Consider the following 144,179-nt stretch of genomic DNA (forward strand, 5'->3'; position numbering starts at 1 on the left):
ATTTTGATGGTTTCCTCAACAATTATTATAGTTTGCATGATTATGGGCATAAAGCCAAAGACCAGAATTATTTATTTTTTCTTTAAACACATTTTTACAAAATAGGACAGTCCCTCGAAAAACAAATCACATTTTAAAAGTAAAAGCAATAATAGGACTGACATTTTGATGAGCCTAAGAAAGCAACACGGTTTGCATATTCCTAGATGTTGGATTATTCAATGGGAGAGAAAGAGTAGATGTCGTTTTAATATTTTTTAATGAAATTATTTGACTTTTATTGTGGATTTTTTTTAAACACAGTGCTTTAAAAAATAAATAAAAATAAATAATAATAGATAATATTTATATTAAAGCAAGTCTGAGTGTTATTTAAACACTAAATAAATAAATATTTATAAATAAAATGTATTTTTTTGTTTTTTATCGGCCTGAACTAATTTTGTCCAACCAAAGCTTCCGTAGTTCGAGTCACATGAATGATATTGTTGTGGTCGTGACAGCAACAACGTGAAACTAGCTTGCGCACGCCTCCATTAACGGCCCGGTTCCGTGTGTAATCCTCCGGTCCACCGAACGAAGTGGCTTCACGGGACACACATACATACAGGCGGAAGCGTCTCCGGTTCCTCTGTTTCCGCGTGAGACAAACGTGCGCGCGCATGGAACCGTGCAGCTCGCTCGTTCCTTAAATTCAGAATAATTCAGATTTAATTTTCCGGATTAAACTGTTTTCTTCAGATAACGTGACCCGATACAAACACGATGCTCCGGTGGATGCTCGGTGGTCGAGAGGCGCAGGGTTCAGTGGAGGTACGATGCCCCTCAGTACAATAATAACATGTATGCCGTATGATTACAGGATGTATTTGTGTGTGCTATGCTGGTGGGTTATAAAGAAAACGCTTAGTGTGCTACTGCAAAAAAAGGTTTGCAAGATTGGCGAAATGTAACGAATTACATATGTACTCAAGTAAGGTTACTTGTACTTGAGTATTTCAATGTGACAAGTAACGCCTATATATATATATACACATATATATAGATATATATATACACATTTATATATATACATATTTATATATGTGTATATATATATATGTGTATATATATGTGTATGTATATATATATGTGTATATATATATATATGTGTATATATACACATATATATATGTACATATATATGTGTATATATATGTGTATATATATGTATATATATGTGTATGTAGATATATATGTGTATATATATGTACATATATATGTAGATATATATGTGTATATATATGTATATATGTGTATATATACACATATATATGTATACATATATATGTATATGTGTATGTATATGTGTATGAATATATATATGTGTATGTAGATATATATATGTGTATGTAGATATATATGTGTATATATACACATATATATGTGTACATATATATGTATATATATATATATGTGAATATATATATGTGTATATATATATGTGTGTGTATATATAGTCGTGAGATGTTTCATGTCGTAGGACAAGAAAGTTCTGCTCCACAAATATTTGCTATTAATTCTGCAGACATTTTCTTTAAACCTTTTTTTAATTGTTTACGCTTTTATATAAGTGAAGTGCATTAAAAAGTACACTATCTCCCTCAGAAATGTCGTGGAGTATAAAACAGCAGCAACGGGGCCTCCTTAAAGTAGCAGTCCAATCCTTGCGTTAATGTACTTTCCGCCACTGTGTGCTCTCTCCTCTGCCGCCTCCTCGCTCTCAGCCCACTGTCAGCCTCTGCACCTCGGCTTGTTTGTCTCACTACTTTCCCTCCTGTGTCTGCAGAAAAGCTCTGTGTTGTGCATCGGAGAGGAACAGCCCAAAAACTGGTTCACTGAGCTGCAGGTGCTGAAAGGACATTTTGACATCGTTCGATTTCTGGTGCAGATTGATGACTTCAGGTAAGCAGACCTCAACCCCCCTCCTCCTCTCCTCTCCTCTCCTCTCTACCCTTGGCTGGCCTCCATCCCCCTGTGATTGACAGGAGATCCTCACCTACAGAAAACTTCCAGAGCATGACAAGAGCCCAATCATCACCACTATGTGATTGTGTGTGTGCACAGTACAGTGCAAGCGGAGAGCCCTTTCATGCCGTCCGTACACACACGCAACACCTATAAAGGTTTAGCACCTGCTCTGCTTTGTGGAAGCACGCTGCACACCGGCATGGTAGAGTGGGTCTGCATAAGTGGTCAGATTGGGTTTTATAACAGAACTAAGTATGTGTGTGTGTGTGTCAGGAGGGAGGGGGTGTTGCTTCACGCCTGGGCTCCTCCAGTAATAACCCCGTCCTCTGGGTCTCGTCCTCCCCGCACACAGGTCCACAGTCGGGGGGCAAAGGGCAGAACATTCTCTCCAGATTGCTTTTGAAGTCCGAAAAATGTATCCTCGACAGTTCCCCTCTTCTCATTTTATCTCCCTCTTTCTCTCTTTTTATTTATTTATTTGTAAAAAATTTTTTTTATACGGTCATCCCGTCTGTTGATTTTGGAAACGGGGCTGGTTGAGGGTCAGAGGGCAAGTGAGGGGTGGAAAAGCCCCGGGACAGATGTTTGGTTAAGACGTCCTCTGGAGGAGATGGACACTCGGGAGTCTGTGTTGGGGGGGGGGGGGGGAAATGATTCCTCACACAGACGGAGAACGACTTTTGGTGTGTGTCTGACTGCCAAAGCGCACCGAAGCGTGTTTGTCACGTACGGGTCTCACTCGCGAGAAACAAAGCTCTCCCCTCATGTGTTCTCCAGATGTGCCTCAGCCGGCGACGACGGCCTCGTTCTGGTGTGGAACGTCGAGGTAATGCGCCGCGAGTCGCTCATTCCCAACGCATTGTGAAATTACACACGGCACAGTGGTGCTTATTGTCCCCCCCCCTCCTTCTCTTTCCGTCCGTTAGACCGGGGAGAGGCTGCAGGAGCTGAGGGGTCATTCCCAGCAGATAACGGCCATGACCACCTTCACCTGTGAGGACGGACCCACGTCGCTCATCACGGCCTCGTCAGACCGAAGTCTCAGTGTATCCTTAGAGACGGCGCGCACACACATGCACACACACACACACACACACACTGAAGTCACTCTCATGTTGTTGTCGTGTTTGAACTTCAGTCTGGATTCTCCTCAACCTGACCTGTCAGCTGTGGGACCCGGACTCAGGCCACCGGGTTCAGACCATTTCAGATCTTCAGTCCTCCGTCAAGGTGACTGTCGTGATCTGAAGAAACTATTTGACTTTTTTTTTTTTTATTACTTTTTTGGACACCCAATTCAGTGTTTCTGCATTGACTAATATTTCCTGACAAGAACAAGTTTGAAAATGCGTCATGCAAACATATATTTTTCTCTCTTTAAAAATGGAACAAGATAAAATATTTAAAGTAGTTTCTAAGATTATATTTGTCCAGATGCACCGTACATATATGGAGCGATGGATTTTCATGGATATTCCAATCATCCAAGTCTTATTAAAATGTTTGACACAGAGGTTGTTCTGCCAGTTATGATTGAAGATAAAAATGCTAACCGCCTCCTCTTCATCACACGTTAAGGTTAATTACAACTTCCTAAGTTTAATTGTGTTTGTGTGTGTGTGTGTGTGTGTGTGTGTGTGTATCTGTATCTCATGACCTCAGTGCTTGCTGGTGCTGGAGCGTCTGTGTGTGTGGGTCTCCGGCGGGGAAGAGCTGTGTGTGTGGAACAAAGACTTTCAGCTTCAGTGTCAACGACAGAACCAGAGCGACACCGGTGAGGAGGAGCGGCTGTCACAATAAACCTCCCGCGTGCCGATTGTTGCACCAACGGCTCTGAGCTCCAGTTTGCACACAAACGGATTCATGTTTTGCCAAATTTATATATGCAGGAATAACTGCGTTGATCGAGCTGCCCAAGAACTGCATCGCAGCTGCTGTGGATAAAGAGATAGGTGAGAGACAGCGTTGATGTTCAATATGTGCAAATGGTTGAAAACAACACAGTTATAAAGGTATTATTATGTAATAATTTAAGCATTAATCGCAAATAATGTTGATATCGGGTTCTGGTACAGCTGCACAAGTATATTCAATAAGCTCATTGCATGAAGAAAAAAAGTGTCTTCATGCAAGATGTTCCTTCATCTTTTATTTATTATAATTTTTTTTAAATACCTATAAAATATCAATCTCGCCCTTTGTCTGTTTGTGACATAAGTAAACACCCAGCTTTGTGTTGCCAATGGAATTGTGACGCATAAAAAAAAAACGCGACCTTTAACGGCTTGTGGACTGATTCCTATGTAAAGGAAGTGGGGCGGACCAAAGGAAGTAACGCTCATGCGTTTCCTAAGTGTCTTAATGTTTTTAAAACATGAAATATGAATGTATTGTTATGTCATGTGAGTGTTTTGGCCGGTGCCCTGGATGCTCGATAGCGCCCACAACAGGCTGCAGTTCACTTAACGGCCACCGGGGTCAATGATAACAAAGACTTTCTGTAAATTCCACACGGTGTTGTTTTCTTCTCTTCAGTCATCTTCAGGCTGACGGTCTCGACGGACTCCTCCATGTCATTGGCTGAGATCCGCCGCCTGACCGACCACCAGGACAGGATTCGAGCGCTCATCAACGTCGGCGGTCAGTATTTCAGGAAACTCTGAGCCATCGATGGGAAAAACTAAATAAAAAGTGTCCGCATTCAGTTTTTGAGATATTGAGTGAAAGTGCACTTCGGCTCACGTGACTTGTGTTCCACGTCTTCCTCAGACCGGCTCTTCGCCAGCGGCTCCCATATGGGCGAGTTGATCCTGTGGGATGCGATTGATTGGAACATCGTGGGCTACGAGCACATCCTGTGGGAGGAGTCGCAAGCCTGCTCTCAGGCCGAAATACGATTGGCTGCGCCCAAACCCAGCGAGATGTCGATTCAGCATCTGAGCACCAACGGCAGGGTGATGAAGACGGCATGAGGGGATGCAAAGCTGTTCGTTTCCTGTCACCGTGATCCATAACAAAACATAATGTGTGTGTGTGTGTGTGTGTGTGTGTGTGTAGCACATCCTTGCGGCTGTGGGCAGCGGCCTGTACGTGTACAGCGTTCAGACCAAGACGGTGGTGGCCTACAGGAAGGTTGCCCACGACTCCAACGTCCTACACACCATGCTGTTATCCGACAGGTCAGATGTCAGATTAGATGAAAGTTGTGATATCTATAAAAAAAAAAAAATCAACAGATGCAGCCCAGCAACATATCAGGTATCCAACTTCTGAAAAGACTGATTAACAATATAAATACACAGAAAGTGGGGATTAAAAAAATATACAAGGAGATAAACTAAGGCATAGATATCTGAACAATATAACACTGAGGTAAAAATACATGTATGGATATGAAATCATCTTTACAATCATCTTCATGCTATTATTATTTACAAAAGGAAACAACTTCCATGAGCAGTTAGTAATTGATGAAAATGTATCGGTAAAATCTTTACAAAATACTGGTGTTCAAAAAAACAACAACAAAAAGGCAAAATACACAGCTACAGAGCTGTAGCTCCACCTAGTGGAGAAGTAATGCAACTGAAGAAATCAAAACAATACCGACTGGGTTCTGTATCTCGTTTGGGCTTTTTAGAAATGTTCAGATGTCACGGACATAGTCAGCTAAGTTTTATTATTATAATATTATATTATTTATGATCTCCGTTGAGTGTGCGGTCCAGGACACGCATACGGGTCAGACCGCCTCCGAACAGGGCCTGAAGGATCAGATCCTGGGTGCACGCCCACCTGACCGCGGGCCGCCGTCTCTGTTCCAGCGAGCTGATGTCGTGCTCCGAGGACGGCAGCGTGAGGATGTGGGAGATCCAGGACCTGCCTCTACCCGGCGAGCCGGCCTCCCCAGGTGACGCGTACACGTCAGCACACACGGCGACACATGCGACGCGCTCGAGTTTCTCAAGTTTGGCACCTTCGAGGCAACCTGACTCCGTTCCCGGTGACGGATCACACGCTCGAGTGCGAGTCAGAAAGTTCTGAGGGGAAAATTGCGTTCACTCCACTCCAGAGCTGCGGTAATGCAGTCCAGATGTGGCGTTGTGTCGATCAAAGGGGAGCGTACACTGTAGCAGCACTCAGAGAGTACAGTGGAGTGTGTGTGTGTGTGTTTGTGTGAGTGAGATCACACTGTCTTTGATGGTCTCGCTCTCGGGAGCTCTTGTGATTTTGAATAGATCTTGAGTGGAGAGGCGACATCCCTTGATAATCTTTTATCTATCGTCGGTTTGTTGCGTCTCCAGGAAAACGGCAATCGATGACTCGCGTCTCCCGTGGTCTGGAAATTTGCTGTATTTCCCATAATTGTGTCATTTTAAAGCAGATCTCTCCTGACGGGGTGTCGGCTCATTGTGTCTGCAGCAGACGGACGGTCAGACTCTCTCTGGAGAACAGAGTGGAGCATTCAGCAGCTACAGAGAGAGAGATATTCCCCTCAGGAGTTGCTGGAGATCAACAACTGAGCTAAAAGAGAGAGAATATATACAGGACTGTCTCAGAAAATTAGAATATTGTGATAAAGTTCTTTATTTTCTGTAATGCAATTAAAAAAACAAAAATGTCATGCATTCTGGATTCATTACAAATCAACTGAAATATTGCAAGCCTTTTATTCTTTTAATATAGCTGATTATGGCTTACAGCTTAAGAAAACTCTAAAATCCTATCTCATAAAATTTGAATATTTCCTCAGACCAAGTACAAAAAAAGATTTATAACAGCAAAACAAAATCAAACATTTGAAAATGTGTTTCCAGGTGTTTCGAGTTAATTAGACGATTCAAGTGATTTGTTTAATACCCTACTAGTATACTTTTTCATGATATTCTAATATTTAGAGATAGGATATTTGAGTTTTCTTAAGCTGTAAGCCATAATCAGCAATATTAAAAGAATAAAAGGCTTGCAATATTTCAGTTGATTTGTAATGAATCCAGAATGCATGACATTTTTGTTTTTTAAATTGCATTACAGAAAATAAAGAACTTTATCACAATATTCTAATTTTCTGAGACAGTCCTGTAATATGGAGACCAACACGGCTCCCAATGAATCGCCACGCTCTTCTGTACCTGCTGGATGTGTGAACAAGCAACTGTTTGCTAAAAGGTTCCCCAGAACAACTTCAGATAAACGGGATAAAAACCCATTTGCTTCTTGGTCAGATTGAACGTGAACATTCAAATCTCGTGTCCCCCTTTGACTCGTTGTTACTATAAAATGTTGATTGGAGTGGTTTTTTTTAGGCCAACCCTCCCGGGCCTCCGTCTCCTCCCGAGTGTACAGACACATTTAGTTCATGCAGTATATAATCCATTAAGTCCAATCGGCAGCAGATCAATGTCACAACTCTTTCTAACTTTCCTCTGTTGTTTCTCCTCCCGCCGATCTTGAAGTGGGTTGAAGACGTTTCATGAAAAAAGAGGTTCGATGGACACAGCACTTAGCAAGAATATTGGGTTTATTCTTAACAAGCACAGGTCAGGAAACAAACGCCTGCAGGCCGTTTGGAGTACTTTCAGGCACCGAATTGAGAAAGACTATCGAACATACATTACCGTTCAAAAGTTTGGGGTCACTTAGAAATGTCTTTATTTTTCAAAGAAAAGCACTGTTTTTTCAATAAAGATAACATTAATCAAAAATACACTCTATACATTGTTAATGTGGTAAATGACTATTCTAGGTGGAAACGTCTGGTTTCTAATGAAATATCTCCAGAGGTGTATAGAGGCCCATTTCCATCAACGATCACTCCAGTGTTCTAATGGTACATTGTGTTTGCTAATCGCCTTAGAAGACTAATATCTGATTAGAAAACCCTTGTGCAATTATGTTAGCACAGCTGAAAACAGTTATGCTGGTGATATAAGCTATACAACTGGCCTTCCTTTGAGCTTGAAGTTTGAAGAACACAATTAATACTTCAAATATTAATCATTATTTCTAACCTTGGCAATGTCTTGACTATATTTTCTATTCAATTTTCAATTCATTTGATAAATAAAAGTGAGTTTTCATGGAAGACACGAAATTGTCTGGATGACCCCAAACTTTTGAACGGTAGTGTACATTTTAACATATGTTTTAGACACAACAAAAAAGGTGGAGTTTATTGTTACCGGCCTTTGTGGACCAATCATATGCAGGCATAATTACCTAATCCTAAAACTGATCAACTAAGTTTGACCCCAAACCCTCAGGTTCATGCTGGCCCCAGACCCGTCGAACCCCCTGGTTCATGCCTGTTATCTAGCCCCCGCCCCATGTTCTTAACCTGCAACCTAGTGGCGTTATCTCTTAAGGCCAAGGTACAGTCACATAGGTTATTTGAACGTTGAGCCCCGACTTGCATATTTTTGGATAATCTGACATTAAACAGTAGATGAACATATACGACACCTCCTCAGGGTTCTTTGGCATGTGGAACTTCGGCCGGTCCAACAAGCAGAGCGGACTTCCTTCCAAGAAGATCACGGACGTCCCGCCGCACATCCGGACGCTGGAGCTGACGGGCGATCTGATTGGACACTCGGGGGCAGTGCAGGTAGGATTCCCGACGTCTCGAGCTTCAGAACGCCGTTGCGTCGCTTCGACCGACGACACTTTTTTTTTCTTCTTCCCGTGGCGTCAGATGTTCTCGAGCTTCGGGGAGAACGGTTTGGTGACCTGCTCGACGGACCACCTGCTGATCCTGTGGAAGAACGGCGAGCGGCAGTCCCACCTGCGCAGCCTGGCGCTCTTCCAGAAGCTGGAGGAGAATGGAGGACTGTGACCTTTTGACCCTTTCAAAACGAGCAAAAGATGCGACGCTGGCGGGAGTCAAATCATTTGGATTTACTGTGATGATGTCATGGTTGTTGTTTGCCTTATGAGTGGAAGTATTTAAGTTAAATAAAATAAGTATATATAATATTTTTTTTGTTTCCAGCCTGAAGTGTTTTTGCCGGACGTCTTGTACAGGACGTTCCCCGTTATGGGTCGAATGCTCACCAGGCCTATTGATATTACCTTCGCATTGAAAATGCGGAAGGTTATGTTTTGATCGCTGTGTATATATTTATTTATTTATTTGTATGCGTGTTCCTCGCATAACTCAAAAAGTATTAAACCGAATCGCATAACATTTGGTGGGATGATTGGTTATTATCCGGGGACCATTTGATTAGATTTTGGGATCAATCGGGTCAAAGGTCAAGGTCATGAAAAGGTCAAAATCTTCTTGAATCACATACAATTTGGTGGGATGATTGGTTATTGGCGAGCGTTAGATGAGAAGATCGAAACCGAGAATAATGAAGTTGCAGCCGCTTAGCTTAGCGACTGGAAACATATAAAACTCACTAATTAATATCTCATGACCTGAACATAGCTCCAGTAAAACCTTCCTTAACCAAATGTTTCAAATCTTCATTCATAACTGAAATTCAAATGTTGCGCAGATTTTTGTTGTGCATTTCTAATAATTTGTTCGAACCCGGTATTTCTGCTGTGCTGCAGATAAAAATCAAGCTACAGGAATATTATGAGAATTATACTTATTGTAGGATCAGATCCCAGTGGCGGGGTCTTTACACCTCGTGGGATTCAAATATTACTAATAACTCCAGTGTGTAAAGTCAAAATGTATAAAAAAATAAATAAAAAAGATCGACGTAATCCTTTGCAAAAATTCACAACGTGTTTTTAATCTCACGGAATATTTTGTTTTAATCCACATCATAAACAGTTCCTGTTTTCTACACAGATGTCGAGTTATATTCATTAAAGAAAGTTGATCTGATAAAAAGTGACAAAATAATTGAATCCAATGAATCACTTTATTCAAATTTATGATTTTGTTCAAGGACTGGAGGACTTAAAAAAAAAAAAAAACATTTGCTTAAACAAAGAATATATAAAGTTTTAATTGGTGGGCTGAAATACTGTCGCTGCCGTTCAGGCAACAACTTTGAATTTAAAGAATGCTTTAAAATGTCTCACAAAACATGTATAAATAATAAACATATTAGACAAAGAACATCAGAGTAAGACATCGCGGTCCAGAGAGAAAACGCTCCTGATGGAACGCTTTCTACACGACTTGTGGCAGTGAAATCCTCCAAAGATCACACGTTGCCGTTCCCTTGGCCGATGATTTTACGCGCTTTGAAAGTTCATTTGTACCGTATAATCTCACCGCTTCATGAACGATAGAAACACAGGATTGGCCCTTCAGCCATCAGAGGAAATACAGATTACTGGAAGTGGTGAAAGCCTCAGGAGACTCGGAGCCACTGGCGTTTGTCTCGTCGCGATGACGTCATCGCGCTGGAAAAAGGCGCGCCGATCTGAAATCGTGAAATCGTATCCGTGAACAAAAATCTATCAAAATGATATCTTCTCGTGAGCGGCCATGGAAACATTCAGGGGTGGAGCCACATTTAAATAAAAAACAGTAAAAAAAAAAAGAGAACAATTGTAATCTTGTTTTGAGAGGTTTTGGAAATCACCCCTGCAACACAACCACAGCCCAAAGAAGCAAGCACATTATGTAAAATGCAAAAACAAAAATGATGCATTTGGAGAGTACGTACAAGAACAGCAGGTACGTTATAGTTCTTAAAGTGTGTTGCAACAACATGAATGAAGCACCGAGACGTTTAAGGCGTTAAGACCTCGTTGCCCGCTAAATGACCTCACACCGTGAACACGTTGAACGTGGATGTGACCAGCTGCGTCTCTTTTAAGTGAAACTAAAACAATAACAAAGCAGAGTGGAATTCACATCTGATCAAACTTCCCCTGATTTAGTTTCTGTGTTTAAAAACAACATCTCAGAATTAAAAACCGGGAGAATTTCAAAACAAAACTCGTAGTTTTGTTTCGTAGGATGAAAGTGACAACTATTATTACCACTGATTCTCCAAGTCGACTCAAACTTTAAAGTCGAGGTCATATATATATATATATTTTAAATATCGAAAAACATGTATGGCTTTTCTTTAGAAGATAGGAGGAACTATTTCGAGCGGAAACACTTTTTTTGTGTAGAGATGACCGTAGAATAAGGCACCAGGAAAGAGCTCTCTGTGCCTTTGGTAGGAATATTCTGTAATATCTAATACATAACTTTACCAAAGCAGCTCAGATTTATTTATGTAGATTTAATCTTTATGTTTGAGTTCTGAACCAATTTTCTTCAAGGTTTAAATGTGCGGCCAGCAGAAGTGCTCTCCAATACCTCCACGTGTTAAAATGGAATAAAAGTGCTCTGAAGGAGGTAATACTGGTTCAATTCTCAAATATGAAAGCCGAATCATTATAATCTCAATTCCCAGGGTAATAAATGATCCACCATTGGATCTACCACTGCTGCAGCGCCCCCGCGCCGCCACCAGGGGGCAGGCACCTCGCGCTGATCTCATGACCCGGGACTAGAACAGAGCCAAGTGAATGACATTTTGAGATACAGTAAATCGGTCGAACAAAAAAACAACACGTTGAGTAACCCGGAGCCGATAAGTGTTAAAAGATGTTGTTTAAAAAATAAAAAATAAAATACTTTTTTACAAGCCGAGTCTCTTGGAGGTCCGACACAATGACTCGGACATGAGCGATGGACGGCCTCTCCAGGATCTGTGCACCCAACACACACACACACACACACACACACACACACACACACACACACACACACACACACACACACACACACACACACACACACACACACACACACACACACACACACACACACACACACACACACACACACACACACACACACACACACACACACACACACACACACACACAGCTCCTACTCTTTCTTTTTCTCACTTTGGGTGCAATCATCTACAGTCGGTGTGTGTGTGTGTCCAAAGATTCCTCCCGTCACAGCTCTTTACTCCATCTGAGCAACGAGCATGAGCGCCTCTCGCTTTGACACCGTCTCATTCATTGTTGTTGTTGTTTTTTCACAGACAGACGTGGAGTGAAAACATTTGTTTTTTCTTGTCGAAGAGTAAAAACTGTGAAAAGCAACAACAACAAAAAAGCAGCAAGAGGATGCTGGAAATGAAAATGTCTCGATCAGCTAAAGTGCAGGTTTCTGTATGGTTCAGATTGTCAGGTGATCCAAGAGGTCCTCATCGATTCATAGAGGATCAGGAATACTTATAAAGTTGACAGGGGGCTCAAATAACAACCTGCCCCCCTCACACCCACCCTCCCCCCTACGCCGCCAAGAGGCTGTGATCTGAGATTGTAAACAGCATCTCATTGTCAGTCGGTGATGTCTGCTCCCCCCCGATTCCAGCGATCACCGATTGTTCCGCCGCACAGTGCGGCTGCAGTCGCCGTCCCGCCCGGCGCAGAGTGACGGAGGCGGTCAGGACGGAGTGGGCGGACGCAGGCTCTTGCACTTCATCTCGTCCAAGCCCTTCCAGTACTGGTAGTTCTCCGACAGGTGCTCCATGAGACCAGGCAGGCTGGCGAAGGCTGGAGGGAGGGAGGGCGAAAACACAAACGTGAGCACAGATTTAAACGAACATGTGCTTTAAAACCGTTGTGTTCGTCGTCACGCAGGCCTGAAGTGAATTAGATCGACTTCATTAATATCTTCATACTTTGTGTTCCTGCTATCGGGGGGGGGGGGGGGGTCTTTCTTTCATTTCACTTTAAAGTGCCTCTTTAAATCCATACAGTAAATGTTTCTGAAATAATAAACAACAACAATTACAGCAACCAAAGAACACGTGAAGTGTCCTTTATGAAGACATTTCACACCTGCTATCAGAGACTGTGTGTGTGTGTGTGTGGTTAGTTGGTTCATGTGATGTTATGCACAGTCGGCACTGTTTCTCCCACATTAACGGACTCGAGGGGTGAAACGGTCTCTTTGTGCTTCTCCCCGTGTTTGTTTACGTTCGGCGCTGCCGCTCTGGAACCGGCGGTGACCCGGCGGTGACCCTGCGGTGACCCCGCGGTGACCCTGGTGAATTGAATGAGGCTGCTGCGTGTGTGTGTGTGTACGTGTGAGTGTACTGGTGTGTTCATGTGCAAATGAAATTCAGCTTGACTGCTCTCCCTCTCCCGAGTGCTTGGAAGACCCCCCCCCCCCCCATCCATCCCCTCTGCTATTTATTTCCCAAACCCCCCCGACACCCCCTCCCCACCCCTCTCTCCGTCCCTCCGGCATTTGGAATCTTTCCGTGACATCAGAGCCGCGTTGGCAGTAAACAAGTTCCCTCTGGGAGAGACTAAACTAAAAGGGACACTCAGTGGGAACGGGGCGCGGCGAGGGGGGGGGGGGGCCGTGGTCCTGTTCCCGCGATCCGCCGAGAGAATCTAGGAAATCGTGTTTCATTGATATTTTTAACAAAATCAGACCAGACCAAGTCACAACTACAGGAGGCCACTCGGGAGCACGAGGTCCGTTTACTCATCCCGAAAGCACCCAAACAACTTCAGATCTAGTTTGTTTGAGCCAAAGTTATAAAGGTTAACAATGAACTCATGATCTCTCAACTTAATGCTGGAGGAGCTCCGTACAATCACAAACAAGAGAAAAGAACAGTCATCAAAAAGAGGAACAAAGAATGATATATATTAATCAGGGTTCACATACATTTTGACCAGAGGGTCCCCAGGTTTTTTTTACAGGACTTTAAACCAAATTTCCAGGACTATACATTTTGTGAAATCTCGGTGTATACATGAAAAAGTGAGAACATTTTGAATTTAAACTAACAATGAGAATTTCAAAAGCATACAGTCCACGTAAATTAAGATATGAATACAAAACATTTCCATGACTTTTACAAAACTTTTGGAATTCCAGGACTTTTCCAAGCCTGGAAATTACCATCTTTTTAAATTCCAGGACTTTCCCAGGTTTTCCATGACCCTACGGACCCTGATTAATTATAAGTGGCATTAAAACCCATAAAAAGCAGCTGAGGAAGCTTCTCAAAGCCATTTATTTAGCTTGAAGTGATGACTCGTGGCCACACAATCAGACTCCACAGTAAACATACACAGGGCTCCTCTTTAGGGACCATCTGACCTATATGATAACAAATGAATACAGAAAGAGAAGTTCTCACCATCCCAGGCGTCAAACATGTCGGTGATGAAATAGTCGATGAAGGAGATCTGAGATTTGGGCACGCTGCAGGTGTTCCTGTCGAACACCGGCATCACCACCGGCAGCCCTTGACTCTTCTCCTCGTCCGTCTGCAGGCGAACGGAGAACACAAGGAGAAGCTAAAATAAAACAACCCGAATGCTTTTCCTTTGTATATAATATGACGCATTCTCATCTTTTAAATGCACTATCTATTAGAGTGAGATGCATTAGTGCCGTTCACACACACACACAGACACACACCTGTGCAAAGTACTCCTCGGAGATCCGCCCGGCCCACTCGATGCAGAGCTCCAGTGGTCTGCAGGGGTTTGCAACATCTGCACACTTGATCAACATCCTCTTGATCAGCAGCCGGTTCTCTGGAGAGTTCCTGATGTTGGCCTCAGAGTCGCTGTTCACGCTCTGCAGGAGAGACACAAGTCCATCATGCATCTGCACTGCACAGTCAAATTTAGCTTATAAACACATTTACGGACTAAATATTTATGCATGTATATTTCTCTGTGATATAAATATATATTTTAAAAAAAAATATATATATAAAAGATATAATATATATAGAAATAGATATATTAATATATATACAAAGATCTATATATCTATAGCTAAATAAAAAAATACTCAAATATATTAAAATATATATATCTAAAAAAATATATGCATATACAAAAATATACACGTATATATATATACACACACAAATATATATGAAATATAAATAAACAAATATATATACATTATTATTACATATATAAAATTATATATATGCATATTTAACAATGACTTTTTCTATGCTTTGACTTTTTCTTCATACTACATGCTATACTGTGTCTTTGCTGTCTTTTAATGACGAGTCATACTATATTATAGGTTTCCTTAATTAACGACTGTGAACAATGTAAAGTCTCATACCTTTGTTTACACTCAATAACAAAGAACAGGAGCTTTTAAAGAGGCGATGAGCACGTGACAGACCCGACATGTTTAACCTCAAAGCCGCAAAACACCGAGGACTCACACTGGTGCTGGTCTCCTCGACGGCGACCATCGGCTTGTTGATGCTGTTCACAAACTTGCTGACGTGCTCAAAGTGTCTCGTCATCTCCGTCGCCAGCACCATGTCTATGATGGCCTGTCGCAGGATTCGGAACTGATTCCTGTCAGCGGAGAGGACAGAGTAAAGACACGGACCTGTCTCTCACACACACACACACACACGCCTCGCGACACCTGTCCGTGTTCTTGAAGATGTTGCTCTTGCTGTCCCGGACGGTGAGCTGGAAGGCGAGGGCGGCGTGGTGGCTCTCCAGCACGGCGGTGTCGTTGTAGAGGATCGCCAGCTCGCTGCCGGCGTTGCACAGGAAGGAGTTGGTGCGGCCCGGGTGGTCCACGTCGTGCACCGTGGCCGCGATCAGCGCCGCCACCTCGTCCAGCCGGTCCAGACTGTTCTGCAGAACACGGCGGATACACGGCGGTGTCAGGACAGAGGGTTCAAATAGAGAAGCGGCACATGACACGCGTCTGGAATATCATTTACTTATTTTCATGCTAGAACGTCAACAACCAGACTGATTAAAATATTTAGGACCCCTCTTCTGTACTTTATTCCATACGCATCGATTTCAGTTTAGTTTAAAATGTCTAACAAAGTGAAGAATATCATAACATCCACAAGTTTATATTGCAGAGTTATTTTTGTTCATTTATTTTGCCTTATTAGTGGGACTCTTGTGTTGTATAAGCAATTATTTTTATTGTCTAAAAGCATGGCATATGACCCCGATCAGTCCTTAACCCTCCTGTTACCTTCACATATACTAACATATTTTACCCTCGGGGTCAATTTGACCCCAGCAATTAAAACCTCCAGAAAATTATAATTAATATTGTTTCCCAAATTTAAGTGTGAGGTACTTTATGTTTGTTTGTTGACTACCTAAATAGCCCTTTAAATATATAAAAAAGTTGACATTTCTTATATGTTTGACACAGTGAAAAACAGCCTGGGGTCAAATTGACCCCAAAGAACACCGACGTTAAACATTGAATGGGGGGGTACCTTCACACTGTCTTTGCGGAGGAAGTGGGCCGTGGCGTGCAGCACGTCGGCGGCGTGCGTGGAGTTGTGGTAGGAGTTGGAGGAGTGGTAGCTCGCCTCGATGAGCTGCAGCCAGGAGCGCAGCGTGGCGTCCGAGCAGTTCAGGAAGGCGCACACGCCAAAACTCGCAAAGACCTTCAGCCCGAGGTAAGTCAGCGGCCTGCGGGGGGGGGGGGGGGGGGGGCACAGGAGACATTACACACGACGTCTGGCATCCGTGATATATCTTCTTCTTGCATTTCATTATAAAATAAAAAATGACAATAACGTGCCATCAAAACACCCGGTTTCCTTCATCATTCACAGCAGACGATAAACACATCACCTGCCTTTCCGAGGATGTGAAGGACGCGTGACGTCACAATAATTTAAAAAAAGGAGCCGCCGGAGTGATTACCTCAATTGAATGATGACTATCCAACAACAACAACAACAACAACCACCTGCAGAATCCCTTCGGCTCCCGTCTCCTCACCTCTTGTGCGTCGCCGCCTCCAGCTCCAGGATGTTGAACTCCCAGCACTCCTCATCGTTCAGCATCTCGGCGATGGGCGGAGGGACGTCAATCAGAGTGACTGGGACGGCCAGCTGGCTCATATCTAACACACACACACACACACAGAAATATACACACACACACACACACAGTTTAAAGTGATTTGACCATAAAAGGGGCAAACCGAGAGGGAGCCGAGTGGGATTTAAGGAATGAATAATAATACATGGCCGTGCCAATCCTGTCTCTGATATCTGTGTACATGTGCTGGCCGAGGGTCCGACTCCGTTTAAAAGATGGCGTGCGATAAGATTGTTGAGAGGATCGTATGAGAGCGCACGTCGCTGCAGCTCGACATTTCTTGAAAAACAGACTTTAGATTGAAGTCGTCTCTCAGTGAAGTGCTCTTGTGCCTTTAATCCTGATAATGGGGTTATGACCTCGGATGGAAGGATTCACACTCTTCAAGACAATAATCACTAAAGCAATAATATGTATTCATTTGATTCACTCAAGGCAGCAGATTATGTGACATAATCTCTGTGATAACGACGGCCACGCACGCCAAGATTAAAACTCCTAAATTATCTTTTAGAGAGTGAGCCGGCGAAGAAAGGAATGTCAAGATCAGAGCTCGGCCAACGTATCCAGACTTTTAGCCTAGAGTCAGACGAGAAGATCGATGCCGCTCTCCTACATGTGCGTTAAATATGACTCAGGGGGGGTTTGGAAGTTGATTAGCTTAGCTTAGCATAAAGACTGGAAGCGGGGGGAAACAGCTAGCCTGTGTATTGCGAGAGTACATCAGCTACACAGTGAGTGGAAAGTACTATGGGTGTGTATTACTACTATTATTAGATCAATATCACGGATAATTCATTGCTTCTATAAAACTTACTTTTGCAGAAGACATATTCATTCCCAGAGAGTCTCCGCAGCCCGTCCTGGAGAAGCAATATAAGAAATGGGTTAAATGATTTTAGAAAAACATTAATTGTTCTGTGGTTCATCTAAAGCAAATAATAGCACATATTTTATGAACAGCTTTAACTCCATTTACTCTATAAATCTTTGTCATGGAAAAAAAACTGGGAAAAAATACCCCTAGATTAAGTATAGTTTGGTGTTTGTTTCTGCAGTCGACTGATGGATATGAAAACTTAATAAACCCCGTTTGCAGAACGGCCAACATCTGCGTGCAGTTACCCACCTCATAGTTGGTCTTAAACAAAAATTCAGAGCAAAAAAATGTATAAACAAAGACTCCGTTGGCACTCGGAAAACACACATTTGATCTCGGACGCCAAAAAGATTCTTGGTTCAACAAGAATGTTCAGTTTCAGACGCATGAGGTCAGAATAAAAAGACTCCGAACGTCTCCTTATAAAGACTTTCGGGGTTTTATACTTGTGAATGAACTCAAACGCCGACGCTCGGCCTCTCACGTTCATGAGCCCCCCGACCAGGTCGTTGGCGTGGGGGTCGTCGTCCTTGGAGGCGAGCTGAGGGGAGTAGAGCTCGGCGGTCCTCAGGATCTCCAGCACGCGGTCCAGGGCCTCGGCCACCGGAACCGGGCTGCTCTCCTGCGCCGCGTTGATGATGTTTATGACCTGGGGACGCGAGAACAACAACAAAAAAAACATCTGGATTTCTGAACAAAACATGCACAGAGAGCCGTCTGCGAGACGTGAAACAGAGCGCTCCTTTCTCCGAGCGCGTGGCAGGGAGGCGTTCGTGTGAAGGCCGTCTGTGGAAATAGTGGCTAAAAAAAGACACAAGAGCATCACGGGACCTCAGCAAGACGGGGGGGGGGGGTTCTCATGTTGTGTGCTGCAAACTCTGACAGTTGGAGAGAGCTGCCCAACGGGACAGACGTTCACAAATAATTATAAAAATGTACTGAAACTGCCCATCGGATGAAATTAGACATCTACCGGGTGTTATTATTGGCGCTAACATTTCCATAAAGTCTCGCTACTCTGCAAGAAAATGAGTTTAATACCAGATGGAAGCAGCAATCGCTCCGTTACAACGAACCTGCAGCTGTAATGGCCCCCAATTGGCTGTTGGAACAACGTGCCGAAATGCTAGAATTTGAACACGCACGTACTGACGTGAAAGTCCAACATGACGACGGCACGACCTGCTGCCCCCCCCCCCCCCCCCCCCACGCTAATGCTTCTTTAACTTAACATCTTCTGTCTGGTGGGAACATTTTGCAATATATTAGTTCAAAACAGTTTCCCAAAACTGAAATTTTCCAAAGAATAAAGCACTTGCAGATTTGTAACCTGTTGGCAATATGATGAAACTGATTTTATTCCATTGTATATATTATTAAATGATCAGATCAATATGCTTTTTCCAGACATTTTCAAAATGTTTTCATTGAAAGATACAGTGATGAATTCAGTAAATCTAGGCTTAACTGGCTAATAATGATCAACAAAACCAGATGTCAGCACAATAACGGTTGTTGACATTGAGAAACGTCATCAGCAAAAAAAAAATTCCGTCAGAAAAAAAGGATTTAATTTGACTTCAATAGAGAAAAAAAACATGCAGAATGTTAGGTTATTGCTATAATTATTGCCAAATGATAAATAAATAAAAACAATTAGTACCTTTGTGATGGGAGCCTCGATAGTCATGGAGTGAATCCTGGCCACGGAGGAAAATCTTCGATTCTGTAAACTGGAAGCTGCAATAAAAATAACAAACAAAAAGAATCACAATCAAGGTCTCTCTCTCTCTCTCATTTGTGTGTGTGTGTGTGTGTGTGTATACACACTTGTGATGCACGGGTCTCACCGTCACTACCACGGGAGCTGATGGACCTGGCGTCGACGGAGTCTTTCCTCCGGTCCCGGTGACGTAGAGAATGGCACTCTGCAGAGGGGCGTGATGCTCGTTTAATGTCCAGCATGTTCAGACTGGACGGGTATAAATTGAATAATATATACATATAATATATCCGTTTCACTTCTTCTTGCCCCGGTTGGTGCCTCAGGGCAACTGGCATGGAAAAACCAGAACAATCTTAAAAAAGATATTATCTTATTATCTGGATACAAAACTCGATGATAGAATTTTAAATCAAGTTTCCCCAAAGCTTCATGAATACGCCCAACTCGTTGTAGCGTTATTATATTAGGTCGATTTAAAATGTGGAATGTGCAAATGAATAGCACAATGTCTCCTTTTTAAACCAACATATAGGATTTAATTTTCTTTATATTTAAACTAAAATAGATAATCTAGAAGGCCTGACCCGACCAATGAGGAGGCTCCGTCAGCGTTGCGTAATGTCTGGCGGCCAGTTACCTGACTGGGAGTGTTCCCCGCTGCATCGCTCCTCCTTGTTGAACTTGTGAACCTGACAGACGGAGAGAGCAGCAGGTTAAAGGTGAGGACTTCCTGCTCCTCGAGAGCAACTGGATTAAAGCCTTGATATGAGCTAGATATCTCATCGTCTCACCTCGATAAACCCGTTTGTATTTCCAAAACAACAATTCTGTCGTAAAAGAAGGCTCACGGGCATCGAGTCACATGACTGCAACTGACTTTACGTCGGCAACACGCGCTCCAAGCACGTTAAATTGGATTCTACATATTTACCCAATGATGTATTTCATTTGTTAGCTTCACATTCACATCTGTGAGTCATCGTGTAATTGACTGTTCTGTAATGTTTTTTCTAACCATTTTCTCTCATTTATTGGACATCATTTTTTGTAAATCTCAAGGTAATTTTGAGAAACAGATATATATGTATATATATAAGAAAAAATATGTTTATATATATCTATAAAATATGTATAACAAATATAAATACAATATATATATAAATAAATATATAATATATTTTTTTTCCTTAAATATATATATATAAGAAAAATATATATATATACAAGAAATATATATTTTTTCTTTTTCATATATATATTTATACATAAGAAATAAATATATATACAAGAAATATATATTTTTTCTTTTTCATACATATATATATATATATTCTTCTTTTTCTTAAAGTTACCTATAATTCACAAAAATTATGCCTAATAAATATTGTGTAAAATAACCCTTTCAAAACATTTACTATAACTAAATGTTTCAGCAAATTTCTCCATGTTTATAATATATACACTACCGTTCAAAAGTTTGGGGTCACTTAGAAATGTCTTTATTTTTCAAAGAAAAGCACTGTTTTTTCAATAAAGATAACATTAATCAAAAATACACACTATACATTGTTAATGTGGTAAATCACTATTCTAGGTGGAAACGTCTGGTTTCTAATGAAATATCTCCATAGGTGTATAGAGGTCCATTTCCATCAACTATCACTCCAGTGTTCTAATGGTACATTGTGTTTGCTAATCGCCTTAGAAGACTAATGTCTGATTAGAAAACCCTTGTGCACTTATGCTAGCACAGCTGAAAACAGTTATGCTGGTGATATAAGCTATACAACTGGCCTTCCTTTGAGCTTGAAGTTTGTAGAACAAAATTAATACTTCAAATATTAATCATTATTTCTAACCTTGTCAATGTCTTGACTATATGTTCTATGAAATGTTCAATTCATTTGATAAATAAAGGTGTGAGTTTTCATGGAAGACACAAAATTGTCTGGGTGACCCCAAACTTTTGAACGGTAGTGTATATATATTTTCATGCCTGTGACGATTCGTAGAGGACATCCTGTTATTCGCGCTGAGGTCATGTAGGTATGGATAAGTAGAGCCGGTTTAATCCGGTTAGAGGAGATTTCCCTCGCCCGGTGACTCACCTGCACCGTTACATCCTGCTGACCGTGCACATTTATGTAAGGCCGAATGCGCACACACAATTTGTTTTAGTTATTTTCTATACAAAAATCGACCAAATTATAATGTTGATACAGAGAAGGGGGTCCCTGATACATTTGTCAATTGAATTTAATGTTCTCACTCCACGTCACTCCAACAGAGTTGCTTATGTTCTTTTAAATGCAAATCTCTCAGGTCTCCAGTGCTGAATAAATAGGATTAAGACAGTTTAAACATTTTTAATGACACATACAAGGTTGCCAGATTGTTTTTGCTGGCTACATCTTAATGGTCCTCTTGGGCTGCGAAGCACAAACACTTCTTTAAAAAAAACAAAAAACTTCTATTTTGAATGAACTTGACTGAAGCTGGGAGAGACGATGATGGCCCTTTAATCGAGAGAGAAAGACAAAGGCAAGTGACTGTAATCCCGCTGCAAGTCTGGAGTGCTTAGACAAACACCGCTAACCAAACAACATTATGAAATGGAAACCGTGGTCCACGGCCAAGCGCCTGGGTGGGAACAGACGAGGAATAATGTGTCGTTTTAAGTGCTCGGAGGGGAAATGTCCTCGGCGAGGTTACAGTATCAGATCAGTGGCTCTCCGGAAAGGCCCTCAGATGGATAATGGCGTCTTAGTGAAGACACGGGACACGATGATTCAGTTTAAAATGTCATCAAATACGAAACTTTTTGTTCCCACTTTGCAGCGTATAATGTGGGATGAAAATGCATTTTTTTATTTTATAAAAGGGGGACACTTATGAAATCGTTTAGTTTGACGCTGCATGATTCATGTCGTGGGAGGAGGAGGAGGAGGAGGAGGAGGAGATCATCCGCTGCCATGTCGAAGGATTCCCTGATCCCAAAGCGGGAACGAACGCCATCTTGGCTCTTTGGCAGGCAGACGCCAAACGGCTAACTCACCTCGTGACCACACGGGGAAAGAGAGCCGCGGGCCAAAAGCCGGTCTCTGTGCAGCTTAAAGCCCGCGGGGGTATAAATAGCCCCCGGCGTCGCCTGGCTGCGGGCCCTCGCGGGCCTTAGCGTGTGTGTGTGTGTGTGTGTGTGTGTGTGTGGGGGGGGGATCCCGGTGCTTAGCCGTAGCTTAGCGTAGCATGACGGCGGCGGGCAACACCTGCTTCAGAGGCGTGTCGGCGCTCAGACCGCGAGGCTGAAGTATTTCAATCTGACACTCGCAGTTCATTTCAAGTATTCGTGGCACTTGCCAGCGGAGTTTCTCAACCCCGGATGGGACTCAAACATTAGTCTCTCTAGCGGACGCCACGCGGGGCGAGGGCGAGCGCACGCAAAGATTACAATCTCTGCCTCAGATAATAATAATAAAGGGTTCTTGAGAATCTAAACGGCATAAAAAGTCATTTCTTAAAAGGCCTCTTATCTGTGCCTCGCATGATGTCATCACACGCCTCACCTGATTATTGTTGTCGACGTGAGGTCTCTTGATGGCCACGAAATGTCGGATCTTCCTGTTTTTGGAAGCGAGAGGAGATTCCCGTCAGTAATTCGGACTTCTGGGAAATCCCCCCGCGAGCACTTTGGGCCGATCAATCCAAACGTACCCTCCTTGGCCGAGGACGGGCGTTATCCTCACGTGCTGTTGGAGGCTGTCGCCCGACTTCTTCCTGGCGTAGTAGATGCCCTGCCATTCCTTCAGAGAGAGCAGAGCGGTCAGGCGGCGACACAGTTTCACAGACGGAGGGGACGAAGAGAGACTCACCTTTCCCTTGTTGATGCAGGTGTTGATGGCGTCCAGCAGGTCGGCTCGGTTCTTGTCGCTCTTGGGGAGTTCGGTGAGCTCCTTGCCGATCAACTCCCCCTTGTGGTAGCCCATCATCCGCTCAAACGCCGGGTTCACGTACTGGGACAGAAAAAACAGGAAAGCGTAACGTCAACGTCCAGCGATATTCTAGTAAATAGATATTCTTCTTATTCATGACACATTCTCTTAAAAAGACCAAACTAACACTGAATCGACCAATCGTAGAGCTCCATTGTTTGCACTGGGTGACATGTTCTTTCATTATGATAAACAGCACTCCACATACACCATCCTGCAGCTTTACAAGGCGGGTCCCTTGCGATATATATATATAAATATAGATATAAATATATATTCACACATATATATAAATATATATATACACATATATATCAATCTATTTATATATAAATATATATATAAATATATAAGTATATATACATATAAATATATATACACATATATATATATAAATATAGATATATTTATACACATATATAAATATATAAACATATATATAAATTAGTGCTCAGTTAATTCAATTTCAGGTTTAACTAGTTATTTTTTTTAAACGCATTTAACGCATTTAACGCATGCGCAGAATGAGCTTCCAATCCGTCTGTTGTTGGTCGTCGGGACGAAAAAAAAGTCACTTGCAGAATGAGCTTCCAATACACCACTTCAATCTGAACTCTGTCCGCTCTCATGCAGACGGTCTGTTCATCGGTAATGATCCTTCCGCAGGTTCACCTCCGGAAACCTTGTTACGACTTTTACTTCCTGTAGATCAGGGGTCTCAACACGTCGATCGCGACCTGCCAGTCGATCGCGGTGTAGTGTTGGTAGATCGCATGACATTAAAGAGATTGGCCCGCCCCCTGACATGTTCTCTATAGCACGTCTTTGTTCTTTTATTAAACTAAACGTCTGTTGTTGATCGTATCTCCACAGCAGCATGTCATTTCTGTCTCTTCGCGTTGCGTTAACACTTATCGATCTCCGTCTCGCGCCACAGAGCTCCGTGCGCGCGCATCGGGACCGAGCAAAATAAAAGTCACTTGTCAATCTGTCCCTGTGTCCGGGCCGGTGAGGTTTCAGCTTTGCAGCGGTGTCCCCGCCGTCCCTTTCATCACGGCCCAGTTCATGAAGAAAACCCACACAGTCAGTTTGCCTCAGCAGCTGCTAGAGGAAGACTAGAGGCCTTTAGATTGTGTCATGGTGGAGTTAAAGGTTGACAAACAAGAGAAAAATGTTCTGTTTAACCCTCCTGTTACCTTTACATTTACTAACATATTTTACCCTCGGGGTCAATTTGACCCCAGCAATTAAAACCCCCAGAAAATTATTAGAATTAATATTGCTTCCCAAGTTTAAGTGTGAGGTACTTTATGTTTGTTTGTTGACTACCTAAATAGCCCTTTAAATAAATAAAAAAGTTGATATTTCTTATATGTTTGACACAGTGAAAAACAGCCTGGGGTCAAATTGACCCCAAAGAACACCGACATTAAACATTGAATGGGGTCAAATTGACCCGAAAGGTAACAGGAGGGTTAAACATTCTGTTTAGGATGAAGATGTATTAATGTTCCATATGGAAGAAAACTGCTAAATAACTGCTGAGTTGCAGCACCATTGTATAGAAGAATGTATAAATGTATATATCCGTCTTTTGTCATAAATCTCTATGTTCTCACAAAATATACCGAGAATATCGGTAATATGTGATTAATCGTGATTAATCCACAAAAACCTGTGATTAACGCGATTAAAATTTGTAATCGTTTCACAGCCCTAATATAAATATATATTTACACATATATATGTAAACATATATATATATTTTCTTCTTCTTTTATGTACATCCTCCAACAGGCTGGGGGTGTGGTACCTGAAAGATCTGGCTGCTTCTGGCCCTGCATGCATGTGCGTTACCTGTATGATGTGGTCCTCACTGGTGATCTCCACAGCCTCTTGGCAGTGCTCCAAGGCCATGAAGACAGAGTTATAAGCCCTGCAGATCGGGGAAGCCGCAGCATCTCAGGATTAGCACCAGCAACACCTCGTACGACCGCTAATGTGAATGCAGGACTATGATTAAGGTTTTATTTTTTTTATTTTTACCTGAGTTTGAACTGGCAGCGCACCTCCCCGTGCTCCATCTGTATGAGCTCATTGCAGCAGGCCGACACACTGCTGCTCTCCACAAACCTCTGGGAGGAGAACGAGAGACGGGAGTGAGTCGGGTTTTACTCAGCAGCCACCGTCACGCCGTGGACAATCAGGGCCTCCTTCAAAAGACCGGTGTCTCAACGGAAATCATCCACCAGGAGCCAGGGTATCACGCTCGGCCGGAAACACACATTCAGGAGGGGGAAAGGCGAGCGGCGGGACGTACTCGGTTAAATCCTGCACACAGGAGAGGAAGAACTGATGGCTCGTCCTGGTCGGCCGGTCTGCAACAACGACAGAAAAAAAAAAATCGTTAGCGGCTGCAACCGGAGTCCTTTAAAACAGACAAAACACTTCCATCCACCAGCGTGTGTTTGGCTATTAAACAACAAATCAATTCAACGAGTCATTTGATCGAGCAAACAAGACACGAGATCTCTCTTTTTGCCCCAGGTGATGGAAACAAGCAAACCAACAACCCGCTACAGGGAGAAAAGAAAAATGTTGTTGATTTTTTCATATTTATTGGTGGGACCTTACAGACAGAAAGAAATAGAAAATAGTTAGGAAATGGAATTTTTTTAATAACTTTTGAAGGCAGGGAGTGTAAATAAATAAATCAAACTTACTTTTGCGGCACAACAGCGAGAATAACTGTGTTTTCGGAGGGCTTCGTTGCTCGGATCAACCTGGAATTAAAACAGAAGCGGAGTGAAAGGCAAATTGGGGGTTCGTCTCACTTTGAGCTCACGAGACAAACATGTGGACAGATGTGTGGCGATGATGTCATTGCCACAAAAGAGGAAACGGAACATCAGAGATTTTAGGCCACAAAAGATACATAGCTGGCGGGAAGAGGAAGAGGAGGAGGAGGAGGAACAGGGGGAGCAGGTGAGGAAAAGGAGTAAAGGAGCGATGGACAAACTGAGCAGCTGCCAAACTGGTGAACAGGATAGAAGAATTCATCCTTTTTTTATTTTGAAAATAATAAATCACTCGATAGAAATAATTGGTCGTGACTTTTAGTGTCTAAGATGGACTTTGGATGGGTTTTTACTGTTCCTAAAAATAATACAAAATATAATGATAAGGTCTGCAGAAATAACCAGAAGTAGTTGTTAGCTAAATGCTAATAATTATAATAATATATTTATGTTGTACTGTACTTTAAAATGTCCTCAAAGGCACTTTACATGGTAAAAGCTGAAACAATGAAAGCCATTGTAAGGCAGAGATATGACATAACAGTATAAAGAAAATAGAAAAGTAGAAATAGAGGGTGTTTGTGAGAGGGACATCAACCATGGGACACGCATTCAAATGCTCTAAACACACGCCCTTTGTTCACAGAGGTCAAAAAGCGGACGCTCTTTCATTAGTTTTGCAATAATCAGATTGGTTACAATTCTATGCCAAATAATATATGCTGGAGAATATCGTTATGTTTTAAAAATGTGTGAAGAATATCTGGTTAAACACACTTCCTCCTGCTTAAACCTTTAAAAAGCGAATGCCCATAACAGGGGACAAACGAAGCAGTGCCAGTCCGAACTCAACGAACACCTGGCGAGAACGAGGAAGGAATGAGCTTATCCTGCAGTCAGGAAGAAGTTTATGAAAACAAGCCGTGAACTTTCGCTGTGGAAAAAATAAATGGACAAGAAAGAAAGAAAGAAAGAAAGAAAGAGAGAGAGATTCGTGCATGTGCGCTACTCTCGGCACCCCTGGGCCACCGTCCAGCTTTCCTGTCAACAGGCTACAACGACTTAAGGAGTTTCAGCGCGAGAGAAGGCTGCAGTGCCTCCGGTGAACACCAGGTGGTGCCACCGAGCCCTCCACTGCATTAGAGCGACTGCTTTTCTGGTTTATGACACGTTTTAAGGAGAAACCTGATAATCTAAGCATCGATTGTTTCCGATTGAAGTGAAGGAGTACATGCTCATGCATAGGAAGTAATCTGAACAGTTTGTCCTTTAAAAAAAAAACCTTTGTGTTGAAAAACGGCAACAGAAAAGAAGCCAGTGCAAGTTAGGGAGTCGCACTGCAGTGATTTAAATCCTCCTTACTGAGGGAATAAATGAAGAGAGAAGTAGAGTCATTTTCTTTAGACTTCTATACAACCAGAGGAGTCACCCCCTGGTGGACATTAGAGAGAATGCAGCTTTAAGGCATTTCAGAACTGGAGGTTGACGCCTGTGGGGGGGAACTGCTCGTCTGGCTTCGTCTAATCCTCAAAACAAAATCTGCAGACCAGCATCTCCAACTAATAGACGACAAGCTTTTCGGGTGCTTATGAGACTATTTATTGGTGTACGAGTTGGAATTTGTTACCAGTCTTTATGCTAAGCTAAGCTAACTGGCTCTAGCGTCATATTTACGACAGACAGACACGAGCGTACCCCAAAAAAAGAAAGCCGATTTCCCAAAATGTCTAACTGTTCCCGTGAGAAACGACCACACGAGGCTCACCGGCACGCAGCTTCGGCCTCAAAGTAGCACGAGTGGCGTCCGTCGATGACGACGATCTCGTGGTGCTTGTCCAGGAAGCACTCGACGGCCGACTCGGGCGTCCGCGCGATGTTACACCTGAAGCCGGCGCGGTCGCAGGCCCACCAGAAGGCGTCGCTTTGGCTGTCCTCCTTGGCGAACACCAGCAGGACCTGAGGAGGCAGAGGGAGGAATGGACGCCCGGGTGAGACGGCGCCGCCGGTGATAATTACAGGAGATCCGTGTTAGCGAGTCCGCACGACATTTACGACTCAGGCAGGACATTCTCCACAGAAGCACACATCCAGACTCCGGCCGTATGACACACTTCTGACACCGAGGTTACAGTCACACACCTCTTCAAGAACTAGACAACCTAAACTGTGGTCTGGTTCTGATTATTAAGGATAAGACACTTTTTTAAGGTTTAAATTGTGCACTCTGGGCCATAAAATATATTCATGAGATGGTGTATACTTTGAAATTAACCACAAGAAATGGAAAATACCAGCACTGATGTAATAATAATAATAACTTTATTTATATAGCACCTTTAAAAAATTTTTTTACAGAGAGTCAAAGCAAAACAAGTGGAATAGCAAGAAACCAATATTACATTTAAAAGTATATATTAAAATCTAAAATCAAATGGAAAAATAAAAAAATAATTAATTAAAAACCAAATAAATTACAAATAAATTAAAAACAGACAAACTAAATTAGGGGAACCAAAGTTCTGCATAAAAAGACTAGATCACTTAAAAGCTGTTCTCTAAAAATGGGTTTTAAGAAGTGATTTAAAAGAAGTGACTGATTCTGCAAGCCTTATCCCCTCCGGTGGGTCGTTCCAAAGTCGAGGGGCTCTAACAGCAAAAGCACGGTCACCCTTTAATGTAGTCGATTTGATGGAATGTTGAAGCATTTTGTGTAACTTGATGATGATTATAATAGGAGTCTTTGTTTTTTTAATGATCTCAATCAAAACAATTAATACTTTGACATTGTGCATTTTTGTCAGTGGCATTAAATTGTCTTCAAATGTAAAGATAAGAATTTATCACAATAATTATGGGAATATACATACATGTCCAACAAAATAAGTTATTGTGATTAAGTGGTTAATTTTGATGTCTCACAGCAAGAAATATGAGCAACAATATTTACAGTACAAAAATTCTCACCGCCATATTCATAAACACAGCAACTCACAAGATGGATAAAACCATTTTTTTGGACCAAGAAATAAATAACTAGAATGGGCACTCGGTAGAGCGCATACCTTTGCATATAACAAGATTGGGCATTGAATTATGAACATGTTGGCATTAGTTGCATGCCAATTGGATAGAAATTGACCGTGCTATGGTAAAAAGAAGATTTTGACCTTTTCATGACCTTGACCTTTGACCCGATCGATCCCAAAATCTAATGAAATGGTCCCCGGATAATAACCAATCATCCCACCGAATTTCATGCGATTCGGTTTAATACTTTTTGTGTTATGCGAATAACACTCATACAAATAAAGAAATAAATAAATGGCGATCAAAACATAACCTTCCGCATTTTCAATGCTAAGGAAATAATCGCTTTACAGTTTGCATCTTCTCTCTGAGAATGAAAGTATTTTCCTCCCACAGTCACATGACATGCACGGGGGATTTGAAGACAGGGAACTGTCCATAACTGTAAGTGTGTTTCTCCATCTGCTGGTTTCCCCCTCTGGAAGGATGCAGCTTGTTTTGCTCATTGCATGCTGGGACAGACTCAAAACACACACACACACACACACACACATATATATATCTATATCTATATATAGATATAGATAGAGAGCTAGACTCCTCACTCTTCCTTTATAGTGGGGTTCCTCATGTGCAAAAATCAACATATTCTCCTCAATATCGACTTCTAAAACAAAACAATAATTTAGAAAGAACATTTTGAAGCAATTCGAAAGCAGCACAAAGAGATCCATGAACACTGTTGTGCTCTGGCCCTTTAAAACTGCATGTAAACACATAATCACCAGGAGAAAGCATCGTTCAAGTCGATCCTGATGCTTCATTAGACAATAATGATCTTTCAGCCGCTGTCAATCTGTTTTTAACCTGTGATACTTATTCAGTGTGTATTGGTTTAGTTTCTTACGTCATCTCTCTTGATTATATCGTTGCTTCTATTGTTTGTTTTAACCATGTAAAGCCTTGAGTACAATGTAAAGCGCTATACAGATATAATGTATTATTATTATTATTTAAAAGGCCTTCCGTAATCTCGCAAATACAAATTAATTGAGGCCTTTCCTAACCGAACATCTGGAGGTAAGACAGACTGGAAGACGGAAAAGAACAGGTGAGAACGGCAGGAGGAGGAGAAGAAAATGAGCGAGTATTGGAGAGTGCTTGTGAAAGTCCACGGTCTTTGATCCCGCGCTGGCTTGCGTAACCGTGCCAACGTGTGAAATTCCACACGCACAGCAACGCGGCCGACACAGATCCTCTGACCCGCCGCCCAAACATGCCAGCGGGCGACGAGCCTCAAACGGTGATGTGGATTCTGTAGACGGCATTGCCCTGGCATCCAACACCACTGTAAAGAATCTTGGCGTTATCTTTGATCGGGACTTGTCCTTTAACTCCACGTAAAGCAAATCTCAAGGACTGCATTCTTTCATCTACGTAATATTTCAAAAATCAGGCACATCTTGTCTCAAAAAGATGCAGAAAAATTGGTTCACTCGTTACTTCGAGACTGGATTACTGCAACTCCTTATTATCAGGCTGCTCTAATAAATCTCTTAGGTCCCTCCAGTTGATCCAGAATGCTGCAGCTCGTGTTCTCACTAAAACTAAGAAAAGAGATCACATCACTCCTGCACTAGCTGCTCTGCACTGGCTCCCAGTAAAATCAAGAATCACTTTTAAAATTCTTCTCTTAACCTACAAAGCCTTGATTGGTGATGCTCCATCATATCTTAAGGAGCTTGTCGTACCATATTGCCCCACTAGAGAGCTACGCTCACTAAATGCGGACTACTTGTAGTTCCTAGAGTCTTAAAAAGTAGAATGGGAGCCAGAGCCTTTAGTTATCAAGCTCCTCTTTTATGGAACCAGCTTCCAATTTCAGTCCGGGAGGCAGACACAGTCACCTCGTTTAAGAGTAGACTTAAGACCTTCCTCTTTGACAGAGCTTATAGTTAGGGCTGAATCAGGTTTGCCCTGGTCCAGCCCCTTGATATGCTGCTATAGGCTTATAGCTGCCGGGGACGTTTTAGGATGCACTGAGTACCTATCTCCTCTTTTTCTCTCCTTAAGGATGAATTTTCATCTCTCAATCACACGTTACTAACTCTGCTTTCTCCCGGAAGTCCTTTTGACTTTCGTCTCATGGGGTCATCGGACCCTATGAGACGGCATAGATCCTATCTGCCTGATGGATCGTCTGGGTCGTGGAATTCCTGCTCATGACTACGCCACTGTCCTGTTGAGACTCCGCCCACCTCCTCCCCACCGCCATCTGCCTGATGGATCGTGGAGGTCTCCATCGTGGAATATGCCTACTATGAACTATTCATACACTCTGTCATATTCATTGAATGTATTTTAACTCTAAATCTGTCCTTCTGTACACATTACATCTATTGCATCTGTCCATCCTAGGAGAGGGATCCTCCTCTGTTGCTCTCCTCCAGGTTTCTTCCCTTTTTTTCCCCCTGAAGGGTTATTTGGGAGTTTTTCCTGGTCCGATGTGAGGTTTTGGGGCAGGGATGTCTATGTGTACAGATTGTAAAGCACTCCGAGACAAATTTGTAATTTGTGAAATTGGGCTATACAAATAAACTGAATTGAATTGAATTGATTTAAATCCTCCTTACTGAGGGAATAAATGAAGAGAGAAGTAGAGTCATTTTCTTTAGACTTCTATACAACCAGAGGAGTCACCCCCTGGTGGACATTAGAGAGAATGCAGCTTTAAGGCATTTCAGAACTGGAGGTTGACGCCTGTGGGGGGGAACTGCTCGTCTGGCTTCGTCTAATCCTCAAAACAAAATCTGCAGACCAGCATCTCCAACTAATAGACGACAAGCTTTTCGGGTGCTTATGAGACTATTTATTGGTGTACGAGTTGGAATTTGTTACCAGTCTTTATGCTAAGCTAAGCTAACTGGCTCTAGCGTCATATTTACGACAGACAGACACGAGCGTACCCCAAAAAAAGAAAGCCGATTTCCCAAAATGTCTAACTGTTCCCGTGAGAAACGACCACACGAGGCTCACCGGCACGCAGCTTCGGCCTCAAAGTAGCACGAGTGGCGTCCGTCGATGACGACGATCTCGTGGTGCTTGTCCAGGAAGCACTCGACGGCCGACTCGGGCGTCCGCGCGATGTTACACCTGAAGCCGGCGCGGTCGCAGGCCCACCAGAAGGCGTCGCTTTGGCTGTCCTCCTTGGCGAACACCAGCAGGACCTGAGGAGGCAGAGGGAGGAATGGACGCCCGGGTGAGACGGCGCCGCCGGTGATAATTACAGGAGATCCGTGTTAGCGAGTCCGCACGACATTTACGACTCAGGCAGGACATTCTCCACAGAAGCACACATCCAGACTCCGCCGTATGACACACTTCTGACACCGAGGTTACAGTCACACACCTCTTCAAGAACTAGACAACCTAAACTGTGGTCTGGTTCTGATTATTAAGGATAAGACACTTTTTTAAGGTTTAAATTGTGCACTCTGGGCCATAAAATATATTCATGAGATGGTGTATACTTTGAAATTAACCACAAGAAATGGAAAATACCAGCACTGATGTAATAATAATAATAACTTTATTTATATAGCACCTTTAAAAAATTTTTTTACAGAGAGTCAAAGCAAAACAAGTGGAATAGCAAGAAACCAATATTACATTTAAAAGTATACAGGACTGTCTCAGAAAATTAGAATATTGTGATGAAGTTCTTTATTTTCTGTAATGCAATTAAAAAAACAAAAATGTCATGCATTCTGGATTCATTACAAATCAACTGAAATATTGCAAGCCTTTTATTCTGATTTATTGCTGATTATGGCTTACAGCTTAAGAAAACTCAAATATCCTATCTCTAAATATTAGAATATCATGAAAAAGTATACTAGTAGGGTATTAAACAAATCACTTGAAATGTCTAATTAACTCGAAACACCTGCAAGGGTTTCCTGAGCCTTGACAAACACTCAGCTGTTATAAATCTTTTTTTTTACTTGGTCTGAGGAAATATTAAAATTTTATGAGATAGGATTTTAGAGTTTTCTTAAGCTGTAAGCCATAATCAGCAATATTAAAAGAATAAAAGGCTTGCAATATTTCAGTTGATTTGTAATGAATCCAGAATGCATGACATTTTTGTTTTTTTAATTGCATTACAGAAAATAAAGAACTTTATCACAATATTCTAATTTTCTGAGACAGTCCTGTATATTAAAATCTAAAATCAAATGGAAAAATAAAAAATTAATTAATTAAAAACCAAATAAATTACAAATAAATCAAAAACAGACAAACTAAATTAGGGGAACCAAAGTTCTGCATAAAAAGACTAGATCACTTAAAAGCTGTTCTATAAAAATGGGTTTTAAGAAGTGATTTAAAAGAAGTTACTGATTCTGCAAGCCTTATCCCCTCCGGTAGGTCGTTCCAAAGTCGAGGGGCTCTAACAGCAAAAGCACGGTCACCCTTTAATGTAGTCGATTTGATGGAATGTTGAAGCATTTTGTGTAACTTGATGATCATTAAAGGAGTCTTTTTGTTTTTTTAATTATCTCAATCAAAACAATTAATACTTTGACATTGTGCATTTTTGTCAGTGGCATTAAATTGTCTTCAAATGTAAAGATTAGAATTTATCACAATAATTATGGGAATATACATACAGGACTGTCTCAGAAAATTAGAATATTGATAAAGTTCTTTATTTTCTGTAATGCAATTAAAAAAACAAAAATGTCATGCATTCTGGATTCATTACAAATCAACTGAAATATTGCAAGCCTTTTATTCTTTTAATATTGCTGATTATGGCTTACAGCTTAAGAAAACTCTAAAATCCTATCTCATAAAATTTTAATATTTCCTCAGACCAAGTAAAAAAAAAGATTTATAACAGCTGAGTGTTTGTCAAGGCTCAGGAAACCCTTGCAGGTGTTTCGAGTTAATTAGACAATTCAAGTGATTTGTTTAATACCCTACTAGTATACTTTTTCATGATATTCTAATATTTAGAGATAGGATATTTGAGTTTTCTTAAGCTGTAAGCCATAATCAGCAATAAATCAGAATAAAAGGCTTGCAATATTTCAGTTGATTTGTAATGAATCCAGAATGCATGACATTTTTGTTTTTTTAATTGCATTACAGAAAATAAAGAACTTCATCACAATATTCTAATTTTCTGAGACAGTCCTGTACATGTCCAACAAAATAAGTTATTGTGAGTAAGTGGTTAATTTTGATGTCTCACAGCAAGAAATATGAGCAACAATATTTACAGTACACAAATTCTCACCGCCATATTCATAAACACAGCAACTCACAAGATGGATAAAACCATTTTTTTGGACCAACAAATAAATAACTAGAATGGGCACTCGCTAGAGCGCATACCTTCGCATATCACAAGATTGGGCATTGAATTATGAACATTTTGGCATTAGTTGCATGCCAATTGGATAGAAATTGACCGTGCTATGATAAAAAGAAGATTTTGACCTTTTCATGACCTTGACCTTTGACCCGATCGATCCCAAAATCTAATGAAATGGTCCCCGGATAATAACCAATCATCCCACCGAATTTTATGCGATTCGGTTTAATACTTTTTGTGTTATGCGAATAACACTCATACAAATAAATAAATAAATGGCGATCAAAACATAACCTTCTGCATTTTCAATGCTACGGTAATAATCGCTTTACAGTTTGCATCATCTCTCTGAGAATGAAAGTATTTTCCTCCCACAGTCACATGACATGCACGGGGGATTTGAAGACAGGGAACTGTCCATAACTGTAAGTGTGTTTCTCCATCTGCTGGTTTCCCCCTCTGGAAGGATGCAGCTTGTTTTGCTCATTGCATGCTGGGACAGACTCAAAACACACACACACGCACGCACGCACAAACACATATATCTATAGCTATATCTATATATAGATATAGATAGAGAGCTAGACTCCTCACTCTTCCTTTTTTTTTGTGGGGTAAGAGGGCCGTCCTACAACCGCAGGGTTGTGGGTTCGATCCCGCCTCCCCCCCATTAGTTGCAGTGTCCTGTCATCGAGCAAGGCTGAACCCCCCCCAGTTGCTCACGCTTCGCTTGCACTCCTTAATAATAAAGGATAATGGGTTAAATGAGAACTAATTTTCCCCTTTTTAATTAAAAATTAATAAATCTTCTTCTTCTTCTTATAGTGGGGTTCCTCAATTATGTGCAAAAATCAACATTCTCCTCAATATCGACTTCTAAAACAAAACAATAATTTAGAAAGAACATTTTGAAGCAATTCGAAAGCAGCACAAAGAGATCCATGAGCACCGTTGTGCTCTGGCCCTTTAAAACTGTAAACACATAATCACCAGGAGAAAGCAACGTTCAAGTCGATCCTGATGCTTCATTAGACAATAATGATCTTTCAGCCGCTGTCAATCTGTTTTTAACCTGTGATACTTATTCAGTGTGTATTGGTTTAGTTTCTTACGTCATCTCTCTTGATTATATCGTTGCTTCTATTGTTTGTTTTAACCATGTAAAGCCTTGAGTACAATGTAAAGCGCTATACAGATATAATGTATTATTATTATTATTTAAAAGGCCTTCCGTAATCTACATAAATACAAATTAATTGAGGCCTTTCCTAACCGAACATCTGGAGGTAAGACAGACTGGAAGACGGAAAAGAACAGGTGAGAACGGCAGGAGGAGGAGAAGAAAATGAGCGAGTATTGGAGAGTGCTTGTGAAAGTCCACGGTCTTTGATCCCGCGCTGGCTTGCGTAACCGTGCCAACGTGTGAAATTCCACACGCACAGCAGCGCGGCCGACACACAGATCCTCTGACCCGCCGCCCAAACATGCCACCGGGCGACGAGCCCTCAAACCCCCCCCCCCCCCCCACACCCACGGGTGACGTACACGCAGTGGCGCTGAAACGCCATCACGCCGGTCCGAGACTCACACGGGTGCGACTCACTGGTCGTTGACTTAAAGACGGAACTATGATTTCAACATTCACCTCCATCTGTCGGCTCGTAGAATCTCCTCCTGAGAAATGGACGATATTTAGTTTACAAAGATCCCTCGGAGAACAGTTTAATAAGAGAAGAAGAAATCAAAGAAATGGGACGTCTAACATAAAAACAGCTTCTGGCTTCAGTCGACACTATTCTAACCGTCGATGAAACACGTGGCGACTGAAACGTACGGTTTTATTTTAAATCTCTCATGAAGTTATTTGTATGAAACCGCCGTACAGGCTCCAGTCCGACTCACATTTTCAGAGTTCAGAGGTCAACCCGCCGTGTTTGCACACGCGGGCCAGATGCCATCTGACGGCGGGAGCTTCCCGAACACAGAGAGGTGTCACTGGGCTTTGAGGATTTCTATCTGTGTGGGAGCATCAGAGAGAATATGAAGGAGGGCCTTTATGTGTTCTGCTCTCTCCCAGGAGAAACTCACAGCCACAGGATGCTTTGCATGTGGGACAAGTCTGAGTTCATTATGTTTCTGCTGATCTAGTCATTGAATAATTGACTCACATGTGTGGCTCTAATAACACGCTCGTATTCATGTAAAAAAAGAAAAAAAACGGTGGGTGCGAAAATGTCTAAAGGGGCAGAATGTCAAAACTGTTGTTGAGCTGAATCTGAGGGCCTAGTTGTGTGAGACTACATTTCCCAGAGTGCAGTAGCAGCAGCAATCAGTGTTGCTTATTAGGAGCACCTGTGGGGATGCTCTGACGCATTTTGTAAAGACAAGCAGCAGAGAGAGGACGCTTCAGGTCACTCCACGGTTCAACCCAAAGACGGCAATGGTGAAATGATTTGTTTAATGTCATGGTGTTTAAAAATGCTGATTTTGTGTTAAAAGAATTTCATTTTGAGTTTGGTAAAAATGAAAAGTATAAAATGTTTAATTAAAATGTTTAATTTAAAATGTAATTCATGTTCCGTCTTAAAGGTTACAACCTAATTCACTGGCAGAGCAATCAACGAACAAAAGAAAAATAAAAGAAAGATTAAGTCAGTAATTTGAGTCGTCTTCACGTCCTTTGGAAACGGTGAACAGGAGCTGGACTTGACACTTTGACTGAAACCCCTAAACACACAACGTGTGTGTGTTACTTGTAATGAGTGCAACACATGAATCATTAGATAAGATGAAAAGAGAGGGGGAGGGGGGGGGGTATCTGGGGAGCTTGAGACTCTCCAGGGCTGTGAGGCAGTAACAGTAAATGACACACACACACACACACTGAGGGCGCAGTTTAAGGGTCTTAGGAGGCTTTCTTATAAAGACCCCTGGGCCCTCCACCTGTCTCACAGATTCCTGGTGCAGTGGTATTTGGCGGGGAGGAGGAGGAGGAAGAAGAAGAGGAGGAGGATGGGAGCACGAGAGGCGTGCCGGGCCTCTCGCATCACGGCGCTGGAGCTCAAACCCAGAAGAAAAAGCCTGGAGACGGGTCACACCCCCAAGCAAATGAAAAGAAAGGCCCTCGTAGGAGCAGCGGCTCCCGGCAGGTGGAGGAGCCGCTCACCTCTCAGGGTTTCTTTGTTGCGTAAGAGTAAAACTGACACGCACATGGCCGAATAATCCCTCACAGGAGGACGAGCACAGACAATGCTCCACTCGGCCCGACCTCACCGAGCTCCATTACAGAACAAATAAATAATGTATTTAGTTTGACACCTCGGGTTCTGAATCTTATTTGTTTATATATGTTTTTTTATATTTTGAAGCACTTTGTAACTTTGTTTTGAAAGGCGCTTTATAAATAAAGTTATAATTATCATTATTATAAAATGTGCTCAGCTCAGTGTATTCTATTTATTCCAGTTTTGGGAAAGAAGCGAAGGCTCCAAATTCATCAATGATGTTATTTTCGACATTAAATTTCAAAACAAACTAGGATATATATTTATATTGTATCATTAATATATATTATTCATAGGTAGGTAGGTTTTGGACTACAAAGACAACTTATTCCTCTTGAAGCCTCATTTGTCTTCAGATAAACTCTTGAATATATTATTTTTGGCACAAAACAAGAACTTTTGGTTTTACTTCCACATGAGACCTGTCTGCTCATACCTGACTTTTAGTTTGGAGACAGACTTGACCAACTGTGAACTGGCCCTTTAAGACTGTTATTGGTTTATGTAAACATCCTCCTGCAGTGTCAGAAGGGAGGAGGGCCATGTCGAGGTTAGCAAAACCATTTCCAGCAGACTTTAAGCACAGTTACCACCGAGATGTGAATGTTTCCCCAGCTCATATTTCCCAATGCGACCTGAACATCACACAAGAGTACAAACGGTCGTATGGGTGATCGCTCCCTCGAGTACATAACAACGTTTATGTAATTAAATAATGTTGAGCAAAAGGAGATTAAAGAGTAGGATAGTTGCTTTTTTCCTCTATGCAGCTGTGTGGTATATATACATAATATATATATACACATAATATATATATACATATACACACATATATACATAATATATATGTATATACATACATATACGTAATATATATGTATATACATACATATATATATACACACACACACATATATATATATATATGCACTGCGGTGAATATTGTTATTGAGCTGATGAAGACAAAGTTTGCAGTAATATACAATATTTTATAATTTCACAGAAACTAGGGGATATATTTAAAATCACCCAAAATTAAAGTTCATGTAGAGCTGAAACAACAGATGAACAAATGATAAATTAATAATTTATCAATAACAAATTCTGAAAGGAAAGTCAAATATTCTCTGATTCTTGCATTTCCACTCAGAGTATTTGCTTCTTCTTTTTTCAACGTATCGCAAAGTTAATATTACGTTTTTTGGGGTTGAGGGGAATTTGATCGAACAAAACAAGACGTCTGATGACATCACATTTGGCTCAACAAAGTGGAGATTGGCGTTTTGACATTATCTGGGCGTTTTTCGTACACCGATAGATTAACTGGTTAATCAGACAAATGATCGGCAGCTTAATCGCTGATGAAATCAATTTGTTGTCGAGGAAACCCCGACTTGGTCAAATCCCGTTATGGGATCGTACCAACAACAAAGAAAAGAGTCTTCCGTCGAACCGCAGCGTCTCACCTGAATGGGCTCTTGGGTCAGTCTCATAGGTCCGACACATTGTTCTGTAGCTGAAACCTGAAACAGACGAGACGACGCGTGAACCACCGTCACAAACAAACCGAGCACGTTAAAACAATAACAACTAGAACGGGCACTCGGTAGAGCGCATACCTTCGCATATCACAATGGGCATTGAATTATGAACATTTTGGCATTAGTTGCATGCCAATTGGATAAAAATTGACCATGCTTTGGTAAAAAGAAGATTTGGACCTTTCCATGACCTTGACCTTTGACCCGATTGATCCCAAAATCTAATCAAATGGTCCCTGGATAATAACCAATCATCCCACCAAATTTCATGCGATTCGGTTTAATTTTTTTTTTGTAATGCGAATAACACGCATACAAATAAATAAATAAATAAATACACGGCGATCAAAACATTACCTTCCGCATTTTCAATGCGAAGGTAACTAGAATGGGCACTCGGAAGGTAACTAGAATGGGCACTCGGTAGAGCGCATACCTTCGCATATCACAATGGGCATTGAATTATGAACATGTTGGCATTAGTTGCATGCCAATTGGATACAAATTTACCGTGCTATGGTAAAAAGAAGATTTTGACCTATCCATGACCTTGACCTTTGACCCGATTAATCCCAAAATCTAATCAAATGGTCCCCGGATAATAACCAATCATCCCACCAAATTTCATGCGATCCAAGAAGATGTTGACCTTTTCATGACCTTGACCTTTGACCCAATCGATCCCAAAATCTAATCAAATGGTCCCCGGATAATAACCAATCATCCCACCAAATTTCATGCGATTCGGTTCAATACTTTTTGAGTTTTGCGAATAACACGCATACAAATAAATAAATAAATAAATAAATACACGGCGATCAAAACATAACCTTCCGCATTTTCAATGCGAAGGTAATAAATACACGGCGATCAAAACATAACCTTCCACATTTTCAATGCGAAGGTAATAACAACAACGACGACACACAAACACATGACAAGAACAGCTGCAAACACTTCAACCATTTTACCCTTCATGTCCAGAAGCATGGCGGCATACTGGATGCTTTTATTCTCCTCTCTTGCACTTCTGCTCCTTTAATCTTTCCCTTACCTCCCTCTCTCACGTCTGAGATTCCATGCAGCAATAACAAGTAAAGCCTCTTCATAAAAAAATTATTTATCTCTCTCTCTATATATATATATATATATATATATATAGAGAGAGAGAAATTTTTTTAAATAAATATATAAAATATATAATAGTAGTTTTTTCCTCCAGTGTCAGTCGGAGTGAATCTGTGCACTGCGAACCTCTTTAGAAGGAATTAGCCGGCAGCCGCAGACTGAACTCACAGGTTTACTTGATAATCCCACTGCAGGAGCATCACACTCTGAGCTGTGTATATATATATATATGTGTGTGTGTGTGTGTGTGTGTGTGTGTGTGTGTGTGTGTGTGTGTGTGTGTGTGTGTTTTCGCAGCCGGCCTCCTGCGTCACTCGTCACACACATGCTTACTCCACACTTTGGACACACAATGAATCAGCGGTTGTGTTTATGGCGACTCTTCAGCGGTCGACCGCCGCCGACTCATTTCTCATCGTGTGTTGGCGAGACGGTCAAACACGTTGGTAAACACTCGCTCACAATCCACGAGGGAATGATCCAGATTAAAAAAGGTACGCAAAAAGAGTAGAGAGATAGAGAAAGAGGGGGAAGTGGATTCTGCCGGTAGCCGAGTAACGCGGCGGGGACCAGGTGAGGACTCGACCACACGCGGCTCGTCACTCGACCGGCCACGCCTCGCGCAGAGCTTCTGGGCGCTCCACTTTAAGATGGTTGAGTAAAAGCATCTACGTTGCCTCGATAGAATATTATGATACGAGAAGAAGAAGAGACAAAAACAAGGCAGCATCAGTGTTGGCATGCGGCCCCAATGTGTGTGATGTGTCAGCGACGCCGATTTAGTTCCTTCAAATGTGAGGCCTTTTCTGTGAGGAGGCGTTAAAAGGCATAAAAACACAAGAAAAGAAAAGGGAATTAATATCTATTTAACTCTGTGCTTCCTTTGTCCCTTTAACACACACACACACACACTTTAGAGAGCAGAAGCAAAATGAGCGTTTGTTGGACCTGAACGTTTAAAAAAACAGAAGACAAATACATCCAGGTAATGTTTGATAGTTTGACCTTTGACCTCCACGATGGCACCGACTCATCGCCGCCGTGACCCATCAAGGTAACTTTGATTAAAGTACTTAATTATGCAAGATGTGTGCTGCTCCATAATGCACTGACATTGTATTTACTTTTGTAATCGTGTTCATTAAGTATAGAGATATAAAGCAAACGGCCCTAAACTCAAAATCAGACGTGAGCCCATTGACACAATGTATTATTTCAGTGTTTTTTTGTTGTTATTCAGAGACACTTTGCTTTTTAAGTGTCATCAGGGACGATGTTATCAGGTGATTCCAGCTCAGGCTTCCAAGAATACATATGATATAATATATATATATTATATCACTTTCTTCAGCTGATCTTTTACTGTGGAGCAGCTTCAGGAAGTGATTTGTTTCTTTATGCCCGGGTGGAGAGAACATCCCTGATTAGGTGAGTCAGATTCTTGGAAGCCTGAGCTGGAATCACTCCCATCAGGTCAGAGGGACGAGGTCAAAGGAACGACTCCAAAGTTGTCAGAGAGGGGGTGGGGGCGAGGGTTTGGCTTCATGAGTAATTGAGTTCTACTTGAGGACGCCGCCGCCGCCAGATGTGAAGCAGAACAGGAAGGAAGTGCAAATGGGGACAGACGATGCAGGAATCACTGAGAGAGAGAGAGAGAGAGAGAGAGAGAAGAGTTTGGAGTGAGATCAGTCAGCGATGGAGGAGGCGTGTCCTGTTGAGGGCACGGCGACAACATCGGCACGGGGGAGACGTGCAGGGGGAAACGGGTGGAGGGAGATTCAGGACGATGAGGAGTGGTGGAGGTGGAGGAGCGCGAGAGGGTCCAGTCATGACGATGCAGACCACCGGGAGGGGAGGTGTGGAAAGACATTCAAAGTCAGAGGAAGTTGGAGGAAAGAGAAGAAAAATAAGACAGGAAGTAGATGTCGACGCAAAGACACGGTTTTGTAAAAAAAAAAGTCGATAAGTTGGTATTTGTGTTTTTAAATCGGTGACTTGAAAGCTGAAGATTTCCATGATAATAATAATCCATTTAATTTATAGAGTGCTTTTTAAGTTACTCAAAGACACTTTACATGTGACATTCATACACCGTGTCTACAGGGAGTGATTCAGGGTTAAGTGTCTTGCTCAAGGACACATTGACTAGGGCGGGGGTTTGAAGACGGACCTGCTAACCTTTGACCCACAGTCGCCCACATTTTTTTTATAAGTATCAGAATATGGAGCCGTTTACGTGAATATTAAATCACAACATACTGCAAAGACACTCAAAGAGTTCCTTGTAGATTAGCTATGAAACGAAGAGAAGCGATGTCATCGGTAGTGCACGTCTGACATATGATGTGCACTGATTTCTCATGTCGTTTAAGCAAAACATCAAAACCGCATGAGGCCGCATCCAATGTGTTGGAACTGATCGTTTCGAGGATCTATCCAGGAAGGTTCAAGTTGCCATGAAGACAGAGACAAATATCTGTTCATATATCCGTTTACATTTTGGCAAATTGGCTTCAATAAACGTATGCAGAACTAGCCGTCTGCTATTCCTCTTTACGCTGCGATCACAAAAGTCATCAACTATCACTGGATTCATTTGACATGTGGAGAAGAAAAGAAAAAACTTGAAGATTCTCAGGCACAAGTTATAAGGATTTTAAACTCCCTTCTAACTTCAGAGCGCGTTCCCCTTGCTGTGAAACTGGCGTCCTCTTAAACTCACACCACCTCATTCCATTGTTCTTGTGAAGCACTTTGAAAGGTGCCGTGTAAATAAACCCTTAATTACTCGCTGGGGCCCAGGTACGTCATGTCACGGCGTATACACACACACATTAGGACTCAGATTTAAACATCCCCCCCGCCCTCCTCCCTCCCTCGGCATGTTTCATGTATTCTCTTCAAGGTGTTTTATTTTTTCACTGTTTACAAGGCTGTTAGATTATAAAGATGACAAGTGAGTTTACATTATGGCTGCAGAACAGAGGGAGTCGTTTACACTCGCGGGCCAACGGCGAATCATTTTTGAGCAAGTGGATTTCTCATCTCGACTACGTGCGCGCACGCGCGTGTGTGTGTCTGTGTGTGTGTGGCTCATACTTTGAAACTCAACAGACTGGAAATAAAATGATACAGCATGACGTTATTCTGGTTAAATCCTCTGATCCAAAGCGTTAGGAGCCACGGGGGAAATATTATCGGATGCATTTCTGAGTATTGGCAGATAAAAGACGATGCTTTCGTCGTATTGTATCACTGTTCGCACGCGGGCCGTGGAGTTCACGTGAATCACAGTGCGAGCAACCAGGCCGCCTGTGGTGATTGGCCTGTACGCCGCGACAGCCATCTTCCTCACCCCCCCCCGAAGGCTTCTCTGCACGCTTTAGGGCGGGGCCACAGGTCATAACCTCGTGTTTACAATGTTTACTGAGGAAATAAATCAATATCATCGTGTTTATCATCGCTGTGGCATTAGCGTGTTCAGTCATAATCAATCAAATGTAAAGGGTTGCCAATTATGTGCGGCATCATATTCAACTGTAATACGTCACAATTCTTTATGTAACCTACTGTTTAGTTGTATTGCGTTTACGTAATCTATAAACTAATAACACCAGTGTAAGAACACAGCATTGGTGGAGCTCTGGTCCAGATACTTCCACATACGACTCATTTTTCTATGCATGCTAATCCTTGTGAATACAATGCAGCCCGACTCTATTAATGCAATTTGATATTTGGTGTTATTCCACAAAAACTACTTTGCACGAATCTGGTTTAAAAAAAATAAAAAATAAAAATTCCTGCAGCATCTGACCGCCATGATAAAAATGGCATCATCTCTGCTACTTCATTTCAAAACTACCCCACAAAAAGAAAGGGAAAAAATGAAAAAGAGCTTGGAAACATGACTGTGCTGCAGTGAGATAACATGCGTGTAAACACACACCTACAGGAACTTCTCCGCATGTAAACAGTTGTCCCGGTCCAACATTTAAACTATTTTCCACTTCAGTCTGGAGGACATTTCTCCCCTCCCTTTACATCCAAGACTCAGACCGTGTGCACAGCACACCGGCTAAAAGAAAACGCTGAAACAATAACAAACGGGTCGAAAAGTCTTAATCATAATTACTGACAGAACCAGCTTGACTTTTATTCCCGAGCTGCTGCCTTACGTGTCGGTTAAACCTGTAAGACCCACTGTAGGAAAGTCATGTTTAATTGCCGGATCTGGTTTATAAGCTTCTGTTCCTGTGCCAAAAAAAAGAAGCTCAAATGTATCTGAAATAAAAAAGAATCAACACTAAAAAGGCAATAATCTCAAAACTGATGACAAATATAGAAACAAAATGGATCCATCTACAGGCACAGAGAGAAGCATGCAAACAAAGACCTGCACGTCCTCTCGGCAGGTCAGGTGTGCTCTAAATCAGGTCGAGGTTTGGCCCCGCCCACCTCCGCCTGGGCAGGATTTGGGATTTTTCCAACACAGAGAGTGTTAAAAGCATTACAGCGTAACATTCCACAACCGTGTATGAGGTAGGCTGTATGGCCAACATCGTTTCCAGTAACAGTTTATATATATATACACACATACATATATTATTATTATTATATATATATATATATACACATACATATATATATATCCCTTAAATGGTAGATGCTGGCCCTTTAAGAAATGGTTCATGATATATATATATGTGTTTATCGCATTTGATTATTTTAATCTTTAATTTGTAAACTTCCACACCAACACATTATAAATATAAAATGGACGTTTTAAGGTTGCCGAGAACAATAATGTCAAGTGTTGCAGGTTTTTAGTGTTATAGCTTACGGTTAAATTGACTCCAGCATGATGAATGCAATAGAGTTTACCAAGAGACAAGACTCTACTTTTCTTGCAGGAGTTGCTTATCTTTTATTTTTGAAAAGCTGACAAAACTGTGTCAAAATAAACTACAGTGTGCAAAATGTGCAGCGCAATTCCTTTCTAGGCTACTAGATTCGAGAGAATAGAACAGAATTGCCAAATCAAACTTTGTATCCCTCCATTTCTTTTCTAAATATTGTTTTTTCGTTTGTAAAAATAAAAAAGGAAGCTGACAGATAATCAGAACACACACACACAAATAAATGGTATTATTGATCCTCTCAGTCCTCAGAAATCAAACAAACAACTGACACGCCCGCGTGCACGTGGAACCAGGCACACAAGTAAACGCCATTAATTGAACTGTAAGAATAAAAGTGCCACTCGGAAAGACAACAAAAAAAGAAGAAGATGTGCCTGTTAACTCGTTATTTAGCACCCACTGATGTATTGATATATTTATGCATCGCAATACTTTTTTCTCTCCATTGTGTATGAACAAAAAGATGTCAACGCAATTCTGGAGGAATAATATTTTAGTGTGGAAGACGCAGACGGATGAATGGAGCAGAATTCCTCTGTTTTCTCTAAACATTGCCACTTGTAGAGCCTCTCCAGAGTTAAACCGACAGCATGACATTAAGAACAAATTCACAAACGTCAAACAACGATACGACTGTCCAGGAGCATAGTTTACCAAAGCGGTTTGAATAAACAGGAACGGTTCTGATCACATGGCTTTGTGAAGCCTGAGTGGGTTAATGTGTCCTGAGGGGGTCACATGATCATCTGCTTCTATACTTCTTAACAAATCACAGCTTCATCCTCTGGGGCTCGATTATAAATATGAAGAAGTATTTGTTCACATGCTCTGCTCCCCCCCCCCCCCCCCCATGAGAGGGATCCATCAACTTGTGAAAGAGTGCACACAAATAAATACGACAAGACGAGTACACAACTCCAGCAGCTCGTGATCTTCATCCTGAGGTTCTTATGACTCCTCCCCACATTGCGTCACTCAGTTGTCAACTGGATTTCTGTGTGTGGAAACTCAAAGTTCACTTATTAGCTTTTTTTCTTGATTTCCTCCCTTGAAAACCCTTGAGAAGGACGTGCGTGCACTTTGAGTTAAGAGTTTGACTTTCACATGAAGCCTCTGATGAACGCGACACCCATAAACGTATTTTTTTATTTTGTGGCTTAATAACTTCGCTTATTCCGCGCTGCGTCTCCCGCGTGCCGAATTGGACGTCTCCCAGTGTTGTGAACCTTCAGCGTCCAAGCGGAGCGTCCGGTGGGAGGAACTGAAGTCGACGAAAGAACACGAGCGGTCAAACCACAGATGACCCTTTGACCCCTCGACTCGTTGCACTTTTAAAAAAGGCACGCGCGCTGTTGCGTCGAACCGAGTGGATGCTCGTCTTGGCTCATCCTACAAGGAACCTTTTGCCATAATCAATAAATAATAAACAATATATGTATGGGTTATTTCACCAACATCGCGCCAGCAACACTTGTAGTGAAGTTGCTTTTAATGCAACAAGTTAACACTTTACTGTAATGCCTTGTATTCATTACCAGGATATAAACGGGTAATAAATGGTTTATTACACCCTATAATGTAATCGTGAGCAGATATACATTGTTGTTATGACCACCAGCACACATAAAGGCCGCTGTATGAACATAACAAATGACAATATAACAGTTGTAATAATGTCAAATATGTCGAGAAGCTCTAATTGGTGACACTTTACAACTACATTAAATGTGTGTAATAAAGCCATTATAACATGGAGGAGCTCGACTGTAACAACCACCTTGATCTCCTTGCCAGGTTGTGCAGTATATGCACCTCCAGGCCACGATTTAGTGTAAGGCTGGTTATGTCACGAGCAACAGCTGTTGCTGAATGAAGGACTCAAGTTTTCACCTCTAATGAGAAAAATATCAAAATCCTGCTCGGCCAACTGAACATGCACCAAATGTAAAGTCAGCATCCAGTGGAGCATTTTTTTAAACAATAAATTATTGATTCTGCAAGCCCATCTTTCATGTTGACAGAAACAGTTCATGCATCAGATCACACGTCCCGTTAGACGTGATGTCACAACTGAGGTCTGGCAGAACCAGAGACTAAAGCCATCACACACATGTAAATAAAAGGCGGAGGCCTCCTCTTCTTCTTCCTCCTCTAACTCTTCCTCCGGGGACAAACAAACAACCGCCGGGCCTCCTCACGTGCGATTCTCCCACTCACGACTCCAGGTGATGATGCTGTGGCACGAGGCAGCAACCCCCCCCCCCGCCGTACTATATATACCTTGACGCCGGTGTGGCTGGTCTGCGTCTCGGCCTCGATGCGGACGTGCGCCCCCCCAACGCCGCCGCCCTCCCTGCGGTCGCCGCGGCACGAGGAGGAGTTGTTGCGCGAGTGTCGGCTCTGGAAGGTGAGCGCGGAGGGGATGGTCTCCGCCGCGTCGGTCTTGACGAAGAGTCCGTGCAGCGTGGCCGCGGTGCCCTGGGAGATGGTGGTGGTCTGGTGGGGGGAGTTGGACTCGTCCGAGTCCCGGCAGTAGATCACGCCGCTCTGAGAGACGTGGATGCTGGGAGCGCAGCCCATGCCTCAGCGACGCGCCCCCGCCCCCCCCGATAATAAAGCACCGACGCTCGGGTACCACCGGCCGCCGCACGCAGGCAGCCGCCTTACTCCGGGCATCGGCTACGGGCTCGAGTCGCTCTCTCCTCCGCACACCTCATCAAGGTTAGAGGGGGGGTCGGGGGTCTGGGGGGCTACTGCAGGATCTCGGATGTCGATATCATATCCAGGAAGAAGAAAAAAAGGTGGCTATAGACTAAAAGCTGCGCGCGCTATAGCGTGTCTATGAAATGAAGACCAACTAAATGAATCTAAACGCACTGGACCACCTGGCTCCTCTTCATCACCTCTTGCTTCATATCCGGCTTTGTATCTCCACTCATCCTCCAACTGGCTTTATGAAATCTCCTCTTGTGTCTCTTACTTTAGTTATTCTGCCTGCAGATCATTGGCCATGGTCCATCCCTCTCTCCCGCTCCCCCCCTCTCTCTCTCCAGAGGTTTTTAAAAAAATCCTTGCTATGCTGAATTATGATGCTAGTAGTGGAGGCTTGCTGGAAACCACTTCCCCTCTTCTCGCTTATTTTAGATCCCATGACAACGATTGTGGGGGATTATGGTTTTTTGTATGTGTTAAGCCGAAATTGTGCAGCGGATGACTAAATGCTTTTGACATCTGACCTTTGACCAGAAGTTCGATTGTTTTCTTGATTACTTAATCTATGAAGGATGAACAAATATAAAACTATATATGCATAAAAAAGAAAATAGGGCAGATGTCGTAAGGGATCTCGTTATCCGCTGCACAATTTCAGCAATGCAAAAAAAAAGATGATTAGAGGATTAGTCTTATATAGATTTCACCTGATACGAGTTAGAATTCACCATTTCCCCAACCCAACATTGACGTCTTAAAATTGCATATTTTGTCAGACCAAAATGTATTCAGAAAACTTTAGGAAAAAATGACTTCATCAATGAATTGAAAATCAGATTGACTCTTAATATATATAGTTTCAGGTCTATGATTTATTATGAATTATGGAACTCATATTTGTTTTTTTACTAACAATGGTTTATTTGTTTAAAGTTACTGTTGAGTCCTGGTCCTCTATAGACCTCCATCAGTAAACCAGACCCTCAGAGAGAAGACGGTCTGTTTCTATAGAGTTAGTCTCATTGATAGGTCAACAGGGCCACTGGGTCGGATTCTGGTGAAACCAGATGACATCATGCAGGTTCCTTCAGCTCCGAGACCAGCGGGGCCTCCAGCAGAGACTGGCCCACTGTGGACGGACCCAGATCCAGCAGAGACCAGTCCACCGTGGACAGACCCAGATCCAGCAGAGACCAGTCCACCATGGACAGACCCAGATCCAGCAGAGACCAGTCCACCGTGGACAGACCCAGATCCAGCAGAGACCAGTCCACCATGGACAGACCCAGATCCAGCAGAGACCAGTCCACCAGAGACCAGTCCACCGTGGACAGACCCAGATCCAGCAGAGACCAGTCCACCATGGACAGACCCAGATCCAGCAGAGACCAGTCCACCGTGGACAGACCCAGATCCAGCAGAGACCAGTCCACCGTGGACAGACCCAGATCCAACTTCACCTGCAGTCTTGGACCTGCAGTCGGAGCTGGAGGGCTGGGAGGCACGGGAGAACCAGGACTGAAGGGCAGACCATCAGACCCTGCTGCAGTAAAATGAGGTTTTCGAAACGGACCCTGGTGCTCAGAGACACTACCACTTTAGTCCACAGGGGGCGCCAGAACCAACATAAAATAAAAGTTCCTTGATGTGACTTGATGTTTTATTTGTTCAATGAGCCCTCAGAGCTAAATGGACGTAATTACAGATAATAATAAAAAAATTACAAAAATGTTAATCGAACTAATTGACAGTGACACTTCCCTGTAAATACAATAGATAAGAACATTATTAATGAAAAATAAATTGAGAAAACCAGCTGTTGAAATCTGGTTCCAGGTTCTAATTCATTATTACAATAATCTTGAAAAAATAATAAAAACCTCCAGACAGATTAACCAGGTTGTGCTGCGTGTTGCACAATCAGTATTTAATGCAGACCTTGAGCTCTTGAATGAGGAGGAAAAATATATCGTTCATCGTCATACAAAATGTAAATAAACTCTAATATCATTGTTCGTTCCTACCGCTGCAAACAATGTGACCTCTAAGATAATGATCACTCGACGCTGCAGTTCTGCAGAGCTTTACGGAGCATTTTGGCACTTTCTAGCTCATTGTTTTGGTTTTTACAGGCCACGCCTTCACCGCTATACGGTCTCACATGAAGCCTCAGTTCACTTCCTGCTCAGCAGGAAGCTGCAGAGCGACACATTCACAGACTCGCTGGTGAACATCGTGGATTATCTAGCAGCTGAAGAGTCAGATATCTTTCTTGAGAGGTGGAGGAGACCAAAAACTGAGCTAAAAGAGAGATGCTATTGGACTTACATTCATCGGGAGACACAAACACAACTTCAAATGAATGCCAGTGTTTCTCAATGTGTCAACAAGAAAACATTCGCCGCAACATAAAAGTTGTTTTTTAGCTTCTTTTTGCTGTGGCTGAAAAAATATGTAAATGCAAATTGAATTAAGTTGTCTAATTCACCATTAAATATGCATGAATGTTATTATATCGTGTCGGTTTCCATTAGTGAAACGCTATCATCAGAATGTTGAGGTACGTTATTTAATTATTTTCATTTTACGCTACTTTCCATTTCACTACAAATATTGTACTTTTTAAACTCAGATTATGAATACAAAATATAACCAAATAAATGATGATGTATTAGTATAGGTTAAAATACACGGTAGTATACGAAGTGATTCGCAAAATTAGTTCAGATTTACTAGGAGCAACATTAAGGTGATGAAAACATAAATGCATCAATAATAATAATCCAATAATATAAATAGTTGTAGTGAAATATGCCATTATGCAGTATGAGTACTATATTTTGATGCCTACTTTTATACTTCTATTTTGAATAAGCCATCACATGGGCGGTTGTACATATAAATACATTTACGTTAGAGCAAGTAGTCCCAACACAATGACACGGCAGCTAAGAAACACATTTTAAAACAATGCCGGGATGCCTGCACTTCACTCGTATTTACATTTCCTGCTACGCTCCAAAGTAACAGCTATACCAACTAGTTACCTAAAATCAAGGATTTTACATATTGATTATAAAATGATCCACTGTTACAGTTAACACCAAAAACATGTTAAATAATAAAGATAGATCCACCGCTTCTAGCTTCAACACTAAAAGGATAATACTACAATAAAGGTTTATATAGTGCAACATTAACAGGAATAATTTTTCTACTGTGAGCAATTTTATTTGTTATACTTCAAGTACATTCAGCTGATGTACTTTTACTTGAGGAACATTAACAAAGCAGTTTAAAACAACTTTCTCGAGAGTTTACTGCTACTTCTTCTAAAGTAATTTGTACATTTTACTTTTAGTATAAACTACCGTCTGTCTGGTATTTAGTATTTGCGATCAGTGCATACATTAGATCTACTTTCTTATACTCTACTTTTAAATGTTCTCCTGTTGAGACTGCAGACAGCCCCCTGGTGGCGGGCCTCACTCATGACCACCACCTCATCAAAACCAGTATGTTTACTGGGTTTGATGGGTTTCCTCATACAAGTCACCACCACAGCTTCAAGTAGACTTTAAGCTCCAACATACACACACAATAAACAGCCATAACCACAGCACCAACGACATTAAATCAACCTTAATAATGAGAGCTGTGCACATAACTCCCACCCTGAACAGCACACAAACCTGCTTAAATAAACAACTCCATATGTATTTGTTCTAGAGTTATGTAGTTATGCTCTATTCTTTTTTTCTTATCATGCACTAACTCCACTTAAAATATAAATATATATATATATATTAGTATTTATTGTTTTATATTGATGAGCAACAAGTTACAGGGAAGAGTGTTTTAGTAATTTGGGTGTGTAGTCCAGACACATTATTAAAGATAAAGTTATTTTCCTCCCAACACAAAGCTTGTTTTCTGTGTTTACTGATAGAGCTCTTACCTTCCGTGGTCCATTGGGGAATAAAGCACTTTCCTCTGATGACAGTCCACTCATGTCTTAAAGCCACTAAGTTTTGTCCTCCAGTAAGAAGAAGAAAAAAGAAAAACTAAAAACTAATCTAAACCATGAGGAATAAAAACCCGTTTTCTCTGAACTGGGTCAGGTGGCCGTGCTGGTTGCGCCGGAGACTCACGCGCTGTCCCTCAGGTACCGAGCGGCGGACACTTTGGTTTCATGTCGGCCTCCCAACTTCACAACCTCCTCCGGTTCGGGCTGCGCCGCGCGGGCCCGGTGTCCGTGCGGTCCTAGTGTCCCTCGGCCCGGCAGCAACACGTGGACCGGGTGGGGGAAGGAGCCTTTTAGAGGTTTTATTTGTTACGTTACGATACAAATAAAAGTACCACAAAACCAAGCAGGACACTGCACTTATATAACAGACTTAAACATTACAGTTATTATTATGATTTACATATTGACATTTTAAAATCAGGGGTTGGGAAGGTTATTTTAAAAAGGTAACCGTTACTTTAAAGTTTTCAGTTTTTTAAAATGTTTCATTTATTCAAGAAAAAGCAAGAACAATACTTAAATAGAAGAAGTCCTGAGTCCAAGTGAGCCAACTTTATCAGCAAAACACTTTTTAAAAACTTGGGCTACGAGTTATTATTTTTAATGTATTGACATTTTCATCAGTGTTGGAAAGAGTACTACAACAGCATACTGTTACTTTAAAAATGTCATATATACATATATATATATATATATGTATATGTATATATACATATACACATATATATATATACACATACATACACAGTACAATGAGGACACTTTGGCACAAACACATTTTGATACGAGTTATTGTAGCCGATATGATGATGATGATGATGATGATGATGAGGCTGTTTTACGATTAATGAAGTAAAGAGCACATTTAGGCTACACAAAAATCACAGCAGAGTCCTTATGTACAAACCCACTAAATAATAATTAGTTGCACACTATTGATTATTAATTAAACTCGTGCAACCACATCAACGAAGCAGCCTGCCGCTGCAAATAGAATCCACAGCAGAACAAAACATCCCAAATACAACAAGCACACAGATGTATAAATAAACACAATCAACTCAGCAGCTCGCGTCACAGTTTCTGCACGCGACACTGTTGTAGCAAAGAGTGACACTGTTGTAGCTCGCTGCTGATGTTCTCACCTGTCTCATTATTCCCAACGCAAAGGTCCAGTACAACCAGTCTCTCGGTCCCAGTACAACCAGTTCTCAAGTAGCAGAAAGGCCTTTCTGTATGAAACGTTCACCACAGATGCACCATGTTAGCGTTCTGCATTGCAGCCACACCCAGCATGCACCTGTTGGTCACGTGGATCAACATCCTTGGGGGTTGGGAGGATTTAGTCTGAATCAAACGGAATCACCAATAATGCATCCCTTTTTTATTTATTTTTAACCTAATAACGACTTCCACATATTACATTAAGATTTTTAAAAAATTCAATAAATATGTATTAGTAGAATACAAGTAGGAGTACCGATCCACCCCTGTTTTTAATGTGGCCAAGATGGAGATACTACATAGTTTTCGTACTGATGATCATTGATGCACATCCTTAAGTTTAGTGGGGGAAAGTTACTACGTAAGTGGCCAACATTTACTGTAGCTTAATGATACTTTATATGAGTATTACCAATATATACTACTTACATATTAGCTCCAATATATCTCAGAGTAAATATGTATTGTAGTCTCAGGGTCGCTTGTTGAGGTTATGAAGCCTGTTGAAGCTTATTCATGTTGGTGGGAATGACAATGAGGGTTGCATTTCTGAATATATATATATATATATATACATGAACAATTATTTTTATGTTGTAGATTGTCAACGTGGAGCCAATTTAGGACACTTTTATATATTAACTCAGAAGCATATCACGTATTTTTGGACTGTGGGAGGAACCCGGAGGGAATTGGGGTCAAACCCGGCCCCTACCTGGGCCCCTCTTGCAGGTGATGGTGGCCATGATGGGTTTATCTATATTTATTGTTATGTAACTTTCACTTCGTAACATTCCTTTTCTGTGCAACGTGGCAAATAAACGATTCTGATTCTGTAATTCACTTTAATATATCATAAAAGGCATTTTGAACAAACGTGCATGGCCCCTCAACAAAACTACTTGCACCCCTTATTATGTATGCATTACATTTATTTTTAATAAAACACAAGGCATTATGGTTTTGTCAATGTCAGATATTTTCTGTGTTTATATTTAATTTGTCCGATTATGTTAAATCTGAAGGTTTACGTTTTTTTATGGATAGACAAAATATGTAAATGCACAAGAGCTTCATTTAAAAAAGAAAGAAAAAGGGAGATATGTATTTAGCAGATTCCTCAGCTGACCAGCAGAGGGCGTGAGAAGTATGGCAGATACGATTTGATCGACTCCATTCACAATTATTTATTATTATTATTAGCTTCTTCTGTACTGTGATCGGATGAAAAAGTGAATAAATATGTTTAGAAAGTTGCTCTATAATATACAACTGTTCATTTTAAAAGCAGACAGCTGGATTCAAAGGAAACAAACTGATCCAAAAACAAATAAAACTATATTTTCTAAGTTCTAGCCAATACAATATCCTAAAAAACGGATTAATTAAATGCTTACTATTATTTTGTGTGTGTTCGGACCAGATGTATAAATGTGTAAATTAGGCTTTTCTTGGAAGACACATTAAAGCTGGAGATGAATGAGCTCTCATCCTGTTTACCAGGAAGCCGGATTTCAGTCTCTTCTGCTCAACTTGCAAGAATGTGTAGCTTATTGTGACAGAAGCAGGCCTTTGTTTCCACAAATCTGAATTATGCATGGCTCAGCTGAATCCTTCTTACACACACACACACACACACACACACACACACACACACACACACACACACACACACACACACACACACACACACACACACACACACACACACACACACACACACACACACACACACACACACACACACACACACACACACACACACCAGACTGCTTATGTTACACATTGATGCACAGAGGAGGCTTTCACACTTGATGTGTTTGTCCGTATATTCATCTGTACACACACACACAGATGAGGTTGCCAGGTTGTCACAGACCTTTGTCCTGCAATTTAAGTTTTCATGTGCCGCTGAAGGATTTGTGAAGTAAAGGAGAAGTCAGAGACGTGCAGTTTGTCCTGATTAAGTTTTTAATGTATTTTTATTGTTGTTTTCACACTTTTCAGCTGTTAGTTTTGACAAAATGTCAAAACGAGTGAGGACGTGAATATACTGTATAGGTCTGAATATAACTTAATGTAACCTTCTGTCAGGGTCTCGTCACAATGTGAGGCGCAGGGGCAGAGAAACAGGCTGGACTCAATATGAATAACGAAAAACTCTTTAATTTAAGCAAAAGTTCTACAACAACAACAAAAAAGTCCAAAAGGGTGCAGGCAGAGAATCGGGGGTCAGGGCAGGCAGGCAGGAATATCCAGGGCACACGGAAGACGGCACTAAAGACACAGAACTATAGACAACAATCCAGCAGGAGACACGGGAAAGACTGACGCAATATAAAGGGGCGAAATAGGTGTACGGCATCAGACAGTAACGAGATAAGGGTGGCTGAGGGCAGGTGCAGGGAATGAAACAATCAAGGAGAGAGGAGACACAGAGGAGACACATAAAGACACAGGGCGTTACACCTTTATTGTATAATCGTGAATTTATGTTTATAATCAAACAAATGTATTAACTCTGTCAATAACAAGTTAAAGATATTTTTTTTAATTGATGTACTGTTTTATTTGGTATAACTTAAAATACCTACTATTGTATTGTCCACATTTATGTGTGTTACTGCATTAGCTTGAAGCTAACGTCTGGTACAAAATACATCAAATCAAAATCTAACATGTTTATGTTTCACACAGTAAATGCTCCTTTACAAACAAAATAAATCAATTAATTAACTATAATTATGGTAAATTTGGTGAATGTGAGTGAAATTCATCAGTTTGATTGCAACTTTACTTGGCAGGCTTTTTTCTTCAATCACCTGCATACACGTGATCTCCTCTTCTTTAGTTTGAAAGACATGTGATGCATGAGATAAAACCTTAAGTTTACATGCTTTTCTTTTTCCAACATCCATGAACTGAGATCCAATAACCTTTTCCTAATCCGCCGGAGCACCTGGACGTCCGGACCGAGATAGTTCTCACACGTCAGCGCTCACGATACAATCGACACGTTGCCTCCCTGCCTCCTCTCGCGCCTTTGATATGATACGAGAGGCCGAGAGGCATCGGACAGGAGGCGATCGATAAGCAGAGGAAGGAGTGCAGGCGATGCCGCGTGATAAGAAAATGCAATTTTCTACTCTCTACCGAAAAAATATGAAAACAGCTGGAATGTTTTCTCTGTTTCTTTCTTTTTTTTACGAGATATGTACGTTTTCATTAATGTGTGATTCCTGCCGAGTGTGAGGGCTGTTTATCAGCGTCAGGGAGCAGATACGAGGCCTGCCATGTGTGTGGCGCTGCTACCGGGCCTCTGTGTTTATCTATTTCAATTTCTAATACATTTTTTGACAGTAAAGCATCGGTGCCTACATTTTTTTAAATAATGAACGTATTTAGATAATTAAATTTTTCAATTTTTTTTATGTCTATAAGTTTCTGCGTCATCAGTTGAAATGTCAGTGGCACCGAGCAGCGGGGTTTCTGTTTGACCTTTCACGAAGAGGTCAGGGTCACATGTTACATTGAGAGGTGGCGTGGTCATGGTGTGAGATTTCCATCTGCTATAACTGATCAATCAATATTATCGGAATGGTTTAATTCACTTTTGGTAGCATGATCGTAAAAAGCTGCCAGACTGAAATATCTCAACAACTTTTTAATGGGTTACCATTAATTCAATTTATTCAGTTTATTTTATTTGTACACTTGGTTCATACGTTCATGTTCCTTAGAGGATGAATCCTAATGACTTTGGTGATCCCCTGACTTTTCCTCTACGGCGCCACCAACAGGTCAACGTTTTTCACTTCGCCAGAGAGATATCTAAAAGATGGATTGAAACACACTTTTGCTCAGACAGTTATGGTTCCCAGAGGATGAATCCTAATGAAATTGGCTCAGACATCAAGAGAGAAGTAGAGTCATTTATATAACCTGCTAGACAACCAGAGGAGTCGCCCCCTGGTGGTCAGTCGCAAAAATGCAGCTTTAAGACACTTCCGATTCGAGGTGAACATTTTAATTCGTCCAGTAAAAATGTGTACATTTACATGCTAAACTATAGATATTGAACATATGATATATACTTTTATTAATCCCCAAGGGGAAATTAGTTCTCTGCATTTAACCCATCCTTAGTTATTAAGGAGCAGTGGGCTGCAGTGATGCGCCCGGGAAGCAACTGGGGGTTCAGTGCCTTGCTCAAGGACACTTCGACTTGCAACAACTAATGGGGAGAGTCGGGATCGAACCGACAACCTTGGGGTTGCAGGACGACCCCCTTAACCCACTGAGCTACAGCCGCCCCCTAACGTATACATGTTAGAGTTGCCATTGATAGCATGTTAGTATGCCAATATTAGTATTTAGCTCAATACACCGAAACAGAGCTGCTATTATGGCTCTATTTGCTTTTCTCTGGTCAAACTTGTGCCCCCTGCTTCTTTCCTTTAACTTATGCAACACCGCTGTGTTTAAAAATATACCTTTTTTTAAATGAACTGGCTGAAACCTTTTAAAGAGGTCCCTATTTTTTCGAGAAATTATGCTGAAATTCTGTAAATACACATGTGAAAGACAAAAAAAAGAAAGAAGGAAAGCTGCTTCGTTGAGGATGCAGGACATAAGTGGTGCTCGTGTCACATGTTTTTTTCCAAATAGCTGCAACTCATGCAGATGTGATTACTTCCTCCCCCCAATGATGAAAGCATATTTTAAGGACTCATTGGTTTGACATTATGTCAGAGTTTACTCCACTAAACGATAATGTACATAACTACAGAAAGGACCCGATGGGCAGCATCTGATGGAGCCTGATGACGCGTCAGTGCTTAATGGTTTCTGCCATTCAACCAGACCTCTCAGGGCAAAACAACAAGCTGCCGAATCCCTCGAGTGCAAATCCACCCACAAGCCAAATAAAACTCCTGACGACGCTGCAGAAAAGAAATAGCTCAAATTAGTGGTAATGTAAAGTGAGAAGAAATAAATGTTGCTTGTTTTTTTATATATTGGAGAAATCAGGACACAAATGTGTTATTTTACATCAACCGTGTGAGTAAATCATCGGTTTGCAGACGCACAAATACATGTGTGAGACATGTGAGACATTAATACAAATAAACAAATAAACTATAAAGCTGGCACTGAGCAAATTGCGTTTACTTTATTCAAGCCCCATTTCAACCTCTAACCCATGAGTGGTTTCCACGTCCGATACCGTTGACATATAACGCCTGAATGAATCTGGTCGTATTTTCTTTTGGTATGGAGCGTAACACCAAACTCTGAGACTGTGACTCTCCGAGAAGGCCGAAGGAAACGACAGGAACTGAATTATTGTAATATTATCCTGTAAAATCTCAATTTAAAAGCATAAAAATCTGGAACAAAAATGTACACAAACTCAGAATGATCCTGTCATCCTGCCTGTTTTTAGGAGACACGGTCAGATACAAGTCAGATTTTATTTGTTAGACCGCATAAATATGCAAAATATTTACATTTGGCCAACATGGCGATCCATAAAAGTAGAGGTCAGTTTTCAAAGAATAAATAAGATATCAAATCTGATTTTAAACTAAATATCAGTGTCATACTTTTGCAAAAATAGTTATGCAACGAAGTTACACAACGTCATGCTACAAACGCACATTGTCTCAACTCATTTCCATTCGGCAGTCGTGTGTACAGAAACACTTTCATGTCCATGGCTTATCTTGCAGACGCCGGCATGTTGTTTCCCTCCAACTCGCCCACCAAGAGCGCCGATGCCACCGCGGTCCAATTCTTCTGCATTTGAATTGGACTGACCTTTTCGGCAGCCCGAGGCGCATGCAGACCTCTGTGCGCTCAGACGGGTGGAAGACGAGTTCTCTGTGTCCTTGACTCAAATCTGTGAATGCCACTTTTCAGCAGAACTTCCTTGTAAGTGCATCTCATTGCAGCGTGAAGTTGTTTGCGTGCCCGTGAACGAGCAAATGATACAAATGCTGCAGAACCACAACCGAATCGGTCCATAACCCACGATAATACATTATCCACGTTATCACGAACGAGGCCGTTTAAAGACTGCAAAAGCACCTGGGACAGGAAGAAAGGGGGCTGGACGTGTCCTCCTACAAACACCTGGACAGGGAGGAGGGGGCTGGACGTGTCCAACAAACATCTGGACAAAGAGGAGGGGGCTGGACGTGTCCAACCAACATCTGGACAGGAAGGAGGGGGCTGGACCTCTCCTACAAACACCTGGGACAATCTTTGGGCCCAGATTATTAGATCAATATTGTATAAATATTTCCCAAACTGGTCCAGATTTTGAACTTGATTTATACTCTGATTTGCGAATATTAAAAGTTACGTGTTTTAGAAAGGAAAAATATACTCACTTTACAGTTTAAGTTCCTACTGAGACCAAATGAATACAACTGATAAAGCCAGTCATTGATCATCGAGCTCTTTTCATTTCATATTTTCCCCAACAGCAATCATTATTATTATCATTATTATATCCAATAATAATAAGATAGCTAGATATAGATAGATTACTGGTCAAAATAAGTATCAATATCTGTAATGTTAGATGATACAAATAAATAAATAAGAACCGTCAAGCCTCCTCTCTCCCCCTCTCGTGCCCTCGTCACCAGCTCGCGCCTATAAGAAGCGCGCGGCCGCGCAGCAGCCCTCACTTCCTCCGCTCAGGTGCGCCTCCACAGACCCGAGATGCGCGTTATGGAGCGCACGTTCCGGGAGCAGCTGTGCCTCCTGGTGCTGTGCCTGTCCGTCCTCACGGGAGACTGCAGACACATCGAGGTGAGTGAGCTCCATGTGCCCCTTTTGTAAAGGTGCGCGCGCACGCGTGTGAGGTCAACTGTGTGCACTCTTCCTCTCTTCTGCAGAACAACGAGATCTCCAAAGATGAATTGTTTTCCTTTTTCAACTCGGAACTTAGGAGAGAGACACCCGAGGAATTAATGTACCGTCGACCTTTACGTGAGTCATATATTATAATAATGTGTGTGTGAGAGCGATCAGGAGACATGTTTTTACTTTTCAAAACATTTAAATAAAAAAATATGTAAAATATAAAAAATATGAATAGAAAATACGAAATAGATCTGGAATAACGTTTCTTTCTCTCTAGTTAATTTTTCAGTTATAATTAGTTTTATTGGCATATCCAATAACACTTTAATAAATATGTTAAGTAGCACAGAAGCAAAAGAAAAAGGTACAATCCAAATATATAATATATATAAATCAGGAGCGATCAGGAGACATGTTTTTACTTTTAAAAACATTTCAATAAAAAAAGATGGAAAATATAAAAAATAAGAATACAAAATTCAAAATAGATCTGGAATAACGTTTCTTTCTCTCTAGTTCATTTTTCAGTTATAATTAGTTTTATTGGCATATCCAATAACACTTTAATAAATATGTTAAGTAGCACAGAAGCAAAAGAAAAAGGTACAATCCAAATATAAAAATATATAAATCCATCTCTGACGTGCTATTTCCCATTGTGTGTGTGTTTGACACGTGCATAAACCCACCGTGTGTCCCAGGTTGTGTGGACATGGTCGCGCTGGAGGGTCAGTTCACCTTCACGGCGGAGCGTCCGCAGCTCAGCTGCGCCGCTTTCTTCATGGCGGAGCCCAACGAGGTGATCAGCGTGGATTACGAGCACGTGGACGTGGACTGCAGCGGAGGTGACTTCATTACGGTAACACCAACACACACACACACACACACACACACACACACACACCCACACACACACGTTCCTCTTCCTTCCGCTTCAAGGGGATGCTGTGGTTGAAACATGTTCACTGGTAGATGTCACCATGAGCTTCTGGATGGTCATGTTCAGTTAAATGCAAATTATGTTATGAAATATGTGGGGGTTTGCATACATCTCCAGAAAAGATATCTGAACATTGGATTTTGTTGATATATTAGAGTCTATACGGTTGTTGTTGTTGTTGTTGTTGTTTACAGAGGGAACGATATCTTTGACTCCATAAATCAGAACAGATGGTCCAAGATTCTGTCATGTTTTTATAGTAAAAATTAGGCTTTATGTGAACAAATATAGAGAGGAATAAAAGTGTAAAGTTCGGTGGATGGAAGAGCAGAAGTGGAGATTTATGGTTGCGAGTCTGAGAAAAAACTAATTTAGAGAAAACGGCCATTCAAAAGAAATTACAGGTGAATACGGTAACAATAATAACTAATATTCACCATGAAACTTCAGTTGATTAATTACATTGAGAAACATCTTTTTTATGTTAAAAGTTGTCTGAAATGTGATGTTTGAATATGCAAATGAGGAATTATCTTTGCGGAATTTAGAAGAAATCTACAGACACAAACAGACAAAGTAGTAAAATAAAAACCTAAATGGGTATTTTTAATGTCTTCTTTCCACTTGTTTGAAAAAACAAAGTTCCTCATCTCCAATGTAACACCTTTAACTCCTGTTGCACAGAAACAGCTCCTCAGATCCGTAGTTATATATACATTCAGTAATCACATGGAATGTGACCTTGTTTTTGTTTACTACAGCCTGTGATTGTTTTCATGCTTCCAAAACGGGGTCATTTAACATGCTTGAGCTTCCTAATTACTCAGAAAGCTCCTTTAACTTAATGCATTAGCAACATGCTTATAAAAGCACCACCAAACATACCGTGGTCTAAACCTTCAGGACTAAGTAGTCCAATGTGTTTCCTCACACAGTCAAGTTCAACCAAAGGGCATTTCGATTCAAATGAAACAAAACAACAACAAAAGAACTGTTAACGTGTCCCTCGAAAGGTGTTCGACGGCTGGGTGATGAAGGGAGAGAAGTTCCCCAGCTCCCAGGACCACCCGCTGCCTCTGCACGAGCGCTACGTGGACTACTGCGACTCGGGCTCGCTGAGGGGAAGCGTGCGCTCCTCCCAGAACGTGGCCATGGTCTTCTTCCGCATCCACAACGCCGGCAGCAGCTTCACCCTGACGGTCCGGAAGCACGTCAACCCTTTCCGTGAGTGAGAAATTCATAAATGATAAATAATGTTCCCGTGGTGATCTGGACCACGCCGGGGGCCTTGCAGGACCACATGGAAGACATGTGACGATAAAACAACACCAACTAGAACGGGCACTCGGTAGAGCGCATACCTTCACATATCACAAGATTAGGCATTGAATTATGAACATTTTGGCATTAGTTGCATGGCAATTGGATAAAAATTGACCGCACTATGGTAAAAATAAGATTTTGACCTTTTCATGACCTTGACCTTGACTTTTGACCCGATCAATGCCAAAATCTAATCAAATGGTCCCCGGATAATAACCAATCATCCCACCAAATTTCATGCGATCCGGTTTAATACTTTTTGAGTTATGCGAGTAACACGCATACAAATAAATAAATACACGCCGATCAAAACATAACCTTCCGCATTTTCAATGCGAAGGTAATAAGCTCAATCTAAGGGCCAAATTCAAACCTTACATTACAGATTTCACGCATGATTTTTTGCTTTCATGACACCAAACGTGAATTACGTCGACATGGACCTTTGTGTCTGTTCCGGATCGATAGCTCAAGTAATTAGGAATAAAATGAGCACCTTTTTTGCTTTTCATACCAAGTACTCATAATCAAATGACGTCATTGCTGCGGTTAAGTTCAATAAACAATGTGGATGAAATTCCTTCACCTTGAGAACCCATCCAGGGAATCCTCGTGACGCTCCTCCTTCTCCCGTTTCCCGTCTGCTCCGCAGCCTGTAATGTGATCTCCCAGTCACCAGAGGGCAGTTACACAATGGTGATCCCGCAGCAGCACAGGAACTGCAGCTTCTCCATCATCTATCCGGTGGAGATCGACGTCTACGAGTTCAGCCTGGGTCACTACAACAAATATCTCAAGGTGAGCGGAAGAAATACGTAAAATACTGACTTACGTGCAATATTCACTTCACTGTTTCCGCGGTGCTCTTTCTTCTTCTCCTCGCCTCATTTCTTCTTAACTACGACCGGAAAAAAATTAAACCCGAAGGCAATACTTTCTCACTTAGAACAAGTCAAATATTGAGAATTGCTCAGCAGCCCTTTGCTTCAAACCATGACCTCTAGTTTCAAACCATGACCTCTAGTTTCAAACCATGACCTCTAGTTTCCCCTCCAGTTTTGGACGTACCAGGGACCGACAAGTACTTATTTGCTAATTTTTTAATTTCCAGCGTAGGTTTGCTTAATTTTTACTGACGTAACAATACTTGGTAAGGTGATACAGGTGATTTCTGCATTGCAACTGTTTTTGTGATTTGAGTGAACCGTAAACACCTTTAAAACCGTAACGTCATGCGCAGTTATCACGCTTTACTTTAATATCTCTTGATCCTCCATCTTGCTGATATTATGTCTTTTTAAATTACAAGTTCATGTTGCACATTGTTTTGAAGCTATTGACCCGTATTAATAAACACACAGGTAAACAGAGTCCTCAGACCTGAATGCCAAAACATAATCAATATTATTTGTTGTGACATTGGCCATCACATGACCGTGTGACATCAAAGTCATTTTAGCGTCTTTCAGCTTGTTTCGGCCGGCATCGAACAGCAGACAGACCCACCAACAGTCGTCTTTTTATATATTATCAAGTATTCACACAGAGGCATTTCATGTGTGTGCCCACCACCAACACGTCTCATAACTATAACTTTACATCGGCATTATTTTAGTGCTGAGCGACACACACACACAAAAAAACCACATCCATCAAGTCGTATCCCAGGACACAAAACCATTTGGATTGCATTTCGTGACTATTTCCTAACCTGCCGTGATACTGAGCCGGTCATGAATCCATAAACGTTTGATGTGCACAGAGGTCCACGACCGGCTGCGCAGAATCCGGGGATTTCGTGCAGCTGCTGGGAGGAAGCGGCATCGACACGTCGAAGCTGCTGCCGATCACGGACCTCTGCGTCTCCTTCACCGGACCCAGTGAGTACACGCCGATCTGATCCCTGTTCCACGGGACCCGAGGCTCTATAATAAATCTCCCCCCCCCCTACAGCCCACATGAAGATCGGCTGCGATAACACCGTGGTGAGGATGGTGTCCAGCGGGAGGTTCGTCAGCCGGGTGTCCTTCAGCTACAAGCTGCTGAACAGCCAGGAGCTGCAGGCCATCAAACTCAACAACGTGGAGGATTTCTGTTTCAATAACTGATGTGACTTTCTCAATTGTTACATAAAAAAATGTAAAAAACACCCGGCCGGCACCTCTGATTGGACGAAATGTCCGAAATTGAAATATGTGGGCGTTAAAACTGAATTAAAAACAAGAGATGTGTTCAGATGCAGTGATATAATATTACATACTTTCAATTCTCATTTTAGTTGTTGCTCAATAAATCTTCATGAGGTCTCCTTTTGTGTTTGATGGGATTGTTTTTTCTTTGTGTAAAGTGTACTTATTAAGACTTATGACATTGTTATTATATTACATATGAGTTCACGACTCATCCTTCTGATTATTTTGCTGATTGACACATGATGTGCTGAGTCCTGCCACAGATGGGTCACGTAGAGGGAAACGGGTCAATATAATAAGTACAAGTGTTCATTGCCATTACAGAGTTACATTTGTACAAAATACTTTTTTGTAATAAAATTATAGCGCATGACAAAGCACTCGCCTGTTTCCTGTGTTTGATTCACTGCTGCAGAACACGTTTATTATGAATAGCAAGAACAAACAAAGATATATATATTTTCAGTGGAGGGACACATGGGATACAGACCCCTAACTCTAAACCTAACCCCAAGTCCAACCCTTAACCCTAACCCTAACCCTAACTCTAAACCTAACCCCAAGCCCAACCCTAACCCCTTAATTATATATTTCATCAATAACGACCAAGAGACCTTTTCAGGTTGCGAAGAACGAGCCTCTTCATCATCACCGCTTGAGATGTGGGATGATGTCACGATCTTTGACGACGCCCACGCTGTCACAGCACGCCGTCTCTCTGGAAATGACGGCCTGAATGGAGCCGACCAATGGGGCGAGAGGTGATAAAAGGCCTGCAGGTGTTTTATCATTGACAGACACCTGCAGGCGCAGCTGGTGATGAACGAGCGCCTGATGGCACAAATCAGTGTGTCTGTCTGTGTGTGTGTGTGTGTGTGTGTGTGTGTGTGTGTGTGGAGATAAGCACCTCTAGTGGTCTATCGCAAATGCATACTTGAATACTACAGGAAATAAAGGCGTGAATACAAAGCAGCTGTCATCAAAGACTAAAAGGAACAATGTGTTAGTCCGAAATTAATCTTTGAAAAAACCAAGAAATCCTCCCAATGAAGGGGCACAATAATGTTTTCAGATTTTTGGCCCGATGACATCATGCTGCAACAGCGCCACGGTGAAGATGTGGTTGAGTTTAGGCACACAGACGATGTGGTCGGGTTGAGGGAAAGACCAGGATTTATATATATTTTAAATATTCCAGGGTAGTGGAGCTTAAAAAACTAAACTGTAACCACGTTTACATTCTTTTACAGGTCATGTTCATACATCTTTATGAATTAAATGAATCTCCATGTTGAGAGCCGTAAAGAGTCAATGGATATGCTCCGAATTTCAAATGTAGCACCTTTTAAGTTAAGGATTTTGAATACGTCTTCCGCCACTGCACATGCACACATGCGATTAAAACATACTGCGTTAAAACAATTCATAAATAATCAAGAAAGAGTTCAAGTTTCCAGATGATATACAGTATATAGTGCCGTTTATTCACTGCAGCTCCATTTAGTTTCTTTACATGACGTCACCCAGTCGTTCCCAAATTAAAAGACTCAAAGTCAACTACTTTGTTCCAAAACCATATCGGCGGGTCAGAATTTTAAAATAGACATCTAAATAAAAAAGATACATGTTAACACAATGTATATATCTCAAAGCTTCACATGTTACAGACGTTGAACACAAGGTCTCTTATCGCTGTGATCTCTGACTCATTGCTGCAACGTGATGGAAAAATAAAATGTTGCTCCTCGGGGAACGCAGACTGACAGCGAGACGGACGAGGGACACACGTGTTTCCTAAATGCACCGTCCATCTCCAAAGACTTTGACATCAGAGGAGGGAAAATACATCACGTGTAGGGCGTGTTTTTAAAGGTTAAAGCCACTCAATGATTCATCAGCAATGACATGAGCTACTGTGTATAATCTAGTGCATAGACAAATACACAAAAACATAGACACAACTAGGACTAGTACGAGTATTTACTGTAATGCACCCAAGTTTAAACACAATAAAAAAAGATGACAACGACAACACAGTGAGAATATTTTGTCGTGTTCTAAACTTTATATATATAGACTGCATCGTATTTATTTTTGTATACACTACCGTTCAAAAGTTTGGGATCACTTAGAAATTACTTTATTTTTCAAAGAAAAGCACTGTTTTTTCAATAAAGATAACATTAAATTAATCAGAAATACCCACTATACATTGTTAATGTGGTAAATGACTATTCTAGGTGGAAGTGTCTGGTTTCTAATGAAATATCTCCATCGGTGTATAGAGGCCCATTTCCATCAACGATCACTCCAGTGTTCTAATGGTACATTGTGTTTGCTAATCGCCTTAGAAGACTAATGTCTGATTAGAAAACCCTTGTTCAATTATGTTAGCACAGCTGAAAACAGTTATGCTGGTGATATAAACTATACAACTGGCCTTCCTTTGAGCTTGAAGTTTGTAGAACAAAATTAATATTTCAAATATTAATCATTATTTCTAACCTTGTCAATGTCTTGACTATATTTTATATTCATTTGATAAATAAAAGTGTGATTTTTCATGGAAGACACAAAATTGTCTGGGTGATCCCAAACTTTTGAACGGTAGTGTACGTTGTGGCATTTTATTTAAACGATTGGCCGACATCTACTTGTTCTTCTTCTGCTCTTGGAATAAGTCGTTGCAGGCGACGGTCAGGGCGGCCACCAACACGACGAACTCATTGAAATCCACCTCGTTGTCTTTGTTCGAGTCCAGGTCGTTCATGATCTTCTCCACCAGCATCGGATCCTTCTGAGACTGAAAAACAGGGGAAGATAAAAAGAGAATTTTAAGTCCAGCAAAACGAATCGATTTCTCCTCGCGATTCTCTTGCACATCTCGGACTTGTTGGCCAACAGCGTTGACACTGTTGGAGCGGTTGAAAAGAGCGGTGAGGCTTCTAGATTGAGGCTCTAGAGGAGAGTGATGTTGCTGCTGAATGAGCCGTGAGCTGCAGCGGATCACACGCGGCTCGTATTGCTCTTATTGCTCTTATTGCTGTTATTGATCATTTCCTCCAGGATCGAAATGACAATACACAGCTTTCCTTTTCCAGCGCCGGACCTACAGACTTTTTTTTTTAACGTTGTGACGTTCATCAAAGGGACTACAGATGCAAATTAACTGAAGCTACAATCTGGTACAGAGCATCAGATGGTGACTTTTATTTTTTAACTGTACATGGTCCCTTTAAATATAGATAATAATAATAAAGGCGATATCTTAAAATTTAAAATCCAGTCTCCACTGAGGTCAAACTCAAATGGTATTGATTTTTAATATTATTGTTTTGCTTTTAATCGTCAAAAAAACGTAAAAAATGAATTGGGTTAATTGTGTGAAAGTTTACAGAGCACAGCGATGAGAAAAGAAGTTAATAAATGTTAAACCGAATCCTGCATTTCTATCAGAGAACAATTTCTCTCCTTACTTTAGAAATTCGACTTCCATACGTTCTCCTTTCCAGCACATACACTATATATGATCCAAATAACATATCATATATGAGCTGAAATTAATTTGTGACAAAGTTTGTGTTGAGAAAACCACATGAATCTCTGGCTTAGAGTTACTTTAAATATATATTAGATACATATTGTGTAAAAGTTTCTCAAATAGTTCAAGAGCAACTATTACAAAAATGAAATAAAAGTGATTAAATGAAGAAAATGAACTCAAAAGCAATATACAGGTATATGTATATATATACAGGACTGTCTCAGAAAATTAGAATATTGTGATGAAGTTCTTTATTTTCTGCAATGCAATTAAAAAAACAAAAATGTCATGCATTCTGGATTCATTACAAATCAACTGAAATATTGCAAGCCTTTTATTCTTTTAATATTGCTGATTATGGCTTACAGCTTAAGAAAACTCAAATATCCTATCTCTAAATATTAGAATATCATGAAAAAGTATACTAGTAGGGTATTAAACAAATCACTTGAATTGTCTAATTAACTCGAAACACCTGCAAGGGTTTCCTGAGCCTTGACAAACACTCAGCTGTTATAAATCTTTTTTTTTACTTGGTCTGAGGAAATATTAAAATTTTATGAGATAGGATTTTAGAGTTTTCTTAAGCTGTAAGCCATAATCAGCAATATTAAAAGAATAAAAGGCTTGCAATATTTCAGTTGATTTGTAATGAATCCAGAATGCATGACATTTTTGTTTTTTTAATTGCATTACAGAAAATAAAGAACTTCATCACAATATTCTAATTTTCTGAGACAGTCCTGTATATACAGTATTCTATGAAGCCTTGCAAGTGTCAGTGTTTTTTCTGTCGAAGAAAACTGAGGGTGAATGTGTCTATTCTCAGAGGTGACTGCCCCGCTTGAGGGGATGTGATGACATCATCGGAGCGTCTATATTTGGAGGCGATATGGGCCACTGGGATGATGATGATGATGATGATGATGATGATGATGCTTGGCCACCTGAGGCTTCCCATTCGCAAGAGGAAGAACAAGAAGAATATATATATGTATATATATATATATATATATACGGGCTCAGGGGCCTTATCTGAAATGACCTCCCCTCCTCCCCTCGGCCTTTATTTCACACAGCGCCAGCAGCAGTTTACACGTTGACAGCAGGAGAACAATCAATGAGGAAACAATGTCCTGAGACGAGGTCAGCATGTACAGAGGAACATTCACAACATCTCCTTTAAAGCATCATCCGAGGACAATAATAAGTGGATTACCACAATATCTATCGGTCATAATATATCCATTGAGGAAAGAAAGGGAGATGTCCAGGTCAAGGACCATCATATTCCCAAATTTGGGGTTTAGCCACATATTGAAGAGCTTTATGGATACATGATGATGATTATGAGCTGCACTTTAAAAACTCAAAACTTACTTACTTTTAATTAATTCTAACATTTTTATCACAGTATTTATTTTATTTCTATTTCATATTGATAATACTAAATGATTCATAGTTTTTAGTTATTTAAATTGTTTTTACAACCACCAACTTATTCTCCTATTTTATATCTATTGTTTGGGATTTTATAATTTTATAATTTTCGATAAATATCTAAAAATAAAGGTATGAAGAAAGCTTATCGTTACTATTGTTCTTGTTATTATTATTATTGTTATAATAATAATTATTATTATTATTGTTTTAATAATAATAATAATAATAATTATTATTATTATTATTAATAATATTTTAGTTGGCATTTCTTGTGGAACAATGCATTTTATAATTAAAAAAATTAAAACACATTAGAAAAAGTCTGAATGTGATGTAAAACACAATCAAAATGCTCCATCCAGTTCTAAAACAAATATCCCACTGTACCTGTAGGAAGTCGGTGAGCTCGATGCTGAGCAGCTCCTTCAACTCGCCCTTGTTGAGCTTCAAATTGTCTCCATCGCTGCCCGAGTAGTTGTAGAAAACCGCTATCAGCGCATCCATTGCACCTTCGAGCTGGCTCGGCATTCTGCTGGAAGGATGTTGAACGCTTGGTGGCTTGATGGCTTCCTGACGACCACAACATTGTGTTACTTACACATTTCGACACAGTGAAACCGACATTATTTGCATCGGAGTTAGGAGACGGAGCGTCCGTGGGAGAGGTTGTTCTTACCTGGTTAGAGTCCCGTGTGACGGCACAGCTTGTTTGCGAGGAAGTGAGAGGAAGCTAAGCAAGCCTCGCTCTATCTGGGGCCGATAATTAATACCACAGGTGAGACGCCCCATGGTAACGCTGCCTTTCTTTCCAGGAGTTAATCAAGGGAAAAGAAAACATGTACCAGTGTCACCCTGGAGGCCTTCACCCCCCCTAAAGGGACTCCAGCAATACTTACAATACAATTATTTAAAGATGCAATGTGTAACACCTGGACACATGCTCCACACTTATCTAGGGAGGATGGGGGGGAGCATTTGACCTCATATACAGTTAATTTTATTTTTTGTTGAACCATTGAAAGAAATTTAATCTTTAAAGTCTCAAAAGCATTAAAAACATATAAAGCACACACATAAAATAGGAAAGTAATTATTGTTTATGCGAGTTATGTGCTACAAATGTTTTTCCTAAATCCCTAAAGTCTAGGACTTTAATCCCAGAGGGTGTGTTGTGTTAGGCCGCCCTTTAGTTTGGGAAAGAGTGAGATTTTTAGTTATACATAATTAAATAATCATGCAACAAATCACTTAATTAAAAACGGATTAATATGGAAGATATATGTGGTAGTCTATATAAATATATTTTGTTTTTTATCTTGTTTATTGGTTTTTTTTGTTTTATTTTTTCTTTATTTTATATTAATTTTCTGATTTATTTTGATTTCAATTTAGGATAGGAATTTATAAGCATTTTTTTGCTTCTACCTATACCTTTTCAGTCTCTCTCTTTCGTATTTTTTTTATAGGATAATATTGTATTGTATTTGATTTGATTGACTGAATAAAAAATACAAACAAACAAACAAACAAACTTATTAAAGTCACTACGAGGCACTTTCACTTAGCGTTGATTCTGGCACCCCCTGTGGACGAACGTGGTAGTGTCTCAGAAAACCTCATTTTACTGCAGACATGTAATGCAACATCACGCGCGTCTCCTTGCAAATGAACATGTGAGGGTAACTTCAAGAAGATACGAGGGTCTGTGTAGTTGCGTTTACTTTCCTCAACAGATAGTGTGTCTGAGTCGTGATCATGTCTCCCTCCCACGCAGCCTCCGGTTTCACTTCACATCCATGAAAATAAATCAAACGTGCGTGGACTTGCTTTGCTTGTCGGCGGGTCACCGGTCACACAGTCTCACCTGGTGACTGGAAATGGATTTGTTCTCATCGTCAGGGGGGGGGGGGGGTATTTTTGAGGTTTCATCTTTTCTCACACACACACACACACACACACACACACACACACACACACACACACACACACACACACACACACACGAGTGTCCCTCCTCTGTCACTGAGTCATAACTGACAGTGGTGAATAACACTCAGCCCCCGAAGACGCCGCCCGGGGGACGACACAGCTGTCGGTTGTTCCTGCAGCTTTTTCTTCCACTTGCAGGGCCAAGAAGTTTCCATTTATTAAAGCTGATGAAACAGTTTCCCCCCCTCACGGCTGCGGAGAGTAAGTGTTGTGCAAGGAAGGTGACCCACGAAGCACTCGACACAAGCTGAAAAGGTTATTTTAGAAATATATCAGAACAGGATTTTATCGACTGCAATATACTGTATCATTTCACCAGGTGGGAAACACATTGCGACATAATTATTGTGTCTTATCAGACGTTAAAGGACAGTTCAGTTTGATTTTAGAGGTTATCGTCTCTGATTGGACGTGTTTATAACGTGTCTCAGTTAAAGTATATACAACTTTTGCTTTCTTACATTTCTGCATACGTTTAAATTTCAGCTTTGCTCTTTTATTTTCCCGTGCATTTCTCTATGTGACGTGCATATATTTACACACAATAAAAACAAAAGATGTGAATTATAATGGAGTTGAACATAGTTTTTTATGGTGGTTAAAGGAGGATAAACTAAAGAAAACAAGCTAAACAATCAGAAACAGAAGTTCATGAAATACGAAATAAATACTTTTAAGTTAAGTTATGATAGTGTTTTTACCTTCTCTTCTACGCACACACACACACACACACACACACACACACACACACACACACACACACACACACACACACACACACACACACACACACACACACACACACGGTTCCCCTTCTGTCTTTGCATCGTAAGACACATCATTTACTTTATTGTGGACACCACATGTGCAGTAGCTGTATTTCATTTGTCCAAATGTGTAACAGTTTAGCTCCACGCCTTCCTTTTTGTAGTAGTTGTTTTTATCCTGTCACTATCATGTCATTCCAGATCCTGCTTCCCATCTCGTCAATCCAACTCCCCTCACCTGCCTCTGATCACCTCGTTAGTCCCTCATTCCCTTCACCTGGTCCTCACGCCCTTCTCACCTGCAGCCCATCCCCCCATTAGTCCCTCACTATTTAGCTCCCTCACTTCCTCATGTCCTCTGCTAGATCATCTTGTGTTTTTCTGACCGAGCCCTCGAGCGTTCCATAGTTTGATTATTCTGTCTGTTCCGATGTTGACGGCGCTTTCAGTGAAGAATCTTTATTTGAATTATCTGTCTCCTGAGTTGTGCATTTGGGTCCACCCTAATCCTGTCGTGACAATATGTCTTACCACAGTTTCACAGTCATCATTTATTTATATCCCCAGTGGGATGGTCTGTATTCTATAGTCCACATTGTTGTATAAATGTTGTTTTTGATGTGGTTGTGTCTTATAAGGATCAGTAGCGTATCTTTTTTAAATTGTTGTAAATTGGGATGTTGCTCTCGAGGTTGTTTTAATGTTTTACTTGGACAAGAGTCTGTGCAGCGTACAACTATGCCAACCATCCTTCACGTGGACGCTGCAGCTGGACGAAGGGGAGGAGTCTCACACCTTGTCATCGTCTCCTCAGACACCAAGCGGTGCATGTAAAGTGACGTGCACAACTCCCACTTCTCTTTTACACTCGCCAACACACCCGTCTGTAGCAAGTGGCGACACAGGAACCCCAAAAGGTGGTTTCGCGCCTCATCCAATGACAACGTGCCGACAGCCGAACGCTATTTCTCCAAAGGGGTCGATGCACTTCGAGACCTTAAAGACACACGAGTCGGCGGCCACAGCTTCTGCGTCGAACTCCATAGTTATTTTAGACTTCCGTGACTTTCACAGTTACGTGATGAGCCTGAAGCCGTCGTCATCAGATCGTCACCGCGTGCTGCCATTGAATCATCGACCTCTGACACTCACGGGCCTTTTGCGATGTGTCTCTTCCTATATTCGCTTCACCGTACAGGTACACTTATCATCAGTGTACTCAGTGTTGAGGACAACATTGTGCATGAGCTGGTACAATTTGGAGATGTTAGTCCATTTTGCAATACATATCTTTAAAAGGACGTTTTTCCTCCAATGTGTTACTTTGAGACCAGAAATCTCAACTTCAGTGGCACTTATATACAATAAAAGTTAAAGTTTCAATCCTATATGTTGTTCTATTCTATCAATGTTTTTACAGAGGGATTTATAAATATATCATTTATTACCTGATTTATACAATATGTTATGACTAAAAACCAAAAGGGATCCAACTTTCTGTTAAAGTCTTTGCCTCGAATACTTCAACTAAATGAAACAAGGATTTTGAATTTGTCCAATGTTCAGATTTGTTGTGCCGGAAACGTACGACAAGAGAACACAAATCTAATAAGATAATGCCTCATTTGCATTTTCATACAATTTGACTTGTAATACAAACAAGAAAGCCCGAATGTAAGTAATCAGCAGTGGAGGTTTCATGGTGATTTATATGAGCGTTAATATTTACCTGGGGGTAGATTGAGTTTATCATCTGTGTCGTTGGTGAAGACTGGATGTCTACTGCCCCCTGCTGGCCGATCAGTGGTATCAGACCGTGCTGAGGTCTGGTGTGTTCAGGGAGAACTGTTTACACACACACACACTGTTTACTTTACACCTCAACACTTCTGTATCCTGTTCCTATAAGACCTTCCAGTTATAAAGTGTGTCAGGCTCACAGCCGTTGGTTCCTCTCCCTGACAAGCGTAGATGGCAACAGAATAACGTAAAGCAACAATAAAGTTATGATACATAAATACAGTACTCAACTTCCAAAGTATAAAGTCGCGAATGAGCTTTGACCCTCATCTTTTTAGGCAACAAGTTCCCCAGCAGCCTGTAAGCCTATAGCAGCATATCTCGGGGCCCCGCATTGAGTGAGCGCAGCTCTCTAGTGGGGCAATATGGTACTACAAGCTCCTTAAGATGTGATGGAGCGTCACCAATCAAGGCTCTGCAGGTGAAACAAACTCAAACTGAGAGCAGTGAGCCGAGTTTAATCCGGCATCAGGAAGTGCTTTCGAATTCATGTCTCATTTCTCATCTTTTCTGTGATTAATTACTCTTTTGGGCTCGTGCTGTGTGTGTGTGTGTGTGTGTGTGTGTGTGTGTGTTTGTCTGTGTGTGTGTGATTATTACCTTCACATTGAAAATGCGGAAGGTAATGTTTTGATCGCCGTGTATTTATTTATTTATTTGTATGCGTGTTACTCGCATAACTCAAAAAGTATTAAACCGAATCGCATGCAATTTGGTGGGATGATTGGTTATTATCCGGGGACCATTTGATTAGATTTTGGGATCGATCGGGTCAAAGGTCAAGGTCATGAAAAGGTCAACATATTCTTTTTACCATAGAGCAGTCAATTTTTATCCAATTGGCATGCAACTAATGCCACAATGCGGCTGTGGCGAAGGTTTGCGCTCTACCGAGTGCCCGTACTAGTTTGCATGTGTTTTGATGATGTGAGTCCTCGACATGCAGATCATTAACATGCAGCAGTGAATATGTAAATTAGTGCAATGTTAGAGATGTTTTTGAGATGCTCTGAGTTCTCAATAGCACCCCCCCCCCCAAAAAAGACAATACCTTTTGTGATAGAACATCATTTTTCTTGTGTCTTTCTTCGACAAGCCATACTACGTTGGGCCGATAGAAATCAAAATATTTCTTATTCATTCATAAGAATTAATAAAACATCAGAGATAATGTGTAAATGAAATATTAACTACTTTATCTTTGTATGTTTCTTTACTCGTTTGTCCAGCTGCACTTCCGCCAACCGGCCAGCAGAGGTCTCCCTTTTCTCCCTTTTCTTCTTTCTTCAGGAGGAACATATCGAGCAAACTTCTTCTCCCAATATATATTTGGATTGATAAATCTCTGGCAGGACACAATATATATAATATTACCTCCTGATATTACACAGGGAGAGCAGAGGGTGGCATTATTGTGGTGTGGCGGCGGTGATCTGCTGTGGGACTCTTTCTCTCTGTTTCCAGTAGCACCAGCAGCCACAACTGGTTTGGCTGGTTTCGGTTAACAAGGGAGTTGACGGTTGCAACAGGTCGTGTTTATTTTAATAACACAGCCGCCTCCAGCAGATCCGTCTGTCTGTCTGTCATGTACTCTAGTGCTGCGATCCTAATGATAAGAATCCCATTCTATTTCACGTCTAATTTCTTAAGACTTTAAACAACTTTGAGTAGCTTGTTCTGCAAACTAGTATTCTTCAAAATAAAAATAACAAGTTGGCTTCTCACAAGTATTTCTTTATCGGTCTTTTGCACCTTACACGCTGCAGCACGCACGAGTAAACAACTGTAGGAGCAGCTACACTATTTTAGATGAAATAGTCATATACATCTTTGTATCCTGCTCCCCACAAGTTATTCTGGTCCAGTTGACAGTAACTTTGTATTGGCAGATGTGTGATACAGTTATGGGTACAGGCTTCATCCCCTATGCAGAGACAAAACACACAAACAACAAAGTTAAGGATGAATTTGACTGATAGCATTATTATTAAGTCTTTCAAATTCTCTTTAGATATTTCAAAATTGTCCCTGTGCATTATTTTGGCCATGGCACATGTGAAAGGTAAAATCTGATATGGTGACAGCCCTATTTCAAAGAAAATCACACTAAATAAATAAAGCAGCAGCAGGTTAGCGTGTATGTAGCTTAGCATAACGACTGGAATACGTTTGTACGCGAAACAAAACTGTTGGTGTGTTTTTGAAACATATTCACCCGTTAAATAATGTGCATTTTAATAATTCATCATGCATTCTGCTACAGCGGTTAGTGTGACACACTACAAGTAAGTAAATGTGCCCAAAAGGTTCTAGAAACTATACAAAATCAGCATTTGTGGTCAGAAAGTCCTTTTTAAAAGCTTTGAAATGACTCTTTTCCCCATCTCTGGTTTATAAATGTGATGAAAAACACATCTTTAAATCTATAAATCTTTCTCTTGTTGGTATTTTTACGATCAGTTGCACTTTACAGCCGCAAGTTGCTTTGTTTACACGGCCGGGGAGCGGCTCCGTCCACAGCATGAGAGAAGAAGGTTTTCCTGAGACAAAAGACAAGAGGACTCACAACAGCAATCATTCACCTCTCGTGACACAGCAAGCTACCAGCACTCAGTGTGTGTGTGTGTGGGGGGGGGGGGGGGGGGGGGGGTACTGCTTGAAACACTTTTCTTATCTCGAGATAAAGGACTTTGGTTCACAATAGCTCTTTTGTCGACCGTATATTGTCTCGTAGAATTAAGGAGACGTGAAGTATGTATAAGCTGTGTTTTGACCGTGTGAGCTTCAGGTCCGGTAGGTTTTCTGTGTTTCATAGAGAGGTGAAACGACATGCAGCGTCTTCCTCTCGACAAGCCTGTTCAGGCTGGAACCCGTTCCACTCCGATCCGCTTTGTTTTCTGGCTTTTACTTCAGATGAAGTATGTGTTCATATATATCTGAGCGAACAGTAAAATAGTGTTTTAAAAAAGACGAGAAAAATAATAATAGGTGAACTGGTTTGTCTACATTTCCGCGTCCATCAAAAATAGAAGATGAAACTCAACACATTCCATGAATTCCTGACATTTCCACAAGGCGACGAGAATCGTTCACGACAATGAGTCACCAGATGTGTGGCAAAAAATAAAGTTACGCAACATAAAAATAAAAATAAAGGAGTTTCACAGAAACTGCAGCCTGTGGTTTTAGTCATTTATTGGAAAAAAAAAATATGTAACGGTGGCAAACTGCTTTTTTTAACAAATAAGATGACGCCATAAAGACATGCATAGCAGGAATGAATATTAAAGTTGTTCATTTGACCAATCACAGATGTTCATTTGCTTTAAATGGTCTTCAGTGCAGTCACACATTGTGTGCAGAACTAAAACGTCAGTCTTTAACAGGCCTTCTCTCCACTCATATATTTATACATTTAAAAAAATTAAATATGTATTCAATGCATCAACACTAAACAACAGTACACAATGAAGTTTTAAAACGTGCTCGGCTCACCCATCTTCACAGTTAAAGAGTTCCTCTGAGGTTACCTGCGTGTGGCCGGCGGGCCCCGTGTCCATCCCCACAGACCCGTCTACCGGGGTCTCGGTGCCACGGGGCCCGCGAGATGACGCCGCGGTTCCTCTGCGCCAGAGTGCGAGGCGCGAGGCCCCGCCCCCAGAGCGTCCGCGGACCTCCTCGCGCCTCAACAGGAGCTGCTCTGCGTGGTCCCGCCGTCCGACACGAACGACTTGCTCCTCTTGGAGTACTTCATGGAGCTGAAGGAGACCCTCATCCTCTCCACGGTGCGGCTGCTCCGGCAGCGCAGCGTGTTCTTCACGTGGTTCCGGAAGTCCTCGGACACAAAGTAGTAGATCAGCGGGTCCAGGCAGCTGTTGAGGCTCGCCAGGCACAGCGTGGCCACGTAGAAGCCGTAGCCGTTGTCCGCCACGCCGTCCTTCAGCAGCGAGTAGTGCACCACCAGCATCACGTTGCTGGGGACGAAGCACACGAGGAACGTCACCAGCACCACGGCGATCAGCACCACGGCCCTCCGGCGGTTCTTCGCCGCCGTGTCGTCCCCCATGCTGTTCCCCAGGGCGCCCAGCAGCAGGACGTAGGCCACGACGATGACCACGCAGGGCACGAGGAACACCACCAGACCCATGAAGACGAAGTAGTAGTACGGGAGGCGCACGGACGGGAACGGGTTCAGGGCGTCCCGGATGACGCTGACGTCGTGGCAGGTGGTGACGTTGGGGTCCTTGATGGCGGCCGTGTGCTCGTACAGGTACAGCGGCGTGCTGGCGAGCCACACGAACGCCCAGATGGCCACGCAGACGCCGACGGCCACCTTGTTGTTCTTCCGCTGCTGCGACAGCGGGTGAGCCACCACCCAGTAGCGCTGCACGCTGAGGCAGGTGATGAAGAGGATGGAGCAGTACATGTTGCCGTAGAAGAAGCCCACCATCACTTTGCACAGCGGCTCGCCGTACGTCCAGTCGTTGCCGTTGAAGTGGTACGAGATCTTCAGCGGGACCCAGATGACGAAGAGCAGGTCGGCCAGCGCCAGGTTGGCCATGTAGATGGAGGACGGGTGCTTCTTCTTGGTCCGGAAGAGGAACACCCAGATGGCGAGGGCGTTGGTGGGCAGCCCCACGGCGAACACCACGATGTAGACGATGGGGAGGAAGACGGTGGTGAGGTTACTCTTCAGCGCGTCGGACGTCGCCTTGTCCACAACAACCTGGTTGGTGTTTGTAGGGTCTATAACCGCAATGAACCCCCGCCCTCTACCTACAAGAAGAAGACAGAAATCAACACACATTAGGACTGGAATGATTATAAAACCAGACAAAATATTGAATGTCAACTATTTTGAAATTTAGTAATTTATCAAACAAAGATTATACATTATTTTGTGTTGCTTTTCATCGTTATAACATATACTATCTTGAGTGTCTTTGTGTTTAGACCAGAACTAATCATTTGAAAATCTGCCATTTTTTAGTGTCAAGGTTAAATATGACAAAAGAGTCCATGATGAAAATAATATTTAATTATAGGCTCGTAAAAAATTAACCAATAAAAACTATTACTGAAAATGTAGTAGTACAATGTAGACTAAACAAAAAAGATTAGCAACTAATATATATATATCAAGAGGTACTAATCTCCCCCCTCCCCCCTTTAGTTGTATTACTATATAAACAACATTTCCCGACACTGCCGTCTGTTCGTGAACGGACCACCGCCCAACGCCACACACATCAATTCCGTCTCTCTCATTAAAACAAGTATCTTCAAACATTTGGTTTAATATGCTTAAATAATACCAGAGTATGACTTTATTAAAATACTCTCGAGAGTCGGTATCTAAACGAGCTCGCTCCTCCACACAGCGAGCGGAGGTACTTCCGGTCTTACCTGCGGCGTTTGAGGCAGAAAAGCAGCAGAAAATCAAAAGCAGCGACGATAAGAGAGTTAAATCCATCATGTCGGTGTTCTTCACGCGCTCTCAGCGTTACTACTTTAATGGTGTCCCCACAGGGACTTCTTAAATGTGTCCGACAGACGTGAAGGACACACCCAGAGACGACGTACCTGTGCGCGCGCCCTGCGCGTCACCTCTGACCCGCCCACCTGGAGGTTTCTGTTGATCTCACGAAGAAGAAAGACACTCAAAATAACTACATACTGTATAAGAGATTTTAATATTACGAATAATACTTTAAATGTGTTTTTTTTAAATACCTCATATATACTTTATTTAATTGTGTCTGTGATTTTTGTATTTTACAACAGAATAAATTTGGCAATGTTTGCTTTATTTAATATAAACACTGAAAACATTACAAATACAATCAGTGAGCTAATCTCTCATCAATGGAAGTGTTTAATCTAATTTATTAATTATAGATTATACTGCCTTTCACCAGTTATCCCATTTAACTTCACAATTTTAACGTGTAATTTCCTCATCAATCATTGTCTTTGACTGTACTTACAAATTAGACTAGATTATATATATCTTCTCATTTCTTATGACTGTGGGAATCTTTTGGAAATAAGGTTTTTATGTGAAGTCTCCTCCTCCCTCAGTCTAAACTGCTCCAAAGATAATCAGATGAATCTTAGAAAAACAACATGTCAGCAGCAAATATGTACATGTTTATGTACCATTGCTTATACTTGGAGGCAGGAAAGAGAGCTGCATGAGTCCATACAAGGAGTTCAGTATGGGACGCCGTTTTCCCGGTTTTTAAAAATCACTTCAGGGAAACATACTTTTTACAACTCTCGTTTTGTTGAGGTTCAAATTAGTCATACAAAAAAAAAATACAATTCAAGATATGTGAAAAATACTGCTTTCTATGTCAATTTCAATAAATCCCAAACAAATACAGCAATTGTGATTTAATTCACCAAAGAAATGCCATAAAGCCTAGAGACGCTTCGTATTGAGAGAAAGAGACGTCATGCAAGTCTGCATTATTAGGGTCTAATGGCATAGAAGAATAAAAACAAACTAGCATATGATAAATTAAATATGTGAGGATTGTTTTGAAAATAAAGACGGCTTGACCTTTCTAACCTAAGAGAAAATGTTTTAAAAAACCAAAGTTTAATTAAGACTTTTAAGACCCTTTCAATACCATTTAATGAAAATTAATGGTAGTTTCAGAATAATAGCAGGGGACCAAATTATGATAAAAACCAGCAGGTAAATATGATATATATACAGGACTGTCTCAGAAAATTAGAATATTGTGATAAAGTTCTTTATTTTCTGTAATGCAATTTAAAAAACAAAAATATCATGCATTCTGGATTCATTACAAATCAACTGAAATATTGCAAGCCTTTTATTCTTTTAATATTGCTGATTATGGCTTACAGCTTAAGAAAACTCAAATATCCTATTTCTAAATATTAGAATATCATGAAAAAGTATACTAGTAGGGTATTAAACAAATCACTTGAATTGTCTAATTAACTCGAAACACCTGGAAACACATTTTCAAATGTTTGATTTTGTTTTGCTGTTATAAATCTTTTTTTTTACTTGGTCTGAGGAAATATTCAAATTTTATGAGATAGGATTTTAGAGTTTTCTTAAGCTGTAAGCCATAATCAGCAATATTAAAAGAATAAAAGGCTTGCAATATTTCAGTTGATTTGTAATGAATCCAGAATGCATGACATTTGTTTTTTTAATTGCATTACAGAAAATAAAGAACTTTATCACAATATTCTAATTTTCTGAGACAGTCCTGTATATCCTAGAATTATTCATGCAAACAAAACGCTTTGAGACTTTTAAAGATCGGCAGGTTCTACATTTACATTTATTGACAACTTTCAAATGATCAAGTTAAAAACACACATACAAGAGGTCAACACATGTTACGCTTGCATCACACAACATGCTGATAAAAACCTTCTGGCGCTTCAATAAAGTATATTGTTCCCAATAAAAATGACAGCTTGGACATAAAGTTCAAATCCATAAAAAAAAGACCTCCTAAATAAATCTAATAAAACTTCAGACGACTGAAACGAGCATTAAATATCAGTTGCATCGTCCAAAAAAAGAAGGAGAGGCATTTACAACAGTAACTTAGACAGCTTAAGCCCTTTGAAGCAGTTTCCTCACAGGAAGTCACAATAAAAAAAATCCATAAGCGAGGAGATTTCATCTTCCTTTGGCGACGCGGCGTCAGCACTCGGTGCTCTGCGTGTTCCCCGAGTCGGGCGCGTACGCGTTGGCCTTCTTGGAGAACTTGAGGGCGCTGAAGGAGACCCTCATCCTCTCCACCGTCCTCTCGCTCCTGCAGAGGAACGTGTTCTTCACGTGATCCCGGAATTCCTCCGAGATGAAGTAGTAAACGAACGGGTCCAGGCAGCTGTTGAGGCTCGCCACGCACAGCGCCGACACGTAGAAGCCGTACAGGTTGTTGTCCGCGTTGCCCAGCAGCAGCGTGTAGTGCACCAGCAGCATGACGTTGCTCGGCGTGAAGCACACCAGGAACATCACCAGCACGGTGACGATCAGCACCACCGCCTTCCGCCGCTTCTTGGCGATGGCGGGGTCCGACATGCTGCTGCGGAGCGCCTTGAGCATGAGCACGCAGGAGACGAGGCACACGACGCTGGGCAGCACGAAGCCCACGGTCCCCATGGTGAGGAAGTAGCCCGCCGCCATCTTCCGCTGGCTGTGCCGGGTGACGTCGTGGCACGTGCGGATGTTGAGGTTGACCACGCGGACTTCCTGGTCGTACAGGAAGAGGGGCACGGTGACGAGCCAGACCGCCGCCCACACGGCCACGCAGACGCCCACGGCCACGGCGTTCTCCCTCTGGGGGCGCGACAGCGGGTGCACCACGGCCCAGTAGCGCTGCACGCTGATGCAGGTGATGAAGAGGATGGAGCAGTACATGTTGCCGTAGAAGAAGGCCACCATCACTTTGCACAGCCCCTCGCCGTACGTCCAGTCGTTGCCGTTGAGGTGGTACGAGATCTTCAGCGGGACCCAGATGACGAAGAGCAGGTCGGTCAGCGCCAGGTTGGCCATGTAGATGGAGGACGGGTGCTTCTTCTTGGTCCGGAAGAGGAACACCCAGATGGCGAGGGCGTTGGTGGGCAGCCCCACGGCGAACACCACGATGTAGACGATGGGGAGGAAGACGGTGGTGAGGCGGCTGGTCAGGACCTGCTTGGCCACGGAGCCGACCAACACCCCGCCGGAGGTGTCCGTGCTGGGGAAGCCTCGGTCTTCTGCTGTCGGAACGAGAGACGGAGACACGAGACACGATGAGAAGGTCAAACGGGTCGACGGCGTCAGGAGGAGCGCAACATGTACCTCTGGTACCACACGGAGAATACTCCAGTACATGTGGAGGTACTGCTTCAAAAACGTTTACTTCCAAGAATGAAAAGGTAAAGTGTAGTGCAGTAAAAAGTACAACACATACCTCTTTGTAGAAAGTACAATATTTACTTGTGATATAGTAAAGTATAATATGTACCTCTGATACATAGTACAATATTCTACCTCCGATATAGTACAATATTTACATCCGATACATAGTACAATATTCTACCTCCAATACGAAGTACAATATTTACATCCGATACGAAGTACAATATTTACATCCGATACATAGTACAATATTTACCTCCGATACATAGTACAATATTCTACCTCTGATACATAGTACAATATTTACATCCGATACATAGTACAATATTTACATCCGATACATAGTACAATATTCTACCTCTGATACATAGTACAATATTTACATCCGATACATAGTACAATATTCTACCTCTGATACATAGTACAATATTTACATCCGATACATAGTACAATATTCTACCTCTGATACATAGTACAATATTTACATCCGATACATAGTACAATATTCTACCTCTGATACATAGTACAATATTTACATCCGATACATAGTACAATATTCTACCTCTGATACATAGTACAATATTTACATCCGATACATAGTACAATATTTACATCCGATACATAGTACAATATTCACATCCGATACAAAGTACAATATTCTACCTCCGATACATAGTACAATATTCACATCCGATACAAAGTACAATATGTACCTCCGATACATAGTACAATATTTACCTCTGAGATGTTGTGGAGAAGTATGACATTGCATTAAATGGAACTACTCATGGTAAAAGTACCTCAGATGTGTACTTAAATACAGTACTTGAGTAACATTCCACCAGTGTGGTGTAATTAGTCTTGTCTAGCATCACAGCGCTCCACTTCCCAGAACACTGTAGAAGTACTTCGGACGAGTCAAACTTTGCATACTCGACGTATTTTAACCAACACAGCAGGCTTTTACCTTTCTCTGACGTGCAGGTGTGCAGGAAGCACAGAAGCAGGAACAGGCGAAGCGCTCGCGCCCTCGCAGCCATGATCGTTCACGACTGAAGAGCAGCGGTGAGCGCGCGGGCGTGGCTGCGTTGCTTTTAAAGCGCCGTGCCCGTCCTCACTTGTTTGACGCCCGGGTCACGTGGCCACGTGACCTCGGCGCGCAGCCAACCGAGATGCTCCTCTTCCGACGTCGCTTCCGCCAGGTGAGTTCACCGGTGACATCTGTCACACGGTGTCAGATGACGCCGGTGTCAGTCGGGTAAACATTTTAAATCACTGGTTTTTATACGTTTTTTTAAAGTGTTTAAACATTTTAAAAGTGCACTTTGAAAAGATGTATTCCAATCTCTTATTTTCCACTTGTGTGTTTTAAATACGACTACTTTTGAGCTGCGTGTACTTTACTAGAGTATTTACATGTCATGCTACTTTCTACTTTGTGCTTTTTGCTCTGGCTGCGCTAGCTTCATTTATTTGGAATATATAATTAGTTTGTTTATATGTAAATTACTAGTAAAAAGCAAATACATTATTACGGATTGAGGAGCATGTATAAAGTGATTAAATCAGTTTTATCCAATCTTCTTCTGAAATGGGCCATTCTACTGTTTCTCAGTATAATTTGTTCTGTTAGGCACTGGTGCTATTACTTCATATATAAATATATATGTATAAATAATCTTTGTTTTAATCAAATTCATTATTTGATTTACTTTTATTGCTATTCTGCTCTTTTTTGCACCAGTGTCAGATTAGCCCTCTTCAATTGTTATTCTAGTATAAATTCATAAGTTTATATTTCATCATATTCCTACTCTTCGTAGTACATTTGTGTGACTACTGTTGTACTTTTACTTTCTGCATAGTATTTTACACTGTAGTATTGCTTCTTTGACTTGACTAAAACACCCGAATCCTTGAATGTCTGATTCTATTTCATGAAACGAGATCATCACTCTGATGAAAAGGTAATTTCCTAAAGATATAATTAAAGTTGTAGTTTGAGCTACTTCTGTTTACCCACCACTTGTGACCTGAGGAAAGCAGAACAGAAGCACGTGAACACATGCACACAGATCTGTAGTCGCTGTTCTGCTATGAGGTGCAGTATTTTAGTTTATGAACTAAAATAGTTCCTAGATAACATTTCACTTTATTTAGCCAACGCAACTTAAAAGGCTCCTCAACCTGTAATAACAAATCATTTTTCAGTCTTTCAATGTTTCTGGATTCAACTCACCTTTTGTTAAATATTATTTCCTAATAAAAAGGATTCACATGTGTAAAAATAATTCTGAAAGCAACTTTTTACTGACAGACCTTCAGGAACATGAGTTGTTCACACTTTCTTTTTACATTAGACAGCCTGAACAATTAATCAAGAAGAAGAACTGGAAAATGCATCGAGTGCACGAGGAAGAAATGTTTTACATTGAACGATTCAAAGAGTATTTATTCAGTCAGGAGTCGGGTTACACGGTCACATGACTGCGAATACAAAGCAGTGAAAGAGGAGGCGAGTGCTCAGGTTTCCTTTGTTAACTGTGTTGTAGCGCTGACTGCCGGAGGAGGAACAGCCTGACTGGTCGAAGACACCGCGAAGTACTTCACACGTCTAACCAGCAGAGAGCAGCATGCAATACATGACGCGTTACCTTTAAAACAATATCACAATGAGATTAAATAATATTTTAATTGTATTTATTTATATATATATATAGAGAGAGATAGCTATCTAGATATATATAATTAAAAAATAATTAATTGCTCAGACTAAACATAAAAAAATAAAAACTTTAAAAAATAAAAAAAACTTGACAGCTTTTCAAATGTAAAAACATAAGCTTCTTAGAAAAAAAATACAATAGCAAGTAGTGTCCTTCCATTAAATGCAATACCTAGATTCACGTGCAGCATATACAAAGTACATGCTATTCTTTCTACAGTGCAAAGTAAATATATAAAAACACTGTCCAGCAGGATTCTAGAAATCACTTTCTTATCTCATCTCAACTTCCTTTCTTCCTTCCTTTTCTCAAAAGGCTTTTCTGTCATTGCATTGCGATGAAACCAAGCCAGTCATTCATCCCTTCCTTCTGAAAGAAAAATAAAGATATTGGCTTTGTGCTCCTTATTTGCCGTTACTTGGCCTTCATTATAAAAATACTTCCATGGTTTATGAATGTGAATAAAGGAGTCAGTTCTCCTGCTCAACGAGAGTCCGTCAGACCAGCAGCTTCTTGTATTGGCTGCTGAGGTTGCCTTGGAAAGAGTCCATCTTGGGGGCCGGAGTGTATATTTTAGAGCTCTCTGCACGGCTGGACTTCAGAATTGTTCCGCTAATGGATCGGCTGGAGCTCGACGCCGACTGGCTGCTGCCCCTTCCCTCTGCGGCCTTCTTGCACCCGAGGGCGCTCAGCAGCTGCCTCTGGCACTGGGACGACCCAAAGTAGTAGACCAAGGGATCCAGGAGGCAGTTGAGACTCCCCACGCACAGGAACACCAGGTAGGCGGCGTAGGAGCCGTCGGGGGCCTCCCGGGTCCCCGCGACTCCCTCGTTGAACTGCAGGTAGTGCGCCAGGAGCAGACAGTTGGTGGGCGTGAAACACAGCACGAACATCACCAGCACGGTCAGCGCCATCACCACCGCTCTCGACCTCCGGCGCGAGCGTCCCGGGAAGCCGCGCGGCACCCTGCTCAGCGACCAGACGACCCGGGCGTAGGACACGGCGGTGACCAGCAGGGGCACGAAGAAGAGGGCGACGCTGAGGGCCACGAAGTACAACTTGTAGCGGCGGATCAGATCGTCGGCGTGCTGGACATCGTGGCAGGTGGTGATGTCCAAGTCTTTGAGGTGGAAGGTCTGGTCGGAGAGGACGAGGGGCACCGAGCCGGCGAAGGATAAGATCCAGGCGGCGGCGCAGGCCATGTTGGCGTTCCGGGGCCTCCGCCAAGCCAGGGAGTCCATGGGGTAGACCACGGCGAGGAAGCGGTCCACGCTGATGCTGGCGATGAGGAGCACGGAGCAGTACATGTTCCAGTAGAAGGCGGCGGTGACCACGCGGCACATGACGGGGCCGAACACCCAGTCGTTGCCGGAGAAGTGGTAGGCGATCTTGAAGGGGAGCAGCGCGGCGAAGAGCAGGTCGGCGGACGCCAGGTTCAGCATGTAGATGGCCGCCGGCTTCTTGGGCCGGATCCTGCGAGCGAAGGCCAGGACCGCGCAGACGTTGATGGGCACGCTGAAGAGGCAGACCAGCGCGTAGAAGGACGGGATGAGGACGGTGGACACGGGGCCCGTCAAGAACTGCAGCGCCTCGTCGGAAATGTGCATCTGCACAGAGAAGCTGGCGTTCCTCGGCCGGGAGCGGTTCCAGTCGGCGGCGACGTCATAGTCGTCTCCGTCGCCAAACACGCCGGTCAGATCGATCGGTTCATCCGTGGCCGAACGGTCGAAGGCGGTGAAGGTCCTCCCTCGTGCGCTGCCTGTGGGTGGGGTGGGAGGGAGAGAGAAAGAGAGAGACACACACGGTGTTACACTGAGAGTTTATATTATAGAAACCAGACAACTTTTATTTTTTTAGAATTAATTAGTTTTTAAAGTTGTGTTGTTGTTGCTCTTATCAATAATGCCTCCACTTTACTGGTTCCAGATGTTGAATTGTGAGAATTTGCGGTCTTCCAGTCATCATATAAATAATCTGAATAAGCAACATTGAGACCAAACAATATATTGAGAAACATTTCAGAACGTTTGTTAACAAAAATTGGTTAAAAAAAATCAAAAACTCTGGTTTCAGGTTTTCTCCTTGTTCTGTTGTACACTAAACATCTTTGATTATGGACTTGTGAGTTGAACAAAGCAAGACATTTGATGACGTCACTTTGGCTCAGGGGTATTCCCCCTCCCCCATTATTTTAATAAACTTAAAACAAGTTAAAATGGCCATTATTATCGTGAAGGTTTCTTCTATTATACTTTATTAGGGCTGTAACCACCGGTTACTTTCATGAACAATTAATTCCCAAAGCTCAAGGTGACGTCACTAAAATGTATTATTTTGTCCGACTAAACACCCCAAACTCAATTTAGGATCCATTTACTTGGATTAGAAAAAGGAAAAGTTAATAAAAATCATTCATATATATATTTCAGCAGTTGCAACCAGAGGCGGTTTGATAATTTTAATATTTCTGCTTTAAATGTTATGGATCCTCAGAACGACTTATTATTATTTTCATAGAAAGTCGATCAACTAACCGTGTTAGCGCAATCATATTACAGTAAATAATATTTTTTTAAATACATTTTCCTCCGTATTGTACCAACTTTGCAGTAAGAAAGGGGTTAAATCAGCACGTTGCATTACATTAATAAGCTCCATTTCTTCTCACCGTTATTGCCTCCAGCCGAGGCAGCGCGCGCGCACACCAGCACCAATAGCAACGTTTTTGGACACATTGAAAACATGTCGCCGAAGTCACAAACAAACTAAAAGAAATGATAATAAATATCGATAATCCTCGTGCTGTTGAGTCGAGAGTCCTAAGTGTCGACACCGCTGCTCTTCTTGACCTAATGAGGCCAACTGCGTGTCTTGTGTCCGCCCACCGCAGTCCGGAGGGTCCGGAACGCCCCGGTCCGTTAATCAACTGCAGCCGGTGCTTCACAGACACATTCCGATGGACTGACGTCACTTTTCCCGTCACCCAGCTGGCACGAGACTGAACAAAAACCCTGTCGTGGCAATCAGGATCATCTCTCCCGTTAAGGGATTTTAATAGTGATGGAAAATAATGTGAATGAGTTCACGTGTTGTGTTTTGTAATGGAAAGTTACATCATCATGAATCTTTATTTAATCATGAATCTTTGTTAAACTAAGTAATAACGTTATTTATTTTTCAAAACAAGAGCCAATGTGCAAGATAACGTTTCTGTCTGAGATATTTTTTTTATAAATACGTTTATTTGTTATTACAATTGCAGTATATGTATGTTTCTTTTTTACAAAGTAATTCACAATAAAGACATGTAAGATGAAATCTAACAAGAAGAAAATAACATGTATTTTATTTGGATTGTCTAAACTAATCTAATTTATTTGAATATTTACTTTTGCTTAATTCCTGTATTCATTATACATTATTGAATCCCATAAAGTCTCAACAATTGAGCCAAGATTGCCTAATATTGCTATTATATAACTTCAAAATACATTAAAACATATAAAAATAGCTGTCCATGTGAGAAACAGTCAAATTCCCCCAAAATGCATGTCGATTTATTCTAAATACTCTTTTGATAATTAATGTTTTTTTCACATTCACTGAACCTCCCCAGAAACCTTCTCACACCTTTTGTGAAATAACTTGATCATAAAACGAGTAAACAGTTCCTGCAGAGTTTAAAATGTGTTAATGAGCGGTCAGAAGAGTGTTTTTCTGCATCCGGGAGAGTGAAAAGTGAATATCTGCTGTAACCAAGAACACATAGAGAAGTGAACACAGCAGAATACAACCACGTGCATGTTGTGAATCTGTGTTTAACCCTCAGTGTTGTTTCTGTGGAGTGTGAATACTTCTGTGGGATAAGAAAACGTCCACCAGAGAATTGACTTGTGTGATGTGAAGATACTCTGAGATGCTAAAGTGCTTCCTGTTGACAGCGGTCAGATACACCATCAGGACAAACACTCATTTCATGAGGTACTTCAAGAACAGATTATTACTTTGAGCGAGCAATAGCACACTTTCTTCGCAAAGTTATGTCTTGAAGTTAAATCCCGATGAGGTTGCGATGCGACAGCCGCCAGCTGTCCCGTCTTTTTCCTTTTTTTGGTGTCTGTTCATTTCTGTGTTTACTCATTTCTGTAAACTACCCTGTTCAGACTCTATTTCCAAGAGATAACGTAATGTGTATTTATTTACTTTTCCGGCGCATGAAAAGTTCCCAAAGAACAAGCTGCTTGTCTTTATGAAGCAGAAGCAAAGATGGAGAATTCCACATGACAGAAAACGTGTGTTTGGCAGAAAGAAAGCTCGTTAATTTCCCAGATGACGTCTGGCTCCTTCTTCCTGAGCATCGTTTCCATGCGACTCGGTATCTGAGCTCACAGACAGACTAAACCCATTTCCTCTCAGACATATCTATCACAATGATCTGTTTTTTTAATCATCTGTTTTGGTTCGGCCTATTATTTGAACGAAACCACATGCCGGAGTTTGCTGATGCTCGGTTTCTTTTAGATTGAAACCGTTCGTATACGTGTCTGTGAAATATGAAGCTGGGGGCCAAGAGAGGGTTTGCTTATCGTAGTTTAGAGATTGAAAACAGGGCGGGCGGGCTTGGAGAAAACAAATCTGCCGAACGGCGTCCCTAAAGCTCACTAACGTGACACACATCCTTCCTGGAGTCCCGTCATCACACAGCATGAGGATGCCGGGACAATAAGTGACGACACGAGGAAGTCACTGAAATTGTCGGGCACATGTGAGCCCCACAAACAACGAGTTGTTATACTTTTTGCCCTTTTCAGTGAGCTTTAGAGGTCCTGGGAGGCATATTTATTTCCCATTTAAACAGAACCAGGCTGTTTCCCCCTGGTTTTCAGTCTTTATGCTAAGCTAAGCAAACCAAGTGCTCGCTGTGGCTTCATGATTAACCCACAAAACACGACAGCACTACCGCTCGGTATGAAATAAGCACATTTCCCAAAACTTTTTAATCCTGCGATAAGTGATTATTTTCGCCACTTGAGGGGAAGCAGAAACAAACTTTACGAACTAAAACTTTTTAAGTTAAAATGAAAAACCTGTTGACAAACAGCTGCTTATGAACACATCCAGTAGTATTCGAGCAACGTTATAATTCATGTCGAGCTGTGATCGTGTCCAACGTTCTCTCTCTTTTAGCTCCGTTTTTGGTCTCCACCACCTCCCAAAGGAAAGATTCAATTCAATTCAGTTTATTTGTATAGCCCAATTTCACAAATTACAAATTTGTCTCGGAGTGCTTTACAATCTGTACACATAGACATACACAAGATCTGTCCCTTTGGCTGCTAAATGCTCCTCTAGTCTTTATTTTCACAAGCTGGTAACTTTGACCTTTGAGGGGTTTGGTCGTGGACAGGAAGTGTCCTGCGGGTTTTTCGAAAGAACCAAAACACTGAAGTTGGGGACCATAAAACAAACGTGGAAAGACATTAAAAAGCTGTGTGATAATTATAATGATCATTCTTATAGAAATATTGTCCATTGCCGCTTTCAAACTCTTCGTGCAGCTGGACATGTTCACTTCAGAGGTTTGTGTTGTTCCTGCAGCGCACCAAGTTTGGGCGTTACTGAACTAACACGAGCTCATTCCTGCTCACAGGAGGAGGAAGGATGCAGACTGTAAAGAGATGATATGTCCGCAGAGACTCAGTGGCTCAGGTCCAGTTTGAATCCGGTTGTTTTCTGTGTCCACTCTGGGCATCAACCAGTCAGAGTGGAAAGCTCTGAGAATAACTCACGCCTTGTGTTCTCAGTCAAAGTTTAAATGCATATCTGAAAGCCTTTGTTTAGCTCTATTTCAACGGCACGGTGCTTTACAGACAGAGCGGTACTCTGTCTTCACTCGGGGATCTCAGATTTCTACCATCTGGCATATGATTCAGTTCTGTGAAAAACAAAAGCAGCGGCGAGATATGTTGCGTGTGTCCATGTTTGTTTGTGCAGAAGGACAGAAAGAGGGACTTTGTGTACAGAGGAAGGTGTCTGTTAAACAGCCTGTAAAGAAATATGCAAACTGTTATAAACCCCGTCTCTCCATCACTGCTCTCTTTTCTCACTCTGCGTTATTCTATTTCCCACCTGTCCTTCTATTTCGGTTATTATTTTTATTTTCTATTCTCTTGGTTCCTTAAACTTAATTGTATTCATATTTACAGAAGTGTGTTTAATTAGCACTTGTTGTCTTTGAGATTAAAATGTTTAATTTTATAAAATGCCTTGTTTGGAGTTGGTGATATATTTATACACAGTGCAGGACGAGGATATTCTGAGTTCCTTTAGTCAAGTAAAAGTACCATAGCACTTTGTAAATATAAAATCAGCAGCATGTACTTGTGCTACAAAGGGTAGGCCTACATCTGGAGGAGGATTTTCTTCTTCTTTTTTAATCCTGAAGAATATAAATAGTTTTCTATATTTAGAGATACGCTGCAATCTAACTATGCCTTTCAATCAAAATATGCTTTTCCAGATAATTAACACTGTTGTATAAGATCTTCATCCCTGTGGGAAACAAGGTTGCCAGCAGAGGATAAATTAGGCAAATAGATAGAGGTGAGAGTCAGTTCTCCAGATATATGGGAGATACGTTGATCAGACACACAGACAATCATCAAGCTCTCCACGTAACTTTCCATGATGCTTTGGGGGGATGTAAACAGGAAATATAACGTCTTGTTCCAACTTCAAGTCCTTAACATTGCGCTTCAAGTCCCAAACAAGTCATTAATAACCCAGAGTAAGAAGTGATCCATATCTCAGGGGATCTCAGAATAGAGCAACAGGGTCAAATATGGATTTGTGAAGATTGGATCCGGGAAAATGAAGAGCAACTTCAGGCTCCACCATCATTATCTCATACATTTTTGGGTTATTTAAGATCAAAATAACTATGATGTCCTCTTTATGTATTTATTTGTGTGGCGGGTGCTGCAGAACATGAGTTAGCATTTCTGCAGTCTCCGGTTCCTTTGTCTCAAAGTCGGCGAGTTGTTTGAATTGGTTTTTGATCCGATGCCTGAAATAAGTTATGGAGATTTTAATATGTTGTGCTACGACGTAAAATAGGTCAGTGAACACCCCTCTGGCAGAGGCAATTCTGAATATTTAGGCAATAGGTTTAGTTTTTTAATGGAACAGCCTTGTTTTTTTCACATAATTCTCAATAAAAAAATGCTGACATGGTCAGATTCCCCAAAAATGCTAATGCATGTTAATTATTAACAATGGGCCATTAGTAAAACCTCAGCTACTGCTTCCTCAACCTGCACTGAAAGTTTCTGAACTATATATTTTTAAACACAATATATATATATATATATATATATATATATATATATATATATATATATATATATATATAGGCTATTCCTCTCAAATTTAGTGGAATAAAAACATTATTTGGTTACCTAAATTACTTTGTTCCATTGTAAACAAAATAAAATCGACACTAACTGAATACGTAGTTCGTAAAATATTCTGAAACACTTTGAAGTCTTCAAGACTTCAATGTCAACTTTTCGGAAAAGGAAATACAATTTAAATTCATCGTCCATGTCACTCTTAAACCACAGAAGAGCTTTCAGAAAACCACAAGGACACAACACGGGTAATGACTTCTCCTTCTCCTCTCACTGGGTCTCTTATAGCTCTGCTTTTGGTCTCCACCAACTCTCGTGGTAAACGATGTGTCTCTGGAGATGCTAAATGCTCCGTAGTGTTGGTGTTTGGTGCTGGACAAAGAGCAGACAGTGTGTTTATCAGAGCTGATACGGAAACAACAACCAAAGAGCAGAAAGACACTCTGAAGCTCTGAAAATGACCTATTGATGCCATCTGATGCAGAAATATTGACAATTTTCCATTCTGTCAGGAGAGAAAATGCATCTGGAATTGTCTTCCCCTTTTTCGAGAAGCTCCCATGTTCACCAGCTGCTCTGTAACTGTCTGTTAGAGAGGAATTCAATTTTGCGTTGGGTGATGATCGGTCATCTTTTTGCTGCTTTTCGGGGAAATTTGAGAAAAGATGAAAAGAAAGTTCGTCAGTGGTCTAAATTTACCGCAGGGCTTTAATTGTGTTTACAGCATGAACCCAGTACAGGAAACCATTAAAATGGTCCACTTACAGTGATTACCAGTGAGGACAACTGGGTCTTGAGGGAGTGTGGGACGACTTGAATAATTGATTTCACAGAGCATACACAGACTGTGGCAGCTGATCAAAACAAATGCAAATAAAAAGGTGATAAATTGCCCAAAACGCCATGAAATGAAACAGATCCATAACGATGGGTGATGTCGCCCCCTGGTGGAGAGAACATGCTTTTTTCTAACATTTTCAAGACCAGTTTAGTTAAAAAATATATAATAACCTGACAGCTTCAGTCAGTGTGTGAGTCGCTTCTGGCACCGGGCCCCTTCGGACTATTCATTTACTATAAGTCCTCTATTCATAAGGCCTCTCAGTTCCTACTCACACGCTTCTTGACACATTGTTTTTCTCTGAAATTCCGACCACAAAGTCAGAATAAACTAACTTCCTTCTTAGTGCAGTAAGCAGTGCAGGATGAGTTGTGGCTCACGAGGACGTTTGTACAGGAAACGGGTGTAAGGTGTCGAGCAGGCACTAGACGTGTACATTCATATTATGACTATATTTGTGTACCTTACATAACCTCTCTGACCTTTTGCTATCCTATCTGTTCTCAGCGTGAGTCATCCGGGATGTTTTTAGCCCCTGGTATAGCGATGACGTCAGAGGTGAGTAGGGGGGCCAGGAGGGGTCACTGGAACCGTCTGTGGTGAACCTGCTGAGGTCAAGCAGATGCTGGTTCTGAAAACATGGCTTGTCACGCAGCTGATGAACAGATGAAAACAAGACGAGGCTCCCATCTGCGACCGGCTGGGTTGTTTGTTGGTGCTCCAATAATAAAACGAGGCACTGGAATGTGCAAAGAAAAATATTTGGATACAAGCCCTGAAGATCGAGGTACTATTCAAGCAGATACATGTCTGTATCAGAAAAGATAAAGCTCCCGACTTTCTGAAGCACTGTGGGGTAAAAACCTGCATTTTGTAAAAATATTTTGTCTAATTCATTATTTCGATACTATGTCTTTTTATTTGAGAAACAAAGTCCTTATTTTGAAAAGCAAAGTATTATTTATGGAATATCTGGTCAGTATTTTGACTTTTTAACTCTAAGTCAAAACCCTTGAGAAGGTTTTTCAACATTTTGACATAAAAAGTAATTAAAATACGCTAGTCAGTATTTTGATAAATAGTGAATAATGTTGTCATTATTTTAACATACAAAGTCAGTATTTTGCAATACTAAGTCAAACTATTGAGAAGGTTTCAATATTTTGACATAAAAGTCATTATTTTGTCATATTAGTCAAAATATGGAAAATTATGAATACAGTTTGTCATTATTTTAACATATTAAGTAATAATTCTGCTAAAGTAAATAAACTATTGAGAAGGTTTGTCATTATTTTGAGATACCAAGTAATTATTTTGAAATACTAAGTCATGACTTTAACATACTGTCATTATTTTACATTAAAAATAATTATTTTGTCATCCCATTTGAATAAATGTTGATAAAGTTTGCCATCAATTTAACATACAGTAATGATTAGTCAATACTAAGTCAAACTATTTTGAAGGTTTCTCATTATTTTAAGATACCAGGTCAACATTTCGAGCCATCTTCACATTATCTTAAGGTGCTAACTCATTCTTTTTACATAGCTCGTCATCGTACTGACAGACTGGATCTGTTTTCACCATCACAGTCGTGGAAATAGACTTCCACACGTATGTGCGTGCTGAAATGACAAAAAGGAAGCGAAGACGAAATAAAAATGCTCGCGTTGGGACGAGCTTATCATCCTCAAACAGACGTTTCCTTCCAGTGTCGCACTTCAGCGCATTACCTCATCCTCCAGACGTCAACACAATAAAAAACGTTTCCTCAACTCGGTCGTCTCTCTGAACGCACAGAGCAACTTGAGGGTTTAATATGTGGGTCAAGAAGCATAAAGTTAGAGAGACGTGACTGAACAAGTGCAGCGTGTTTCATTTATTTTTTATGTGAGAATATACACTTTGATAGAATGATAGATTATGATCTCATAAACCAGATGGTGTAGTGCACGCTGTGCATGTAAGAACAGAAACCAAAGACAGCCCACATTCCGGTTGATGCGGAGACGATGTCGAGTGTGCTCCTCACTCTGAAGCCGGGGAGGTGTTTGTTCCCGGAGTCCACCAACGGAGCAGCAGCAGAGAGAGACTTAATAATACAGCATCAAAATATATAAAATGGGAAAGCTGCTTCTCTTCTTCCTGGTGGCCGCTTTCTGTCAGAGTGCTTCTCTTCAAAGGAAAGGTACGTTTCATTACAGATGTTTCCTTTTTCATGTCTTACCTTTTTTTTACAATGGACTTATTCTGAAACATTCCCCTTGACTGCCTTGAGCAGATTATACATGCGCGATGATGTGGATTGTATTGTTATATATATATATATATATATATATATATATATATATATATATATATATTTATATATATATATATGAATATAATTAGTTGATTCTGAAGGAAACGAGGGATCTTTGTCTCATCAGTGGTGGTGGAAAGTAACTTAGCACATTTACTCAAGTACTGAACTTACTATAAAGTATCGTACTTGTACTTTACATGAGTATTTCCATTTAATGCTACTTTATGCTTCTACTCCACAACATCTCAGAGATAAATATTGTACTTTTTACAGCTTTAGTTTCTTCTCAGATGATGTTTTTCATCTTTTCCTCTCCAGTGAAAAACTCGTATATATATTGTAGCGACCCTGGGTCAGGAACGCTACGAGACGTAGATGGCTTATAGGGTGTTTATTCAGAGAACATAGAACAAGCTACTGTTGGCCGTAGCCTACGCCAAAACCCCCGCAAAACGCCGTGAAAACCTCCAAACCAGCTTCACGTCTGCTCCGGGTCATAGCTCTGCTCCGAACGAGTCGTAACACAACAACACACACACAACAACATCACTCGCTGTCCAATCACAGACACGCCTCACAGCTACCAGCTCGTGAGACGTTCACTTACATCCGGAACATAACATTTATAACATAACATTCCCTCAGTCCGTTACAATATATATATATCAGTGGCGGGCCGTGGGCCTGGGGCCTGGGCCTTCAGTGAGGTCCTACACAGTCCCACCCGAATTAATCCACCTCTTATTACTATCATTATGATGCCATGGCTCTAGACCAGGGCTGCTCAATACCTCGATCGCGGCGTAGTATTGGTAGATCGCATGACATAAAAAAAATTGGCCCGCCCCCGTCATTTTCTCTATAGCACGTCTTTGTTTATTTATTAAACTAAACAGCCGTCTGATGTTGATCGTATCTACACAACAGCATGTCATTTCTCTCGGCTCCGTCTCGCGCGCTGCAGAATGCGCGCATCATGACGGAGAAAAAGAAGAAGAAAAAAGTCACTTGCACTAGTTTGTTCACTAAACAGGGCATTGTCGCACCCAAAGCAGATTTCAAGTATATGCTCGACCAAATCGACATCTTCTCCTCCTTCCGCCATTGTGGGTTGAAAAAACAGCTTTGTAGTCCGCGAATTAATTCCTTTATCAAATTCAGTTTCCTAGTTCTGAGGTTCTGCATCTACCTGCCCATAGGACCCGCCTCTCAATATTGGTAATCCAATCAAAAGACGTGCAGCACTCCGCCTGCTAGCTGGCTCCTGTGCCGGTTCCGGGGCCTTCTCGAAGGCCTAGAGGAGCCAACTCTAAAGCTGATTGGTTGACACAACATTGTCATTCCCATTCACTTGAAGCTACCAGCGCCCGCAATGTTGATTCTGAAGGCCTAAGGGCAGATTTTAGCCCCCTGGCAACACACGATGGCTGAATATGATTGGATAAAAGATCTAACATAAAGACCAGCCCTCCAAATCTCAACCTGGCGCTGGCAGCAGCGCAACCAAGAGGAACGCTATGAAATTAAGAGAATAATTCTTACTCTGGGGAATAATTGAATACATATTTGTGGGAAAATATATTTAGAAAAAAATATATATTCTGATGATGTTTAGGCCAGCAGAGAAGGCCTTGCTGGCCCTGACGGCCCGCCACTGATATATATATATATAGGTTAATGTTGAATGTTTGTGATCAACTGAAAGATGAAGTGTTGAGAAGCTCCTCCTCCTTCTTCAAATAAATAAAGTGTTTAAAAAGCCTCTTGGATCAGCTGGAAGATGCATCGTCACAGAGCTGCTGGTTCTTTGTAGAGATACGAGGTTCTCACAGGACAGAGACTACAAACGTACGATGAGTTTATGGAATATGATGCATTGATGTAGATTTAACTAGACAACAGGATATAGAGGAGTTAACATGAAATACACATTAATGCAGCAGGAATATTAATCCAGAAACACCAGATATGAGAAAAACACTAACAGGGAACATTTTATTGCACAATGGGTACTTTTATCAACAGATGTTTCTCTGGAAAATCAAGTTTTAGTTCCCAAGATGTTTTATTATCGAGATCACGGCTGAAACAAAAAGCTGCGACTTCATCTTCGGCTTCAGACTGTTGATCAGATCAAACTGAAGGCGTCACTTTAACCCTTGTGTTGCCTTCGGGTCATTTTGACCCGAATCAATATTACACCCTCCCCCCGTTTTAGGATTAATTTGACCCCATTCAATGTTTAATGTCGGTGTTCTTTCGGTAGTCAACAAACAAACATAAAGTGCCTCACACTTAAACTTGGAAAACAATATTAATTCTAATAATTTTCTGGAGGTTTTAATTGCTGGCGTCAAATTGAACCCAAAGGGTAAAATATGTTAGTAAATATAAAGGTAACAGGAGGGTGAAACATTGAATCGGGTCAAAATGACCCAAAGGCGGGGGGAGGGTGTAATATTGATTCGGGTCAAAATGACCCTAAGGCAACACAAGGGTTAAGAAACATTTCATAGAATCAGTTACCGAGGAAATAATCAACCAAAGCATAATGAATATTGTTTTTAGCCGCCGTCTCATTGGTGTGTTTCCAGTGATTGTGACCCGATGCATTTGAAATGTATCGAGATGGAAAACTGTTGCGTAACAGTGTAATAACTTGTGCATGTTGTTGTTGTTGCAGAGAAAAAGAGAAACGGAGTGGACGGCAGCAGCTCGGTGGTCGTGGTCGCGAGGCCCAGAACATTTCCCGGTGAGACGTTTCAGCCCGACTTCCTCCCGGCGCTGAACGGGACTCAAGCCCCCGGTTCATCTCACTCCCTTCCGGCACTGTATCACCTCGGCAACGGCACAATCGACTACCTCCGCGGCGCCCTGAGCACGCGGGTCATCCCCGTCGTCTACACGCTGGTCGTCGCCGTGGGGGTCCCCGCCAACGTCGCCATCTTGTACGCGCTGGCCTCGAAGATCAGGACGGTGTCCTCCGCCATCCTCTACTGCAGCCTGGCCGTCTCCGACCTCTTCCTCCTGCTCTCCCTCTTCTTCAAGGCCCACTACCATTTCCACGGGAACCACTGGACGCTCGGCGAGGCCGCCTGCCGGGCGGTCACCGCCTGTTTCTACGGCAACCTCTACTGCTCGGCCCAGACGCTGGCCTGCATCGGCGTCAAGCGCTACCTGGCCGTGGTGCACCCGTTCACGTACAAGAGCCTCCCCAAGAGGACGCTCACGGCCTGGGTCACCGCGGCGGTGTGGGGGGTGTTCGGCGCCGCCGTCCTCCCCGAGCTGCTCGTCCGCCAGAGCTACTGGATCCCCCAGTTGGGCCGCACCACCTGCCACGACGTGCTGCCCCTGCGCGACGACTCCCACCGCTTCCTGCTCTACTACAACCTGCTCCTTGGCGTCTTCGGCCTGCTGGCGCCCCTGGTGGTCACGGTGGCGTGCTACGGGCGTATCGTGCGCGAGCTGAACCGGTCGCACCACGACTGGGCGATGTACATCAAGGCCAGCTCACTGGTGCTGGCCATGTTCCTGCTGTGCTTCGCCCCAGCCGGGGCGCTGCACTTCCTGCACTACGCGCGCCTGTTTTCGGACGGGGCGGCGAGTTTGTACGTGGGCTTTAAAGCGGCGGTGTGCTTGTGCTGCGTCCACGCCTGTCTGGACCCCTTCTTCTTCCTCCTCATGTCCAAGTCTGCAGGCTCCAGGGTTTACTTTCGGGCCTTTAAGGGCAAGACCCTCAGCCTGTCTGTGTAAGAGGGGCCGGAAACCCAAAACTGGTTTCTGGAGGTTTTCTCTGTGGCTGGACTCCAAGGAGAAAACAGAAGGACCCGTGAGACAGGGGCGTTTGGAGGATTCAAAGAAGGCGGGGCTAAGGGTGCGTTCACACCAAAAGCGAAACTATATTTTGCGTCGTCCAAAACGCGTGAGTTCACTCGCTCGACCGTTCGCCGTGTTCTCGTCATGAGCGTCGAGACGCTCCGCGAGGGCGGGGCTTATCTCCGTGTCTCGTCTCCGTAAAGACAGTTATCATTTCCTTCATCCACCAGAATAACTCACCACTAGTTCTGCTTTATATTTGTCGTGGACGTCCCACACAGTAACGCCCTCGTGTTTGGGTTCATGACATCACCCGTAGGCTCACTCAGCTCGGTCACTTTCACCGATGAGGTCACTGTTACGTCTGAAAGACTTCCGCTTCCAGCGCGACGAGAGCGGAACACGAGAGCCGATTGGCCCGAGTTGCGAGATGACCGCCTCAGAGTTAAAATATTTCAACTCGGGGCGAAAATCGCGCCGCTGAAAACGCGTCGCCCGGGAAAATATCGCAATTGTTTTTTGGGGTCCGAATATCCATCGTTAGATACAGAATTTCAAGGTCATAGTGATATTTGATGCTCATTTTGACACTTTCACTGAGACAAAGGGTCAAATATACCATTCAATGGAGAGAAAAAACCTCCCCAAGGTCCTAGTGCCGGGGGATTATATCGTTACGTATGCATGATGATCGGCTATTGGATTGTAATTTGCAGAGGGAGGAAACATACACACCAGAATGCACGCACATATGTCGCATGTTCGAGTTATAAATAGCGTGTCCATGTGTTAGGATCTGGAGTTTGTGTCTTATTTTGAAGTCTGTGTGTCGTCTGTCTCCCTGTGATTGTCTGCCCTGGTCCTGATTGTTTCCTTCTGTGTGATTGCTGGCCCCGCCCTCGACGTTATTAATCCTCACTTTATTGGGCATCCACCAACACAGACAGCGTGCTCCTCTCGGCAGCTCCAACGTCAACAACGGTTCCCGTCAACCACCCTTAACTCCCGTTTTCCGACAGGTTAACCCCGCCTCCCCTCTACTCCGCCAATCACAGGCACGCCCCCTCGACCAGCAGCACGGTGCCACACTGTGATTGACAGCCACTTCCAGTGTTGCCAGGTCCGCGGTTTTCCCGCGGAATTGGGCTACTTTTGAAGTGTTGCCGCGGGTTGAATTTTTTGTCCGCTGGTTCGGGTAGACCTATTTTGCATGCAAATTACATGAATATCTTTAAATAAAAATCCATATTTTAATTGAAATAATTTATTTATACCCAAATCCTACCAAACTGATTCCAGATCAGCACGTACACGCCGACACATCCGCGCACACAGGTGAGCACACTCTCACTAGCACCCCCCCCCCCTCAATTATATGCAGCACCTCAAGGCACCTTTGTTTTCTCTTTTAATTAGTGTTAACACTGTAGGCCAATCACTTTTATTTCATTGGGCCTAATGTGGTAAAAAAAAAACACTGTTAAATGACAGACAGTTATTTTGTGTTAAGTATTAAAAGGGACTTTTGTACTACTGCTTGATTTGAAGGCCTGTTGCCCTGTTGATTGCAATAAATAGGTCTACAACATATGTTTATTGTGTTTGACTGTTCAGTACTGTTCATTACATTAAAAAAGCAGACATAAAAGTAACTTAAAAGTTACTTTCCCTAGTAACTAATTACTTTTGATATACAGTAACTAGTAAAGTAATTAAATTACTTTTAAAAGAAGTAACTAGTAACTGTAACTAATTACACATTTTCAGTAACTTGCCCAACACTGCTGGTTTATGGAAATTAAAGATTGGTTTTGCAGAAGTTATGTCGGCATTTGGGTCCTCTCTCGCTGCGACATCCGTGACACCTCATGACACCATGGGAAGCCCCCCTAAAATAGGCCCCTGCCGTGAGTGTATTCACGATGCACAAGCAATGGACTAACTCACATGTTGCATCACATGAGGTCTCTTTAAAAGTCGAATACATATTTTTGTGCAGCAAATATAGTTCATGTGTGTGTGAGTCAGAGAGAAGACAGATGTGTGAATCCATGTTTACATGTGTAAATAATTAAAATAAAGTATGCATTTATGTATGATTAATTAATTAATGTTTTTTTTTAAATATAATTTTATTCTGTAGAGTTTGAGGGAATACATTCAACAAAAGTTTTTTTCTTCTTCATATTTGAGTTGAATTCATGCTGGAAGTTTCTAGTTTACAAGAAATAACACGAAACAAACTGAAAATACGTCTCCTGTGTATTGTCTGGGTTCTGTGTATGTGAGTCAAACATAAACTTTACGGTTTCCTCGATATTTTGTGTTAACCGCTCCTTCTACAGCCGAAGTCAACTCCACAGGGGGGTGTCAGATGACACACACACACACACACACACATATTTAGAACTGGAACAAACAGGTTCCTGAAATGATTTAGATGTGGCTTTATCTGTCTGGAAACATAAAGTTCTCATGACGCACTCCTCCCTCCTTTTTCTCTCGAGACATATTGCCAGGGGGAGGGGGGGGACTTCATTTCCCAGGGGGCAGCAGCAACCTGACTGTTTCCATGTTCAGCTCTTTTTCCGGAGAACTGGTGGCGGAGGACACACACACACACACACACACACACACACACACACACACACACACACACACACACACACACACACATTTAGAACTGAAACAAACAGGTTCCTGAAATGATTTACATGTGACTTTATCTGTCTGGAAACATAAAGTATGAGGCAAATGATGCTAAATATATATAAAACTACTTTAAACTTTAAATTAGTTGATTATTAAATTTGATCAAACTTCATCTACAATTGTAACATTTGTTTTTCAAACTCGATTTTCTCATTTTAATTGAAAAGCGTTGGTTCTTTAACCATAAAACTTTGCCAATTTGTACTGAGAGCCTTTAAATAAGGCCGGCTTACTGTGTGATGCGTAATATGCAGGTGAAAGGTCACATGATCAGCTCATCAGAGCCTGTCATGTGACCTGTCATGTCAAAATGATGGACTTGTTCTCTGCTTTCTCCTGCCTGATCGATTTTTGTGCAAGTAGAAGTAATACAGACGGATTCTCGAACTGAAGCTGCAGAAACAAAGTTCACAGAGACTGAAACATTCCCCCGAAACCAAACGCAGCTGAAGCAGATCCAGGGTGCCAAAGTGAGGTCTTGAGACTCACTTTGACTCATGGAAGAGCTTCTGGTCCACACTTTGATCGTACTTTAGAAACCTGTAGGAGAAAAGTCGTGATTTCAAATCCTTTTTGTACATTGTGACCTCCGTTCGAAGGCGTCGCTGGGTTAAAACTTTAATGTTCTCTGATACATCGCAGTATGAGTCACTTCACAAATATTTATGAAGCACAGATTTAAGACAGGCGTTTCCTAAAAAGAGACCGTGTGAAGGGGGAGAGAAGGGACACAGAAACAGCACAAAAGAGACTCAGTCATTGATATAAGATATAATACATATCTTATGTATCGGATGTAATTTTGTATTTTTTTCCCCCCAAAAAAGGAAAACAAAACTAAATAGCAAAATGCATCAAATAAACAATCAAATCAATATTTCCGCCTGTGTGGTAAATATATTTAGGATTAAAATAATTGTATGACATGACGTTGACTATTACGAAGAAGGACTTTCAGTTATTTTAACAATAAACAATGTTTCCAATGGTATTTTAAGTTAACGGCAGGTTATTTTGTATACATTTATTTTATTCTACAAAATAAAAACAAACGTGTGAACGAGTTTATGGATATATTTAATATGCTAATTATTTACTGATAATATAACTCTTTGTGAATCACCAGTTTATGTGTTGAATACATGAAGCTCAGTGCACAGAGTTGGACCAGCATTCATAATAATATTAAATTATTCGTAATAATTTTAATAGGGTTCAAATATTTGTAAAAAATAAGTCATTATAATACTATTTAAATTTTATATAGCACTTTTTTAGATACTCAAAGATGCTTGAACATTATTATGTTAATGCATTATTAATATTTGTAATATTGTTAATGTATTAGTAATACTTTTAATAATAAAATAAATAAATAAAATGAATACATTAAATAAATTAAATAAATTAAATAAATTAAATAAATAAATTGTGTTTGCATGGACCAGATATCCAATAAGCTAAACCAAAGACTCTTATACATTTCCTCTTAAATGTTGTCCAAACAAACAACACTTAGCCATCAGAAAGTCTTTGGATAATAAAGCCTGAGAGACATAAACTAGCATCATGTCATGGTGTATTTTAGATATGAAGGGGGCCCTCTGCTGGTGTAGAGGGAGGCAAACACATGTGGACACTGAAAAAAGCCCCACAGCCTTTATTCAATGTGAAGACACACCAGAGGAATCCACCTTTACACTGCATTCACTTTTCTTATCAAAATAAATCATATCAAGGACTGTTAATAATTTTTTCTTCTCTTTTTTTTTTACACACACCTCCACATATTGTTTCACAGCAGAGGTTTTTTTTTTTACATCTGAAAGTCACGAATCTGGTTCAGAATTTCAATGCAGATTCCCCCCCCCCCCCACCCTGCTGGATAACATCTTGTAGTACACACAGTCATCTCACCACGAGCATGCCCTTTCACAATGACCTAGAAGTCCGTATAATGAACTCCTGTCCACGACAAATCAGACAACACACGAGAATGATACATTCACCTTTGACCCAGGAACCAGCCACATCCCCCCGAACCCTCACCCCCAGCAGAGGAACAGCGAAACACACCAAAATGGAAATAAAGCACACACACACACAACAGAAAGATTTCTGTAACAAACATGCAGGTTTTTTCATTTCTTGGAAAAAGCGACGAAGAGATCGATGCTTGTTCAGCACAGGTGGAGATGACGAGGCGTACGAAGATAAAGCATCGAACATCAGGAAACACAGATTGCATCATTCCAGTCCAAAGAAAGTGGGTCCTTAAAGAAAGGAAACGGCTGCATGGAGGAGGTCATGTACTGCATTAGCTTTTCATAAATATGGCAACAGAACATCACATACTGCTTGTTGACACTAAATATCACCGTTAAACATATTTGAGAATAACTGAATGAAACAGTTCTGTAGTCTTTGAGTGTTATTTGACTATTTCTATGATGGAACAATCCCAGAAGTGAACATTTTACAAATGACTAATGCATATTTCTAACATTGTAGCAGCAAGAGTTTCATTCGTTGGAGGTTTTTTAAAAGCTCTGTTCACCCAAATCACAATAAAAACATATTCTCTTATTTATCCAGTTTTAAAATGGAGGGGAATGGAGTTTCGTTTGTGTTTTTCACAGCAATGAATACTCTCGATAGTTTTGACTGGATTTTCTCTCTATGAAGGAAATAGTCTCTATGAAATGTGTTCACTGTGTTTTCTGTGGATCATCCAGAGGAACCGGGACAGTCGAGAATAGAATATCTAAAAAATGGTCCCCAGATGATGAACCCTACTGACTCTGGTGTCCACATTTACGACTAGTAAATATGTTTGTATGGAATTTGGGTGAACTGATCCTTTAAGCATGGCTTTTAATTTCACTTCTTCATGTAGTTCAAATCCCCCCAAAACATGTCTCTAGTATAGAAACAAGAAAAACTAGAACGGGCACTCGGTAGAGCGCATACCTTCGCGAACCACAAGATTGGGCATTGAATTATGAACATTTTGGCATTAGTTGCATGCCAATTGGATAAAAATTGACCGCGCTATGGTAAAAAGAAGATTTTGACCTTTTCATGACCTTGACCTTTGACCCGATCGATCCCAAAATCCAATCAAATGGTCCCCAATCATCCCACCAAATTTCATGCGATTCGGTTTAATACTTTTTTAGTTATGCGAGTAACACGCATACAAATAAATAAATAAATACATGGCGATCAAAACATTACTGTCCGCATTTTCAATGCGAAGGTAACAATGACTTGGGTTTCCACAAACAAGAAGGTCACTGGCAATGGGTTGCCAGGAAAACGTGTTGGCAATGTACGTTTCTGTAAACCATTGATACGTCAACATCTCTCCATTCGGTCATGCTAAGTGTTGTATTATCTGGAATGACCTTTCTCGATAGTCGTGATGTATCGTAATGAGGAAAAAACCCAAAAATGTCCACTAATGGTGGGTGGGAAGAGTTTTGGACGGGTCGAACCAATACAGGACTTTATAGTAACAAACACATGACTTTCACCCAGGAGACCACTGTTTGCATCCTGTGTTAAAACCAAATGAATCATGATTTCTGGCCAACGTTACGCTTGTTATGAAAAGCTCCTTCAAAAAGTCAACAAAGTTCAGTTGTTTTTTGTTGTTATTTTATGAGTGGTCGTTATGTTGCTACAGTTGTAACGTTATGTTGTAACGTTACGTTGTTACATTGTTACGTTTGTAACATGTTATGTTGTTACAGTGTTACGGTTGTAACGTTACATTGTTGCGTTGTTTTGTTGTTATGTTGTTACAGGTGTGCAGTTATGTTGTTGCAGATGTAACATTACATTGTTACAGTTGTAACGTTACATTGTTATGTTCTTATGTTGTTACAGTTGTATCATTACATTGTTACAGTTGTAACGTTACATTGTTACGTTCTTATGTTGTTACAGTTGTATCATTACATTGTTACAGTTGTATTCTTACATTGTTACGTTGTTATGTTGTTACAGTTGTAATGTTATGTTGCAACGTGTGATGTTGTTACTGTTGTAACATTCCATTGTTACGTTGTTATATTGTTACACTTGTAATGTTATGCTGTTACGCTGTTACGTTGTTACGTTATATTGTTGCACCATTAATGAATAATTTCCCAACATAACTACATTTTGTGTTATGAAACATCCGCATCCAACGTATTCTATTGTTTACACACACAAAAAAGCGTACAATGCCAACATGTTTTTTCTTGCAACCGGATTGGGATTTTATAAGGGTTTGTCTGGACACACACACTTACTCTCTCACACCCAACCACAGACACGCAGACACACACACACTGCAGTATCAAGAGATGAGAGACGATAAAAGCAGGACACAGCAGCAAAGCTTCCTGCAAAGGTTTGTAAGGAGAGCCGAGCTCAATGAAGAGGGAGAGGCACGACATTTGAGAAAGGCCTTTGAGTTTAGGAGGGAGCAGCAGCAAGGCAGGAGGAGATCAAACAGAGCAGGAGCACACAATGAGAAACCAAGACAGTGGGACAGATAGAAGGAGCAAAAAGAACAGGAAGAAGAGCAGATTATAACAGCAGAGTATAAATTCTTCTCGGCTCGATCAGATTGCAACGCAGAGCAAAGCCCTTGGCGGTGAGCTCGGAGCCACAAGACGAACATGACGCAGACAAAGAGAGGAAGCTTTCAGACAAAAAGGTCTCCAATCTCAAAAGTCTTCTTACTGTAAAAAGCAGAAAATGTAAACTTCTTTTCACTTTAGAAATGTAGCTGCTGAAGTTGCCGGTTTAAACTAAACTACGATACTGTTACAGATTTTTTTTACTTTTATTATGGCCTTGTCATTCTTGAAAGATTTTTAGCAAAAGGCTTGAACGTGGTGAACCATGAGTGGAGTTGTGTAGAAGCAGAGGTCAAGAGCACACCGGTGAAGCAATAAATAATATAAATACTCCCATTAAATAAATTACTAAATATATATAGCTTTACATGTAAACAAGCGTAATCACATAAAAGTCTGTTACAAAATGATTTGGAATAGTTTGACATTTTAAGATAAATATTTTGTCTTGATGGTAAATTTGACGCTTCTGCAAGCAGCCAGTTGGAGACGAGGACTCGAGTCGTTTTAATATCAGGCATAGAATATAAAATATGCTGACATTACAAGTGTATGAGAGGTTGCACAATAATCATGTGTTAGGGAGGCAACCTTTTGGGGGGGGATTAAAAATAAGAAAATATAGATAAGCTTCCATGAATACAAACAAAATATACAATTTAAATTAATTATTGTAGCTTTTGAACTGTTTATGATGACTAGACAGAAAAGATAAGACTGCAGTATCTTGACTTGAAAGGATAACTTGAGACTTAGACCCACTTAACCCTTGTGTTGCCTTAGGGTCATTTTGACCCCTCCCCGCCTTAGGATTAATTTGACCCCATTCAATGTTTAATGTCGGTGTTCTTTCGGTAGTCAACAAACAAACATAAAGTGCCTCACACTTAAACTTGGAAAACAATATTAATTCTAATAATTTTCTGGAGGTTTTAATTGCTGGCGTCAAATTGAACCCAAAGGGTAAAATATGTTAGTAAATATAAAGGTAACAGGAGGGTGAAACATTGAATCGGGTCAAAATGACCCAAAGGCGGGGGGAGGGTGTAATATTGATTCGGGTCAAAATGACCCGAAGGCAACACAAGGGTTAATTGTGCCACATGTCTGTTAGCTTAGCTTAGCATAAGACCTGGAAGCAGAGGGAACCAGCTAGCCTGACCAAGAATTATTCCTGCTCATAAGCCTCCATAAAACCACCTGTTGTTTAAACGGTGTCTTTTTTTGTAAAGGCTTAAAAGGGACAGTTCACCCCAAAATAAAAAACACATATTTTACTTTGTACCCGTGGAGCTATTTATCAGTCTAGATATTTTTGGTGTGAGTTCTTGAGTGTATGGTATATCGTTCATAACGATGTCGGCCTTCTCTCCGATATAATGCGACGAGAACACACACTCGTGGTCCTCAAAGCACCAAAGAAAACCAAAGAAATGAAGAACTATCTCTCTCGTAATCATGACCTGGTAAATAATATGAAGACTTCGTTGTAATAAATTTAATGTAAATACTACTGTTGAAAGAAAATAGTTCCTCAACACAACATTCCTTAACTCTCCTGTTACCTTTAAGGTCAATTTGACCCCATTCAATGTTTAACGTCGGTGTTCTTTGGGGTTAATTTGACCCCAGGCTGTTTTTCACTGTGTCAAACATATAAGAAATATCAACTTTTTTATATATTTAAAGGGCTATTTAGGTAGTCAACAAACAAACATAAAGTACCTCACACTTAAACTTGGGAAACAATATTAATTCTAATAATTTTCTGGAGGTTTTAATTGCTGGGGTCAAATTGACCCCGAGGGTAAAATATGTTAGTAAATGTGAAGGTAACAGGAGGGTTAAACAGACAACTTCCAGTCCTTATGCTAAGCTAACTGGCTGCTAGTGTGAGTTTCGAATAAGCGCTTCTCGAAAAAAAAAGAGTCAAACTATTCCTTTAATCCGAGCCGGATTCGGAAATCGGTTGAGTCCGAGCCCGTTGCAGCTCCGACACATGCATTAGCTGCTGATGTACAGATCACCACTCGTTTTCCTGACTTTCTCCATATCTACGGCTCATTTCGTTAATCTGTATCATTTACCAGGTGTTTCACTCGGATGCAACAACAATAACAAATCACTTGTTCAAGAACATCATTCATCAAATAATTTTTTTTAAACGAGACGGACGGCGGCGATGTTCGTTTTGGTGCGACATTCAAGCGAATCGCGGTGTGCGTGAGCGAATGTTTATTTTTCGACGTAGCGATGAGTGAGCGCCTGGTCGACGAACGCGCGGCGTTCCAGGTTTACATGAGGACGTTGTTGCGGGTGTCCGGCAGGCGGAGCCCCACCAGGCCGCCGCCGACCAACACGGACGACGCCATCAGGATGGGGATGGCCTTGGTGATGCCGACCAGCGAGCCAAAGATCACGTTGCCCAGCACCGCTGCCAGCTTACACATGGCGTTGCAGAAGCCAAAGCCGGTGCCCCTGGAGACAAGGAGACATAGGAGACAAGGAGACATGAGAGAGAGAGAGTCAGAACTTGAAGTGTTTGGTTTGTCCATTCTGGGCTTCTGTAGAAACATAATGGTGACTCCTTAAAGGGGGACATACTGCCTTACGTGAAGTAAAAACGACGTGAACAAAACAACTAGAACTAGAATGGGCACTCGGTAGAGCGCATACCTTCACATATCACAAGATTGGGCATTGAATTATGAACATTTTGGCATTAGTTCCATGCCAATTGGATAAAAATTGACCGCGCTATGGTAAAAAGAAGATTTTTACCTTTTCATGAACTTGACCTTGACCTAATCAAATGGTCCCCGGATAATAACCAATCATCCCACCAAATTGCATGCGATTCGGTTTAATACTTTTTGACTTATGCGAATAACACGCACACAAATAAATAAATACACGGCGATCAAAACATAACCTTCCGCATTTTCAATGCGAAGGTAACAAATAAATAAATCACAGTAAAGGTGTAATAAATCAAAGAAAACAAAGAAAAAAAAAGTACTGAAATCTAATCAGACTGAATGCTTGATTTAAATTAAACAGGGGATTGCACAGATGTTGTATATTGTACAGTGGGCACATAGATTTGCAATCCAACTACCCATGATGCAGCACAGACACCCTCGCCCCGTACACGACCACGACTGACCTCCTGTCGGTGGGGTACAGCTCCGTGGTGACCACATCCAGGGAGTTCCAGGCGGAGATGCTGAGGCCGTTGTAGAGACACAGCATGAAGATCATCATGGACTCGCTGGTGCCGAACCAAAGGAAGAAACAGCTGATGCCCGACAGCACCATGGACCCTCCTGCAGGACACAACGCCACGCGCCCGTCACGCCTCGGGACGCAAAGACACACCGAGGGGAAAGAGCTGCGAATGTTACGCCGTACCCAACATGCTCAGACGGCCTATCTTGTCCATGAGGAGGGCCGAGACGATGTTTCCGGGCAACACGGCCAGCGTTCCCAGGAAGTTGACGAAGTAGACCCAGTAGGCGCTGTAGTCGTCGTCGAACGTCATCTGGCAGCCCGTCTTGTTGTGGTGGAAGGAGCTGTTGATCACTCTGGAGTCTGTGAGTTTGGTGTCGTCGATATCTGGAAGAGGGAGAGGCGAGCGTTTATGTTGTTACCGCACAGATGACATCATGCAGGTTCACCAGAAACCCCTTCAGCTCGGACTCCAGCAGAGACCAGTCCACTATGGACAGACCCAGATCCAGTCCACTCAGTGCTCCTTCTACAGTTACACTTAAAAGTTGCTATAATAAAATCTGTATCCGTTTGTCTTATTATTAATGTTCAGGTTCGTCTTTATAGTTCTTTCGATGGTTCAGAGTCCTCTTGGCGGTCTTCGAGGTGCGAGGCCGGTTAACCAACCAGAGAAAGCAACGAACACTGAATCCATCGCTGAAGCACGACGTCAGCTCTCGAGATCTGATCTTCTTGCTTTGACTTTCAGGGGGTTTCTGTCTCTTATTTTGTGCTCAATAAAGTTGTTTAATTGACTTTCCACTCTCCTAGGAAAGCTTATTTTCCAAAATGTCAAACTGTTCCTTAAATCTTAACGCAGCTTTCTGGTTCCTTAATAAAGTCTTGCACTGTGAAGGCCTTTTTAAAATTGAATTACTACTAATACCCTTTCTAACCTATATGCGCAATGACATTACGTACTAAATAAACCTGAATAGTTCAAACGTCTGTGGGCTCGATCCCGAAAGAGAAACGCTGTATTTATAAACTCGGGCTGATGCAGCGAAGAGAAAAGCTCCGCAGCTCTCATGACGCACTCCTCTAGAGACACATTGCCAGGGGGAGGGGGAGGGGGGGGGGGACTTCATTTCCCAGGGGGCAGCAGCAACCTGACTGTTTCCATGTTCAGCTCTTTTTCCGGAGAACTGGTGGCGGAGGGGACACACACACACACACACACACGATATTTCCACCGTTCGCTCCCACAAGGTCAGATTCAGCTCCGGTTTGCACTTTTGTAACATATCCTGTATTTATTAATTTTAGATCATTTTTAAAATTTATTTATTTATTTTTCTTTTTTTCTTTTTATTTATTTAACCGGGAAATGCCTCATTGAGATTAAAAATCTCCTTTACAAGAGTGTCCTGGCCAAGACAGCAGCAGCAGCACGTCACACAAAGTTCCATACAATACAACATAAAACAGTGACAGACAATATTTTTTTTAAAACGAAACACAAAATCACAGCATGAATAAAACCAAAACTAAGACCATCATTGTGAATGCTTCTTCAGATGCCTGACAAGAAGGGAGAAGGACAAGCTCACAGAATTAATTAAAATGTTTCTTGGCCAACGTTACGCTTGTTGTGAAAAGCTCCGTCACAAAAATCAACCAAATTCAGTTGTTTTGTATTTGTCATTATTTTATGAATAGTAGTTATGTTGAATCACGCTCGTGTTTCTTCGCTGAAAAAATAAGCCCCCCCTCCAGGAGGTGTTGGTGCGGTTCCAAATGGCCTCAGTTTCTTCGTTAACCCCATGTCTCCTGAGCTCAGAGAGGCGATCTGTGCCGGGGGCCCAGAGGTCGAAGCGGTAATGTCGTGGAATAACAAAAGCACGGCCAGAAAGTCTCTCTTCCCCCCAGAAGCACGTTAAACACCAAATGAACTGTCGGCCACCGACCGAGAGAGACGTGTGCAGCAGAGGAAGCGAGCTCCGCCGAAGACTCACCCGTGTTGTAGAAGAAGGAGTCGACAAAGGTGCAGTTTTTGAAGAAGGATCTGACGGAGGAGACGTCTTCGAAAAAGCAGTTGAGGAAAGAGGAGTCGATGAACGTGACCGATTTGATCTTCATCCCGATGAACCTGGGAGGAGGAGGAGGGACGGAGGACATTGTTACACACATTAAAGGTTGAAAAGAAGGAAGCGGTAAGAAGTCATGAGGCGATGATACTGAATTAAATGTTCAATAAAAAGGATTATAATCGTATGCAAATGTGGTTTTTTTACTCTGCATTCTTCTTCCCTGTTGGAAACCTATAGCGCCTACATTTCCCACAATTCAACTCCAACACCGCCAGTTGCAGATGTTTCTAGCAGCATCCGGTTAGCCTCCAGCTGTCAGCCGGCAGGCGAGAAGCTTCACACACACACACACACACACACACACACACACACACACTCTCACACTCACACTCACACACTCACACACTCACACACACTCACACACTCACACACACACACACACACACACACACACACACTCACACACTCACACTCACACTCACACTCACACTCACACACTCACTCAGCAGGCTGCTGTTTGGGTCCTGTGTGAAACCAAAAGTAAAACTACGATATTCTTCTTCTTAAGAACTACGTTCTTGCGGCTTTTACTTTGACGTAAGAGTGGTGCGTCCATCCTGAATGTCCACGCTCGTACGAGAGAGCTCACCACAAGGGATCTGTTAGATCTGTTAGATCTGTTTAATCTGTTTGATCTGCTGCTCGCTGCTCAGTGCCAGGTTCTTGACTCAGTCTCCGAATAAACAGCGGGGATGGAAAACAGAAAACGCCTCTCTGGCCTTTGTGTGAATCAGAACCAGGAGGAAACGGTGTGAGCGTGTCGTGAGAGAGAGAGGGAGAGAGAGAGAGAGAGAGAGAGGGAGAGAGGGAGGCTCACGGGCTCGGGTCACTGCAGCGGCTTCTCTTCACGAACCCATTTGTCCGACGCAGCCGGCTCAGCGGGGAGGAGTTCATCGAGTGTTTGTCGTACCTGTCGTTCAGGAAGACCCCGTTAGTGTGGATCTGGTTCTCCAGCGTGAAGTTGAAGGTGAAGTCCTCAATGCGTTCGTTGGTGTGGATCTTCACCCTGGAGGCGTAGTCGTCGGCCTGGAGGTGCTTGATGACGTCGGGGAACCACACAGAGAGCCCATAGTACCTGTGAACAGACACACACACACACACACACACACACACATTGGCGACAGCTTTTATTCAAGTCAATTGATTAGTTGAGTTTAATGTGCTACGGAGGGATTCACAACCTGTGACTTCCTCTTAATGAACTCTGTGTGTTTGCATGTTCACATGGGCCAGGCTCGGGCTGTGATTGGCTGAGGGCTGTGATTGGCTGAGGGTTGTTATTGGTTGATGGCTGTGATTGGTTGATGGCTGTGTTTGGCTGAGGGCTGTGATTGGCTGAGGGCTGTGTCAGAGACAAAGCTAGTGCATCTGTATTTTTGTAGCTGGCTGGTTGAATAAAAAAGGAATAATAATATTTCTGTGTTGGAACCAGTGGACAAAAAAAAAGAACTGACAGGTTATTAAAAAAACAACAGACAAGAAAAGGAATACAAACACGATTTGACACAAAATAAACTATTTTGTTGTTCTTGTCGCACAACAGCTATCTTTTGTTTTCCAACACGTGTGTCGAAGAATCTCTTACCCAAAGGACAGCGTGAACCAGACCACAGCCAGCTTGATGGTGCTGTCTTTCACTGGGTAGTCGAAGCACCTCATGAAGGTCAACCAGATCTGTAGCAGAAAGAAAAAAAAGTGTTACTCAATTGAAATCTCGTAAAAAAACCAGAATAAATCAAACCCGGACGGAGGGAAAAAAACAAGCGTACTGCTCTGAGCTCGGTCTTGATCTTGAGCAGGGCCTTGAGGACCGGGTTGGCCGACTCGTTCTGCATCTCCACCAGCTCGTCCAGCTGCTTGGGCACCTTGATCCTGCTCACCTGGAGGGGGCGACACTGCGCTGTCAGCCGGCGGCGGCGGAATCACACGCAGCGGGAATGACGGCCGGCGTGGACTCACCGTGAAGACTCTCTCCGGCTCTCCGCGGGCTCGCATGTTGGTGTCGTGGATGTGTTTGAGCACCATCCAGGCCTCGTCGTGTTTACCCGTCTGAGGAGTACGAACACACGGCAGCATCTCATTGGCCCTCTAGTTGACTTTAACTCTCAACATATCAATACTCAGGTCTCTCTGATTTTTAAAATATATTAAATGGCTTTTTTTTAAATAACCTATGACCTTTAAAAAAATAAAAAATTATATGCCAGAACATAGTATAGTATGTGATTTAAAAATAAATTAAAAAACATCAGAAAGTATGACGTGTTGATTACGTCGAGCTATGACATCGTGCTGCAGAGTCTACTCTCTCTCTCTCTCTCTCTCTCTCTCTCTCTCTCTCTCTCTCTCTCTCTCTCTCTCTCTCTCTCTCTCTCTCTCTCTCTCTCTCTCTCTCTCGCTCTCTCTCGCTCTCTCTCTCGCTCTCTCTCTCTCTCTCTCGCTCTCTCTCTCTCTCACCTCCAGGAAGAAGCGAGGGCTCTCGGGCATAAAAGTGAGAGCCACCACTGCAGAGACACACGGCAGCGCGCACACCACCACAAACACCCTCCAGCTGTGGAACTGGTAGGCCGAACCCATGCTGAAACTCCAGCCTGCACAGGGAAGCACAACACACACACACACACACACACACACATTTGTTTGAAGTCTTTCATCACCAAAATAACACTAAACATGAATAAAAGAATAAAACTAACTCATTCAAATCTCTTTCTAACTGACGAACACACGCGATGCTCCTGCTGGTTTACTGGGTGAAAGTCCCGTGTTTGATTGACCTTTCTACAACATGTTGAGGATCAATATGTGACGGAGAATTTTCTGTGGAAGTCTGAATTAGTTTCACACAGACAAGTCGGTTTCAGAGGATCGGCAACAGGAAAGTGTGTTAGCATGGACATTGTGTCATGTGTGTGTGTGTGTGTGTGTGTGTGCGTGCGTGCGTGTACCAGCACAAACCTCATTAGGGGGATTATCGCTTTAATGGACTGCAGGAGATGGCTGAATGATTCAGATACTCAGCAAGATTTATGTTCCTATTCTACAGGAGGTGAGCACGGCCGAGGCACACACACACACACACACACACACACACGCACACTGTCCTTGGCCATTGTTCAACGCTGTGACACATACACACACACACATTTTAACGCATTGGTGTGTTCATAAAAACACGGAGAGGCGAGCTGACAAATCAAGCTCGCCTCTCACACGGCGACACACACGTAATAAACATAATAAAACACGGGCTGCATGATTTTTATTTTACTATATAACATTCTTAAAATCATAAAGACAGAATGAGACACACACACACACACATACACACACACCGGTCGATGCACAGAGCACTGCGGCGGAACCTGCTGCCCACACACACTGCGTGTCGGAGAAGAAAACGTGTTAAAACTCTGGCGTCTAATCAATTAGGAGACAAAGTTAGCGACATCAGACAGAGAGCCTTTGTATTCAGAACGTTGTTTAGCTATAGATGAGACACGGTCACTCATTGAGACGAGCACATTGAAAGCATTTCACACACAAGACAAATAATGTAAAGAGACGGGAGGTTTTTCACTGGAACCATGAATATGGATCTTTAGATATCGATTATTCTCAACTTCTAAAAATGTAAATAACTCTGCGCGACTATAGATAGAAAATATACATATATATATATATATATATGTTTTGTTAATTAGGAAACTGGCCCTTTAAGCATGTTGTGTTACACACATCAGTTTTTTCTCCAAATCCCAATGTATTGCATTGACTCATCTGTCTATTTTTTGTGTGTAGATAATATATATATACATATATGTTTCATTTTATATACATATATATATTTCATTTTGTATTTTACTTGTATACATCTATATCTTTCATCCCTGTTTTTTATATTTTATATTTTATTCTTGTGTGTTTAGTTTATTGGTGCTGCTACTGTGACGACAAATTCCCCCTTGGGGATTAATAAAGTATATATCTATCTATCTATCTATTGAAAGCATGCTTTTATTGTGAAAAGATGTTTTTGACCTGCAAGTCTTTCTCTTATATGAGAACATTAGCGTCCTCATAGTTCAGTAATAAAATCTGTTTGCTTCGCGGGATGAATTTGTGCGTCAGAAACAAAGAAGCTGCTCTGCGTGACGCCGCCCTCTCCGGTCCCAACACGCCGAGGTCATCGCCGCGCTCTCCCTCTGCATTGCTCGGCGTACAATGACGCAGCCCCAAAAAACAAACAACAACCGTGGCTACAAGGTGATTGACAGGTTGCTACCGGAGCCGTATCGGGGTGACGTCACGACGAATACTTCCACTTCTTTGATACAGTTCGTGGTCCTTTTGTATTTCGGGTGTCGCCAATTCAAGACGGACGAGACTCTTAAGATTTATAACTCTGAGGAGACTTTTATTTTGAAATGTATATTTTTCAGAAGACCCTCTGAAGCTTCTGCATTGCTGTGTGCATAACTTCACACTGCGAAGAAGAAGAAGAAGAGGAGGAGGAGGAGAAGAAGAAGAGGAGGAGGGGGAGGAGGAGAATAGGAAGAAGAAGAGGAAGAGGAGAAGAAGAGGAGGAGGAGGAGGAGAAGAAGAAGAAGAAGAAGAGGAGGAGGAGGAGGAGGAGGAGAAGAAGAAGAAGAGGAGGAGGAGGGGAGGAGGAGGAGGAGGAGGAGAAGAAGAAGAAGAGGAGGAGGAGAAGAAGAAGAGGAGGAGGGGGAGGAGGAGGAGGAGGGAAGAAGAAGAAGAAGAAGAAGAAGAAGAGAGAGACTCTGTCCTGATGATGAACACAGCCCTGAAGGAAAAGGCAAAAGAAGAAGCCCTTCCTCTCCTCCTCTCCTCTCCTCTCCTCTCGTCTCCTCTCCTCCCCGGTACCTCCTTCCTCCCTCTGTCCTCTCACCTTTCCATTATCCCTGACACCGGCCACATAAATCACCCCGCCTCTCCTCCCCGCCTGTCCTCCTCATCTCTTCCCTCGCTCCTCCTTCCTCGTCCCCTACACACCGGACTGATTTCATTTCCCTCGTGTTGTTCTCCTCCTCTTGACACTTGGCTCCTCCCTCCTCTGATTATCCTCCCCTCGCTGCGATCTTTTGTCGTTTTCCTACTCTGGAATCTGGTTTTTAGCTCCGACATTTTTCACACAGAGTAATATAATACACCATGAAATGAACACTGTGCCGTTTTGGTAAAAGGAAATAAAACAACAACGATGGCTGACAGCTTTCCTGCCACGCCCTCTGAATATTAAAGACCTTCGTGTTTACCGGAGGCCGCCATATGCTGCTGCTGCTGCCTCCTGCGCTGTGTTCCTATGCACCACGGAGGGCCTTTCTAAATTAAGCCCCGTGATTTGGAAAAAAATGTGTTTGCGATGCAACCTGCACCCACGGTGTCGTGACGCCATGCGCATCCGACTCTCATGTTTAGAAACGCACATCCGGTCTCAGGCTCTCTGCAGCGTGATGCAGCGTCATCGCGGCTGTGCTTTAACTCTTTTTGAATGTCTTTTTATACGTCACCTGTCAATCTCACTCCAAACTCATCGAATACCAACATTACAATTGGTGTATTTTTCAAAATAAACCTCTGTGTTCTCACGTCTCAGACTGTTCCTATCGCGGCTCGGGATGCACGGATCAGAATCTCTTAACCCTCCTGTTACCTTTCGGGTCAATTTGACCCCATTCAATGTTTAATGTCGGTGTTCTTTGGGGTCAATTTGACCCCAGGCTGTTTTTCACTGTGTCAAACATATAAGAAATATCAACTTTTTTATATATTTAAAGGGCTATTTAGGTAGTCAACAAACAAACATAAAGTACCTCACACTTAAACTTGGGAAACAATATTAATTCTAATAATTTTCTGGAGGTTTTAATTGCTGGGGTCAAATTGACCCCGAGGGTAAAATATGTCAGTAAATATAAAGGTAACAGGAGGGTTACACATTGAATGGGGTCAAATTGACCCTAAGGCAACAGGAGGGTTAATAAGCTTCGTGGAAGTGACTGGAATTATTGATTAGACATCACTTCCATCGCTCTGTAACGCAAAATGTTACAAATGAAGACAGTTTGTTTGACCCAATTATCCACCACCTCTTCCAGACTTTGTCTTTATCCTACGTCAGTCGTCTCATGATGGGATGGGTTCATGTTGAGCGCCTTGTTTTACTGTTTCTGAGTAGTGCGACACACATTAAGAGTCTCCAAGTCTCCACACTTTAGGACCATTTGATGACACAATGGGACAAAGTCACCGCGACGCTGATGATGATGATGATGATGATGATGATGATGAAGAAGTGCCGTTGTCGGTTTGGGAGGAGTCGCTCACCGTAGTGTGGGATGATGAGCCAGGCCATGGCGGAGGCGTAGATGCCTCCGATCATCCAGAACATGCACAGCCAGCTCAGGTGCTCGCCTCTCTTCTCCCGAGCCAACACCTCGGCGAAGTAGGAGAACACGATCGGCACGGCTCCGCCGATCCTGAAGGGGGGGGGGGGCAGAGGGTCGGCTGTCTTGAGCTGTGGATGCTCATCATCACATTAATGCGTGTGACACGTGATTATGGGCATGCAAAACAAAACAGATCCACGGTTACAGGAAATCATTTGTAACCTTTGAGCAAAATTGTGAACTCATTTTCTGATTATTATTACGCTTATTGAGGAGAAACACGACTTTGAACTTCTTTCCAACAGAGGAAATCAAAAATCACGTCACAGGGAAGATTCAGCCACTGGGAAAAGTTAAGCGAGATGTTTTCAGGTTTGCAGCAGAACGAGAGGTTTTGCATTTATGTTTTGATTGTTGCTGTTAATTAGTTTGTATTAAAAAGGGACTATGGAAGGTTATAGAACAATACATTACTACATCAGTTTGAGTGAGTACAGTTTAAGAGACAAAAATAACTTCTTTATTCCCTTGAATTAACTCTATTTCAAATGTATTTGACTTTAGAAGGAAACATACACTACTGTTCAAAAGTTTAGGGTCATCTAGACAATTTCGTGTCTTCCATGAAAACTCACTTTTTTTTATCAAATGAATTGAAAATTGAATAGAAAATATAGTCAAGACATTGACAAGGTTAGAAATAATGATTAATATTTGAAGTATTAATTTTGTTCTTCAAACTTCAAGCTCAAAGGAAGGCCAGTTGTATAGCTTATATCACCAGCATAACTGTTTTCAGCTGTGCTAACATAATTGCACAAGGGTTTTCTAATCAGACATTAGTCTTCTAAGGTGATTAGCAAACACAATGTACCATTAGAACACTGGAGTGATAGTTGATGGAAATGGGCCTCTATACACCTCTGGAGATATTTCATTAGAAACCAGACGTTTCCACCTAGAATAGTCATTTACCACATTAACAATGTATAGTGTGTATTTTTGATTCATGTTATCTTTATTGAAAAAACAGTGCTTTTCTTTGAAAAACAAAGACATTTCTAAGTGACCCCAAACTTTTGAACGGTAGTGTATAGATTTAATATAATATAGGTATTATATATGAAAATGTAACGTGCATATGACTTTTTATAACTTGTCCTTTTGCTGCTGTACATTAACCTTAATAACTGTCAACCCCAAGTCCCCAGACAGGTGAATAATAACACAAATGGCATCTACATACAACAAAATATTATAAAATACTGTTTGTTAATAACAGTTCATAACATTTTAATTAATGATTGTATTCTGGATTGTCCTCGAAAAACAAATTATAAGCATCATAGAAAAGTAATCAAAATGTGAGGAAAGTTGTGATACCTCGAAAGGAGGTCCATTTAATTTGTGCCTTTAGTGGAAGACTAAAGACTGCGTGAAGACTAAAGCAAAGCCGATCACCATCTGACACATTTACAGATTCAATATCTTTTTTTTCTCTATGTATCGTGGCAGCTGATGGAAGAAAAGTTCCCGAGGTGAGGGGAAACTTAAAGAGACAAGCAGCCTCTAGTGAAACATGCAGCAGCACTTGATGCCGGATCGTATTCGGTTGGATAAAAACGTTTTTCAAAGTGTTATTATTCCCAAAATTAAACGTACAATTTTGAATCCCATTAACCCCGAATATGATTACACACCCGCACGCAGATCGAGATTTAAGTGATGGAAAAAAAATCCATTAAGCTGCTTGTAGCGTTTACTGGGTTTACTGGTGAATTAACATGAGAGTGCTGCAACCAGACGGGACCGGTGGGTCGTAATGGATGCAGATGTGCAACACACTCAAATAAAAACAGACTGCAAATAAAATGTTTTTAAAATGACTTGATTTAGACAGATGGACATGTAGTCATATCTGGTCATATAAATGTTGATGTATTTATTACGTAACTTCTGAACATCAAGAACAGTAAATCTGCAGTTATTTTTCCGAGAATTGGCAGGTGCTGAACTTTCGTAGGAAAATGCAAAAAAAAAAAAAAGTAACGTTTTTGTTCAATATCAAAACCAAAATTGTCTGAGGATAGGTTGAAATACATATTAATAAGAATTGGAAAATATTCATGCATGAGTTGCAATGAAGCTTCATGGTGAACTTCAGATTATATAAATATGGTCTCATCAATACAAGCACTCCAAAAACACACACATCACCACTGGTCCAATTAAAAATCTAGTACAAACATAATATATTAGTATATATAAATATATATATATATATAAATACATATATATATATATATATTATGTATATTGGCTTGCTATATGAGGTGCAATGAAGCTTCAAAGTGAGCTTCAGAGTATATTATTTATTTAAAAGATAAATATAGTCTTATTAATACAATCTGAAGCTCACCATAAACCTACATGAGCTCAAGTCAACACCACTGGTCCAATTAAAAATCAAGTCCAGACATCATGTATAAATATATATTCTGTATAGTGGCTTGCTCTGCAGCTTGACGTTTAATATGGAGTTGACCTTTATGAGTCATGTATGACCGGCGATGTCATTTATCAAAGCCGTGGGCAGCCGAGCAGACCAGCGCTCCAGCGCCCAGATGTTCATTTATTAACCGGTCCTGCAGACCTTTAGTTTTTTACCCCCTCCCCCATAACCTCCTGTCACACGCTCTGGAGGAAGGGAGAGACCACTGGGAAATATTCACGAGATGAGCGCTCACCCGAAGCCGGACACCATGCGGCACACGAGGAACATGCTGTAGCCCTGGACGAAGGAGGACAGGAAGGCGAAGAAGCCGTTCACCGACATGGAGATGAGCAGGCACTGTTTACGCCCCATCCGGTCCGACAGGCCGCCCCAAAAGAAGGCGCCAAACATCATCCCCAGGTACACGACGCTGCCTGGAGACAGAGAGAGAGAGAAAGAGAGAGAGAGAATTATTTCAACTGGTTGTTGCAGGAACGGCTGAGGGAATAAAACACGTGTCACACGTTTGAATAGTTTGTATTCACTCGTTCATTCACGCATTATTACCCCAAAACACATAGTGAGGCATTCAGGTTCAAACGTCAGAAAAACTACATTTTTATTTTGAAAATATGTTATTTGACGGTTAACATGAACAGAAAAAGACATGTTTTGACCTTTAAATGAGTGACACATTTAACAGTTTACTTCTGAAGATGTGCAGACCACCAGCAGACACAGAGTAACATAATAATTGATTGGAAGTCGTGTTTGTAAAGTCCGACTGTAACTTTCTTTTATCTCGGATTTGGTCTCCACCAATCCTAAAGGGGAATATCTGTTATTTTAAGAGTTGTTAACTTTCTTTACTAGCTCGTAAACTAACTTTGTCTCTCTGGTATTTGGCGCTGAGCGTTGTAACACAATTCAATTATCTTAATTAAACTCTTTAGTGCGCTGCATTTCGTAATTCTGTTGTTTCAAAGCAAACTTTTACATTTCTACATCAGTGGTTCTCAAATGGGGCTCCGTGAAGGCACTCGAGGGGGTACGGGAATAACAAATATATATATTGTATGTATTTAAAATGAGCATCCATTCAGAAATCCTTTAAATATAAAAAGTGTCAGTTCAGAAACTGAATTGTATATATACTAGAATAAATCAAACACTAATGTCACAATGCTGCGTATTACATATTTTTTTCAAACCAAAATGCTTTGCACTGGTGATGGTCGGCTGAAAAAAATATTTCACAGGGGTTACATCACTTTAAAAAAAGGTTGTGCACTAGTGAGAGAGAATAAAGGGACCGTAGCACAGGGGCAGTCGTAAGGTATCGAAAGCCTATGTTTCCATTACATATTAACCTAAAGACATTTGTAGGGTGGAATTGCAGGTATTCGTGGTCTCGGATTGCATTAGTCTCGGACACACACACAGATAAACACAGCTGCAGCATTAAGTGGTGCTTTCCAAGTGCATCAGCTGAGCAACAGAGTTCAGGGGAAATTGTTTCTGTTATTTCCCGGCTATCGACAGAACGCTGAGGACCACATAAAATGTCGGTCTGTAGCCGAGTCGGGATCGATGCGTTGTGCCTGGAGCACAACAACACAGTAGATCGACTACTCTGGTTTTGTTTTACTTAGGCCACGTTTACACATAGCCGGGTATTTACAGAAACGAAGATTTCTGCCCCTCCGTTTTCAAAAATAATGTCGTACACACAAGGTCGTTTTCAAAAAAGTTTCTGTTTATATGAACCCGCATAAATACGCCCCCGGGCGCCGTCATAACTATGCCAAACCTGTAGTCGGCAGTGTAACGAGAAGGATAAAGACATGCAAACCAATCAGAATTCTCAAGACTCGAGACCTCCGAGAAGTATCCTCATGTCAAGCAGGAAATAACTCGGGCGCACCTGACAACGAAAATGAAGGCAGTCGACACTGGACGTAGGAGCCAGTGTTGCCAGGTCCGCGGTATTGGGCTACTTTTGAAGTGTTGCCGCGGGTTGAATTTGTTGTCCGCTGGTTCGGGTAGACCTATTTTGCATGCAAATTACATGAATATCTTTAAATAAAAATCCATATTTTAAATGAAATAATTTATTTATACACAAATCCTACCAAACTGACTTCAGATCAGCACGTACACACATGGACATTGGACACGTCTACATACACACACTTTAAAAGCAGTGTATATGGTTTGGCACGGGCATATTTTGAGTTCTGATATTGGGCTGGTTTTGTCACACAGACCTGGCAACCCTGGTAGGAGCGGCCAAACTAACTGTAAACATCGGACGCTCACATGACGTGAAGTATTTTTAGTCGCATACTGTGACGTTTGACAACCTAAAACTCCGTTTGACCTAGTTCACACGCAAACACAAAAACTGAGTTTTCAGAAATCTCCACTTTGGCCGGAGTTTTTAGAAATGATCGTTTTCCGTGATAAAACCTCCGTTTTTGTGTAAATGAAAGGCCAAAACGTATGAAAATATATGCGTTTTCCCATCGTGTAAACGGGGTCTTAAAGCCCCATAATGTAGTTTTTTCCTTTTAGCGCCCCCTTTAGTTTTGGAGGTGTTTAACGTTTACTTCAGTGTCGTAAATACCCAGTTACGATAGATGCAGCCTCGCATACACTTGTATTGATGACCAGACGAAGTCAGAAACCAAGAAATGATGTCAACCGATAAGGTAAGAATATTCAAAGATTTTACATAAATATGACTGCATAGTTTTATTCATTGTGATAACCAAAAGAATGACAACATTTAGTTTGTGATCGAGCATCTTCTTTAAACAGAGAGCTGTGATCTGGTTCTTCTGGTGGGAAGTGAATGGAGGTCAGCGCTGGAGAGGTTATGTATAATCTATACAGTCATATCAATATGACTGTTTGTGTGAGAGGAGCGATGCTGTCTATTCGTTGGCAGAGGTGCTGTTAAACACGAACGAATAAGTCCTAAGTTTCTTAAATTGCATTTTACAGCTGATTTCATTTTCATCAACGAGGGTCAGGATCTGCTCCGTGAGCCGGTCGGGGCCACGTCAACGAAGCTCGGAGAAACTGCGATAACGACACCGACAAACCTTTTTTTGCTGCTATATATTCACATTTAGAGCGTTAAATATGTGCACAACTATGTGTCGCAACGCCACGTTGTTCACGTGCGACGGTTACGGTCGTGTTTTCTCAACAAAACCACTGAGTTAGTTACGGAAACGATGAAACGCGATTATGCAAAACACGTCACTCCCGTCACTTTCAAATAAGTAGTGACACTTTGGGTTTCACGCGTGACACGAACACTGGACTCCTCGGTCAAAGTCCTGTTGGTTTGACCCATTCACCTCCTGAGACACAGAGGGAGTTTATATATATAACATATAGATATATCTGTATATATTTGATGTATTTACACTGCAGTAAATGGCGTGAAATGAAGCGCCGAAAGCAAGAACGGCGTTGTGATTGAACGGGTACATGACTCAAGGAGTTTTCCGTGTCCTCTGAAGCCATCCGGTGAGGCCATGGCTGAAGCACCTCCACCTCTTGTGGAGTCTTCTTCTTCTTCTTCTTCTTCTCCTTCTCCTTCTCCTCCTCCTCCTCTCCTCCCCCTCCTCCTCCTCCTCTTCTTCTTCTTCTTCTCCTTCTCCTCCCCCTCCTCCTCTTCTTCTCCTTCTCCTCCTCCTCTTCTTCTTCTCCTCCCTCTCTTCTTCTTCTCCTCCTCCTCCTCCTCTTCTTCTTCTTCTTCTTCTTCTTCTCCTCCTCCTCCTCCTCCTCCTTCTTCTTCTTCTTCTTCTTCACCTCCTCCTCCTTCTCCTCCTCCTCCCCTTCTTCTTCTTCTTCTTCTTCTTATTTCTTTTTTCTTCCAGCAGGAAGTCGCGGTCGTTTCTCTTCCTGTCCCCTAGGCATTAAGGAGGGGCTGGTAGGGGGGAGAGTGGGGGGGGAGGGGTTGTCAACAATCCACTTTACTCTCTACGTGCTAATAAAAATGCTTATGAGGAGGAGGAGGAGATGGGGGGGAAGCACCAGAAAGAAAGGCACACAGAGGAAAAGGAAGCCGTTTACATTTTTCTTTCTTTCCCCCTCTTCCTCTTCCTCTTTCCTCCGTGTTGGAGGTGATGCGACCGATACGCCTGGAGGAGAAGGTCTTATCGAGCTGCGCAGACATGACGCTGAGAGCCAGTGATTCATTGCAGGTGACAGCCTGCTGGATCTGTCTCTGCACAGCTGCTCCACTGTGCAGCCGGACACACACACACACACACACACACACACACATCAACGGGAACATCGAAAACGGCACAAACCGGCGACGCCTTCCGATCGGTGTAAACAATGCAACAATATGCTATCTGGTGAAAAGCAGCCTGTTTGTTTTACGGCTCTCCCCTTTCATCGGGGTTGTGCGTGCACTAAAGGGGGGGAGGGGAGTGAGTGGAAAGAGTGATGGGGCGTCTGAGACCCATTATGAATCCTTCCCAGATGGGATTTTCGATTTTTCCACAGGGTCAAAACTGGGGTCAGACCTTGAAAAGCTCCACTGGCCTCGTGATTGCAGGGCTTTTATGTAAATGAGAGAGAGCCGGCAGCAAGTGGTGGAGCTCAGGTCGCGGAGCTGCGGCTAACGGTTTGGCCCCGTGCATGCGGCACCCTCAACTCAACATCGTGTGTCCACCCCTACAAATTAATAACACAAAAATGAAAAACACAGGCCTTTATGGTGCATTTAACCACAAAATCTTTGTGCTCACCCCCGCGTGGAAAGCCCATTCGCTGCCCTCACTTCCTCAAAAGAAGCCCTGCGTCTCAGCGAGAGCGGAAAAAAAACGAGTCACGGGAAAGTCTGCGGACCAACAAAGTCGTTAGGATACATCCTCTGGGAGCCATGAACGCCTGTGCCAAAAAGTTGTGCCAATGCATTGATCCAAGTATTTCATTGAATGAGTGAAAGCTTTGACCTGCTGGTGGCTTTCGATAAAACTCAGTAAATCAGATATTTCCGTGTGGAGGGGAGGATTCTGGTGCAGAATGTTGCACTTAGTCAAGTTTTACGATATCTCTGCTGCAGATTATTTCTTCAGTCGATCGCAGTGCCACGATGAAGCCGGTGACTCATCCAGACTGACACCAGGACTTCTATGTTTTTAACCGTCTCTCCGAGTTTAAGCAGTTTTGTTAAATGTTGTTAGTTGGTAGTTTTCCTTTGGCTTTTAATAATTAAAGACTGTATGTTAAGATTGTATGGACCCAGTATTAAGGGTCAAATGCTGCTCCCCTGTTTCCTTATGGAGCAGCACACAAGGTTTCCCATCCCACCTTTTAAACACGTACTTTTTTAACAGTCTGTACTTTAGCGTTTGTTTCTTGAGCTGAAGCTCCCAGCAGACGGTGCTTCTCTTCTTTGTACCAGTCCTCTGTTCAGCTTCTGCGCATCCAGAGGGACCAGCTCACTCTGAAATAGCCCATTAGTCTCCATGCATCCCCCTCCCCAACCCACATCCTCCACAGTAACTAACTCTTATGTTTAAGAGTTATTCTCTCTTGACGAATTTCTGTTCCATCTTCACGCCGCCGTGCAGCGTCCAGCCACGGATGAGAGGAGACAGACGGACGTCTTTGGAATCAAGAGCTAATTTTCCTCGGCGGGAAACATTCAGGACATGATGTACATGAGAGCTGCAGGATCTCGACAGACGAAGGGGCGTTCCCAGAGGACGGCGTGTGAGTGGCAGGTGGGTTACGGCAGGGAATGAGAGCGACCCCCGGGAATGCAGCGCATTCCTCGGGTATTAATTAAAGTAATTAATCGACACCTGCTGATTTGTTTTGGCACTCACCGACAAGCCTCTCGGAGTTGTACTGTACACGTCGACGGCACACTTGATCACGTCAGAAGACTTCCGAGCCACAGCTCAAAAAGATTCATCCTCCAATCAGCAGATCAGGATCGGGGGTTTTGTGTTGCAGGTGCAGAGTGAAGGAGACAAGGGCCCAATCCTAATGTCCCCGCTGGAGGACGTTTTAGGATACGCTAAGCACCTATCTCCTCTTCTCTCTCTATTAATGGATGCATTTTCATCTCTCCATCACACATTACGAAGTCTTCCTCCCCGGAGTCTTTGTGGCTTCACGTCTCATCGGGTCCATTGGACCTGGCTGGGTCTGATGCCTCCTGTCATGGACCTGCTGATGCGCCCCAGTTGCTCTCATGAAGGTTTCTTCCCTTTTTTCCCAAAGTTTTTTACCTTCGCATTGAAAATGCGGAAGGTAATGTTTTGATCGCTGTGTATTTGTATGCGTGTTATTCGCATAAGTCAAAAAGTATTAAACCGAGTCGCATGACATTTGGTGGGATGATTGGTTATTATCCGGGGACCATTTGTTTAGATTTTGGGATCGATCGGATCAAAGGTCAAGGTCATGAAAAGGTCAACATCTTCTTTGAATCGCATGCAATTTGGTGGGATGATTGGTTATTATCCGGGGACCATTTGATTAGATTTTGGGATTGATCGGGTCAAGATCATGAAAAGGTCTAAATCTTCTTTTTACTATAGTCCGGTCAATTTTTAACCAATTGGCATGCAACTAATGCCAAAATGTTCATAATCCAATGCCCAATCTTGTGATATGCGAAGGTATGCGCTCTACCGAGTGCCCGTTCTAGTTTCTTTATATTATTGAGGAGTTTTTCCTGATCCAATGTGAGGTCCCGGGACAGTATGTCACATGTGTACAGATTGTAAAGCCGGCTGAGGCAAATTTGTAAATTGTAATATTGGTTTTTATAAAATAATCTGAATAGAATTGAATTGAAACTTGGGAGTGATTTTATCAAATCGCACAAAACACGTCCGAGTTGTTGCGTTTAACTTGCTTCCTGCTGCTGAAGCATTTCCCCTCGACATGAGACCATGAAGAACAGACAGCAAAGGAAATTCCCAAAGATTTAACAGCAAACGCACACAAAAAACTGCTGGTCATCAGCACGAGGCATGCAGCTAATTCCATCTACAGTTGGCATCACAGCACTGCCCCTCCCGCTCATTTATCAGGGCAGTTAATCCGTCAGTAAGTCTATTAAATCCTTTGCCTAAAAAGTTGTAGAGTTACTTCAGCCTCTCGGAGAGATGGAAACGACTGCATTTGTTCGTTCCCTCATGTCAGGCCGCTGCGGAGACTATTTATGATGTCGATGGCCCTCATGATTGCACACGGGAAGCCACCGCAACACACAAAGCACAACAACAACAACAACAACAAAAAGAGATTGCCATCGATTAGCCAGCGCTCGGGGTCTTCCCTCTCACGCGTTTATTTTCGGCGAGCACATAACCGCATGGCGCAGAGCAGCAGCAGTCGAACTGGAGCCGTGTGAGGTGGCGGCAGGAAGAGAGGGGAGGTGACTGATTGGAGGAGGTGCGTTTGAAAAGCAGCTCTCCCTCTTTTTCTCTGGGGGTGGGGGGGGGGGGGGGAGTACGTGAGCCAGTCTACCGTGGCTAAACTGCAGCGAGGCACAATGCTGCAGAGATTAACTCAGTATCTTCAGATCGGCTGCATGGCGGTGAGACGCAGAGAGAGTGTGAGGAGGAGGAGGAGGAGGAGGAGGAGGAGGAGGAGGAGGAGGAGGAGAAGAAGAAGAAGGAACATCCAGTCTCTGGATAACATATCATCTTTTCTGTTACATACGAGAGATGATAATGAAGAAATACAAATCCAATGTCCAGTAAATATGTGATGTAGAAGTTTCATATCGCAGCGTTTGAGTTCCTTTTTAAAATATCGAGTTGGGATATTTTCCCCTTTATATTTTGGGCATAAACTCAGTGATGAAAAGTAACAAAGTAAACATGTAACTTCTAAATCTCAGAAGGAGATTACTCCACACTACTAACGTTACATAAATAAATACATATATACAGTATATATGCTTATGTTATATGATATGATGCAGTATAATCTACCCCTGAGTATACAAAGTATCTCAAATGTTCCTCACGTTGATGAACTACAACACTAAAGTACTCCTACATGTATTCTTTAGTGATGTAACACATGCTTGAAAACGAGTTGTTAAAGGTTAAAAATATGCTCCAATTGTGTGTTTGTTGGACCCTCACAGCACATAACCTCGGCCCACACACACACACACACACACACACTTCCCGGCAGGAGTCCTCTCCGGACTGTTTCCGCCTCACGTGGGTGGTAAACCCCGTCCCGCCTGATCAATATCTATTTCTTGTAGAAGTTGTTGATGTAACACAGAGAACGTGATCCGGCATAAATAAACCTCGCCACGACCTTTCTGCCTCTTCAGAGACTCGGCGGCTGCAGCTGGTTGTGTTCCCGTGGAAATAATTCTGTTTCCACTGTTTGCATTTCATGTGGATTAATTATTAATGCTCCAACATTAGACCATGCTGTGATATTTGAGCCACATATTGTGCCATAATCAGATGTGACTGTTTCTGGATGATGTCTGTATCATTCTCTTTATCTTTGTCTGCTACACCAGCCGCCTTAACAAACTGGTTATGGCTCCATCGGCTGCCAGCTGGAGCACCTGGAACAGAAACTGGTGTCCATATTGGACAACCCCACCACCACCTCGTACTTTCTCGACTCCTCACGCTCCGCTGCCACAAGGACAGATACAGGAACATTCCTGCCACAACAGTTCACCTCTTGCCAGATCACCCTAACCCTTCTTATATTTGTTTTTTTTTATTTTGTGTGTTGCTGCTACTCGACAAATTTCCCTTGGGGCTATCTATCTATCTATCTATGTGATTATTTAGTTGTTATTATAACGCTGCATTCTCTCTCCTGACCACCAGGGGGGGGGACTCCTCTGGTTGTATCGAAGTATATATAAATGATTCTACTTTTCTCTTGATTTATTCCCTCAGTAAACATTGTAAACATGAGTTTATGGTCTCAATCTCTAGTTTCAAGTCTCTTTCAATACAAAGTGATGTTTATTTAGTAAATGATGGTCCATGAAGCGTCATATACACCGTAAAGCAGAGTATGCTTTAGGGGCGGGGCTACTGTGATTGACAGGACAGTCTTTACACTTCCTTGTTATGATTTCGAGGAAAACATAAACAATAATGTTGTGAGGTTTTCATGTGTTCAAGTGCGTCGTGATTCAGTGCAACACTCGCCTAGTTCTTTGATGTCTGTTTTGATAGCACACACACACACACAAACACACACACACACACACAATGTACTTGTGCAGTGTGTGTGAGTGAATTGATCAAATGACTCATTCTTGCTATTCTCTCCCTGCCGTCTCCCACTGAGAGATGAGTCAGAATTCGGATAAAATCTGGGTGAATAATAAACCTTCTCCCAAAAAGTTGTGAGAAGATGAAAAATATAGGACAATGTAAATGTATTTTTATTATTACTATTATTCCCTAAAACGGTCTTATATGAATTCCCTTTGTATCTTCTCATCTTGTATGCTTTTATATAAGTAGTGTAATATATTCTTCTCGAATATGTTTTGTTGTGTATAATCGTTGCTGTTTTTTTCCATTTTAAAGCACATTGAGTATTAAGTGCGGAGCAAAAATAAACTTGACTGATGCTTTAATGCACGAAACATGGACACACACATTGAGAAACATGTCCGGCAGCTATTTTTGATATTACAGAGACGACATAATGAAGCTCAATCGCACAAGCAGACACATTAGTGGCACACACACACACAAACACACACAACCTTTAGTGTGGGAGAGATCCATCTCCAGCAACACACCTCCTACTCATGTATCCAAATACCTGGTGCCATGACAACCCTCTCGAAAACGACAACAGTTGCGTGTGTGTCCGTGTGCAGCGCTGCGTGCCGTAAACAACACGCGTCGTTAGCAGGTTGCCGAACACAAAGCCTGGAAGAGGATGTGTGTGTGTGTGTGTGTGTGTGTGTTTATAGAGCATCCCTGTTGACGTGGATTGATTCCAGCTTTCACAAATAAACACTGACTGCAACCTGCTTCCTCTTTCCATCACTGAACGCAGGAGTTTGTCACTTCAAGTGTGTTAGGCAATTACTTTTTATGGTTGATTTGAGGCTCTCAGATGCCACTGACAACTTGATTTAAAATTGTATTTCTCTATAACAGTAAATAAACGGGACTAAATACGCGACCGTCAAAGAAAAAAATATTCTTACAGTTTTAAAGGTTGAAAGAAAACTGACTGGCTGTCATGATGGAGCGACAACTCTGTGTTTTGCGCCCACTACGCTGCATTCACAACAAAAGCGTGAGTTTACTCGCTTGACTATTTGTGGTTTATTCTCTTCATTTGTGCTTTAGATGGGGCGGGGCTTATCTCCATGGCTTTACTCCGTGGAAACCGTTATCATTTCCGCCATCCACCACGGAAGAACTAACCACTATTTCTGCTTTATACTTCTTGTGGTCGTCCCGCAAACGTCGTAACATCTAACGCCCTCGTGTTTGGGTTCATAACAGTAATATCATATATTATATGATATAAATATATACACTACCGTTCAAAAGTTTGGGGTCACGAAGAAATGTCCTTATTTGTCAAAGTAAAGCACTATTTTATCCAATAAAGATAGCATTAAATTAATCAGAAATACACTCTATACATTGTTAATGTGGTAAATGACTATTCTAGGTGGAAATGTCTGGTTTTTAATGAAATATCTACATAGGTGTATAGAGGCATGTCTCCAGTGTTATTATGGTACATTGTGTTATCGCCTTAGAAGACTAACGGAGGGGTAGAAAACCCTTGAAAACCCTTTTTAAGTTAGCACAGCTGAAAACAGTTATGCTGGTTAGAGAAGCTATAAAACTAGCCTATAAAACTAGCTTGACGTTTGAAGAACAAAATTAATATTTCAAATAAAAATCATTATTTCTAACCTTGTCAATGTCTTGACTATATTTTCTATTCATTTTGCAAATCACTTGAAAACCAAAAGTGTGAGTTTTCATGTTAAACACGAAATTGTCTGGGTGGGTGACCCCAAACTTTTGAACGGCAGTGTATATTTATACGTAACATCACAGCTCGCTGAATGTCACCGACTACGTCTGAATGACTGCCGCTTCCAGCGCTCCTAGAGTAGCAGCACCAGTTAGATTCAGCAACATCTCAACGCTGATTGGCTGTCGCAACTCACCGTCGGACGAATTTTTCTCCAAAGTTGAAATATTTCAACTTGAAGCGAATGAGTCGAATTTTTCGTTTCACGCAATTTGCGCCACCCAGAAAAAATGTGGGTCAATCGCAAGCTTTAGCATCTGTGCATTGACTTTGCATTGGATCTAACGCTTTTGGTGTAGCATTACCCAGCTCGCAAATGGTAGCACGCCAGGCTGAAGAGAAGTGTGCTTCTCTCCCATCTCTGGTTGAAAGTCACACCGGGGGTTTTCTCCCGAGGGTGACGTCGGTGCTTCAAGGTGAGACCGGCGTCTGCCTCCACGAAAGCAAACAACTCGGGAAAATGGGCGACTAGAATGGAAAATATGCTTACCGAGCCACCCGGTCCCCGAGTTGGGGACGCACATGTCCGTCTCGGCGCTGGGCAGGACGAAGCCCACCACGAACACCTCCACGCCGTCCGACATGAGCGCCAGCCCGAGGACGAAGAACAGCTGCCACTGGAACCTCCCGTGGCCGCACTCCTGCATGATGAGCTCGTACTGCTGGGCGAGCTCCTCCTCGTCCGACTGCCTCTCGTTCTCCAGCTCCTTGCGGCTCTTCTGGCTGTCGCAAACCGGCTGGCCGAGCGCCACCTGGCCGTCCCGCGGCTTCCCGTCGTCGCGGGCCGGCACGCCTTGGTACTCCCCCTCGTAGATTTCGTCTTCGTCGTCGTGGCCCTCCGTGGCGTCGCTCGAGGCCTCGTCGTCGTCGTTGGCCGCGTTGCCGGCGGAGCGACCGTCTTGCCCGCCGTACGCGGCGCCGGCGTTCTCTTCCTCGTCCTCGTCCTGGAAGCGGCTGTAGCTGCGTTGAGTCGAGTACTCGTCCGAGGCGCGGTCGACGGCTTTGCCGAAATTTTTGGCGCCGTGCTTCTTGGCTTCTTTGGCGATGTCCTTGGCACCTTTAGCCAAGGCAGTCCTGTTGTTATGAGTTTCTTCCATCTTGGAAACGAGGAAATGTGGCTCTAGAAGGCTTTTAGTTCAGATCTATTGAAATGTATTCCACTCTCTTTCTTTCAGTTTATTAGTGCTGAGAAGCCGCCAGAACAAGAGTAAGAGATGATTCCATCGGACGGCGTTGAAATGGAGACGGTTGATCTCGAGTTGGAGAAGATCGTCCTCCCTGTCAGAGCTCAGAGAGAGAGACCACCAGCCTGAGGGGACAGAGGGAGAGAAAGGCACGTTTAGTTTGATTCACAGCTGTCACAAAGAAACCTCCATCCAGTATTTGTTGGAACAAGGAGAAGGAACTTTAAAACGCATTTAATTGCCGAGTCAGCCAAAAGTGAAGATGATGCAAAGTGCAATCTAGTAAATGGAAATGCTTTATGGGAGAGGTTTCAGGCAAACGAGAAAGATTCATTGAAAATAAACTGGGGAAAGTATATGAAACTTTTTTTTAACGATTTTTCGTCTTTGATATTTCAATTATAATATTGAGAGGAAAAAACTCTGTATCTATGAAGAATCAAAACTCTTTGCCTCATATCCGGCAAAAAATGTAACTGCACAATTTTGATGCAAAAGCCATCGACATTAACACAATATTAGAGATTATGATGCTATTCTATTCACAAGCATCACACGCTACAACCTCCAATAGGATATGAATAAGCCCATCTTTGACACATTGGCAAAAAAACAAAAACATAAGATGATGAGATTCTCAATAGTTAGATTTAATGCAGAGATCTGGGTGTGAGTAATAAACTACCTGTGTTTGTAGAAGAAGAGGTGCAATTATGGATAAAACATAAAACACTCAACTGAACTATCCGTGCAGAGTTGAAACAGCTACTTTTAACAATCCCATTAATGACACAATATAGATCGTTAAAAAAAAAGCCCAAACGAATTCGATTGATTGCGTGAAAAGCTTTGTACTCGAAAAACTGCATTCAATTACAACTCGTGTCCTTGAAGGGTTTCTGGAGAGTTTCCAACTGTGAACTGTGAACCGGAGTCCTCCAGGCATTTGTGCTCTTTTCTCACATAATTAGTTTGCTGATGAGACGCCTGGAAGCCTGGTGTGTAGACATCCGTCAGATAGACTCAACAACAGGACCACGGTCCGGTCCCTGATGACCTCTCAGTGTTTGCATTGTGCAGCGGCAGTATGAAGAGTCATCCTTTCCACCTCCACAACACTTCCCTGGACTCTGAGGTATCGGACCGCCACGGCTTGCAAAAGGTGATAAAATGCATCAGTGAGAACAAGCGAGTCAGCAGACCCAATAAGGCTCTCATCCAGGTCTCGTATTCAGGCCCGCTTTCTCAATCAAACAACATTCTGGACCACAAAATCCCTCGAAACTCTCCGTGGTGCTGCGAGTCCCTGCAGGAGACGGTAGATTTATGTGTTTTTGAGAGTTTTGATATAGTTTTGCTGCCAATTATGTGTTATGAGGCAAGAAAAGTAAAGTTTCCCTCCAGAATTGAAGGTAACACAGGGTAAGTCAATTATAGACAAGTCAATGATAGGCAAATGCTCATTTTTGGGCATTCCTTTAAAAGAAATGGAATAAATACAGTTTCTTGCAGAGGGTGAGACGAGAAGATTACGACCTACTCTCCACAACATCTGTGTTAAAGACCCCAGATGTCCCCCGACTTTCTGCACAACGCAGGACATGTTCGATGGGGACGTTTCCAAACCAAAGAGAACGCTACCGCCCTCAGAGACAAACGATGACAGGTGGTTGATGTTGTGAAACGATTGGTTGGGTTTAGCCACAGACTGTAGACGGCACCCTGCTGATTTGTGGACTGATGTTTTTGGCCCGAGTTTGGCCTTTTGGCCGTCGCCAGCTTGCCGTTTTATCAACTAATGAGCAGAAGTGACCATATTTGGACTGTGGAGGACGTAAAAATGCCGTATACGGCTCTGATAGGGATCCGTCAATCACCTTGTAGCCCCGCCCTAAAGCATACCTTACTTTATGGTTTTTATGTTTTATGTCTTTATGTTAATTAAAACATTTTGCATTATATTTTGTTGTATAGGATTTTGTTCGGAGTTACTTTCAAGTGTTTAAATAAATGTGCTTAATTGATCTTAATCTCCATGATTCTATGACTAGTCCGATATTAGTTTTGGAATGTGTGGTTGTCAATCTAGCTGTCAGGATTGTAACTATTACAACATGTGTTGTTATGGTAGTTTTAAAATGGAAAAAGTAAGTGAATCACTTTACCCCCTTGATTTCTCAGGTCTGTCTCACTTTACCCCAGCTTAGGGGTAAAGTGAGACACAAGACCACTTTTTTTGAAACAATCATATTTTCACTGCCCTTTATCCAAAAGACATTCTGATAACGTACATTGGTAGGTAACATTCTGAATTAATGGGAAATGAGTAAGTTTTACTGATATATCATTTAAGCTCGCCTAGAGGGGAGCAAATGTAAAAAGTGTATCACATTACCCCGCTCTCCCTATAGTTATCAGAAAAAGTAACTTTCAATAATCGCTCGCCGAACTGTGAAACTTGCTCTTCACATTTGTGTCACGTCAAATAGAGCTGAACTAACTTGATAAAGTTCATAGCCGACATGTATTCATTTGCATCACACACTCAGAAATATTACATTCTTGGAAATGAGTCCGTGGTGCGACCACGTTTTTTCCTTCGGAGCTTTTTTTGATTTTTGCATCATGTTTCTGCGGCGTGACAGCATGTCAGCCCGGACGGCCGCCGCCCCTCAGGACGCTCTACTGGACGCTCTACTGGACGCTCTACTGGACGCTCTACTGGACGCTCTACTGGACGCTGGACCAGAAGCTCTACTGGACGCTGTCATGGCAGCTGCAGGAGCTCACAAATACAATACGCTGAAGACACGGGGAGAATATGTGTTCACTGGAAAATGTAATTGAATGTAACAATCCTGTGATTGGTGCAAACAAACCAAAATAAATAACAGTCTGACTTCACATCAGATTCAGAAATCATATTCTCCCACTTAAAACGTGCCTCTAAATTGTTTTCCCAGTCATTTTAAATGATAAAAGTAATGTCTTTTTCATCAGAGCTTTTGTTTTTTGCCTTTAGTTCCCCCTCTGGAGTGAGTTTTAGACCTCTCCGTTTCAGTCGGTGTGCCTTTATTTTAAATAAACTTCCGTGTTCACAGGAAACGTGCAGTTTCCACTCGTCATATGCAAACAGTCTCCTTTCAAAATAAACTTCCTACCTAGATTTACCTACTTTTAAGTTTACTTACCCAGCAGAAGTATTTGGTTAGGTTTAAGCATCAAACGTGCTTGTTTGGAGTGGTTTAAAGTGTAATAAATCAACAGTGACTTGGTTTGCAGTGGTCGCCTGGGTGAAAGTCCAGTGTTTGTTTGCTACAAACATCGAAATAATAAATATAAATCCAAGTATTACATCGGCGGTATCCATTATCAAAAGACTTGGTTTGGAACCTGGGCCCAAAGAAAACGTGATGTAAAGATGCATTATCTCATCACCGCTTCATGCATCTCTATATGATCTCAGGGAGGAGAGCAGTCTGATGATCGAAGCCACACGAACATCAGAGGACTATAAAAACTCAAATGAAAGCAGTGAAATGATTCAAATGCAGACGAGTCGGCGCAGCGGTGTCTGGTTTCAGCACGCCGGTATTCTGCTTCATCTGCTATTCCCGCTCCTGTGTTTGTGTCTCGCGGGTTGAGGTTGGCGTATGGAGCCTCTGATCACCTTTTGCTCTGCGGGACGGTGACAACACATCAGCCGGGATCGGTCATGGGGATCGGTCATGGGGCTCCGCAGCGACGCCGAGCAGCCCGAGAGCTTTTTGGTGCAATGCAGCAATGAAATGAAGATAGGAAATGTGTTGTAACTAACTTTGTGCACGGCCAGATGATGAAACACGGAAGCCCCCCTGGCCATGGACGTCTCGGAGGTGTCCTTTAAAGAGTTTCTTAAAGTCAGTAGCCTATTTGAGTGAAATCAGTGCTGCCTGAGAGGTCAGATGTTTATTACCTTCGCATTGAAAATGCGGAAGGTTATGTTTTGATCGCCGTGTATTTATTTATTTATTTATTTATTTGTATGCGTGTTATTCGCATAACAAAACCGAATCGCATGAAATCTGGTGGGATGATTGGTTATTATCCGGGAACCATTTGATTAGATTTTGGGATCAATCGGGTCAAAGGTCAAGGTCATGGATAGGTCAAAATCATTTTTTTTACCATAGCACAGTCAATTTCTATCCAATTGGCATGCAACTAATGCCAAAATGTTCATAATTCAATGCCCAATCTTGTGATATGCGAAGGTATGCACTCTACCGAGTGCCCGTTCTAGTTTCTTACTTGGTGTCATCACCTTTTATTTTATTGTGTCCTGATAAAGTCAGTGCTAAATATATGACACCCTAAGAATAAAAGGCTTTTGTTTGTTGGAATGACTTAATATGTCTTCTTGCAGAAAGTTGAACAGTAAACAAAAAAACAGAGGGGGGTGGGGGGGACTAACCTCTCTCTCCAAAGTTTCTTTTCAGACAGAACAAAACTGAGTAGTGACCTGTCAATCACAAGTTAGCCCCGCCCTAAACCTAAAGCATACATAAAATTACATTACATTTCATTTAGCAGACGCTTTTAACCAAAGTGACTTACAATAAGTGCATCAACCATGAGTACAAACTCAGAACAACAAGAATCAAGAAAGTAACATTTCATCAAGAAAGTCAAACTACAAAATACCATAAAATACTTTACGGTGTATATGACTCTTCATGGAGCATCATTTACTAAATAAACACCATGCTGCATTGAAGAAGACTTGACACTAGAGATTGAGACCATGAACTCATGTTTATAATGTTTACTAAGGGTATAAATCAAGAGAGAAGGAGAGTCATTTTCTCATCATCTTCTATACAACCAGAGAAGTCGCCCCCTGGTGGACATTAGAGAGAATGCAAGTTCAAGACATTTCAGCATTGGCATTTATGGAGAAGAAACCTGTTGCAAGATGTGGTTTCAACAACCCGGCACAAAGACACAACACTGCTGGTCCCCGATATGTTTAAAGCCAGAAGATGAAAGGAATATGCATGTTTTCTACCGAAGCGCAGTCCTTTTTCCAAACCTCCCCAAACTCATTTCTAGCTCCTCCGGCTTGACGTCTGGAGACTAAAGGTCGAGCTCTGTGATAAACATCACGATGCGCTCTGAGAGTTCCTGCACCGCATGGCCGAGAAGAAGATAGCCAATCGACTCGCAGCACTGCAACACTGAGAGAACTTTTTGATGATAAAAAGGGAAACGAATGATGGTGCATAACAGGCAGGTCTGTGTCTACTCCCCTCCTCCATCCTTGTTCCCCCTCTATGACTGTCAATCTCTTCACTTCTTCTCTCTCTCTTTACCCTGTCGTCTCTCTCCTCTGAGCGCGACATTATTTTTAAAGTCAGCGTCTCGACGGCACCGCAGAGAGAATGGCTGATATCCCTCTTCTGTTGACATTTTATTATTCCTGATAAGCTAACCGCTCTCCTTCTGCAAATGGTCATTCATACTGACATGTAGAAGTCTTTCCAATCACTTTGAGGTCCAGAGATCCGTCTTTCATATCTAAATGCCCCAGTCCACATACAGCTGATGCAAGAGATACGGTGACCCGAGTAGCTTCCACATTTCAACCCTTTGGCCTCCGCCCCCCCCCCCCTCCCCCCATAAATAGGCGAGTTGATATAATTCATGGACGCTTTTATTTCCTTTTTTCTTTCACGCCGACTCCCCTCGCCCTGAGCTGTGATGCCGTGATTGGGGTTATTATGACAGCACCCTTGTGATGTGATTTTTCGCAATCAGCGGAAAAAGTAACTGCGAGCTCCGAATCAGCAGTGTGCGGGGAGAGAGAGAGAGAGAGAGTGTAGAAATCATTTCCTCTGAGTCGTGCTGTCATGGCCCGCTGACGCCATCCAGCTACGTTCATTAATCACTCACGCAAATGCACACACACACACACACACACAACCTGCGTGCAGAGTGCATCGGGTTTTCTGCAGGACATTCCAACTAACTTTCTCTGAACATATCGTGGGAACAGCACCGAATCGACATGTGTATGTATAGGTGGTGTGTGTGTGTGTGTGTGCAGAGCCCCACGGGTGTTCTGCAGTGCCCACAGATGGCTGCAGTGGGCAGTCGCTAACGCACATCGTGAGAATGAGAAGGGACACGTCGAGCTCAGCAGATGTCGCACAAGTGAGGTTTAGGTTTGGACATAAATAACGCAACACTTTACTAAAAACTACTTTAATATGCAATGTGTTCATATAGAGACACTTTGGAAACAACGGCCGCAGCAGATCATCTTCGGCTTTTCTCGGTTTGATTTTTACTTATTTCTCATAATTTTGCAACATGACAGCTCTGAAATGTGAGGCACAACGACGAATACCCATGAACATATTCCATCACTCATGTCATCCTCCCATCGCATTTGTTTTTCTTCTTTTTTCAGACACAGAACAACAACAACAAACACAAACACCCACTGACATCTGGCTTTTGTCGTCAGTGGGAAACGTTACAATGACAGATGACTCTGTCCATGCGGCGCTCCAAATTAGCCGCCAATGAGCTGGAAAGAAAGATGAAAGAAACGAATGTAACATCTTCACGCTTCACTGGTGCTGTTTTCCACTTTTTTCTTGCACGCTAAATGTGACACAGCAGAAGAAGGAAAGAAATGCACACTCACACAAGTATATCGCCCATTTTAGTGGGTTTCCCGCATGTAAAAAACCTGCACAATCAAACTAATGTTGGTGGGGAAATGGTTTTAGATACAGGCGAACCAGCCATGTTGAAATAAGTATTAATCAATAGAGTATTAATAAAATAAAAATGTTGCTTTTCATTAGTCAGCAAAGCCCCTTTGTAGATCTACCAGCCAAAACAATCCCTAATCTGTGACGCATGCATCTGCAGCCTGTGGGCGTGAGACGCATGCAGCGCCGTGGAGGAAGAGACGCTTTTTGACAAGTTCATAGAAAAAGCGTCAGGAAAAAAAATCGGGATTTCAATGTTAAGCTTCGCTGTCAGCAAACACGCTTTCATCCTAAATTGACTGCAGATTCATGTGAGATCAAGAGCTTCAAAGAACTGAACCCACTGCTGGAAAAGAAAAAGAAAAAAGAGTCTTTTCCCTGCACAAAAAAAAGACAAAAAGTGAGCAAATCAGGGCAGAGAAAAGGGCTTTCAACACAGAGACGTCTTTTGAAAAGCAAACGTTGATTTAATTCTTACTCAAATAAGAAACAAAAGTACCTATTTGGCAAACAGAAGGGGGGGGGGGTCACAGACCGACTGATGCAGAAGCACTTTAAAAGCGCGGCGCTTAAGAGGCTGTGGAAGCAGCAGCAGAGAGCGTGAAGCGGCTGTGGCTCACAGCTCAAATACATCAATTCACCAATTCACCAATTCACGGCTGCAAAGGGAACAGACACACACACACACTCACACACACCGCTGCCTGATTGCCCGTATATAATGTGAGTTTTTACAGTTTGCTGGAGTTTGGCCAGCTGCTTAGGAGGCCCAACGCATGATTTGATGGAAAGTGTTTTTTTATGTTTATGTTGTTGTTTTTGTTGTTTTAAGTGGCCAAAGTGGAGCGTAGAATGAGCCCTTAATATTTGTTCAGAGTCCGCCATGTTTCTACGGTGGCCCTGTACGGACAAATCGAACTCTGGTTTTTACTTTCTCATCTTTCGCGAAGGCCACCGTGGTTCTTCTGCACGCTTGTGAAACCGTGGTAACGTGAGTCGCATCTAGTGTCTGCCCTCCGGTGCTCCTAAAGTTGTGTTTATTATGGTAACGATGGCCTCTGTGCACTTTGACCTCGGCGGCTCACGTTAGCAGGAGAGGGCGGTTGGTTGCAATCTGCGAGCTCACCACTAGATGACGCCACATCCCACACGCTGTCCCTTCAAGTCATTCAGTGTACCTGGTGGAAACACGCTAAACTACATTTCCATTAAGAATCCACATGTTCTGTCGTTTTTTTGGGGTTGGATTTCACATTTGAATGCCTTGACGATGTTCCCCCCCCCCTCTCCTCTTTCCTGGTTATCGATTGGCTGACTGCATTGCATCCTTCTGGCCCTCGTCGTGACATGTGGCGCAGACCCAAGCTCCTCTTTTGTGTTTCGACGAAGCCAAGATAACAACCAGTAATGAATAAACAGGCCTGGTGGATGCCTGCATTGTCCTCTGCTGAGCTAAAGCAAACTCTGAGGTCCACGAACAAACATCCACCGACACAATGAGCCTTCGTCCCGTCGGAGAAGAGGCCCTGCAGCAAACACCTGCTTATATTTCAACATCTTCAATCCAATCAAACTTCCTGTATGTGCAGTCACTTCCCTCCTCTTTGGTGCACGTGCAGGGCGCATGCTGCATGCACTCTGCTCCACCGGCTGCCCCGCACAGCCCACATGACCGCGCACGTATACAGACAGGAGGGAGCATCAATCACCACGCAGTTCCATCCCATAATTAGATTTTTCGGGCTGTCCTGTTGACATAAAATCAATCGTTCCCTTGCGAGCACGTAGTTATAGACAACTGCGCGCCCCCCCCCCCCCTGCTCTCTGTAGACTCATATATACGCTGTCCGCGTGCGCGCGCTCCGCGGACATGTGGGGAAAGCACCGGGGGTTGCCTCGCGCCGCCGCGCGTGCATGTGTGTGTGTGTGTGTGTGTGTGTCTGTGTGTGTGCCGACTCATCTTTCCACGATCACTGAGCACGTCAGGATGGGAGAGCACCCGCAACACCATCTCCACAACCGCCACATATCTGACATCTGGAGGGAGGGGGAGGGGGGAGGGCGGTCCCTTTGATTTGTTTATTTTTGCTGCATTTAATGAAAAAACTTTGCTATAATAAAATATGTTTTTTATAATGGACAACTCCTAGAAAGTTCTCCAACTTTTCCGTCAATCACACGCGCATGGACTTCATTCATAATGGAGTTGTCATTGGGTTTTTTTTTTAAAGAGCGTTTTATTTACCAGGTGCATCCGACGTCTCATCTTTTGCGTATTAACCCCCCCCCCCCCCCCCCCCCCAAAACAAATGTGGATAAAGATACGATCTATATTCCACTATATACGACCGGGTGAAGTTACATGTTGGCACACATTTAACGTAATAAATAAAATACTCACAACCCGCAGAGGACCCGACGCATCGTCTCCGAGCTCAACGAGTCTGCAGGGCGGCGGAGAGGGGAAGCATCGCTCCTTGTCTCCTGCGATGCAGCGGTTTCTCTCTGCTGCAGTCCGAGGGGAAGACGAGAGAGGCTGAGAGGCTGAGGGAGAGGAGGGGGTGTGTTGGAGGGGGGAAGAGGAGGAGGAGAGGAGGGAATAGGATGAAATCGATAGCAGCGCTGTATCCTAAACGGGGAGCATTTCCCGCGTCATTCGGCGTGTGGCGGAGGACCAGTGATGCAGGATGTTTGGCATCATCACTGAGCAAAGAGAGAGGGAGTGAGGAGGGAAGCGTGGCATGCTGGGATATAAGTTTACTGAGAGCGACGGACTGTTGCACATGAGCAGCTGCAAAAAGTCCCGTTTAATGAAATGTAATAATCTGCTGTCCATTTAATTAAATAACCTCAAAGATCCAGAGCTGCCGAATTGATATGAGCTCAACATCTACAGAGCATCATGATCATCATCAACATCATCATCATCATTATCATCATTGATAAAATCTCAAAATATAACGGAAATTCACTATTTCCTGAAGCCAAAAATGATGTCATCAAACTTCTTTTTTCGTGTGGCTGAAAAAAAAGTATTTGATTTTCTAAATAATTGCAGATGTGTTGAGTTGATTGACTTCACCAGATTTATACCAAAGCAACGTTTGTATATCCAAACACAGAAAAGTGAAGCCGGCATTCTCTCTAATGTCCATCAGG

General features: G+C 42.1%; 9 protein-coding genes across 11 annotated transcripts; 3 read left to right on the forward strand and 6 right to left on the reverse strand.

Moving 5' to 3' along the window:
* The first annotated feature begins 519 nt into the window (after positions 1-519).
* Positions 520-8,988, forward strand: wdr41 (WD repeat domain 41). 2 transcript variants are annotated; one of them, XM_056433326.1, is made up of 13 exons: positions 520-813; positions 1,829-1,944; positions 2,788-2,836; positions 2,937-3,056; positions 3,178-3,240; positions 3,673-3,784; positions 3,900-3,962; positions 4,546-4,650; positions 4,780-4,964; positions 5,068-5,189; positions 5,835-5,920; positions 8,481-8,617; positions 8,705-8,988. In XM_056433326.1, exons 1-13 carry the CDS (start codon positions 766-768, stop codon positions 8,843-8,845), a joined length of 1,347 nt encoding a protein of 448 aa, XP_056289301.1. In that variant the 5' UTR covers positions 520-765; the 3' UTR covers positions 8,846-8,988. The 2 variants fall into 2 exon arrangements, with proteins under 2 accessions (XP_056289301.1, XP_056289302.1); XM_056433327.1 differs by lacking the exons at positions 520-813; positions 2,788-2,836 and having other exon boundaries at positions 1,861-1,944.
* An 883-nt stretch (positions 8,989-9,871) lies between these two features.
* On the reverse strand, positions 9,872-48,521 carry pde8b (phosphodiesterase 8B). The gene is made up of 22 exons (XM_056432350.1): positions 47,837-48,521; positions 39,432-39,488; positions 32,335-32,525; positions 26,197-26,256; positions 25,794-25,851; positions 25,520-25,608; positions 25,331-25,409; positions 23,354-23,494; positions 23,196-23,284; positions 23,048-23,102; positions 20,122-20,173; positions 19,609-19,686; positions 19,422-19,498; positions 18,243-18,407; positions 17,696-17,741; positions 16,777-16,900; positions 16,263-16,461; positions 15,434-15,651; positions 15,222-15,360; positions 14,444-14,605; positions 14,160-14,289; positions 9,872-12,552 (listed from the first exon to the last, which is right to left on the reverse strand). The coding sequence occupies exons 1-22, from the start codon at positions 48,134-48,136 to the stop codon at positions 12,443-12,445; spliced, it is 2,619 nt and encodes an 872-aa protein (XP_056288325.1). The 5' UTR covers positions 48,137-48,521; the 3' UTR covers positions 9,872-12,442.
* An 11,730-nt stretch (positions 48,522-60,251) lies between these two features.
* Positions 60,252-65,230, forward strand: crhbp (corticotropin releasing hormone binding protein). Its single transcript, XM_056432679.1, has 7 exons — positions 60,252-60,341; positions 60,428-60,521; positions 61,097-61,254; positions 62,349-62,559; positions 63,311-63,456; positions 64,421-64,538; positions 64,612-65,230. Exons 1-7 carry the CDS (start codon positions 60,252-60,254, stop codon positions 64,764-64,766), a joined length of 972 nt encoding a protein of 323 aa, XP_056288654.1. The 3' UTR covers positions 64,767-65,230.
* A 2,270-nt stretch (positions 65,231-67,500) lies between these two features.
* Positions 67,501-70,365, reverse strand: s100z (S100 calcium binding protein Z). The gene is made up of 2 exons (XM_056432715.1): positions 70,225-70,365; positions 67,501-67,653 (listed from the first exon to the last, which is right to left on the reverse strand). The coding sequence occupies exons 1-2, from the start codon at positions 70,363-70,365 to the stop codon at positions 67,501-67,503; spliced, it is 294 nt and encodes a 97-aa protein (XP_056288690.1).
* A 7,206-nt stretch (positions 70,366-77,571) lies between these two features.
* On the reverse strand, positions 77,572-79,902 carry LOC130205413 (proteinase-activated receptor 2-like). The gene is made up of 2 exons (XM_056432780.1): positions 79,800-79,902; positions 77,572-79,169 (listed from the first exon to the last, which is right to left on the reverse strand). Exons 1-2 carry the CDS (start codon positions 79,867-79,869, stop codon positions 78,079-78,081), a joined length of 1,161 nt encoding a protein of 386 aa, XP_056288755.1. The 5' UTR covers positions 79,870-79,902; the 3' UTR covers positions 77,572-78,078.
* Positions 79,903-80,738: 836 nt separating this feature from the next.
* f2rl1.1 (coagulation factor II (thrombin) receptor-like 1, tandem duplicate 1) lies at positions 80,739-84,369 on the reverse strand. Of its 2 annotated transcripts, none has more exons than XM_056432529.1 (2): positions 84,263-84,369; positions 80,739-83,150 (listed from the first exon to the last, which is right to left on the reverse strand). In XM_056432529.1, exons 1-2 carry the CDS (start codon positions 84,333-84,335, stop codon positions 82,093-82,095), a joined length of 1,131 nt encoding a protein of 376 aa, XP_056288504.1. In that variant the 5' UTR covers positions 84,336-84,369; the 3' UTR covers positions 80,739-82,092. The 2 variants fall into 2 exon arrangements, with proteins under 2 accessions (XP_056288504.1, XP_056288503.1); XM_056432528.1 differs by having other exon boundaries at positions 80,739-83,153.
* A 1,357-nt stretch (positions 84,370-85,726) lies between these two features.
* Positions 85,727-88,872, reverse strand: LOC130205260 (proteinase-activated receptor 1-like). Its single transcript, XM_056432509.1, has 2 exons — positions 88,690-88,872; positions 85,727-87,780 (listed from the first exon to the last, which is right to left on the reverse strand). The coding sequence occupies exons 1-2, from the start codon at positions 88,763-88,765 to the stop codon at positions 86,519-86,521; spliced, it is 1,338 nt and encodes a 445-aa protein (XP_056288484.1). The 5' UTR covers positions 88,766-88,872; the 3' UTR covers positions 85,727-86,518.
* A 7,330-nt stretch (positions 88,873-96,202) lies between these two features.
* On the forward strand, positions 96,203-102,505 carry LOC130205229 (proteinase-activated receptor 3). Its single transcript, XM_056432454.1, has 2 exons — positions 96,203-96,465; positions 99,266-102,505. The coding sequence occupies exons 1-2, from the start codon at positions 96,399-96,401 to the stop codon at positions 100,333-100,335; spliced, it is 1,137 nt and encodes a 378-aa protein (XP_056288429.1). The 5' UTR covers positions 96,203-96,398; the 3' UTR covers positions 100,336-102,505.
* A 6,052-nt stretch (positions 102,506-108,557) lies between these two features.
* On the reverse strand, positions 108,558-134,172 carry LOC130205346 (synaptic vesicle glycoprotein 2C-like). Its single transcript, XM_056432656.1, has 12 exons — positions 133,566-134,172; positions 122,262-122,442; positions 119,453-119,604; positions 115,562-115,695; positions 115,064-115,153; positions 114,874-114,984; positions 114,690-114,778; positions 114,015-114,179; positions 112,970-113,103; positions 111,156-111,359; positions 110,911-111,070; positions 108,558-110,222 (listed from the first exon to the last, which is right to left on the reverse strand). Exons 1-12 carry the CDS (start codon positions 134,170-134,172, stop codon positions 110,039-110,041), a joined length of 2,211 nt encoding a protein of 736 aa, XP_056288631.1. The 3' UTR covers positions 108,558-110,038.
* Positions 134,173-144,179: the final 10,007 nt, after the last annotated feature.

This window comes from Pseudoliparis swirei, chromosome 15 (genome assembly GCF_029220125.1).
Source record: "Pseudoliparis swirei isolate HS2019 ecotype Mariana Trench chromosome 15, NWPU_hadal_v1, whole genome shotgun sequence".
Lineage (NCBI taxonomy): Eukaryota > Metazoa > Chordata > Actinopteri > Perciformes > Liparidae > Pseudoliparis > Pseudoliparis swirei.

Excerpts from the sequence above, each read along its gene's own strand:
- LOC130205346 (XM_056432656.1), bottom strand. The coding sequence starts at position 134,172 with ATGGAAGAAACTCATAACAACAGGACTGCCTTGGCTAAAGGTGCCAAG. Across the intron at positions 115,696-119,452 it reads GCTCATCATCCCACACTACG|GCTGGAGTTTCAGCATGGGT; the intron begins GTGAGCGACTCC and ends TTCCCTGTGCAG. Across the intron at positions 110,223-110,910 it reads CTGTACCCCACCGACAGGAG|GGGCACCGGCTTTGGCTTCT; the intron begins GTCAGTCGTGGT and ends CCTTGTCTCCAG.
- f2rl1.1 (XM_056432528.1), bottom strand. The coding sequence starts at position 84,335 with ATGGCTGCGAGGGCGCGAGCGCTTCGCCTGTTCCTGCTTCTGTGCTTC. Across the intron at positions 83,154-84,262 it reads CACCTGCACGTCAGAGAAAG|CAGAAGACCGAGGCTTCCCC; the intron begins GTAAAAGCCTGC and ends TCGTTCCGACAG.
- crhbp (XM_056432679.1), top strand. The coding sequence starts at position 60,252 with ATGCGCGTTATGGAGCGCACGTTCCGGGAGCAGCTGTGCCTCCTGGTG. Across the intron at positions 61,255-62,348 it reads GCGGAGGTGACTTCATTACG|GTGTTCGACGGCTGGGTGAT; the intron begins GTAACACCAACA and ends GTCCCTCGAAAG. Across the intron at positions 62,560-63,310 it reads GAAGCACGTCAACCCTTTCC|CCTGTAATGTGATCTCCCAG; the intron begins GTGAGTGAGAAA and ends TCTGCTCCGCAG.
- LOC130205229 (XM_056432454.1), top strand. The coding sequence starts at position 96,399 with ATGGGAAAGCTGCTTCTCTTCTTCCTGGTGGCCGCTTTCTGTCAGAGT. Across the intron at positions 96,466-99,265 it reads TGCTTCTCTTCAAAGGAAAG|AGAAAAAGAGAAACGGAGTG; the intron begins GTACGTTTCATT and ends TTGTTGTTGCAG.
- s100z (XM_056432715.1), bottom strand. The coding sequence starts at position 70,365 with ATGCCGAGCCAGCTCGAAGGTGCAATGGATGCGCTGATAGCGGTTTTC. Across the intron at positions 67,654-70,224 it reads AGCTCACCGACTTCCTACAG|TCTCAGAAGGATCCGATGCT; the intron begins GTACAGTGGGAT and ends CCTGTTTTTCAG.
- wdr41 (XM_056433326.1), top strand. The coding sequence starts at position 766 with ATGCTCCGGTGGATGCTCGGTGGTCGAGAGGCGCAGGGTTCAGTGGAG. Across the intron at positions 3,963-4,545 it reads TGCTGTGGATAAAGAGATAG|TCATCTTCAGGCTGACGGTC; the intron begins GTGAGAGACAGC and ends TCTTCTCTTCAG. Across the intron at positions 5,921-8,480 it reads CGGCGAGCCGGCCTCCCCAG|GGTTCTTTGGCATGTGGAAC; the intron begins GTGACGCGTACA and ends ACACCTCCTCAG.
- LOC130205413 (XM_056432780.1), bottom strand. The coding sequence starts at position 79,869 with ATGATGGATTTAACTCTCTTATCGTCGCTGCTTTTGATTTTCTGCTGC. Across the intron at positions 79,170-79,799 it reads TTCTGCCTCAAACGCCGCAG|GTAGAGGGCGGGGGTTCATT; the intron begins GTAAGACCGGAA and ends TTCTTCTTGTAG.
- pde8b (XM_056432350.1), bottom strand. The coding sequence starts at position 48,136 with ATGGGCTGCGCTCCCAGCATCCACGTCTCTCAGAGCGGCGTGATCTAC. Across the intron at positions 16,462-16,776 it reads GAGGCGGCGACGCACAAGAG|GCCGCTGACTTACCTCGGGC; the intron begins GTGAGGAGACGG and ends CCCCCCCCGCAG. Across the intron at positions 15,361-15,433 it reads ATCTTCAAGAACACGGACAG|GAATCAGTTCCGAATCCTGC; the intron begins GTGTCGCGAGGC and ends CTCCGCTGACAG.
- LOC130205260 (XM_056432509.1), bottom strand. The coding sequence starts at position 88,765 with ATGTTTTCAATGTGTCCAAAAACGTTGCTATTGGTGCTGGTGTGCGCG. Across the intron at positions 87,781-88,689 it reads CTCGGCTGGAGGCAATAACG|GCAGCGCACGAGGGAGGACC; the intron begins GTGAGAAGAAAT and ends CCCCACCCACAG.